General features: G+C 30.0%; 10 protein-coding genes and 1 non-coding gene across 17 annotated transcripts; 10 read left to right on the plus strand and 1 right to left on the minus strand.

The window, feature by feature from the left end:
- The first annotated feature begins 3,379 nt into the window (after positions 1 to 3,379).
- Positions 3,380 to 10,397, plus strand: LOC137807858 (uncharacterized). 2 transcript variants are annotated; one of them, XM_068608687.1, is made up of 11 exons: positions 3,380 to 3,515; positions 7,435 to 7,705; positions 7,789 to 7,995; positions 8,078 to 8,335; positions 8,420 to 9,073; positions 9,158 to 9,393; positions 9,470 to 9,637; positions 9,716 to 9,820; positions 9,897 to 9,966; positions 10,043 to 10,138; positions 10,216 to 10,397. In XM_068608687.1, exons 2-5 carry the CDS (start codon positions 7,439 to 7,441, stop codon positions 8,948 to 8,950), a joined length of 1,263 nt encoding a protein of 420 aa, XP_068464788.1. In that variant the 5' UTR covers positions 3,380 to 3,515; positions 7,435 to 7,438; the 3' UTR covers positions 8,951 to 9,073; positions 9,158 to 9,393; positions 9,470 to 9,637; positions 9,716 to 9,820; positions 9,897 to 9,966; positions 10,043 to 10,138; positions 10,216 to 10,397. The 2 variants fall into 2 exon arrangements, with proteins under 2 accessions (XP_068464788.1, XP_068464789.1); XM_068608688.1 differs by lacking the exon at positions 3,380 to 3,515 and having other exon boundaries at positions 4,089 to 7,705.
- Positions 10,398 to 21,076: 10,679 nt separating this feature from the next.
- Positions 21,077 to 22,784, plus strand: LOC137807859 (uncharacterized). The gene is made up of 5 exons (XM_068608689.1): positions 21,077 to 21,388; positions 21,479 to 21,724; positions 21,840 to 21,921; positions 22,068 to 22,282; positions 22,357 to 22,784. The coding sequence occupies exons 1-5, from the start codon at positions 21,156 to 21,158 to the stop codon at positions 22,478 to 22,480; spliced, it is 900 nt and encodes a 299-aa protein (XP_068464790.1). The 5' UTR covers positions 21,077 to 21,155; the 3' UTR covers positions 22,481 to 22,784.
- Positions 22,785 to 25,958: 3,174 nt separating this feature from the next.
- LOC137807863 (E3 ubiquitin-protein ligase SIS3) lies at positions 25,959 to 32,741 on the plus strand. The gene is made up of 10 exons (XM_068608696.1): positions 25,959 to 26,367; positions 26,455 to 26,493; positions 26,700 to 26,766; positions 26,863 to 26,936; positions 29,202 to 29,340; positions 29,420 to 29,512; positions 29,716 to 29,781; positions 31,044 to 31,163; positions 31,731 to 31,844; positions 32,030 to 32,741. The coding sequence occupies exons 1-10, from the start codon at positions 26,339 to 26,341 to the stop codon at positions 32,435 to 32,437; spliced, it is 1,149 nt and encodes a 382-aa protein (XP_068464797.1). The 5' UTR covers positions 25,959 to 26,338; the 3' UTR covers positions 32,438 to 32,741.
- A 7,559-nt stretch (positions 32,742 to 40,300) lies between these two features.
- LOC137807866 (CASP-like protein 4A3) lies at positions 40,301 to 41,781 on the plus strand. The gene is made up of 3 exons (XM_068608701.1): positions 40,301 to 40,942; positions 41,134 to 41,269; positions 41,357 to 41,781. Exons 1-3 carry the CDS (start codon positions 40,461 to 40,463, stop codon positions 41,546 to 41,548), a joined length of 810 nt encoding a protein of 269 aa, XP_068464802.1. The 5' UTR covers positions 40,301 to 40,460; the 3' UTR covers positions 41,549 to 41,781.
- Positions 41,782 to 58,375: 16,594 nt separating this feature from the next.
- On the plus strand, positions 58,376 to 61,115 carry LOC137807864 (serine/threonine/tyrosine-protein kinase HT1-like). Its single transcript, XM_068608697.1, has 3 exons — positions 58,376 to 59,071; positions 59,734 to 60,189; positions 60,757 to 61,115. Exons 1-3 carry the CDS (start codon positions 58,712 to 58,714, stop codon positions 61,006 to 61,008), a joined length of 1,068 nt encoding a protein of 355 aa, XP_068464798.1. The 5' UTR covers positions 58,376 to 58,711; the 3' UTR covers positions 61,009 to 61,115.
- An 810-nt stretch (positions 61,116 to 61,925) lies between these two features.
- On the plus strand, positions 61,926 to 62,005 carry TRNAL-UAG (transfer RNA leucine (anticodon UAG)). The gene has a single exon. It is a non-coding gene; the product is annotated as a tRNA-Leu (tRNA).
- A 2,465-nt stretch (positions 62,006 to 64,470) lies between these two features.
- LOC137807860 (protein KINESIN LIGHT CHAIN-RELATED 3-like) lies at positions 64,471 to 67,748 on the plus strand. 2 transcript variants are annotated; one of them, XM_068608690.1, is made up of 3 exons: positions 64,471 to 64,728; positions 65,169 to 67,152; positions 67,359 to 67,748. In XM_068608690.1, the coding sequence occupies exons 2-3, from the start codon at positions 65,195 to 65,197 to the stop codon at positions 67,540 to 67,542; spliced, it is 2,142 nt and encodes a 713-aa protein (XP_068464791.1). In that variant the 5' UTR covers positions 64,471 to 64,728; positions 65,169 to 65,194; the 3' UTR covers positions 67,543 to 67,748. The 2 variants fall into 2 exon arrangements, with proteins under 2 accessions (XP_068464791.1, XP_068464792.1); XM_068608691.1 differs by lacking the exon at positions 64,471 to 64,728 and having other exon boundaries at positions 65,167 to 67,152.
- A 6,828-nt stretch (positions 67,749 to 74,576) lies between these two features.
- Positions 74,577 to 75,790, plus strand: LOC137807865 (transcription factor MYB114-like). Of its 2 annotated transcripts, none has more exons than XM_068608700.1 (4): positions 74,577 to 74,685; positions 74,808 to 74,967; positions 75,044 to 75,173; positions 75,255 to 75,790. In XM_068608700.1, exons 2-4 carry the CDS (start codon positions 74,847 to 74,849, stop codon positions 75,589 to 75,591), a joined length of 588 nt encoding a protein of 195 aa, XP_068464801.1. In that variant the 5' UTR covers positions 74,577 to 74,685; positions 74,808 to 74,846; the 3' UTR covers positions 75,592 to 75,790. The 2 variants fall into 2 exon arrangements, with proteins under 2 accessions (XP_068464801.1, XP_068464799.1); XM_068608698.1 differs by lacking the exon at positions 74,577 to 74,685 and adding an exon at positions 74,702 to 74,736.
- A 7,991-nt stretch (positions 75,791 to 83,781) lies between these two features.
- On the plus strand, positions 83,782 to 98,114 carry LOC137807861 (peroxisomal membrane protein PEX14). Of its 4 annotated transcripts, XM_068608692.1 has the most exons (12): positions 83,908 to 84,399; positions 88,168 to 88,415; positions 88,558 to 88,597; positions 88,745 to 88,938; positions 89,109 to 89,298; positions 89,433 to 89,522; positions 89,903 to 89,940; positions 90,075 to 90,117; positions 90,197 to 90,264; positions 96,289 to 96,333; positions 96,727 to 96,795; positions 97,461 to 98,114. In XM_068608692.1, the coding sequence occupies exons 1-12, from the start codon at positions 84,342 to 84,344 to the stop codon at positions 97,941 to 97,943; spliced, it is 1,566 nt and encodes a 521-aa protein (XP_068464793.1). In that variant the 5' UTR covers positions 83,908 to 84,341; the 3' UTR covers positions 97,944 to 98,114. The 4 variants fall into 4 exon arrangements, with proteins under 4 accessions (XP_068464794.1, XP_068464793.1, XP_068464795.1 ...); XM_068608693.1 differs by lacking the exon at positions 96,289 to 96,333 and having other exon boundaries at positions 83,782 to 84,399; XM_068608694.1 differs by lacking the exon at positions 96,727 to 96,795 and having other exon boundaries at positions 83,994 to 84,399.
- A 9,230-nt stretch (positions 98,115 to 107,344) lies between these two features.
- On the plus strand, positions 107,345 to 112,506 carry LOC137807867 (1-deoxy-D-xylulose 5-phosphate reductoisomerase, chloroplastic). Its single transcript, XM_068608702.1, has 12 exons — positions 107,345 to 107,753; positions 108,090 to 108,262; positions 108,721 to 108,807; positions 109,269 to 109,394; positions 109,479 to 109,541; positions 109,680 to 109,829; positions 110,004 to 110,071; positions 110,352 to 110,463; positions 110,576 to 110,680; positions 110,862 to 110,983; positions 111,608 to 111,754; positions 112,089 to 112,506. The coding sequence occupies exons 1-12, from the start codon at positions 107,663 to 107,665 to the stop codon at positions 112,255 to 112,257; spliced, it is 1,413 nt and encodes a 470-aa protein (XP_068464803.1). The 5' UTR covers positions 107,345 to 107,662; the 3' UTR covers positions 112,258 to 112,506.
- A 6,120-nt stretch (positions 112,507 to 118,626) lies between these two features.
- On the minus strand, positions 118,627 to 119,211 carry LOC137805650 (uncharacterized). Its single transcript, XM_068605591.1, has one exon. It carries the CDS (start codon positions 119,209 to 119,211, stop codon positions 118,627 to 118,629), a length of 585 nt encoding a protein of 194 aa, XP_068461692.1.
- Between the last annotated feature and the right edge of the window lie 12,377 nt (positions 119,212 to 131,588).

Below are 131,588 nucleotides of genomic sequence, written 5' to 3' on the forward strand. Positions count from 1 at the left end.
AGGAGGGTCCAAGCTCACCACACGATGAAAGCCAAGCCTCCAAGACTAGACGGTCTAGCCTATGATGAGGAGCGTCTAGACTCAAAAAGGAGCGTCTAGCCCATAAAGAGGAGCGTCTAGGCCATAATGAGGAGCGACTACATAAGGAGCGTCTAGGCCATGAAGAGGATTCCTTCTAGACCGTCTAGCTTCACATACACATGGGTCAAAGCTACGGTTTTGGGAAGAGAAGACCTTTGTAATTGTTACATAAAGGCCCATTAGGGGTGCTTAGTAGATAGGGTAGTGTAGAAAGCACATTTGATGGAAACATTCTAAAAACTTGCTAGGTGTGACCGGTCATAGCACATGGTCTAGGCTTTGCATTTCATTTGGTTTACATTTCATTATGTATTAGCTTAAGAATCACGGCCATCTAGCTTATAAATAGGGAGGCCATCTCTTTGTAATGGCAAGTTTATTGTGAGTAAAGTTATGCTGCCCATTTGTGCTCAACTTTGCTTCTCCCTAGAATCCTAGGCTCTAAACTTCAATTCCTTCATCTTTTCCCTTGGGCTGGCCGAACCACCCAATACCCATACTTAACATGCACCTACAAGATCAACACCACTCTTAGGAGGATCTTGCTCACCTTCATTCATTGCTTCCGCCCCATTACTCTACATTGATTCAAGAAGAACTTCATGAAATGCCATCATTTGGTATCATGAGCTTTGGTTCTTCAAGATGAGTAGCTCTTGGTCTTTTCAATTTTAGTTCTTCTTTATTTCATATTGTCATTTAATTTCCATACTTGTCTTGCTGTTTTTTACATTTTAATTTGTTCTTGGTGTGCTTTGTGGAAGATCCAACCGAAGCACTCTTGTTCAATTGATCTTGAACAAGTTCTTGTGCATTTTGTGATAGGATTCCATACACCTTTGAGTTGCTATTTTCTTTTAGGCTTTTGAGTCTTTATTGCTTTCATTATTTGGTTCATATTATGCTTTGAGTCTTTAATTTTCTGAATCTATACATGTTTTGTCAAGTCATGTTCATCCTTATTGTCAACAATTCATAGTAGTCCTTTTATTTGGCTTGATTGTTTCTTGATTTTGGGTCTCTTTAATTGCTTGAATCTGCTGTTCTTTGCTCTTTTGGTGCCTTTTTAATTTTAGTTTGAGTTCATATTGTGTTTAGATCCTACACAATTCTATTTCACAAATTTCCATTGTGTCTAAACTTTGGTATCTTGCTGTTTTTGTTTCTAGTTTTCAGATTCCCCTGTTTTCACCTTCTCTGTTTTGGCTGTTTTGATCCAGAAAAATATTTCCACTCATAGGAAAATTTTGATTCTCTGGAAAATGCAAGTTTAAAGTGTTATAGAAAGGACAAAAAAAGAATTAGGTCAAAAGAAGCAACAGAAAAAAAATGATAAATCTTTTAAAATCAGAGTGCAAATCTGAGGCGCTCCAGCTGGCCTAACTGAACACCAAAATTGCAAAATTTATTAAAAAAAAATGGTGCATGCGTTTTGAGTGATTCCAAAGCCAGATTTTAGATAAGATCCTGAATATCTTGCATATCAAATTTCAGAGTCAAATTTTAAAAATACAGCTCAGCATAAATCGGGGAACAAACACGTTTCTGGCCCACAACTTTTTCCAGTGGTGCTGTTTTTTTTTATTTGGTCATCCAATCTAGTGCTTTTCTTTAGGAATTCTTTTGTGTGCCAACCTTTAATTGAGTACCTTTATTTGTTTGCTTTAATTACTTGACTCTCTTTCTAGTTGTCTTAATCTAAATCCTTTTGGTGGTACTATTTTATTCAATTAAATTTGTTTCTTGCTTTTGTTCTTTGACCTCTAATTTGGGTGTTGGAATTTATTCTTCTTTGGTGCTTATGTGAATGGGAACTTGATTTGGTTAAGGTTTAGTCCTTTGCTAGGTGCTGGAAATTGGAGAATTAAAGACCATCATTCTAAGGAGAAGACAAGGCCAAAGCCGAAACAAGCATTCTTGAAAAAAAACACTACAAACACTTGGAAAATCAACAAGCAAAGACAACAAGGAAGTGCACTAACCAAAAAGAGGAACAACAAAGGGAGTTCTCTTATTTCCTTTGCAACTTGGTTTATTGTTAATTACCTTGTTAATTACGTTTTAGACGGTGAGTGTGTCTTCAAGGGCTCAAAGTGTCCAAGAAGCCTCACCTAGGGCCGAATAGTATAGCATTCTCGATTAGTAATTGTTACTTGTTTGTAATTGCTTTTCTTTTGCTTTCATAGCTACGCTTTGCATGGTTAGTTTTGTTTAAATTTGTGTTAAACCGACTAGTTTTGTTGCATAGATAGCTTACATTGTTTTCTTGCATTTATTTCTCAACTTATTTGTGTTCTAAGTGTTTCACTAAGAGAAAGTCTTGTGTGAAGATATTGGAGGATAGTTTTTGGCAAGGAAAAGGCTTGGTACTTAAGTAGTCCTTTGTGACTCACCTCCCTTACCTGGAAAACTACCTTCTTTAACTTTCCTAAACTTTCTCAAAGTAAAACACCTATATACACAAAGTTTTAGCCATGTCTTCTTCTTCTCACTCTCCAAAGTCTATTGAAAGTGAAGTAAAATCTTTGAAAACTCTTTTAAAAGAAGTATCCCAAGCGGTACAATCGATTTCTTTTAGACAATTGGAGAATGAGAACAAAATCAATGAGTTGGCTAAAGCTCAAGAAGAGAAATCACAAAACTCACAAAAATAAAAAAAAACTCATGCATCCCATTCTAAAAGTAATGAGACTCTAGGGGATGGAAGCCTTAGAATTAATGACTATTACCAACCACCCCCTAGAAAAACTAGACAAAGGGAGCAAGAGAGCCCAAAGGAAGTAAGGGTAGACCTACCCCATTTCTATGGTAAGGAAGATGTAGAGGCCTACCTAGATTGGGAGATGAAAGTAGAGCAACTATTTGCTTGCCATAGGGTGAGTGAAGAGAGGAAGGTCCCTTTAGCAACCCTTAGTTTCCAAAGCAATGCCATGTATTGGTGGACCTCTCACTAGTACAAAATTTGAAAACAACGACTATTTATTTAGTGCGGCTTTGCGTTTAAACGCATTTGTAAAAAACGCGGTGGCATTTTTGTAATTAAATTGATTTACAAATGCGGTCTTACCCTAGAACCGCATTTGTAAATCAATTTTACCCTAAAAATAGAAGCGCGCCACTGGTTTTCACTTTCACTTTCGTCTTCTCCGCTCTTCGTTTCAACGTTCTCAGCTCTCTCCGCTTTGCATTGTAAGTTTCAGCTCTCTCTGCTTCAACGTTTGTTTTCGTTTTCGTTTTTGTCATTGTCATTATTCACTTCCTTGGCATTGTCATTTCGTTTCCTTACTCGTTTTCTGCATATAGGTGGTTACTGTTCTATTGGTTCTCTGGTTTTTTCTGCTCCGCCACCGCCACTGCTTCCGTCACCGCCACTGCTTCCGCCACCGCCTTCGCCTATGCCTTCGTCTTCGTCTCCGATCACCATCAACCTAAAGGTTGGTTTTGTATTTATTTAATATTTTGAATTTATATTTAAAATTTTGAATTCATATTTAATATTTTGAATTTTTATTTTTCTGTATTATAATATATATTTAATTAATAACTAATATAACTTGGAATGTATAACTAATAACTAATAATTTATATATTTGTGTGTATTTTGAATTTTTGTATTATATAATTTCTATTTTCTTAAATTTATATTATATATAAATTCTATTTTTGTAATTATTTTTATTTTTTGCACTTTCTCTTTGCATATCTTTTTTTTTTTTTTCCTGGCATCATTTATTTTTTATAATTGTCACTTTAAACTACTTTTACTTAAATAAAAATGAATATGATATTAATCTTTATGGAATTATAATTCTATAGTGTATTAAACTTTGTTCTAGAATTTTAATTTTAGAAGTGAAATATTTAGTTAGTTGTTAATTACATTTTAATAAAAGTTTTATGTTATGTTAGTTATTGTTACTTTTAGAATAGAAATATCGTGTTTGGATTGAGTCCGGGGGTGTTCGACCCTCGGCAAATGTGTGAGATTGAAGAGAATACTAATTATTAGAAAATCCTAACTATATTCCAGAATATATAATGGATCGAAGTTGGATTAATGTTGTTCGTATAAGTGATGAGTACGAAAGGGGAGTAGAGGAATTTATACAATTTGCGCAGCGTAACGCGATTATTAGTGGTCATGATGGAGCAAAGATCAGGTGTCCGTGCGTTAACTGTTTGAATGGAAGGATACTGGATGTGAATATCATGAGGAAACACCTGCTATGTGATGGGTTTCTTCGATCTTATACAACTTGGACATGGCATGGTGAATTATTAAATTTACCACGTGTTTCCGTAACTGAAGAATATGTGGGTTCTACCATGGATGAAGCAGTACACGATGATGGAGATGATGATCGATTGGAGGACATGATTCGTGATGTGGGAGCTGAGTGTTTTGCAAAAGCGCATGGATATGAAAGTATGTCAAAAGATGCAGAGACTCCTTTGTATCCTGGATCAACTAACTTCACACGGTTGTCGGCGGTGTTAAGATTGATGAATTTGAAGGCAATAAACGGATGGACTGATAAAAGCTTCACGGAATTGCTCCAGCTGTTGAAGGATATGCTTCCAGAGGGAAATAGTCTACCTAATCGTAATTACGAGGCAAAAAAGATTCTTTGTCCAATGGGTATGGAGTACAAAAAGATACATGCATGTCCTAATGATTGTATATTATACCGGAAAGATTTTGAATTGTTGAAAAGTTGTCCGAGGTGTGGGTTATCACGTTATAAGTTGAAACAAAAAGATGATGATTCTATTGATGACATGGAAAAGCATGGACCCCCAATGAAGGTTATGTGGTATCTTCCCATCATTCCAAGGATGAAGCGTTTGTTTGCAAACCCAGACGATGCTAAGAATCTTAGATGGCATGCAGATGAGAGGAAATGCGATGGCATGTACCGACATCCAGCTGATTCTATTCAATGGAAGAAATTTGATGATGACTTTCCAGAATTTGGTAAAGAATCAAGAAATATCCGACTTGGTTTAGCTACAGACGGAATGAATCCGTTTGGTAATATGAGTACAAATCACAGTTCATGGCCTGTATTACTAGTTATTTACAACTTACCTCCTGGATTGTGCATGAAGCGAAAATACATGATGTTGTCTATGATGATATCCGGTCCGAAACAACCAGGGAATGATATTGATGTTTATCTAAGTCCCCTAATTGAAGATTTGAAGTTAATGTGGGACCAGGGTGTCGAAGTATTTGACGGATTTGCTAATGAAACTTTCAAGCTTCATGCCATGTTATTTTGCACCATCAATGACTTTCCGGCATATGGTAACTTATCAGGTTATAGTGTTAAGGGTCACAAAGCGTGTCCAATATGCGAAGAAGACACTGCTTCTCAACAATTGAAACATGGAAGGAAAACAGTATATCTTCGGCATCGGAGGTTTCTTAGAAGTCATCATCCTTACCGGAGGTTGAAAAAAGCCTTTAATGGACACCAAGAGGGTAGTGGTCCACCAACTCCATTAACCGGTGTTGAGGTTTACGAAAAGGTAAATAACATAGACCACACCTTCGGCAAGTCCAAAAAAAAGTCATCTGTGACAAATATTTGGAAGAAGAAATCAATCTTCTTTGATCTTCCGTACTGGTCGAGGTTAGAAGTCAGACATTGTATAGATGTAATGCATGTTGAGAAGAATGTGTGTGATAGCTTAATTGGTACACTTCTTAACATTAACGGGAAGACGAAGGATGGTCTAAATGCTCGTTTAGATTTGATTGAGATGAACATACGCGGCGAGTTGGCACCCATACAAATGGGTAAGCGTACATATTTGCCCCCAGCCTGTTACACAATGTCAAAAGATGAAAAAATTAGTTTTTGTCAATGTCTAAAGGGTGTGAAAGTGCCACAAGGACATTCCTCAAATGTGAAGAGTCTAGTGTCAATGCAAGATTTGAAGTTAATTGGGTTGAAGTCTCATGATTGTCACATCTTGATACAACAATTGTTGCCGGTAGCTATCCGTGGGATCTTACCAAAAAATGTTAGACACACCATAACCCGTTTGTGCTCATTCTTCTCTTCCATCTGTTGTAAAGTCATTGATCCCTCAAAACTAGATGAACTTCAAAATGAAATTGTTGTTATCTTGTGTGAATTGGAAATGTTTTTTCCTCCGTCTTTTTTTGACATCATGGTTCATCTAGTGGTGCATCTGGTAAGAGAGGTTAGATTGTGTGGACCAGTGTACTTAAGATGGATGTATCCTGTTGAGCGGTATATGAAAATTTTGAAAGGTTATGTGAAAAATCATTATCGTCCAGAGGCTTCAATGATTGAAAGGTACATAGCTGAAGAAAGTATTGAATTTTGTTCAGAGTACATGACAAAAGCAAATCCAATAGGTGTTCCAGCTAATTCATGGCACCACAGGCGTTCTACAAGTAAATGTTTACGTGGTGTGAATATTGTAAGCAAATCTCGATCAGAAGTCTTGCAAGCACATTTGTACATATTGAATAACACAGATGAAGTTGTACCTTACATAGAAGCTCATAAAGCCATTGTGAAGGCAAATAACCCAAGACAAGCAGAGAAATGGGTCTTGATGGAACATAATAGAACTTTCATGCCTTGGTTTAAAGATGAGGTGTTCAAGGATTCAACGGCATCAGAGACCTTGACTTGGTTGGCTGCTGGATTGAAGTTTGATGTCATTTCATGTACAGCGTACGAAGTGAATAATTGTATATTTTACACGAAGTCCCTGGATGAAAAGAGTACAGTTCAAAATTCTGGTGTTACTCTTGAAGCCGAGTCAATGCAGTTTTCGACTTCGAAAGATACAAATCCAGTACTTGGATCAATGGCATACTATGGGTTTATAGAAGAGATATGGGAGATTGACTACACTAAGTTTTCCGTTCCAGTTTTCAAGTGTAAATGGGTTGATAATAAAAGTGGGGTTAAAATTGATGAATCAGGATTCACACTAGTGGACTTTCGAAAGATAGGGTATCGAGATGAGCCATTTATAATGGTTCAACAAGCATCTCAGGTTTTCTATGTGAAAGATCCTACGTCAGAACATTGGTATGTCGTTTTACACGGGAAAAAACAAGGGGAAGCCATAGATGATATTGAATATGGCGAAACTCGTTCATTCACACCAATGATAACTAATAAAGATGACGATGTACTTGATGATGTACATGCAACCCGTAAAGACCACAGTGAAGGAATTTACATATAAACATTCAACCCACATGCAACATGTAAATAAACATTTATAATTTTATGTATTATTTTTATATGATTTTAATTCGATGCACATTAACTAATGTTTGTTACCTAATTTTTTTAACAGAGACATGGATGACGACCAGACTCCAGTCAGACCTCGATCTGGGCGAGGTAGTAGAGGACCTACTAGATTGAAGCGTCTTGCATTGAGACGTGCTGCTGGTGAGAAGACACATGTTGACATTGACGTCAACACTGGAGTGGCTTTTGGTCCTAAGGCAGATGAGTTTATGAGCTATCTTGGAGTTGTTTCTCGTGAGAGGCTCTCCATTTTGATTAATTCATGGGATGAGGTTTCAGAGGTTGATCGGAACATGCTATGGGAGGATGTTCTGGTAAGCTTTACATTATTATTGTTATCATATAATGCTTTTTAATATTGATTAATTAATTTTAATTTCATGATGTTATTTTGCAGGCAAACTTTGACATTCCTGATGTGGAACCGCTTCGATCAAAGATATTATCCAATATCGCACTTAAATTTCGTACCTTTAAGTCAAGACTGACATCGAGATACATTTTTGGCGACCTTAAAGACGAAAATCCATGTTTAAAGTACCAACATATTGATGAAGAGACATGGCGTCTTTTTAGAGAAAGCCGTGAAAATGAGGCTTGGATGGTAAGTGAAGTAACTTTTTTGTTTATATAACATTAATAAGTTTATCTTATTTACTTCAGTTTGTTTATTTCAATTATGACAGGATCGTCGGAAGAAAGCTCAAGAGATAGCTTTGAAGAATCTTACCCCGCACGTTATGTCTCGTTCGGGGTATAGAAAACTTGAGCAAACACTGATGGTGGAAAAGGAGAAATCTCAACAGGGGACATATTCTGAGAATGTGGAAACAGGGGTCACTTCTCCTCCACCACCTTTTCGCCATGAAAAATGGAAGAGGGCCCGAATTAAAAAGTCCGGTGCACCAAGTTCCGAGCAATCCGGGGTTATAATCGAAAAAATTGTAAGTTATTTTTGTTATTTTCAATTTTTTTAAAGCATTAATTATATTAATGATTGAAAATATGATTTTTGTGTACTCTTGTAGGATTCCTTGGAATCCGACGGTACATTTGTTGCTGAAGTTCGTCACGATATCCTGGTTGAAGCAATTGGACGACCTGAACACTCTGGTCGTGTTCGTGCCGCTGGACAAGGGGTCGGAATTAAACTTTATTTTGGAGTTTCAGAACGACAGCCATCCTCCTCCTCCAAGAAGGAAACTCAAATGAAGACTAAGTTACGTGAAGAAATAATGGAGGAGATGAGAAAGGAGACTGATTTGATGTGGCTGGAGATGAAAAAGGAGAATGATCGAATGCGACAAGAGTTTCTATCGCAACAAGTTTGTGCTGAGCCGATTGAACCCCTTGTTAGTCCCACTCCCAAGAGCACAAAGGGGAGTTGTGCGGCTCCTCCAACATCAGGGGATGATATCAATGGGCAGATAGAGGATTGTGAGCTACTGGTAGTGGGCGGCAAACTTCCTCGGGTGGTGGCACTTGGAAAAGTCTATAAAAACGCCACCACCTTACATAGCGTTCCTCTCTCCCCTGATGTGGCGAAGGTAACTGTTTAAAAAGTACGATTTCCTGATGCTCGTGTTCCACTACCTTCAGATGAGGTAACCACTGTGGCCGATGCATTTCAGACATTCGTTGCCTGGCCCAGAGAGCTCATTCGATCTATGCCCGAACCTCATGTAATAATTTCGTTTCATTATATTATTTTTTATTTATATTTATATATTACATATAATTTAATACAAATGTTGTTTATCTTGTAGGAACCTTTTCAGCCACCAACTCCGAAAAAGAAGCGTGAGGTTCCAGTTGACGATCCTATGGCTTCCCTACGTCTCATTGCTAGTCAGATTGGCAATGATCCTTTTCCAGTTCCGTGGGATAATACATTTTTTTAAATCAACACTGAACTGCCACTGATGATTTACAACACAGATTTATCAGAATTTATATCTGGGAACCAGGAGCTCAATATAAGTATAATTCAATTTTTTATGATGTAAGTATCTTTACCTATTATTCAATTTACTTTATGTTAAATTATTATTGATTATGCTTTAACTAAAAACTTGTAGGTTTTTGCATAGAGTCTGTATCACTGAGGGGAAGGAAAATATGTATGGATTCGTAGATCCTGCATATACTAATCCCGTTGGACCAAACTCAACTGAGACTCAAGCATACATCACTAACATCCTGGAAAAAGAGGGAAAACAAATTTATTTATGCCCTTACATTAATGAGTAAGTTTAATTATATGTCATCAATTATTATTATTTCATGTTTTAAATATTTACTAACTCTTTTCAATGATCATATAGGCATCATTGGCAGTTACTTGTCTTATCAATGGTTGATAAGACTGCTGTGTGGTTCTGTTCCCTACACAAGAGGATGCCCACAAAATTTAAGGATATCATTGATACGTAAGTATAGTATAAACTTAACTTTGTATATGTTACTAATTAACCATCTACTAACGAGGTTTTTTGTATTAACCAGTTCATGGCGTGGATATAACATCCTAAAAGGTCGATCCAGTTCAAATAATTTGAACTACATAAGAGTAAAGGTTTGTAATTTTTTTCTTTCTCTATTATCATTGTTTATCAATATACTAACATATTACTTTTTATTGAATTATATAGTGTAATAAACAACCAGGAAGCTATGAGTGTGGCTATTACATTATGCAATGGATGATTACCATTATAAGACTAGGTGTTAAAACTGGTTGGAAGGAGGTATATGTTAAATCATTTTTATAATTCTTGAACATATATATATCTAGAAACTAATTTATGTCAACTTTGCAATGCAGTTATTCACAGAAGAAACACCAATGAGTGAGGAAGGCCTTTCATATGTTAGAGATTCTTGGTCCACATACTTCATTAATTTTTATAACTCTAGCATAAGTAAACAACATTAGTGGTTTTATTATATGTAATTTGATCACTTGTAAATGTACATTTTGATGATTTCAATTGGTTACTACATTTTTGTATTTGTCTGACTGGGTTTAATCATTATGCAGGTTATTTAAATATATGGTTTCTGCACAAAACATGATGTACCAAAAAAAAAAACACTATTTACAAATGCGGTCATTTACCAAGACCGCATTTGTAAATAGTGAATTCGCATTTACAAATGCGGTCTTAGTAAATGACCGCATTTGTAAATAGTGATTTATGAATGCGGTTTTTACCAAGACCGCATTCATAAATCCTAAACCCCAAACCCACTCCCTAATTCAGAATAATATACAAATGCGGTTATCTAAAATGACCGCATTTGTAAATGTGATTTATGAATAAGGTCATAGGACCGCATTTGTAAATTCCAGATTTACAAATGCGTGTTGATCAAATGCGGTTCTATGACCGCATTTGTAAATTTAAAATAGCCGCATTTGTTTAACTTATCTGCACTAGTGTCTTTAGAGAGAGACCGACGTCTTCATAGGGAGCCTTCCATAGAATATTGGAATGACCTTAGGGGAGCCCTAAGACGTCGCCACATACCTTCCTACTACCATAGGGAGTTGATGGACAAGCTCCAAAGACTCCAACAAAAGAACTTAAGTGTGGAAGAGTATAGGCAGAAAATGGAGCTCTACATGATGAGAGCATCCATTAGAGAGGAAGAAACCACCACCATATCTAGGTTTCTAAGTGGGCTCAACCTTGAGATAAGGGATAGAGTAGAACTATTACCCTACCAAGACTTGAATGATTTGGTTCAACTTTGCATTAAAGTTGAACAACAAAATTTGCGCAAAACTTCAAGTCAAAGGGTGGGTTCTTACTCCAACTCTTATCCCAAGAAAGACTTTAAAAGGGAGGGTAGTACACCTAGAGACGAATCCAAACAAACTACCAAACCCTTAGTAAAAGATGCCTCCACCCCATACATCCGTGCTAGGGACACCAAGTGTTTTAAATGTTTTGGAAGAGGGCATGTGCAAGCGCAATGTCCAAACCAAAGGGTTTTATTTTTAAAAGGAAAAGATGAGTACACAAGTGGTGAGGATGAACCTAGTACACAAGGAGAGGGGGAAGGAGAGAGGATAAATCCTTTGGAGGGGGACTTATTGATGATTCAAAGAATCCTCCACAATCAACCTAGTGCATCCATTGAGACACAACGAGAGAACATTTTTCATACTAGATGCAATATTTTAGAAAATATATGCTCTCTTATTGTGGATGGTGGATCATGCTGCAATTGTTGTAGCACTAGATTGATTGAGAAACTAAATCTACAAGTAGTTCCTCATCCAAAACCTTACAATTTACAATGGATCAATGAGGATGGAGAACTACGTGTAGACAAACAAGTGGAAATCGAGTTTTCTATAGGTAACTATGAAGACAATGTTTTATGTGATGTAGTACCTATGGAAGCTTGCCACATCTTATTAGGTAGACCATGGCAATTTGATAAGAAAACCTCGCATAATGGTCTAACTAACGAGATTTCTTTCATCCACAAGCACAAAAAGTTTGTACTTAGCCCTTTACCACATTCCCAAGTGGTAAAAGACCAAATACAAATGAAACACAGAAGGGATGAAGAAAAAATAGAAAAAGAAAAAATTTTGGGAAACAAAAGGCGTGGGAGAATAGTGTTCCTTCCCACAAGGTCATTCAACAAGTCAAGCACAATGAAACTATCTTTACAAACATGCTTCTTGTTGAACAACCTAGCCTTTCCTATTGTAAAGGAACACTTGCAAGCATGAGCACAAAAGAAAAGTCTTTAAAAGAAGCTTGCATAAATCAAGACTACTTCTCAAATGTGTTAAGATATCCCCAAAAGAATGACAAGTTATCTATAAGCACCTACCAATTTTTGTATGAAGTAGTGCCTAGAACAACTTGCCATGTCTTATTGAGACAACCATTGCAAAATGTACAAATTTTCATAAACAATGGTTGTACCAACGAGACTCTCTTTGCACATAAGAGAAAAAGTCTACAAGAAGGAGAACTCATGGGGCAAATGAGAATTGATGAAACTCTAGAGCTTTTAAGAGGAAAACTTTTGTCACCCATGAGAAAAGAGGTTCAAAGACATTACTTTAGGTACAACTCTTGTTTTCAAACTACACCTAAAGCAAAGTCTCAAGAACTCTATACTCCTTCACCTTTTGTAAAAGATACTTGGGAAGACACACATTTCATACTAGAGCTTCCTAGGACAACAAAAGGTCTTGATTCTTTCTTCATGGAAGTGGATAAACTCTTCTTAAGAAAAGTGACAAGCCTCCATGATTTATTTTCAAAAATAAGGGATAGAGCTCCAAAATTTGAAAACATAGCTCTCCCTTCTATGCTTCACGAAATTATGAGGGACATCCACAATTCTTGGGATAAGAATCATTTTCCTTTTATGCATGCATACAATGGAGTAGTCCACAAGATTACTCATATCTCTCCATTTGAAGTTGTATGTGAACATAGTCCTCTTGCCTTTTTAAAGTTGTCACCATTTCCTAAAAGGATTATGCCTAAGGAAAAAGTAACTACTTTTGGAAATTTTAGAAAACATAAGAGGATTAGAAGGCACCTACAACCATCAAAAAGGAAGCATTGTGAGAAGTTGACCAAAACAAGAGAAAAACAAAGATGGCAACTTCACACAATTAATTGTTCTCCAAATACTCACTCTAACTCCTTTGCTTTGTTTCAAGATTCTCATAGGTTGATATTTGATCCGGGAGGACACACCTTGACGAAGCAAGAGGCTGCTATCCGAGATCAAGTTAGCAAATCTGAGGATAGATCTTTTCCCGAAGGAGGAGATGATGGACACCATCCAGCCACAACAAGCCCCCTCAAAAGCAAAAGCTTTGGATTTGAGGACAAACCCTTTTCAAGAGGGAGGGGATGATGGAGGAGGGCCCAAGCTCACCACACGATGAAAGCCAAGCCTCCAAGACTAGACGGTCTAGCCTATGATGAGGAGCGTCTAGACTCAAAAAGGAGCGTCTAGCCCATAAAGAGGAGCGTCTAGGCCATAATGAGGAGCGGCTACATAAGGAGCGTCTAGGCCATGAAGAGGATTCCTTCTAGACCGTCTAGCTTCACATACACATGGGTCAAAGCTACGGTTTTGGGAAGAGAAGACCTTTGTAATTGTTACATAAAGGCCCATTAGGGGTGCTTAGTAGATAGGGTAGTGTAGAAAGCACATTTGATGGAAACATTCTAGAAACTTGCTAGGTGTGACCGGTCATAGCACATGGCCTAGGCTTTGCATTTCATTTGGTTTACATTTCATTATGTATTAGCTTAAGAATCACGACCATCTAGCTTATAAATAGGGAGGCCATCTCTTTGTAATGGCAAGTTTATTGTGAGTAAAGTTATGCTACCCATTTGTGCTCAACTTTGCTTCTCCCTAGAATCCTAGGCTCTAAACTTCAATTCCTTCATCTTTTCCCTTGGGCTGGCCGAACCACCCAATACCCATACTTAACATGCACCTACAAGATCAACACCACTCTTAGGAGGATCTTGCTCACCTTCATTCATTGCTTCCGTCCCATTACTCTACATTGATTCAAGAAGAACTTCATGAAATGCCATCACAAGGACTGTCAAAATGAGTTGCCATGCTCACCTTTATACAAAATGAAGTCTACTTTTTGCATATATAGGAATTGAATATTGGACAAACTCCAACGTAACATTTTCTATTAAACATGATGGGGTGACCTTATTTTCTACTAAACACTCCATCTAACATTATGTGTCATTTTTATTTTAAAATATAAAAATCCTAAACCTTAATTGAAATAGAAAATTAAAACCATCAAATAATCACATCAATTTCTCTTTAAATTACCTTTAATAGAATGTATCGAGGTCTAGATAAATGGCTTAAAGATTATATAACCTAGATATTATCCCTTTAAAACTATTCAATTTCTTGAAAAAATTTATGATGACACGTGTAAGATTATTATTCTTTATGTTTATTATTTGGTGTATGTTATTATCCGCGAATAAAATATTGTACTTAGTGATAGCAATATTATTGAATTTGGATCGAGAAAGATTAAATGAAGAAAAAAATAAATAAAAAAATTAAGATTGTTTATCTATAATTGTATATAACATAATAACACTTCTTCAACACATAACAAATTTAATATTATGCTAATCAATAAGGACCTTCCTAAAAGTGTAATCATGATGCAGTTTTGGGTTTTTATATTAAAGTAGTGTATTTTTCTCATTGAGTAAAAACATTTACTTCTACAAAAATAAGTAAGTCGTAAACCATGTGGGAATGATTTAGAGTGGAAGTTGTATATGACCTATAACACTTCCGTATAAAATAATACAGGAGTCTTATATTAAACTTTAGTTAATATTTTATTAATTAATTAAATACTAATTTATAAACTATTTATTAATAATAGAAATTAATTTAGATGTCATAAATTTTTTAGTTTAAAATATTATCTAATTTAATTAATATAATAATTAATTTTTTTAAATTTTTTTTATCTAAAACTATATTTATTTAATGATTTTTTTTAATAATAATCTTTTTTCTTAACATGAGTGTTTCTCTTTCTAAACCAACTCCTAAATATTGTGACAACAAAAATGTTATTTAGATGATTCATAAAATTACTATTTATTTGCAAAATCTCACTCTATTAAACATTTTTATTATTTAATTCTCATTGTTTCATTATACATCATAAGATTGATGGAGAATGTTAGATGATTATATATATATATATATAATATATATATATATATATATTAGTTAAGAGTTGTTTAGTTTGTACGTTACGATTAGTATAAAAAAATCACGCTTATCTTCTTTATTTACCACACTTTATCATTTGTTTTATTATTATAAAAGAAATAGTAAAAAAAATGAAATGTCACACTGACTTGATATTATAAAAAAATATTGTACCTGTAATTTGTTTTAAGATTAAGAGAGAAGATGAAGTAAGTAACTCAAAGGTGAAGAAGATAAATTAGAAAATCATATCAACAACAAAAGCAAATACCATTTTCGAATAAATCCTTAACCCTTACCTTTTTTTATATTGATACCATTTTCATCCTTACTAGTCTAAATGCATATATTTTGATAGATACAAATTTGTGATATTCAAGAGTTGCTTGAATTTAATGAGCTTAAGCCAACATAAAAAGAAAAGAAAAGAAAAGAGAAAGGAAATCGAATTTCAATTGGTTAATTAGTTAATTGAATTTTTTTGCTCTTGAAACATTGAGTTTTCGTTAACTGTTTTTAAGCATCTTGAACATAGAAAAGATGTTTCTAAGCTATAAGGATTTTAATCTAATTGTGACTTTTGTGCCTCTGCAATCAAATGTTTCTTAATTTAAGTTCTTAATCACAATATACTAAATGGCTTTAGAATCTTATTTGTTTTTTTTCCTCACTTAATTGTTTTTTAATGAAAGGGCTACTTTTCTCATTACTCTAGACCAAATTACCCATATCACCTCTTAATATTCATTCATAACTTTGATAAATCTTTCTTTCACTTTTCTATCTTCTCTATTAATATTCATTCATAACTTTGATAAATCTTTCTATCTTCTCTATTCTATGCAACTTCATATTTTATTTATTTATTTATTTGAACAGTATACTTTTAAGTATGGTGGAAAGTATGATGTCTTCTTTATTTTCAAGTGGTGACTAGTGGAGACTTGTGATTGAAATGAGTTTTATGGTATTTTTATTGGTGAAGATTGTGTTTTTGTTCCCTTAATTTTTTTCATTTTTTTGAAAGTCATAAAATCTTGAAGAAAAAAAAAACCAACAATGTCCAAAAATGTAATACAAAACTTAAAAAAAAAAAAATTCACAAGGAAATATTGAATATAAATAATCTTCTCGTTAATCATCTCACACTTAAATGATATAACTCTTCTCTCAAATGATAAAATTCCTCTCTCAAACATTGCAATTAGAGAATGAAATGTTGTGGAAGAGAAATAAAAAATATAAAGAACAACTGAAATTATTAAAAATATAAATTATTCTTTATTATTTAAAAAAATTAAAACTAACTTTGTAAACTTAATATAAAATAGAAAAAGGTACAAGTAGATGAAGAATTTGACTAACCTTTTCAACCATTATTTTTTTCCCATTTTTTTTATCCAGTTCGTTTTTATCCTAGGAATTGAAAAAGGAAACAACAACCTTATTCATTTATAATTCCTCTTATTGTATTGCCGATAAAATAATAATAATAATAATAATAATAATAATTCCTCTTATTTTAGATGGACGTTTGGTTTTAGAGAAAAATTTAACCTGAAAAATTCGATTTTGATAATTATGATCCTTAAAAATATTTAATGGTTAAAATATGTTATTACAAATATTTATATGGTTCTTTTCTAAAAATCAAAGAAGAATATGCTATTTGATTAATATATTTACATTTTTTTTATCATATTATATAATTTAATAAGATATTTTTAAAAAAGCAAATCAAATATTTTAAATAGACTTTTTCAACGGAAGCTTCCATAAAAAATGTCTTCAACAAGATTTAAAATAAAATAAAATTGAGTTCGTTATAAAGACGCTACCAATTCAGGTCTGACTCTACTATAGTGAGTAGCCTTTGACAATTGTAAACAAAGCCAAAACATTGTTCGCATTTAAATAATATCTTAAAAGCACATGTTAAAAATATGCACATCTTATTCAAAATGCTTAACTATAGTCTATTAGTAGTAATAGCTGCCCCAACCATTGAAGGCGATGGATTTGATCTACATCAGAATTTGTGTTTCTTTCCTTCTTACAGCATAAAAAAACTAAGAAAAATAAAACTAATGATTAGTAATATTTCACTATTTTTTTTGTTTGTTTACTCTTCACCTTTTATCCTTTGTTTGTTTGGATTTGAATTTTATTCTTTGTTCGAATTTAAAGTAGATTTGAGAGAATAAATTTAAAAAAATTTAAGGAAAAAGAAAATAGAAAGTAAAATTATTTGAATTAAAAAAGAGATAATAAGAAATAAAAAGAAAATTTATGAGAGTTAAGTGAATGATATTAATCTATAACTTTTGACATCCTTATTTCTGAATCAGTTCAAATAAATCATTACCATTTGTTAAAGTTTTCCTCCTCAACACAATCAGTGGATGAAAGGACGTGTTTTAAAAAATAAACTAAAAAATTATTTGTTTTAAAAGTGCTTTTTATTTCATTATTATTATTATCATTACTAATAGTATTACACTTATCACAAAAAATAAGCTTTAAGAAATCCTATAATTCATTATAAATGTGCTTTATAATTAAAGTAACCTTATTTTCTATTTATTTGTATTTTTTTTCTACGCTTATATAAAAACAAATATAATAATGTGTAGATGAAATTTGACTGGTCATTACTTAGTTTGTTCTGTCATCAACAGACAGCTTTTCGCCACACATGAGAAACACACTTTCCATTGGTCTCAACCGTTTTCAACTAATACTCTTTCGGCGCAATAATAACTAAATTTCAAACACATAAATCAACGATGACGTTGTATTGTTTTATAATTTTTTATCTTATTCTTTCAAATTTATTTATATAGATTTAATCTTATAAAATCACAATTTATTGATTTTAGTTTCAAAAAAATTAATTAATAAATTTTATATCATCATAATGTGATTTTAGTTGCAAACGTTTCATTTAGTAAATATTAAAATGTTTCAAATATTTTAGAAATATTCATGCAAACAAATATTAAATTAAGAATTTCCAACCCACATATTTAAAAATAAATTTGGACTGATTTTTGCCAAAAGGCAATCCACATGAAAAATACACACTAGTAATATTATTTATTATCGTGATTAATATGATAGAGCATGACTTCGACTGCTGTAAAGGACAGTGACACCAAGTGGTTCACAAAAAATAACTGCTGATCCCATACACATGTAAGTCTCACGCGTGTAATACATGGTGGTCAATTAATTAAATGAAAACATAGTCTGAAAGTACAAATTACCTGCCTTTAGTACAGGAACCCGACAGCATAACACTCCCTTTTTTCAATAACATACAACTTACAAACTTATAAATTATTATTTTATTATAATATTCTATTTATATTATTTTATTATTATAATAGATGTTTTAGTATAAAAAGTGTCAAACAAAACTTTTCCTTATTACAGAGGCAGACCCACAAATAGTTACTGCCACATCACATGCTCATCATCATTCAAGTAATTTTTAATTCTTTCTTCTGAACACATGCAACTGAAAAAAAACGAAAAACTATATTCAGAATTCAAATTTCATATGAATATTCAGTAAATATAAGTTCAGATGTAAAATTATGCAACATCATTGTAATTAACTGTTATAAGTAAGTATAAAAAATGAATCAGTTAAAATTAATTATTGTTAAGCAGGCAATAGTATATAACTAATTATGTCTATTTCATAATTGATTATGGTAAAGTGAATATAATGGATTAAGAGTTGTACATAATGATCATTTAGGAAGATACGTTGGACCATGAGATTATTTTGCTAATCATTATTCAGATTTTTGTACTATTATTAAAAAAAATTAAATTTATTCACAAATTTTTATCCACAAATATGTATATATAGGTAAGTTCAATATTATTCAGAATTATTATATTAGATTTTTATTGATAAAAAAATCATCATTATTCATAAATTATTGTTTATGAATATGTATTTCTAGATAAATTTAACATTACATACGAATTATTATTCACAAAATTTTTGTTTATAAGTAAATTTATTGTTACTTACAAATTATTACATACGAATCTATATCTGTAAATAAATTCAACATTACATACAAATTATTACTCACAAATCTGTATTTGTAAGTAAATTCAGCATTACATACAAAATATTATCCACTTATTACCAATAATAACAACAACAAAAATAAATAATATTATTAATATTTTTATTAAAATTATTAATGTTATCATTAACATTCTTAATAACATTACTAATAATATTATTAATATTAATATTACTTTTATTATGATTAATAATATTAATGTTATTTATATTATTTGTTCTCGAACGAGTGTTGGGCCTAGAGAACGATTGCCTCGCTTCTCCACTCGGTCGGTCGTTATAGTGCTTAGCTTCCTGCTTCACCTCCCTCCTCTCAGTCGTTTGGTAACACAAGCTGGGATGGTATCTGCAGAAGACACTCTGACGATCAAGTCAGTCAGGGTGTCAGCATTCGATTGTCAAAGTATTGTAGATAATGACTTACCTAGTTCTTGGATTTTGTGCTTATTTATATTACCTTAATGGGTCTTCGTTGATGGGTTAGATTAGGAGATTAATTCGTGTTTAGGGTTACGCTAAACAACTCTTAATTATGGGTTAGTCCTGCTAACTTAGTCAACCCATGACTCGTCGTCATGGGTCGGTCGACCATGTGTTGCTACATGACCTTCTCACAATACACCAGTACATTATTATTGATATTTTTTAATATTATTATTATTTTAAAAACTATTTTTAATATTATTATTATTAATAATAATATTACAATTAATATTAATAATATTATTTATGAAAAATATTATCTAAGGATACACATCCGTAAGCATTAGTTATGAATCCACATAATATTACCCACGAATCAACATTATGAATGTTTCGTAGGTAATATTAATAATATTATTTTTTAATTAATAATACTTTTAATATTTTTAATAATATTATTATTAATATTCATATTTTTACTAAAATTATTAATTTAATTAATATGAAAATATTATTTTTAATATTATTAATATAATTAATATTATAATAACAATTTTTATTATATTGATATTATTAATATTGATTTTAAAAATCTTACTTCAATATTAAAGTGTCTAATACATACAACTATTAGTCAAGTTTCGAAAAAAATAGAATAAGGAAAATAGTAAAACAACTTAAAAAGAAAACTTAACAAAGAAAGAGCTCTCAAAAAAGTTTATAGGATTCATTTCAGCCTTTAACAAAAGATAAGTAAATTAAAGAATAACTATATTATTATAAATGTTAATAATATTATTTAGTAATATTAATTTGTTAAATCCATAAAATTAGTTACCTAATACAGAAAATTAATTCAGATGAATTATCTAAAACGAAAAGAAAATCACTTAAAACAATGATAGGTTAACATCTTGCATCACTATACAACTTATTAATAATATAAAAAAACAATGATATATTGACACCCTACAACCTCTAATTGATGATATAAAAAGGGTATTTTTGTCATTTCAAACAAAAGTTGAAATTTTAGGTGAAGAGAAAGGGTTGTATACTGAAACAAGGTTGTCAATATATCATTTTTGTAAAAAAAAAGTATTTTTGTTATAGGAAATGATGTTTTGATAACCTTAAGAGTTGTATACAACTCTTGATGGGATGTGTTTAAATATAAATATATATAATAAAAAATAAATTTTGTAATTAAATGATATAAAAAATATTAAAATAATAGTATTGTGGTTGTATAAAAAATATGTTCCTAAATATATCATTATATCATAACTCGTTTTTGTTATTTGATGTAAAATTTGAAATTTTAAGTATGAGAGTTGTATAGTTGAACAATTATATGTATATTTTTCTAAATTTATTTGGGTTGGATGTGGTAGTCTGTTATTTGACGCTGGTATTGATAAGGTTGTAAACCTCGGCCATTAATACCAAGGAAGAAAATGATGGCACCAAATCAAACGAGGGAAACACTTTCTCTTTACCTACCACAACCGTCGTCTCCTCCTCCGGAAGCCGTAAACGTCCACCTCCGGCGCCGCCACCTCCTCAGCACCACCGCATTCACCATCTCTTTCAATTTCAATCTCTCATTCACAACTTCTCTGTCCGTGACAGAGCCGGTGGCCGGTGCCAGCGGCCTCTTCCAAATGCCCCCACCACGCCTCACCAACCGGTAATCCCGTAAACCATTCCCTTGTAGTTAAGTGTTAATTTGCGGTGAATTAATAATAAGTAATAAATCTGTTGGTGGTGGTGTGGGAAGTTATTTTCTTGTGAGAGCTGGTGAGTCTGAGTTTGAGAGCATGGGAATTATTAAGACCAACCCCGTGGAGAAGACTTCAGTGGATAGTGGCTTATCTGAAAGAGGGAAAAAACAGGCTATAAAAGCAGCTTTTGATTTGAAAGAAATGGGAGCATGTGACAAAGGATGTTGGATCTGGGCTGCTATAACTCAAAGAGCTTACCAGACTGCAGAGATCATTGCTTCTGTTAATGGAGTTACCCGTAGGTTTGTTTGCTGGTTTTTTACTCTGTTTCATTTTTAAATTATAACCGCAAGTTTGAGTCTCCATGTACTCCAGTTCCCAAAACCTCACCATTGTTACAAAATTATCTTATTTCAGCTATCTAGTCCCAGAATACAGCTTTCTAGATGCCCGTGGATTAGGTGCTTATGAAGGAAAAAAACTGGAATCTGTTTCAGAAGTAGGATTTATCCATTCAAACTTTTGTTTAAATACCAATGAATCTTTTTTAGTTAACTTTCATGTGATTTAAGTTCGTAACACACCAACAAAGAGATGTGGTGACATTCTTATGAAATGATAAAGTAAGACCTTCAAATGGTGCAGGTGTATGCGTCAGATGGTATATCTCCGAACATCAAGCCTCCTCCCACTGATAATGGAACTCCGAATGAGAGTGTTGCGGATGTTTTTGTTCGTGTGACACAACTTATGTCGATTCTTGAAACTCAGTACTCGGGTGACACCGTTATTATAGTCTCGCCTGATTCTGACAACTTGACAATTCTTCAGGCTGGTTTGATAGGACTAGACCTACGAAGGTAACTGCATGGTTCCAAGCTTGGTTTTGTTTTTGGCTATTTAATTCTAGATATCACTTTTATTTTGAATTCAGGCACAGGGATCTGTCTTTTTCACCTGGTGAAGTCCGCTTTGTTGATCCCAGTGACATTCCTGCATACAAGCAGCCTGCATCTGCTGTATATAAATGTTCCAAGAACCCACCAAATTGTAACTAATTGTATTCTTTTGGTCAAGGTATAACAGGAATATGGATACTGATCAGTAGTTCAAGTTGTTCTCATGTTTAATTAATACACTCTAAAGATGATTAGACGAATGAGAGTTCTGTTGGAGATCCCACATCGACTAGAGATGAGAGTCTTTCATAGTATATAAGTAGGTGCAAACCTCACCTCATTAAGCCGGTTTTATGGGGTTGAGTTAGACTTAAAGTCCACTTTCTGTAACAAATTCATAAATGTAATGGAAGCCTGAAGACTAATTTGAGTTTTATAAGAGATAATTTGGACCTTGGGGGTATCTTGTCGTGTATGATGGATTAGTTATACCTGACTCTGTTTATGCTTAAAATATTCCAAGTTGAAGCACACACAAAGGTCCTGCAAAGAAAATTTAACCATAAACCAGGAACTAATAAGATTAGCTTGTTGTTAATAATATGTTTGGCTGAATATGATTTATTCAGCAAACAGAATAAGTTGAGCAAACTATGCAATGGATTGAGAATATATAGGGGAAGAATATTAGCAGTTTGCACCTGTATCGTGATTAAATGCATAATGTAATAAAAGTTTTGACTCCTAAACTTTGTTGAAAGACAAACTCAATCAGTAAGTCCAATACTATAGTCCAATGAATGCGAGGTACAGCTTCAGAAAGGAACAAATGGAAATCTATCTCTGAATGACTAGTGTCTTTGTACATCAATGGTGTAAAAACAATACCATATTACGGAAATGGTGCAACATAATGGTTGTCAAGGAGAAGCACCACTTAGAACGGTGGCTGGTGACTATACGAAAATGTCTAACTTTTTTTAGGATGTGTCGTTGAGATTTAAGTTGAACATGTGATGGTCCTAGTTCGTTCACAATATTTGACCCACTAACTCCAAAATATTAAGTGAGTTGGGTTTTTAACCCACTGACTTGTGGTGGGCCAGAGTGCATTTAATTTTTTGAAATTCACTGTTTCCTGCACCCATAAAAATGTAAAGTGACAAAATTAACCCCTACATTATGCACCCCATAAAAATGTGAAGTGACAAAATTAACTCTGGGGTTTTAAGAACCCAAGGACAACGTATCCTTCTTCTTGAAAGTGCATGCATATTATATTCTTGGTCCGTAACTTGTTCTCGAAAATGGTAGTCTATAACCATTTTAAAATACCTTTCAAGAATATATTTTATGAATTATAGATTTACCATTTTAGAAGTAAAAAAAGTATTCTAGAAAAATCATTATGGAATGTTTCTTTTTGTGTACAAAATTCTTATTCCCAAACAAAATTTTTTACTTATGAAACACTCCCTATTCGAGAACCACACAAAACTGTCAAGAGCTATTTGAGTATTTCGAAAAACTTTGGAGTGCAGAAAGAAAAATGTATAGGCGCAGAAAGAAACATCCACTCACTAATAAGTGAGTCTAGTTTATCTGTGTCCAGTACTAAGTAATATTAATTGACTTTAAGTAATATTAATTGACTTTGAATTTTTTATAATTATGTCCTATATTTTTTACTTGAAATTAACATGATTAGATCATCAATAATAATAAAAATAAATACTAATTTATGTTTATAGATTTAATTTTTTTGTTGTTGTAGGGTTTAATTTTTTATTTTCTTAATTTAAAAAAAAATTAAACTAAATTTTTTTAATTTATTACTTTTTTTTGTAAAAACTTATTTCTTTATTCATTAATAACTATTTTAAATATTAAAAAAAATATTTTTTTAATGCATTTAAAATTAAAATTATTAACTTTTTAAATTTATTATGTTTTTTTACTTTTGAAATGGTGTTAGATAGAAAAAAAAAAAAAAAGACTAAATAAAAAAAAAAAATAAAAAGATACTGGGAAAATAAAAATGTAAATAGCACGCAATTAGATAAAATTTCATGTAATTCTATCAAGAATAGAAATTCCACTATTGCTAAATGGATTCATGTGATTTGATGAAGCATGACACGATTTGAAAAATTAAAAATGCTTGGGAGTGGAAATGAAGAAATGTGTACACTACGGATTGAATCAGATACAATTGGAAAAATTTTGTAGATTCATTGATCGAGGCTTAACAGAAGGGCTTTTTAAGTTTCCAAAAATTAAGGATTCAATCAAGAAATTAAATATCAATTATTAGAACTTGAGGAATTGAGTCAATAGACAGGACGCTAACAAATTTCAAAGATTTAAAATTGAAAAAAAACACAGAGACTAAAATAAGACAGGATAATATTTGTAGGGATTTAAAACATTTTTTTATCTAATAAATTTAAATTAATTTTAAATTTATAAGAATCGAAAGAAATTTTTTTATTTTTATATTGTGCATATTATGATTATTAATCCTAAAAATATGGTATATTTAAAATTTGATTTTATAATGGTTCAATATTATAACGTAAAAAACAATGCATATATATATATATATATAATAAATTATAAGATTTAACTGAAACATAGTTATTTGAAATAAAAAGAATATCAAAAGTAAATTATTGCATGAAAAAGTAAAAATAATACATTCTTATTTATATTAAATAACAAATATATAATTAAGTCATAAAAAAATTATCTTAATTGAAGTATTTTTATCTTAATTATATAATTTAAAATTGTGATTAGAAAATATCATAAATTTAAAATTAACAATATTTCTGCAATAACTACAAAAGAGAGAGAAACACATGTTTATTAAAAGTATATTTAAGAGAAAATGAATTTTACAAATAAACACATAATTTGCGCATAAAACAGGAACTAAAATGAGAGAGAGAGAAGAGAACACATTTATTAAAAACGTATTTAATTAAAAAAGGAGTTTTACAAATAATCACAGACTTTGCGCATAAACTAAGACTATATTCATTGAAATTAGTAATACCCAATCATTAATTACAACAGTTAAACAGTTATTCAAATTAGTAATAAAACTTTATTCATTGAAATCCTTGTATATTTTATCAACACAGTATCTACTGAATCTGATGTAGAGAAAGAATATTAATGAATGCTAACCATTTTTATCGACGACTTTATCTTTACTTTGAGTAATTCTACATTAATATTATATCACATTTTAACACTAACTACTTTCTTTAATGAAGTTATTTGAATTAATCTAAATAGCACTTCATAAATGTGTATTTCTGGAATGCGTTAATAGCATCCAAGTTTTGAAAGATACACTAAACTTTGTGTCACACCCTTAGACTATAAAATGTATAACAAAATTGTTATGTCTTCCTAAAATTGGTTGATACAAGCATTCCTTGAATCAAGTGCTAATAATATTATGATAATTTTTAAAAAAATGTTATATATTATTTTCACTTTTTCATCAAACAGTTATTTCATAAACTAAACAAAGGATTAAGCAAAAACACAAAGTGATTTAAGTACAACTCCATGAGTGAAACGTTGCAGATCACAATTAAAATGGCTGAAATCGTAAAACAAAGTTGCAGTGACAGTGACACTTTTTAACGCGAAGAAGTGCAGTGTGTAACAAGCGCTTGCAAAAACAAAATAATTGGCACAAGTCAAAACTTGGCGTTGTTGGCGGTCCGGTGCGTGTGTTTTGGGTTTTGTTTTGTTAGTTCATCCTCTCACCCAACCACACACTTCCCTTTTTTTTACTGTGTTATTCTCCTTTTCAATCCTTCACTTCACTCTCATCTTTTCCCCTGCTTTTCCTAACTTCATCTTCTTATGCATTCCATTCCATTCCATTCTGATTCCGATTCCCACTCTCCTCCGATTCATGCATTTTAACGCTGCTTAAGCACGATTCTTCACTACCACGCCATTTCTTTCTTCTAGGGTTTCACTTAATCAATTCCCATGGCTATCAGAGGCGTTGATTTCAAGTGGTTGGTTATCTTACTATTCTTGGATTCAATTCCAAGATCGTTTGTGTTCTATCCCAATTCTGATTGAATGTAACTCCTTCGTTGCAGGTACGATGGCTTTTTTTTGGCCATGCTCGCCACCAGTGTGTATCCTTTCACGATTCAGTTTCTCGATTTACCTAATTTTGCTTCTGTTCTGCATTTTCATTTGCCTCATCATTCTTCCTAACTTAAGCTGAATCACTGTTGTCAGAAATACTAAAAATAAACCGAAATTTATGCTACTCAAATAACGCATTCCGGCACAAAAGTCAATCAGATGTGTGTGTATTCTTTAACCTCTCTACTTGTAGAGTTATTGTCGCAATTAATTGGAAGCGGTATCATTCTTGTACCTATCCGTTGCACATATGGATTGTGGTGAGGTTTCCTTTTAAAATCCCCGTGTTTCTATTTTTTTTCATATGATAAGGTTGTTCATAAATGTCCGCTTTCCTTTCTTTCATTGGTGTTCAGGTCGACTACACTACTGTGTTTGTTTTCCGGCTCTTGATGTTTGTTGATAACGGGCTTGCTGCGGGAATGGGATTGTAAGGCCTTCCAACCATAAACACTAATGCCACTGTTGACTATTTAATACAAATTTATAGGCTGTTTTCTTCCATCTACATTGGTTGATTGCGCTAATATACTTTTTGAAACTAGAGTATGATGTATAATGTTTTGGTATTTCACCATTCTGATATGTTTCTTTTAGTCTGTCTAATTTAAATTTAGCCATATTTAAGTGTGCAATAACATCACACCATCAAATACACTTTTATTGGTTGAAATTTATTAAACTCACGAAATAATGCTGGTTCACTCCCTAATCAATGAGTTTCATCCGGACTTTTGTGATTTCCATAAATTCTAGTTAATAATTAATAATGCATTGGAAACTGTATTGTTAGAACCTCGTAACTTAAAATACTTGTACACATGTTGATTGCCAACTTACAGAGTGTGGATTGTTGATGAAATCAATCCATGCAATGCAACTAATGTGCTCATGAGTCATGACTATGTAGCATCAACACTGGTTGTTGAGGGTGTAGCCAAGTGAGTGTCGTGTTTGACATGTGATCCACACCAACACCAATCAATGGCAAGTGTTGAACACACCATTCTGCTTTTGTAGTAAAAACGATGTTTCTTGGCTTTGACATGTTAAGGACGTGGCTGAATACAATTCTAACATCTTGCAGACATTTCCATTTGCTTAACATGGAAATGAACATGACTTGTACAAATTTTTTAACTTTAGTCAAAATCAAACAAGTTTAGACTTTTCAAAATAGTAAAATAGTTTTAGGTAGGATGAGAAAACTCAGAAAGCTTCCAGCATATGCAACAAACACAAATATCTTGATTTTTGGTCATAGCTAGACGGATTGTAGGTGAAAAAAACAGTCTAGTAGGCCACCATCTTGTTTTATAATGTTCTTCTGTAAAGAGAGTGTTTGAACTGTGTAATGATGTCTCATAGTATTGTTTCGTGAGACTCTCAAACTCGTTATCATAGGGAAATGAAATACATAGCACTTTAATTTTCAATTTTGATATTTTTATACATGTTGCTTGTTTAATTTTATACGTGTATCATGGTTCTTACTTTAGAGATATTCTATAAACAATGCTGGTATTTAATTTAACGTAATTATATATATATACACACACACACACACACATATATACATCAGCATCTTATATTTTGAGTTAACTGTGTCTACATGTCTGTCTACTTCATTGGCTCATGTTTCCATCATTGTACGGGTAGCTATGATTTTAACATGAGAAACTTGTTGAGGCAGACTACTTTCCTGAATCGCACAGTGACTTCAATGGGTAGCATGTCTCAAGTTTAGAAGTTAAAATAGCGCTATGGAACACAAGGACTTAAAAGTTTATGGGTGGAAAGTATTAATGTCCTGTGAAAGTTTATTTTCATGTGTCGGGGAAAATGAAGTTTCCTGGGTTTGTTTTCCACTTAATTTATCGTGGGGTGTTTATTTCAATTTATGAGTTTTTTTGGTTGAGCTTCTTTATAAGGATTTTTAGAAGAATAACAATGAAATTGCCTTCTACAAAGTTAAAATGAGCTTATGCGAAAGTTAAAATAAAAATTTGGAGGAACTATTTGAGATAGTTTCTACAATTTGACTTATGCATAAGCTATTTGAGATAGTTTAGTTTCTTCTTATTTTTCTCTTGTAGAAGTCATTATGGTGAAACTCGTCCAACCAAGTCACGCATTCCCAAAAATTTCATTCTCAAGAATATTATGACCAGGAATGTTTTTCCTGGGTACATTTAAAAAATACATTAGATTAAACTTAATATTTTAGGAATAGTTGTCATTCAAAATTATTACGATAAAGAATAAGAGTGGAAATATAATTTATAACTGACTTAGCAAATAGCATCCCATATTCCTATGCGAATTATAACTTTCTCATCCCACTCCATAGGAGTAAAAATAAAGTAAGAGGAGATATTGTTACTTTCCGGTTATGAAGAATACTTGGGAATACATTTTTAAAACTCATGACAAACATGAGAAATATTACATTCCCAAGTTCACATGCCAAAAATAAAATGTTAAACCTTGAAATACAATATATCAAAAGCAAAATTATTTTGATTATCTGCTTTGGTGACTGACTTTGATTTAATGATATTATCAAACTCAATTAAAATGGTTCTGAATTTTAGTATTGTATCTAAGAAATGAAGTCAAATGACGTTTTAATTCATCAAATTTTTGTTCTAATTCCCTTGCGCTGTTATGGCCCCTCCCCCTTGTATGTTTGTAGAGATTTTGGGCGGCAGCAGAGGTATGCTCGTTTCTGTGGAAGAGTAGTTGTCCTTTCAATCCTTGTGTTGCTTCTCTATCCATTTCTGTGGGCTTGGACTGTAATTGGTACCCTGTGGTTCAGCAGTGCAAAGAACTGTGTATGTTTTATTCTTGTTTAACCTTCCATGTACTCTTGTTAACAAGTTTATGATACATAATGCAAATAATTGCCTGCAGTTGCCTGAAGATGGTCAAAAATGGGGCTTTCTCATCTGGCTACTTTTTAGTTACTGTGGACTCCTTTGCATTGCTTGCATGTCTTTGGGAAAGGTAGTAGTATTCTGTTGCTACTCTTCTCATTATATGTTTTGATTCGTTGTTTTTGTGTGCAAAATCTCTTTGTTCTGCTTGTTCTATTTCTACTCTTCTGAACAACCCATCAACAGGAAATGTCTGAAAAATACTATTCTCCTTCATTGTTTTGAATTTAGGTTGCTCACTGTTCTCATTGTGGTTTGTTGAATTATTTGCAGTGGTTGACACGAAGACAAGCACATCTACTGCGTGCTCAACAGGGTATCCCTGTATCTGAATATGGGGTATGTTTTTCCCTTACTCAGTATATGTTACTATGTTAGCTATGCATGTTGTGGATACAGCTGTTTGGCACCAAATATGAGTGTTTCTACACAATCTCTGAATAACCTGGGAAATTTTTTGTGTTTTTCCTCTCTGCAAGGAAAATGAGTAAGGTAATATGTTAAGTTTCTCATGAATTTTTAGTTGACAATCACTTATTTGTTAAGTTTGGAATAGCATGTAATCTGACATGCCATCTAAGCTAGCTCATCATCTGATGCAATCTTTTATAATAAAAACACTTCAGTGTAGGAGAACATATTTTTCTTTCCTTTTACCCTCTCAAAAAGGTTTATCGGTTGGTGTCATGAATAGAGAATGCACACCAAGTATCCTCTACCTCTTTTGTGTGATTCCAATTCCCAACAAAATCCTTATTTATCTCACTATTACATGGTGTCATTTTGCTCAGTTAAAGACCAAAACTTCCAAGATTCCCTCATAGCAACCTCCTTCAATGTGTTTGATCTCTCTCCTTATCACAAGAGTAGAAATCATGCGAACTACTCTCGTCACCTGAGCTTCCAATGACCTTTCAGTGTGTCCAAACTACCTTAACCAATTTTATATTATCTTTCTTGGTGTGGCCACTCGTCCATCTTAACATATACTTTTTGCTACATTTTTTTTCTTTTTTCTCTTGTCTCTTTAAAGTCCAAAATTCACTATATTAAGAGTATAATCAGATGTATAGTTTGCCTTTGCAAGTGATATGTATTTTACAATCACAAATAACTCTCATTGTCTTTCCCCGTTGTATTTGTCCATGTTGTATCCTGTCTGTGACATTCTTATTATTTTGCACATTGGTATGACATCTCCAAATTTTACTTAAATTATATTCCTCTCAACTCTAGCTAAATTTGAAATGCATATACTTTGTCTTACTTCCATTTTAAGTATAAATCTTTTGTTTTTAAATTTGTCTCTAAAGCTCAACTTTAAAGTAGCCACTTCCCTTGATTCATCATTAAAAAATGTATCATCTGCATTAAAATAATAATAGTTACCCTACTCATACTGATGGGTTCTTTCTTTCTAGAAGCAATGCAACTCTTCTATTTCGATCTCTTATTTTAAAGATTTGTATATACTGGGTTGATTGAATGTGAGTTGGAATAATATTCTTAGCAGTCTAACCGTATATTCGTTTCTCTTTGATTGTCCATACTTTACAACTATTAGATGGTAAAAATTGCTCTTTTCTTTTCTTTTCTGTTAGGTTCTGGTTGACATGATCCGAGTGCCTGATTGGGCATTTGAAGCTGCTGGTCAAGAAACAAGGGGCATGGTACAAGATGCTGCGGCATATCATCCAGGACTTTACCTAACTCCAGCTCAGGTAGTTTCAACTGATGTTTATAGTCTTATTGATTTCATATTTTTACTGTCAGTTTGCCATATTTTAGTTAATGGAATATATGGCTTCAATTTTCCAGTATTAGCCTCTTACCATCTTTTCTATGTTTTTGGACAATGTGTTCGTTATCACTGTGTCTATATATATTGTTAGGGATCCTCTTTCACAGCATGCAAAAATGGGAAATAGAGAATAAAAGAGAACAGAATTTGGAAAATCAGTACCCAATTATTACACAAGGAGCTTATCTCCTTCAACACAGAACAACCGTTCCTGTTTACGAAAAGAATCCTCCCCCCCCTCTTCTCACAACAGTATATTTATTCCTTTGCCTGATTGTTCCAACAAACTTCCTAAGTGTAATAACAACCCATTCTATTAGACTTCCTCCCTTTATTACTGTTACGAGCTCGCTTTCTTCTCTGATACACTGATAGGGTTTTTGGCCCAACATCTTCCTTAACATTTATCTCTTACTGAAATTCTGTTGGAATATTTATTGTTAGTTTCACTACTGATAATTAGATTTCTTGTCTGGATTGGGTGCAGAGAGAAGCAGTTGAAGCTTTAATTCAGGAACTCCCAAAGTTCAGGTTAAAGGCTGTTCCTACTGATTGCAGTGAATGTCCTATCTGCTTAGAAGAGTTCTATGTAGGGAATGAGGTACACTTTTTCCTAATCAAGGGTGGCAAGAAGGTCATAGCTTGTCTGCTTGCTATCCATTCTGCAAAATGCTCTCCTTGTCTAACCTCTTGAATGCTTGGATCCTTACATTTTTAATAAAGTTGAGATGCAAAGTGTATTGTAGAGAACAACTGAAAATTAGTTTCAAACTTACTTTAATGCAGGTTCGAGGCTTGCCTTGTGCTCACAATTTTCATGTTGAATGCATTGATGAGTGGCTTAGGCTGAATGTGAAATGTCCTCGGTGCCGTTGCTCAGTATTCCCAAACCTTGATCTTAGTGCACTGTCCAATCTCCCTGCTGAGCCTGAGCGATCTTCTGCAAGTGTAGTGACAACAACCAGTTATGTGAGAGGCCAACCGTCTAGTCAAAGTTACCGGTTAAGATTGCAGGGTCTTCTGCGTCCAGTCCGTGCTGAAATTGCTGGCCCTGTTGGTGACATAGATAATGCATTGCCAAATGCTGAGAACGGTTTTGTATCAATCGTGACTCACAATGCATCATCTGGAGACCACGTCTCTTCTGTCGAATGCGTGCCTGTCACCGTGAGACTTTCCTCTGCACAAAGTTAGGTTTGATTGCTTTTGAATCTCTTACATTTCTAACCCGTTCTAGAGAAGTTGAAGAATGCATATCCACATCTGGTCCGTGTTAAAATGGTCCACATTCTAACAAGAAATTTCACGTTTGATCCATAAAGAATTGGGTCAGCTTCGTGTCGGACCGGCATGGAGTTGTAGCACAAAATCAAAGTATACGATTTTGCCTAACATAGATTAGAGCTGCAAATGTGTAGTTTTCTTTTACGTTTAGTAATTTGTAAAGAAAAAAAGTATATTTTAATGAGTTTGCTAATGTACATTTTCTTGTTTTTAATCCGAATATGTTAGCGAATTACGGCGAGTGTATTGTGAGATAATTGTCAGTTATATTAACGTATTCTAAATGAAAAAAAGTGGATGTTTGCTAGCAAACTCCAAAAACAGTTGTTTACGAATACTTGCTAACTTCTTACTTGTAATGTTAGAAATTATGACGTGTATCTATTGGAAGAATTTTTTTATATCACAAATGTGCCAAAATTCTTCATTTTTGTGGAATAAACTTGTGCACTGTAAGAATTACTGTTTCATTGCATCAATGAACAGTTTGGAATGTAGGACACCCTTTGCATTTTGGGTAAGGCAGCTTCTTTTTCCCCTTGCGATTCCTAGATCTGCTCGGGAACTTTGCTTTCGAGCTCACGGGTGATTATTTTTGTTTCAAAATTGCCATCCTAAAATATTTGTTGGAGGTGAAATTAGGCTAAACATAGCAAGTCTCTTTTTGTTTTAACACGAATCTCTAATGATGGCTGTTATGGATTTGATAGTTATGTGTAGGTTGGTAGGTATATTTGTTTTGGACTAGGCCCAATTTGTGTAGTTGGTAAGGCTGAATAATAGCTCAACTTATAAGTGTTGATTTAAGTCAAATTTAAGGTACAAGACTTCTAATATTTTTGTGGGAATAGGAGATCATATATAAACATGGAATGAAGTTCTCACGTTCTATCAAAAGATAAAAATTATTGCTCTTAAGAGACCAGAGATCTCAGGAAAATCCAATCAATCTCAAATTCTTAGAAGTTTCATTAAAGTCATTGTTGTAGTAATATAAACATTCATTATATATTGTGCTTGCTTCAATAAAATCTTTACTCAGTTGTCAAAGTAATTGTGCCCAGTTTTTTTTTTTTTTTTTTTATAGTGTTTTGGCCTTATTGGAAAAGCTCAGTTATAATAAGACCTCAGACAGTCGGAAACACTTGACTTAAATTAATGTTATAAATATACTAACATGTATTGGACAACAATACATGTTATAAATGATAAATCTACAAAACATTTTTAACAACAATTCTTCTGATGTAATATTCATGAAAAGAAAATAAAAAATATACAAAAGATAAGGTGAATAATAACTGAAATTGATCTACATAAATCATATGCTATGAATAAGTTTGATTAATATATATTTTACATACCCCAATTATGAACGGTATATTCAAACAATAATTGCTGGTTTAATATTATATTTAAGACATATAAACCAGATCATAAATTGATTATAGATTATTAGTGGTTATAATTACTATTATAAAATGAATTTATATATATCTCATGATAACCATTTAATGTTTTTTTTAACGGTCAGAGTCTATTAAGATCTATAAATAAGTGATGAGTCTCTCAGTAAGAGAACACACTAAACTCTATTTTATACTCTTACTCTTGCTTCTTTGTTAAAAATTTATCATCTTTATGCTCCTACTAACTTAAACATCAGAGAGTTTTATGCAGGTGGATTTCCATCTCTCCTCAGAGACCAACTGAAAGCTCGTTACTCGAAGAACACTCAGTCCTCACCGTACTTTTTGAGTTCATTTCTGATAGAAATATATATATAATTATCTATCAAACTTTATATTAAGTATTTGGACCTTTTCACTATTAATATATATATATTATAAATTAATTCAATATATTGTTTGACATATGTATTCTAAGATAAGAGCTGAATAATTTAATTTTGAAAAAAATCGCCTTTCCGCAATAGCAAGCTGTAAAATTTTAGAAAAACAATTGCATCTATTTTGAAAATATATGTAATCTTTTTAGTGGGGTATATAATATTTATTTAAAAAAAAATCAAGATTAATATAATATTTTCATTCATCCCAAAAAAAACCTCTTTTTTTACAATGAAAAAATATACACTGATAGTTTAAAGTAGTTATAGATAGGCATTCAGTTATAAACCACCATAGTACATGTATGATATATTTATACAAATTTAATTAACTATTTTAATCTTCGTGACAATAGTTATTTGAATTGATTGAGTGTAAAATAAATACATTTGCAATAGAGAGTCATTAAATTCTTTTAAAAATTAAATAAAAAATTGTTATGACTTTAAATTTAAAAAGCTAATCTAAATAACTTTCAATTCAATGTAATGTAATCAAATATATGTACAAAATTATCAGTGCCAAAAAAGTAAAATGTGTGACTTTATCATCTACATTTTAACCAAATTCATTCAATTGCCTCTTTTAAGAAAAAGAAATAGATGCAGGATAAATTTCTTAACCTTTTAAAAGTAAATAATAAAATTAAACTTAAGTAATTTACAATAACAGTAATAGTGTAGTCCTCACAAATAAAAATAATACTTGTAAGTCATATTATAACAACATTAAATATCAAATAATTCAAATTAATAATAAATATTTTATTAAAGAAATGTGAAAAACATTTGAGACCCTAAATAATTAGGACTGTTCTCGAACTAAATTGGGGACTGGGAGAACTATTGCCTTCGGATGTCACTCGGTCGGTCGTGTCTCACGCTCCTCCTTCAGTCTTCTTTGCCGGACGGCTCCTCAGGCTGGTGGGGTACCTGCAGATGGCACTCCAACGCTCAAGTCAGTGGGGTATCGTATTCGGCTGGTTAGAATATTGTAGATAATGACGTACCTTCTTCCTTGAAATGCGTGATATTTATATTACCTTAATGGGCCATTGCTGTTGGGCCGGATTAGGGGATTATTTAGCGATTAGGGTTGGATTAGGTCGTTTCCTAACCATGGGTTAACCTTTGCTAATTAGGTCAACCTTTGACTTGAGCACCTTGTGTCGGTCGGCCACATATGACACGTGGTCGACCTCGTACCTTAAAGTAGGGTCTTATCGCATGGATTGACCGGGTCCATGGAACGGTCGGTCATCCCGGTACAAGGACCAAATGCCTCATTAATCTTATGGTCTACGCTACTCTATATTAAATATTATCATGAATCTTTAAGATTAAAACAAACCAATTATATGATATTTTCTTGAAAAACATCAAAGCACATAGCATTGATCATTCGTATATAACTATATAATCGATATTTGTTCATTTCTTTGTCATAGAAAAATGTCCTGAAATATATACACACACCCCATTTCCTTTGGTATATATGAAGTCCTAGAATTGAAAAATTTTCTGGCAGGATTTAAGGCTCAATGTGAGATCTTTCTAGGTTCGGTTTTTTGTCCTTTAGTAATTGGGGAGCACTGTTATTTTCTGTTTGCTTCAGACAATTGATCATGGAAAATGCTGATTAATACACTATACAGATAATATTCATATTCTCCAATTTAATGGAAGGATGCATATCATAAACATTATATAGACAATATTCATATTCTCCAATCAAATGAAACGATGCTTGTTTGTTTCTCTTACCAACACACAAGGGGAAGTACGATTCTTATAGGACTTAAAGTTTAGTTTACTCTTTTTTTTTATGTTTTTTCATTTACTTTTGAAAGATTTGACATTTCGTCAGAATGTTTAAAGTTTTACTTTTTAAAATGTTTTTATTTTACCCCGGTATGGTATGATGTTCTTATGTTTCAGAATTGTCTAATTTTAATATCTTTGGTTATCATTGTCAACTGCTTCGAAATTAGTCCAAAAATATCACATGATTGATTGTTTATTATCTTGAACTTGACCAAGTTTGTTATGTGAACTTGCTTTTCTCATGATTTTAATAAAGTTTTATCAATATTTTATTTTTAAAATACGTTTATCTTATTTAAATAAATTTTTATTAATATCAATTTTTAAGTGGTATGAGATTATTGGAAAATGATGATTTCTCTTTCAAACTTCTTTTTCATTTCCATCCTAATATTTCAACCTCAAGTCAAATGAATTTTGGGTCATGGTTAAAGAGTGGAATTTGTTATGCAACTAATGAGATTCCATTTCACTCTTTCTTCGTTTCACTTTTCTTCTTTCTAGAACGTTCTTGAAAATCAACAAAGTTGTTTGTAGTTAAACTTTTTTTCATAACCTCTACATGAAAAACGAAAATAGTTATTAGTCATGAAATGTATGCACATGAATAAAAAAGGGATTGGAAAATATTATAAAAAAAATGATATTGGATCATTGGCAAATGGCACCCTAAGGAAACATTTGCTACTTAAGGGTTGTTCTAGACAAGAGTATAGGCGACCCTGACTTAAAACATCCAAAGTGGTCAAGGATAAGTGTATCATGTACTAGTATGTAATAGATAGCTCATAGCTCCACTTGTTGATGTTTCTTTTGGTATACATTGATCATATCCGACGTATCGTTTTCAATTCTGCTTTCAATGAGCCATTAAGGGTGATTAAGTCTAGTTACCATGAGATACTTAATGTATGAACGTCTTCTGGCATTAAAGATCGAATCACAACCCACTTATTATACACTCAGGTCCAAGCCCATCACTCTACATACCTCCAACCTTGGGTATAGGCTATTGAGGTTGTCACCGTCATGACCGGTCAAGGTTCGGGTAATGATTAACCAACCATCAGATCGGGTCCAGACCCATCACTATACAAAGGTAAATGAAGATTTTTTATGATCTCAATATATATTCTATCATTGACCTTAACAAGGATAAAAAATAGTCTTTTAAAGAATCTGGAGGAGAACATTTTAGTTTAATAAACTTATTTTTAAAGTTTTTGAAAGTGAAAATGTAAATTGTGAAGAAAATATCATACTAAACAACATTTCTAGATATCTACCCAGCTTCAAACCGGTGTTTTAACTAATAAAAGAGCATAAACCTATTAGTAGTTGGAGTAATTTGAAAGTAGTAACAATATTTGAAAAATATTTATAAACCAACTATTAGGATTAGGATGTAGTTGGCTAGTAAAACATTCATGTAGTTATCATCCTACATTGAGAGAAAAGGGAACAATGAACGTCCAGCTCCTCAAAAAAAACTTGCATATAAAGATAAAAATCTCATCATTAATATTAGAAAAATGATTTATCTTTTCATTGAATTTAATAAACCGAGTCAGTTACTACTAACCTAATGATTAATAATTAGGAGGTTACAATAGTGTACCATAATCCATTATACTGCACTCTTTTGTTGCTTATCTATGTACTGTTTATTACTTTGTATATTTTTTTTTGTATATTTATATGATATATGCATGATGCCTTTTCAGTGTTGTTGAGTGTTTGATAAATTAAGGTACATTATAATTTTTTAATATAGTTAATAATTCATGTGCGTTAATTGACTTGACGTGATAAACCAAATAATATTTAAATATTTTATTCCAGCTATCTCCAAAACTCTGTATTGGTTATCTCATCCTTAACATAAATTTTTTAATTACAAAAACACTCTTTTGATACATGGTGGTGATTCTTTCCTGAACAACAACAGGAAATAATAGTGAAAGCAATGTGTTTGGTCTTATGCTCTCTTGTAAAGGAAAGAATATGAAGTATGGTATTTAAGGTGGCATGATGTGGTGGCTCAAGATAATTGTGTGGAAAAAAGATGCTTTTCATGCTCATTGGAGGTAGATTCCTGCATAATTGGAGGTTGGGGGAAAAGATAAAAGATGTTTTAAGATTTTTTTTTAAATAAAAATAAATGAATTAAGATAAATGAGATATTTTAGGAATGTTCAAACTTTTTTTACATGTTTTACCATCAAAATCTATTAGCTAGTTAAAATTAAAAAAAGTATAATTATAGCACAACAAGACATGTTTAAACTTTCCAGTATATCACTCGGCAAAATAATAATAAAAAATATTAAAATAGATGTTTTAAGATGATTTACAAGTAAAAATAAATTATGAAAATATGTGAACACAATTTTAGAGTAGAAATCATATTTTATGGATAAGATTTTAAAATAAAATTGTCTCAAAATCTATTTATGGAATACGACTTTCACCCTCTGCCTATATTTATCCATTTTTATAAAATAGATTTTTTTACTTAAAATTATAATTTAAAAAAAAAAGACATTACTTTCTATTCTACTTCTGTGTAGATCAATGTCATTAAGACGCGTGTGAGGAACATTTGGTTGAAGTGTGTGAAGGAATTTGTGCCTTTTCCACACTCTAAGATAGCCCACTCATAAAACAAATTCCACTTTTTTCTCTCTTTTCTACAAGCTTGTACCTATGTGGATTGGACCCACTTAGATTTCATCCTTTTCTTTTTCTTTCTTATTATCATCTAAATTTCAACTTATTTTTAGCAAATTGTTAAACCTTGTTTTCATAAAGTTAACTCAGTGAATGTTGAAAAAGAAAGGTATTTATTATTGAGGTGATGAAACCTTTTTTTAAAATGAGAAGTAATGATGTCATCGTTATGGTCGTGACATTCCTTTTTTTTTTCTTTCTTTCTAAATCACTATTGTATGTCTCATTTTTAGACACAATTAGAGAAGAATAGAAAAAAAAAAACAAAATAATATAGATATAACAATAAAACTATAAATATTATGAGTTTAGTTTTTTATGTATGGTAAGCATAAATATTCTATTATTGTTAATTGATTACCAATTATCGTATGTATGTTTTTCATTAAGTAGGATTTTACTATTAATGATACTCTATGATTGAATGATATATACTGAAGAAAAAGTATATTTATATTTTATTAGCTATCATTTTTATCGAGTAAAAATGACCATATGTAGATAAAACTTTTAAATATCTATTATAAAAATTAATAATTATGTTTTGATAGTTCGTAATTTCTTCTTCCAAAAAGTATCCTATAACTAAGTTAAAATTATATTACTATTTTCATAAGTTAGTTAAAATTATATTAAGAAGATAATCATAAATTTAAATTTTGAATTGAGTTTTATTAAAATTTTATTCCATTTAAATATTTTCACATCACATAAAATTAAAGATTTTATATCTTAAATAAAGTTTTTAAAAACGTTATTATTTAGTAACAATTAAACAAAGTATAATTTTTTAAAATAACGTAACACAATAAAATCTACTTAAAAATAAATAAAAAATTCATAATTCTCGGAGATGTTTAATTTATCATAAATATTATAAACAAAATTAAGAAGGATTACATCAAAGTATCACATATTTATAATTAGCCGTTAAAATGTGACGGTTTGTATTATTATATAATATTCTCCCTACTCAACTCAACGTATCTTTGTGTAAATATATTTTTCTACATGTAGAAAATGGACTTACTAAAGCAATACTATAAAATATAAATCTTACTCATTACATTTAACTAAAAAAATATATATATGTTTTTGGAAAAAAGAATATATATGAAAAAGAAGAAACAACGATGTTCCATAAGTCAAGTAAACTGGAACTGCCAGTGCAGGTACGAATAAAACTGAATGAAAAATTTCAAAAATTCAAAAGAGCGGAGGCTTGTATCTCGTACAGAACCCACACTTTATGCTTTCTGCACTCCAAGAATAAAAACAAACAGCAGGCCGTACGATGATCCGACGTGGCAAGATCACAAGGCTCTGAAAGAAAACGCAAAGTAAATTTGGAAGAATCGAACCCACGTGGCAGGGTCCCACAGAAAACCCCGAAGCGAAAATGCCTGGTCCCTACGGTTTGTTTTTCACTTTCTTTCCACTTTCTCACCACCCAAACACTCCTCTTCTTTATTCCCATTTTTTTCCTCTTTAAATTCCGCCACCATCGTTTTCACCAGCGCCGTGCCCTCTATGAAGAACTCCGACCCCTCCGCCCACTTCGAATCGCCTCACTCCCCTCTCCGCTTCCGATCCTCCCCGCTCTCTGACAACGGCGACCCCTTCCACTCCCCCGAAAACTCGCCGCTAAATGACCACCGAGACAACTCCAGGGCCATCGTCATCGTCGAGACTTCCACGCAGTCCCTCCAGGCCGCGCCCCCCGTCACCGAGTCTGAGCACCGCCATCCTCCGCCCAATGAACTACCGGAGGTCGTGGTCACCCGCCCCTCGCGCCCGGAGGCTCGCTCGCCCGGCGCTGGCTCCCGCGGGCGAACCAGGGCGGCGTCGCCCTCTACTATTGTAGTGCCGAAAAGAGAGGTGATGCTAAAAAAGGTGGCGTTAGGGTTCCGGTTGAGCGAGGTGGTGTTGTGTCTGATTTCGTTTTCCGTTATGGCCGCGGACAAGACCAGTGGTTGGAGCGGTGACTCTTTTGATCGCTACAAGGAATACAGGTTTAAGTTTTTTTTTTCTTTTGAGTTTTTATTCATTGATTGTTTCAACTTGGTTTTTCTTTTCTTTTCTTTTCTTTTTTGTTATTAGGGTCAACGCGTTATGAATTGTAATAAATAATTTCATTGAAACCTTTATTTTATGTATGGCTATTTACTTTAGCCACTTTATTGAAATTGGGAAGTTATGGCAGGTATTGTTTATCGGTGAATGTTATAGCATTTGTATACACAGCTTTTCAAACGTGTGATCTGGCATATCAAGTAGTGGCAGGGAGAAGCATAATCAATCACCACCTGCGTTACCACTTTGATTTCTTCATGGATCAAGCAAGTCTCAAAATAGTTCAATTCATGTTTTTGGCTTCAAATTCTTTCTTGAATGTTGGTGACATTAAAATCTGTTGTGATGGGCAGGTTCTGGCGTATCTTCTGATATCCTCTGCATCATCTGCAGCCACACGCGTTGATGATTGGCAATCCAATTGGGGAAAAGATGACTTCACTGAGATGGCTAGTGCTTCAATTGCGTTGGCCTTTCTTGCTTTCATTGCCTTTGCTATTAGCTCCTTAATCTCTGGCTACAACCTCTGCACTCTCTTCTCCTAACATTTTTACCTCGTATAAGCTGTCTTTCCATTCATACACACACACAACTACACTTTTTTTTTTTCTCTTCCTTTGTTCTTATTGCTGTGGAGGAATGCATCCAAGAGTGTTGGTGTTGGTGCCGGTGCCGGTGCTGCTGAATTTTTTTACTGTACAGACAGACTTGTATACATACAATTGCTGGATATTGTTCCAGGAATGATGGAGAAGGACAATTTTTGTTCGCTTTAAAATGCAATTAAATGTTCGTATTTTAGTGTGCGTGCGTAGAGATCGCTTGGTAATTACATAAATTAGGCCAAGAATTAACGGGTACGAATATGTTATTGCTTCTTAGGATTGAGTTTTTTGGGAAAAGAAAGAAAGAAGAACAATACTTAGGGTTCTGTTTGGGTTTTTGAATTTGGAAGCAGAATTTTAGGGATTGTCATTGTTCATTGTTCTCTCTCTGCCTCTGTAAAGGTTTCTTAAACATCAACTAAACTAACCGATGGCTGCATCGTTTACATTTATTAACTTTAGCTTCTGCTCAAACAACATTAGTGCCTCTAGAACCATCATCCTCAGCAACACACATGAATCGTGGATGTCCCAGAAACCACATTTTCATTACCATTTTTCAATTAGAAACCTTCAAACCTTTGAATGCATACTGAATATTGCTGGGACATAAGAAAAGATGTTTCTATGATACGTCAATTTCAAGCCCTCCTCCCGAAGATAGCTCTATTCTATAAGAAACAAGTTGAATTTTTGAGTAATCGATACTATTAAAAAAAAGTTCGTTGTCATGAATAGTATCTAATATTCCCCAAAGCAGGTCATCTTTGAGAGTGGCTTAAAAAATAGGTATCGATCAAATGACTGGGTTAAGAAGAATGCAAATTGACTCTAGTTTAGAAGCTACAGAATATTATTATTTTAATTCATTGATATAATTGGCTAGTCATCAACATCAATACCACAGTAGAAAAGCAAAATCAATAAAAAGGAAAATAATCTGACTTTAAATGTGTTCAAGTCAAAATATATCTGAAATCTACTGCTGTCTATATTCCTCATATATTAGTTCTGTTTATTTATAGAAAAACCGTTAATCCATTATAATTACGATACTAATATTTATCCTATTAAAGAGAGACACTATGAGCATTTTGGTTAAATAGAAAGTAGTTCTATAATACCAGCAAAAGTAGTTCTATAATGAGAATGTAATTGCTTTTGCACCATGATATTTGCACTTCCTTGTTTTATTTCCTCACTCCACACTTCTGTTTTATTTTTTTACAAAAAAGTTGCCTTTGATGAACACATTTTCGTTGTTCACTCAACATAACAAAAACAAAATTAACATTATATAGTGAGTTGACGTAATGTAGGGAGTATAATTTTATAATAGGCTTAATTAATTTTAAAGTTTGAAATTTCTCGTAAATTTAGGTATTATTAATTAAATTTTTATTAAATTTTATTTATTTATTGAGTATTAAAAAATATTATTTTTTAATTGAGTCTACCTGGTTTAATTTTTTTTATTAAGTGGGTAACGTAATGAGATTGTTATCTTCTTTTATCTTGCTTACTTAATTCTATGCATTAGGTGATTTTATAGGTAATTTTTATTATTTATATTAATTGTAATGTTTTTTATATTAACCATCAAACTTCAAAGTTTTTAACACACGAAAACAAAATAAATAAGCAAAATGATGACACAATCTAACATTCACGTCACCCAGTTAATGAAAAAAAAAAACAGATAGACATAAATAAAAAAATATTAAAAAATTTAGTACTTAATTGAAAAAAAAAAATATATATATATATATATATATATGAAAAACTTAAAATTTAATTAAGTCTTTCTAATATATAAAATCATGTAGAAAAGGAAGTTGTTTGTAATTTAAAAGTAAGCTAGTAGTAAGATTTGATATAATTTTTATCTAATCCAAAATTATTTCTATTTAAAATAAGTTTTAGACTTAAAAAAGGTTATCAATATAAAACCAAATATGTAAACATTAACTAAAATCACATTAACTTATATTTTATGATAATCCAGCCATACATGTATGAAGGACATAGAATTGCTTCGGGACATCATATTTGCACTTCCGGTTTTAGCTTTCCACTTCCCAACTATTTAATATGTTTTACAAAAATACCTTTTAAACGAAGACAATTGGTTGTTTAGTAGAAACAAATTCTTGTTGTAAAGTAAGAGCAAATACAAACTATAACTTTATAATAAATTACGAAAACATGTTTTATTTTGGTGTAGTATGTTGATGTGAGGAGATTTGTTTTGATTGTATATTGTATTAGCTCAACACAGCAAAAATACGTTTCAATTGTGTATTGAAAAACTCAACCAGATTTCATTGCAACACAAATAACACTTGCATCAATTATCTATAATAAATACTAATAGTGTTGGTTACTCAAATCAATATACAAGAAGAAAGAAAGACTTATTTTACTCTTACAATACTTTATATAAATGATGTGAATTGTTGAGATTCTTAAGCAGATATATCCGGAATAGTTGATACCTAATCTGAGAGATATGAATTCGATAAGTCTTGAGTTATGAGTCAACTCATATATAAGATATTTGATACCACTTTCAAAAAAAAATCTTAAAAAATTAAATTTATAAGTTTTTCTTTGTATATAGTTTACACTACAAGAAATCATTAAATAAAAATTAAATTTAGAGATAAAAAATAATTAGTCACTATATTGACTAAATTATATATTATTTTAAAGACTACAAAAATTATCGATATCTAAAATAGTTTCTATTATTAATAAAAATTATAAATTCAGTTTTAAATTGATATCTAATTAGCTACCAACTTTATAATCTAAAGTAATTGGTAGCAAAATTCTAATTAGATACTAAATTAAAAATTAATTTATAATTTTTATTAATAATAAAAATTAATTTAGATACCAATAATTTTTCTAGTTTTTAAAATAATATATAATTTAGTCAATATGATAATTAATTTTTTTATCTTTTAAATTATTTTTTATTTAATAATTTTTTTTTTAGTGTCAGAACCACGATACTTTGATGCCCAATAAAGTTTTATACTCACCTTACATTCACTACTTTATCGTTTAACATCTATTTTTCTTTACAAATACAAAAATATTTTTTAATGACTATATTATCCCTAAAAGTCTATTATCAAGTGGTTGATAAATTATAAAAACATTATTTCTGCATAATTTATTCCACTCATCTCCACTAAATATAAAAATACTCACTTTACGTTTGAACTCCTCAGCAATAAAATTCGTATATTTGAAATGAAAGCACAGAATGAGTTTATTGCAAACTGCTAACAGTCTTAAAAGAATATCATTATAATAAGTTTCTGGTCATGTCAAGGTCCAATTATATTAAAATTTGGGAATGAAAAGATAAGAAAAAATAAAATTGCTAGTAGTTGAAAAAAAAAAGTAAAACGAAAAATTTAGGATGAAAAGATAAAAAAGTGTGTGAATAGCAGGGCCCAGTTTTTCCCCACTTTGTGTATAATGATCCAATAAGATATCACTGGAAAGGGTTTGTCCTGTCTGATGAGATAATGGGAATTTGGGCCCCATGGAACCCAGTTAAAATAATAATAAAATAAAAACAAGTTGGATCCCAGTTAAAAGAGAAAAACATAAGAATTTGGATAAACGTTATTATTACTCGTGTTCCGATCCAACAACCACACGTTGTGCTTTCTTTGCCATTACATAATTTGTCGGAACCTTTCTGCACTTCCTCAGACAGATCAATCCATAAAATGTAGTAATATAATAACTGTTTTCATTGCATACCAAAGACATTTGAAAGATAGAAGGACAGACACAGCATCAATATATAATTCAATTTATTCATTACCAACCCCAACTCAAAACCAAACATCTTATATCATCTTCTTTGGATACAAATTCATTTCAAAACAAATACATTTTCAAGTTCTTTTCCTTTTCTTTAGATTTTATACTTGTTAATTTTGTCATATAAGAATCACAATGTTTGGAATTTATATTTGACAGAATTGCGAATTCGGCAATGGAGTTCCAATAAAAAAAGTACACTTTAATAGTTAAAATTAAAGCCACAAAATCAAAGGATTAGATAAATTTTACTTCACGAATAAAATAAAAAAGGAATTTATTAAACCCTTTTTATTTATTAAATAGTTTTCTTTTGTGAGTTTTTCAAAACATTATAATAAGTCAGTTTATTTTCTTTTGTGGATCGATATTTAATTCATACGAAAAAATAATAATTTTAAAACCTTTTGAAAAGATAAATTTAAGAAAGATTTAATTTTAAAAAAGGGATTGGATTTGACCCCTTTTTATGGATAAGAGGATTTATTGGATTTTGAAAAATAATGGATGAATTATTAATTACCTATTAAATTAAATGGTGTAATATTTCATTGTTAGATTTATCTCATTTAACATTCATTCATAATATTCATCACACTTACTTATGTTTATATTTATCATTTTTAAAATAATTTTTTTATAGGAACTTAAATACATACATAAACATATGTCAAGAAGAAAACATACAAAACATAATAAAATTATTTTCTAACTCTTCAACCTATCTATATTGAGACGGTTGAGCAATATCATATATTCATAGACTCAATTCTATTTATAGACTCAATTTCTCATATAATACTATTTACACTTTTATTTCCTCATCTAGCATCCTTTTGTTTTTTATTTTCCTATCTAGCACCCTTTTATTTTTATTTTCCTATCTGGCACCCTTTTATTTTTATTTTCCTATCTAGCACCCTTTTATTTTTATTTTCCTATTTAGCACCATTTCAAAAGTAAAAAAAAAATAATAATAATTTTGAATGCATTAAAAAAAATATTTTTAATGTTTAAAATAGTTATTAATGAATAAAGAAATGACTTTTTACAAAATAAAGAATAATAATAAATTAAAAATGTTTAGTTTAAATATTTTTAAGAATGAAAAAAATAAAATATTAAACCCTACAACAACATAAAAGTTGAATCTATAAACAAAAAATAATATTTATTTATTATTATTATTCATGATATAATCATGTTAATTTTAAGTAAAAGATATAGGACGTAGTTATAAAAATCCAAAGTCAATTAATATTAATTAGTAGTGGACACACATACACTACAAGAAAATCATGAAATAGAAACCAATTTTTAGATATCAAAATAACTAGTTGCAATAGTAATTAAATTAGAGACCATTTTATAAACTAAAAAAAAAAATGGTTTCTAAACTAGTTTCTATTATTATTAAATAGTTTCTAAATTGGTATCTAATTAGCAACCAAGGTTTTAGAGACCAAATTTAGAAACTAAATAATTGGTAGTTAAAACCTTGGTTGCTAATTATATACCAATTTAGAAACTATTTAACAATAATAGAAACTAATTTAGAAACCATTTTTTTTTTAGTTTCTAAAATGATATCTAATTTAATTACTATTGCAACTAATTATTTTGGTATCTAAAAATTAGTTTCTATTTAATTATTTTCTTGTAGTGATATAATATTGAAGTGTCTACCCTAAATGCAAAATCCTAAAAAAAAATTAATGCAAATTTTATACTTAATGCTTAAAAATGAGTAGATACTTTAATATTATATGTGTCCATTACTAATCAATATTAATAATTAAATTAGTATTAAATATCAATACATGAGTTTCTAAGGGAGATCCACACACATTTTGAGAACCTTTAAGATAGAAAAATGTTTTGTTAACATAAGATATAACTTAGCTTTGTGACTATAAGAAAGGTTAGGGTAAATGATACTTTGGATTGAATTATTCTGTGTAATTTAATTTTTATAATACAAGTGTTTTTTTACAATGTTTACTACGAGGATTAAATATAAGACTTCATGTATCAATCTTAAGCCCACATGTTTTAGTGAATATCTTCTAATACAAGTCTATTTTCATGTTATTTTTGCTTTATTATATCTTTATTCTTTGCATAATTGGTGATGGTCACTGTTGAATTAATTTTTGGTTGTACGTTAGAAAATTGAGTCTGAGACTAAATTTGAGATTGATTATCGTAATTAATCTTGTTTAAAAGATAAAATCTATTTTTTTAATTTAAAGTTGTAAATTGATATATTACTTAAAGAAAACTCGTTACAATGATGTAAAAATATGATTTAGACTTAAATACTTACTTTTACAATTTTCAATGTATTTAATAAAAAAATATTTGTAATAGATTAATATCTTAAGTGTTTAAATGCAAATTCGAACACACTTAATTAATTAAATTTAAAGTAATAAATCAGTTTAGAAGCTAAAAAAATATAGAAACATATTAAATAAAGAAAAATAGAGGAACATCTCAAATAGATTTTAAGTGAAGTCATCTCAATGCACAACTTTTTCACAATTTTGTCATTTTTAAAAGTCGTGCCAAGGCTTAATAACACCATTTCTTTGTTAATTTTTTTTTAAATAAACTTATTTTAGGGACAGGAAAAGGGATTTCCAAAAATAATTATACTCTTTTACCAAAGTTTGTAAAAGAGGGATATGAATTTAGGAGTATTAACCTATCACATTATATAACTAATGTAGGCAGTGGATAGGATATATGAACACAAAATATTGGCCATCCGATTCGGATCAATCAGTGAAATCCTATCCTGCAAGTACATCATTTTATTTCAATCTCACTACACAAAATCATTAGTAGTTTATGGATTATAATAATTATACTTAGTGTATGTTCCCACATGCATCAACACTTTAACTATCAGCATTACACAATTAAGTATATATATTCTCTTCTGCTAAAACCCCTTAAATTATTGATCTATTTCTGCTACTTTTGTTTAGACCTCTAGCAAAGAATGTCATGTGAGTGATAATTTATGGACATATACGTTTTATTTATTTTTGATGACATAAAATAATGTACTGTATATATATTTTATCTGTTATCTCTGGCTAACAATTTTGCTTACTATTAATATCCTACCTACTCCGGCATGTGATGTCATCTGCAGATAATTTTATTGAGTAGAATTTGGTTCTGAAATCATAGAGAAGAAAGAATAAAAACAATGACACCAAGTGCTAGTTGTCCTCATGTATCATTCATATGAAGAAATCAAAATAGACCCTTAGATAAAGAGTTGTCACCAACACCCCTTTATTGTGAATTTCTCATAATTATTGCCTTCTTTCAGTCGTGACGGGGGATAACTTGTCCTAACCACTACTTTTACCTTTCATTGGATAATTCCAACTGCAATATCGATATCATTACATCTCACAAAATTACTCAATCTCATCATTACCATCAGAGTTGCCCTCCATTATTAATCCAGATCCTACCTACAAACTCATCATAACTACTTTAAACTCCTTCACTAATCACTAAATTAAACTTCTTATTATGCCTTTTGTTTTCCTCAGTAATCGTTTCTCTCCACACTCTATTAATTTGGCACCTACCACTTTCTGCCATCCTTCAAATATTTCTTCAAAATCTGTAATATATAAGATCACCGAATTTGAGATTATGTTTTTGAGACGGTGTCTGCGTTCAAAACCTTATATTTTTATTACGTTTTTTCTTATGTGTAATCAATTTTAGATGTAAAGTTTCATTGGTTATTTGGTGATATAAACTTTTTACCTTCGTCAGTATTCACCATGCATGCAGTGATTATGCTTTCACAAGTAATAACCTTTTTCGATTGCAAATTACTAATCCATTATTCTGAGTGTTGGGTATTCTCCATCACCGAGATGTCTTGTTCACGACTGATAACTCTTCAGATATATTTGGTATAAAAACAGTACGGAGAAGAGATTATGAAAATATTAATTAATATTTTATTAGTGATTAAGAAAACTGGAATAGTATGTTTATAGTAGATAAAAATAAGATGAAGAAAGAGAGAAACAAATATGTGCATGAAAAGAGAGAGAGAGAGAAAGGGAAGGTGGGAGGATCCAGCGAAGGCGTGTGAAGTGCTAGGGTTGCCGGTTCTAAAGGATGCATCAGCTGCTATCATGCTGTAACCTTCACAGCCATGCACACATGGTGGCTCCAACATCACATGATTCGTCAACGTAGGGTCACTTTTGCCCTTCATTCACCCTCTCTCTTTTAACTTACAATAAATGGATAATACATGTAGGATACGATTGGAGTGTATTTTTGGATGTATATACCTTTTCTTCTCTTTCTAAATTGCTACATTTCAATATCTTTAAATCCAATAAATTCATACAGATAGACTATATATCACCGTTTTTTGGATCGGTTCTGTTTTCAATTAAAAATGTATTTGAATTAGGATACGTATAAAAAAAAAACAGAAAACAATTTTAGAAAAAAATAATAATTAGTTGTTATAATAACTAAATTAGAAAACATCTTACAAAATAATAAAATAATTAGTTTATAAATTAATTTTTATTATTGTTAAATAATTTTTAAATTAGTATCTAATTAACAATTAAATTCTAATTATTAATTATTTAGTTTCTAAATCTGATAATAAAAATATGAGTTGCTAATTAGATACTAATTTAGAACTCATTTAACAATAATAGAAACTAAAATTTTGTTAGTAACTAAAAGTCTAATACATAATTAATAGTTTTTATTTTATGATTTTTTTTAGGATATGAAAGAAGTATAAAAGCGTTTAATTTGAATAAAAAAATTAAACTGTGATTTGGTTTAAGTATTTTTGTAATGTGTTTATATAAATTTGTGAATTCTGATATTTTAGTTTTGAGTAAAAAAGTGGGAACAAGGAGAACTCGGAGGGGAGAATAAGAATTCGTGGACAGTATATATTTTTCTATCCCATTCGTTTAAGTATGTTGACTTATTGTTTTTACATGCACTTAAAAAGTTTTATTGAAAAAAAATAATTTTTAAATAAAATAAAATTATATATTATTTAAAAAAATAAAAAATATTATTATCTAAAATAATTTCCATTATTAATAAATAGTTTTTAAATTAATATTTAATTAGTTATTAAAAAAATAGTTACGTGTTATAATACTTTTGTTAGTACATAATGTGATCCTAAAGCACTTAAGAAATTAAACAACTTCACCCTTTTAATAGTTTTTTTAATTGTTTCTTAAAGCTTGATAGATTTTAGATGAAAAATGAATTACCGACTAATATGGAATTAATTTAAAAAATAACTTCTAAAACATAAAAAAGTTAAAAGATAGTGAAATAGAGATTTTATTAATGAAAGAGAACACTAAGAAACTAAAATTGGGTTTATAATTGATATAAAAGAAAAAAAAAAAAAAAGAGGAATTAAGGCAACACAATATATTGTTAAGAATTAATATATATTTATTGAGATTCCTTAAAGGCAATAGGGTTTAGTTGCAGACAAGGAAAAACTGTTAGTCAAATTTAGATTTGACAATCGATTGGTTGTGGGTACCCATTATTTATCAACTTCTTAAAATCTAAATCTTAGACTATTGAAATGTAGCTGTAGCATCAGAAGAGAGGACTTTCTCTCACTGTTTCTTCAATGCAAACAAACGCAACTTTCTCTCATTCCTTCTTTCATCCTCTCTTAACTAATCTATATCATATTTTTAGGACAAGAGAGTATTACCAATTTTACATTAAATTAATAACACTATTTTCTTTTATTTTTTTTTTAAATGAAATTACAATTTACACATTTATGGTAAAATATAATTTATACACATATATACACTATATGAATTTAAAATAGTTCTATTATACATGTAGTCAGTAATAATTTATGTTATCATATAGTATTATTTCATATATAATAAAGCGATAAAATATTATTTTATATTTATATAAAAAACATTTTATAATCACTCTACATGTAAATTATTTTCTCTATTATTACTTACAATATTTTCAAATACTAGCAAGTTAAGAACTATAACATTTTAAACTATTCTAATACGTGGTATTTAGCAAAATGATTAATGTTGTGCTCCATAAACAATGTTTTCAAAATTGAGTCTATCACTAAACCTGACAAAACACCAGCAGCTTAAATTATTAGTACACTTTTTTAAGTATTTAATCGTAAATAATTATCTAAAATATGATGTCTTAGTTTTAGCTATCTTGATTCGTAGTTTAGAGAATGTTCAACATTTGAACTAAAGTCACCATTTTTTTCACTATGGATTTATACCTTAAAATATAATTTTTAAATTTTTAAAATGAGATTCGCTCATTCAATTATATATTATAATTAATTTTTTTTTTCAATTGATGAATACGATATCTTTTAACACATTTTTGTAATAAATAACTTCAATAAATATGAAATTTATTCTCATACTACAATAAAATTATGAAATAAAAACCAATTTTAAAAACAAAAAATAATTAATTGCTATAGTGACTAAATTAGATATCATTTTAAACACTAAAATTTTATTTGATTTCTAAATTAGTTTCTATTATTGTTAAATAGTTCCTAAATGGGTATCTAATTAACAACCAAGATTTTTCTACCAAATTTACAATCTTTAATTTAGTCACTATAACAACTAATTATTTTTTGTCTTTAAAACTAATTTTTATTTCGTGATTTTCTTATAGTATCACTATAATTTTATCTTATTTTTAATTAATGTGAGATCTTTAATATATATTCATTGATGAATGAATATAGTATAAAATTAGATATTAATCAATTATATAACGAGTAACACAACAAATTTAATAAAAATAAAAATTACACTCCAATATATTTAATTATCTTTAATTGATGTACAAAATTTATCATGCTAATAAATTAATATCTTAAATATAAAATTTGATATTTTTAAATAGTTCAAATATCCAATAAACCTAATTAACATAAACTTTAAATAATTAGCTTATATTTAATTTAATCTTATAAAAACAATTTATAAAAAAAAGTTTATATTTATTATATTATTTTTAGTCTATATAAAATGTCCAACAATGTATAAAATGATAGTTTGATAACATTTGTAGGCAGTCTTTAAATTTCTTTTCAAAATCAGTGCCATTGTCCTCGTGACAATCCCTCCATTAATTATTGTGGGCCCAGATGATTTTTCTTATAATTTTCGATTTCCGTATTAAAAGAAAGCCAATATCTTAAATACATAATTTTTTTTAATCTTCCGGGGTACTGTTCCGTGGTACTGGAGGAGATTGCATGAAACCTTTATCTTACAGGGCTCAAATAAAATTGTATATTAAATAAAATTGATCATATTATATTTTCCGTTTCATAATAAATAAATAAATAAATTGAAATAGGTGAAGGAAGATTGAAATAAGAAGAATGAGTGGAAAAAGTGAGAAAGAAAAGAGTAAATGTAAGTGAAAGGAGGAGACCGTATACGGAAGAGGACCATAACTGTATACGGGTTGTCCGAAAGAAGGAAGTGACGAGAATGCCCCTAATAAAGAAGTTGGAAGATGGTGAAGCAAGGTTGCACAGAAATTGAAGACAACTGAGACACAGTCACTGGTTCAGAGCTTTTCTCTCCTTTTTGATTGTGACTTTCACCCAACGCTGCCAAAAACCCATTCCTTCCCAATCACCACAACACCATCAACTGCCAAATAATAATGCCTATCTTATCGCAAAATCAATTCGCCATTGCCTCCGATACAAATTTCTACATTTCCCACTTAATCTTCTTATTTCAAATTCACTTAAATATATTTCTTTTTTTATCGCAAAAATGATTTTTTTTTCTCTATCCTAAACTTTAAACTTCTTATATAGTTATGAGTTTTTACCAATATTTTTTTACATAATAAACAAATTTCTAATGTAAATATTAAAATATTTCATGTTAACTTATTCTTGACGTGAATGTTATAATATTGTAATACTGAAAATCAGATACTGATAATGACTTATTTCAATAGTTTTCTTACTACAAGTATTCAACAGGTTTAAAATTTAGACTAAAGATCAAAATCAATTTCGCGTGAAAATAGATATACGAAAATCAATTTCGTATGAAAGTATATTAACGAAAAACATATTTAACTCTTTAAAATTTTATTTATACTTTTTATCTACAACCTAAATTTATTCATTTTTACCTTAAATTTTATTTTCTAATAACATTTATTTTTATTTTATAAACTTGTACTTTATAAACTAATTTTATAAAATTAAATTAAATGATTTTTTTCAAATCCACTATCAAAGACAACTTCGAAAAACAAAATGTGCACTTTAAACCTAAACCTGCTCCGTCCACAACTTATTTCATATCTTTATCTATTTGTGAGAATGCATATGTAATTTGTTTTCACTACATACAAACGTCTACTCTCCTATACCTAAATCATCAATAAAGCAATGATATAGATTAAAATGTACTTTTAATTATAATTTATTAATAGGATAAATTTTCATACTATCATCTATTATGGATGATATTTGAGTCTTACCATATATGATAAAATTATTGACTTAACACTGCTATAATTGATCTTTTACAAATAAAAATAAATGACTGTTCACAAAATAATTAAATTAGTCAACTTTATATGATTACTCATAATTCAAATTATAGATTTTACATTAGGTAGTGTGATTTATGACTTATTGTTAATATATAGACCCATTTGCATGATATATAAATCCATTGTTTTTAGTTGCACAGAAAGGTGTCATCACTCTCAAAATGTCGTGGTTAGTTTTATTTTGGAAGACAAGTTAAACTGTGTTGTCATTCTCATGCTAGGTCAAGATTTTATGTCAGTGACTGTGTATTTCCTTTTATTCCAACATGTATTCAATATTTGATTTTGAGTGAAATGTGTTGTAAGTGTTATCCTTTTAAAAAAATTAACAATGGCTATATCAAAAGTTAAATCTTATTTCAAAGCTCTTAAACTAAATCAAGCATACTCATCTATCTCTTACACCTAGAATAAAGTAATAGTTACTCTAAAATTTATGTTTAAAATACGTTTTAATCAATTAATAGTATTTTTTTTTTCGAAAATGCATGAAAACTAAACACTTCAAACATATCTTAAAATTTGATTCTATTAATAAATTATTTATAACAACTTAACTATTATCATATATCAATAATTCAATTTTTCCATTATCTATAAAAAAATAACTCTCTTAATTTAATTCTTATTCATTTTTAATAATGTATCAAAAAATGAACAATTTATAAGATTAAAAATAAATAAGTTTTTATAAAATAAAAACATTCACAAAAAAATCTCAATTCTTTGTGATCAACATCAATTCTTTTTTCTTTTCTTTTTTCAATTATTGTAGTCCTCCTTAACCTTATACCTTTTCACTTTTCGTTTTCTTTTGCTGATAAAAAAAAATTAACTATTTTATAAAACTTTACCTGAATTTCATAATTTCTAAAATATTCAAATACTTCAAATTTTAACTGATGTTATTTTAAAATATTTTATTTAAATAAGACAATTCAAATTTAGTAATTTTTTTTAATAAAGTATTTAATTACCATCAAATTCAAAAATTATTAAAATATTAAATAATTATTAAAGATTAAAAAATATCAATATTAATAATTTTTGTAGCAGATGATTGATGTTATTTTTAGTCAAATTTCTTTAAGATTTTTTTCATTTTATATTTGCAAATTTTTTTCTTAATTTATATTAAACGATATTATTTTCAAGTTATGAAATGTTAGATTGGGTCAAATACAAGTAAGATAATAGCACCGGGTTAGACTCATGTGAGGTCAAACCAAATCAATTTGAGTTAGAGTCAATCCATGTCAACTCGAGCTCATGTCGAGTCAAGTCAATGCTTAGATCGAGTAAAGTCAGCCCAAACCTAGGTTGAGCTAATTCGGTTGGAGTCCAGGTCAAGTCAAGTTGGTTTGAGCACAGGTTGAGTAATGTACATTCAGTCTAGTCGGGGTGGATCCACATTCATTTGAATAAGAGTCGATCCACGTTTAACCGAGTTGGGCTAGGCCCAGGTCGGTCCTAGTCTGATCAAGACCAGGTCAAGCCAAGATCAAGTCAAGTAAAGGTAAGCCACATTCAACTGAGTTGGGGCAGATCCACGTTCATTTGAGGCAAGGCCGATCTATGTTCAATCGAGTTGGGCTAGGCCTATGTCAATTCTAGTCTGATCAAAACCAAGTTGAGCCAAGTTGCAACTCAAGCCAAGTGAGAGAAAAATCACGTTCAACCGAGTTTGGTTAGACCCATATCGAGTTAAGTTCAATTAGGTCTAGCTTGGGTCAAATCTAGGTCTGAGTTGGGACCAAATGAGATTAAGACAAATCAAGTCAACTTGAGTCTGTGTGCAGCTGAGACATCAATCAAGGCTATATCAAGTTAAATTGAGTTGATTGAAATTGATTTAAGTCCACCCAAATTATAAAAGCCAATTTAAATTAAGAATATAAATTTTTTCAAATATTCTTACCTTAAAAGTGGAATTTGAAGTTATTTAATTTCAAGTAAACCAATTACTGTAATAAAATTATAGAATTTTATTTTTTATTTATTTAAACAACATGTTTTATTATAAAGTATTTCAAATTATAAAAAAAAAACTAATTACCCTCTTCAAATGTTCTAACCAACCAGAGTTTCGCTTTTTTTAATTGAATGTTTTGCTTTCTTTATGAATCTTTTGAATCTCAGTTTCGTTAAATCATCTGATGACGGGTGTGGTATGGGGTGAGGGTAGAGAAATTTAAACCCCAATGAAAATAGTATAAGAATCCAATTTTTAGGTCTAGCATAATTTGAAAACAAGAATGATGAATAAAATTAAAAATGGGAGATGAGAGAAAAAATCCACTCCACCCCAATGTCATGCCTAGTGATCAAGAATTAAAGTAAATAAACATATTCATATTAATGGAAAATCAAGACCACATATATAAATTAGAGACCAAATTTAGAAACTAAATAATTGGTAGTTAAAATCTTTGTTGCTAATTAGATACCAATTTAGAAACTATTTAACAATAATATAAACTAATTTAGAAACCAATTTTCTTTTTAGTTTATAAAATGATCTCTAATTTAGTTACTATTGCAACTAATTATTTTGATTTCTAAAAATTGGTTTCTATTTCATGATTTTCTTGTAGTGAGTCTTACATTTTTAAGAAATTGAGGAACTAAAAATAAGTTTTAAAAATTTATTCGTCTTAATCAATTCAAATATTTTTTAGAAACAATTTTGTAAAGATTCACTAAAGAAAAAAAAAGGACAAAGCTAAAACTAATTAAAAAAATTCATAATTTAAGACCATTTTAAAAAGTAATGTTGTAAAGATCCACAAAGAAAAATAGAGAAAAAGCTAGAAAAAGTTAAAAATAATTCACAATTTCATAATTAAAAATATTTGATTATGCTACTATTTTAATTTAGGACCCCTTTTATAGATGAGATCTACATTAGGTGGAAGTTTAGACATGTTAAGGAAATAATGTATTACATCTTTTATATTTATGCAGATAGATTACCTTTATTTTTTTAATTTTATATTCAGTGATAATTAATTATTCATTTTTAATTGACAATTAAATAATTTATTTAATTTAATTGTAAATTCTATAGATTATATGTATTTTTATTGAAGATAAAATTGTTGTCACAATTATGAATAGAAAAACTTTCACCACCAATTCTTAATGGTTTTAATGGTAAAAACATAAATAACAGTCAATTAGGCAATAAACACTAAATATAGGGGTTCATAATATGGAAAAGATAAAATACGACAATTGTGTAACCTTATCCAAAGAGGATGTGGAGAAGAAAGAAATGATTGAATGCTTAGGATTATATTTTGTTATTATTATTTGTTATTGATAATACATATCTTTAGAAAAATGAATCTCACATTAAGTTAACGGATTGAGTATTATACGCTGATAATCATATCATATTATAACTACGCTGAGAAATATTTTTTTTGAAATGGATAATTTTAAATTCTATTAAATTACAATTATAAATTGATGTGCTTTTAATTTATGATTAGTGAAAGAAATGTTTGTGCTGATAAATTGACTAATTTAGGATTTATTCATAGAAAATGATTTTCATTGGTATAATAGGCTTCCACTTTCCACACCAGTCTGTTCTTATAATTTTTTATTAATAGGTATAGTCTACTTATGTATCGTTTTTGTTAACATATGAGTTTTGGTCTAGTTCTCCGTATTTTTTTTTCTTTTTTTAATAATACTTTTTTTTGGTGATGACAAATAATTGTTGTTAGTTAAGGTGTCGGCCTAACTGAGATGTCAAGTAGCATAGTGAAGTAGCATAGTGATGCCTAACATGAAAGTTTTTTATAAAAAAAAGAATTATGATTGTGAAAAAAACTTAAATGGATTTAATAAGATAGAGAGTAGTTTATGTGTGAGTGTATTTAGGTTATTATTTGAGTTTAGATTTGGTAAGGTTGGTTGGGTAGTGAAGAGGGAAGAGGGAAGAGAAATGAATGATAGGGTAAAAAGAAAGAAGTACTTGGAATGAGAGTGATGGAAATGCAAGGGCTGGCACATAGCACATGCTGGGGGCTAGAAAACAAAGAAAGCAATAAATGGAAGGGAAGAGGAGTGTGAGAAATAAATTGAAGGTTAGCGAATGAATGGCAGTGGTGATAATGCGGTGGGAAACATAGGTTGAAAGTGGAAACAAAAAAGAATTGGAAAGGGGTGAGGTAGGGGTCATCATCAAACTGTCCCCGTTTGTCTCCTCACAACTATATCTTCCCACGTTAGGAACGTAGATGCTAATGTCACTCCCTCTTCTTTCACTGCAACACCCTCCTCAACTCAACTTCAACCTCTCTCTCACCCTTTTTCCTTTCATCTTCTCTCATTTCATTTCTTCCCTTCTTTACCAACCAACAACCCTCATCCCTATTCACCTCTTTTTATTTCTTCTCCTTTTTTCCATCTGCATAAATGCTCATAATCATTCAAAATGTAGGTAGCGTAGGGAATTAGTTAGCTATGAAAAACAAGTTTGTCCAAACTGGGTATTCCTCACTATTTTCAAAAACAATAACTTTGGACTAACTTTTGGAATCTGCATTGGGTTCCCATAAGGGTTAAGCGGGAAGCATGAAGAACTTGTACTGGTTTAAAGAAATTTCTAACAACGTGAGATCAGGGAGAAGGCTTTCACTTGGGGAATACAAGCGAGCAGTGTCATGGTCCAAGTATTTGATTTCTTCAGGGGCAGCCATAAAGGGAGAGGCTGAAGAAGAATGGAGTGCTGATCTGTCTCAGTTGTTCATTGGCTCCAAGTTTGCTTCTGGCAGGCATAGCAGGATCTACAGAGGCATCTACAAGCACATGGATGTTGCAATCAAGCTGGTGAGTCAACCGGAGGAGGATGAGGACTTGGCTGTTCAGCTAGAGAAGCAATTCACTTCTGAGGTTGCTTTGCTCTTTCGATTGCGCCATCCAAATATCATTACCGTGAGTTATCTTTCTTCGACCCTTTTTATCTCTATTTCTGCATGGAACATACTAACTTTCATCCTCACTCTTAACGTCCTTTCATCACTACTATTATTCCCTCCCTCACCACCCTTTTGTATGCCTCAGAGGTGCAAGTGTTGCGAGATATGGTTATAGAAATATAGAACCGTGTCTACTCCTAACGCACTCTATCATATGCTGGTACACTGGTACTCCTTCTCTTTCTTGCTAATAGAAAAATGACACGTCATTCACCTTCTCTCAGGTTGTTAGTGTGTGTTTTTTCTGGTTGTTGTTGTTCAAATGTTAGTTTTTTAATTGGAGGGATATATGGGGACATGTGATTTGAATACCAAGGGTGTCGTGTCTTCATCTGAAGACTTTAGGTGTAATGCGAAGTTTGCTGAAAAATTGAACCAATTATTAGCAAAAGGGAATTATGGAGAAAATATGATTTTACTGCATGTGGTGAGGAAAAGGTGTTTTAGCCGGTGAATTCATTTTCTTTGAAGTAGATATGTGGCATTGTAGCCTATTACAGGAGTGGTAGGCTAATATCAGAGTTACTTTTTTAACAGAGAAGACAAGGCTTTATGTGTAAAGCTTGCAACTGCTGAATATAATAAAGAAACTAAACACGATATTCATTTGTTGTGCAGTTTGTTGCAGCTTGCAAGAAACCTCCCGTCTTCTGTATTATTACTGAATATTTGTCTGGGGGTTCCTTGAGAAAATACTTGATTCAGGAAGGACCACATTCAGTTCCTCACAACCTTGTTCTGAAATTAGCCTTAGACATTGCTCGGGGAATGCAATATCTTCATTCTCAGGGTATACTTCACAGGGATCTCAAATCAGAAAATCTGCTGTTGGGGGAAGATTTGTGCGTAAAAGTAGCAGATTTTGGGATCTCATGCTTGGAATCTCAGACTGGTAGTGCAAAGGGATTCACTGGAACATACCGTTGGATGGCACCTGAAATGATCAAAGAAAAGCGTCACACAAAAAAAGTAGATGTCTATAGTTTCGCCATAGTTCTATGGGAAATCCTAACAGGATTGACCCCATTTGACAACATGACACCAGAGCAGGCAGCATATGCAGTGACTCACAAGGTGCTGTATTTACACATTATTCTTGTGTATTGTATTTTCATGGTCATATTTTTATTTCCATATACTTGGATAAGAAGGAGTGAAAATAATTAAGGTATAACTAATGGCATGTTTAGATGTTGAATTCTACTACCTAGAGTAATCTGAGTAGGGACTTTTTCATATGTCCCGAATCCTTCTGGATATGATGATATGAACTTTACAGAGCATGTGCCTGTGTTTATCATACACCTCATCAACAATATTATAATACCCAAAAGGTAGAGGCTTCTCCATTAATCTTTACAACATTCAAGATTCGGTATCTGCTACCAAAATTTATCATACTCAATCATTAGTACCACCTCTGCCCTTTCACCCACATGCACAGAACATCAACACGATGTACCAAAATCAAGTTACAGATTCGATCAACTATACATTTTGGACCAATATAAGGCTCCACATGCCACACCATATCCATTAGCTTCATATTATTGAACACACAGATGTGATTTTATACATTGAACACATATTTGGTGTTGAAATATTTTTTTGTGGTGAGTGAAATGTTTGAATTTGATGCAGAATGAAAGGCCTCCGTTACCATGCGAGTGTCCACGCGCATTTAGTCATATCATAAACAGATGCTGGTCAAGCAATCCAGATAAACGACCACATTTTGATGAGATAGTTGCAATTTTGGAGAGCTACAGTGAAGCACTTGAGGAGGATCCACAATTTCTAACCACTTACAAACCACGTCCTAATAATCTTATTCTCAGATGCTTACCAAAATGTAATTCTACTCCCAATATATCTGCTTCTTCCAAACCTTAACATTCTCTTTCCATTAATGTCACATCAATTGTATTAAATCCCACGAACCAAAACTATGTTTATATGTTTAATTTATAACTATAATCCTCTTCCATATTCTTACCAAACCAACTACCGACCAATACGTTCAAATTTAATTACTATTTTACTATAAAAGCAGCCACAAAATCTGTATTGAATTTACTCTTTCATTCCTTGTATTGTATGTGTACATGCGAAGTTTTTTAGGGTTAATTATATTCCAATTTCATCATTCTTTCTTATAGACTAGAACCAAAGCGTTATAGACTTATTATAGTTTTAAAAATCAGTACATTACTATTCTCTAATTTCTTTGAGAAACTCTATTAGAATTATTTTACATAGATGTGTTGATTGAGTTAAAATATAAATACACGTATTATTATATAGAAATTTAGATCATTATTTAATGTATAAAATATTACTTAATAACTTTACACAACTAATAAAAAATATTTTTATAAAAAGTATTCCTATAATTGTTTTGATGACAGCGAACAGGAAATAAATTACATTTCCCAAAACATTCTTGAATAAATAGCACATAAGTAAAATATTAGTTGATTAATTATATACGTTATTAATCAATTAGAAATGATCATATATAAAAAAAAAACTTATTAATTTTATAATAATTATTTTACAGTTATACTTTATATAACTTTTCATTAATTGATAAATGTAAAAAATAATTACCAATATAAATTAAAACCAAACATCTTTGCATATGAAATAAGTAACCAAGGCTTTGACTCCCAAGTGTACAAGGCTTTGACTCCCAAGTGTAAAGTAAACATTTTTGTTTTATATGATTAACTTTCCTGTTTTTTTTACATATGGTAGATAAATATTATTTATATGTTTAGTTTTATTAATGATGAAAATGTTTATATAAAGACAGTTTGGCCGAGTGGTCTAAGGCGCCAGATTTAGGCTCTGGTCCGAAAGGGCGTGGGTTCAAATCCCACAGCTGTCATTTATTATTGTTTTGTGTTTTTATTTTATTTGCTGAAATCTAAAATAAGTAACTTGTAACCTGTTGTTTATTTGACATGGTTACACCCACATATGAGTCTACAATCCTTCACATTTTCAAGGCACCGACGAAGAATGCACGACATAACGTGAGATGAGACACTATCTGCCACTAACACACAAGTGGGACACTCTTTCTTGGACGTGTGTTCATCTTCGAACTCTAGTACAAAGATTGTCAGAAAGTGAACACTAATTAAAACTCTGCTACATAAATGCTGATCGTTGAGAGGCTTCTTGTTTTGTATATCGTCATAAACACTGGACAATGCTTCAACAATTATCCTCCAATGGAGTAAAGTTTTATCATCTTTGTAATATGATGCTCATGTAAAAGGAATTTAGCTACCTTAATATATTAATTGTAGTTTTCATATTGACATGCATAATTTAGACTATGATTCAGCAATTACATCGGTTATGTCTGTTACTGCACACGGAGACTCTAGATATTAGCTTCACCAGCCTCACCCAATGTGCCACACATTTCCTTCCCATAAATGAGTATATGGATAGTGCAACTAACTACAGATTTGAGATAGAGATTGGTCTCTCCATAAAGTCTTTTTTTACGAGAGATATATAGGTTATAATTTATGAGTATGGTAATAAATTAGGTACTACACATTTAATGATTTAATAGCATTTTCTTAATTATATTTACTAAATGTGTTATTATAGATAGATTTAACATAAAATAGTATTAATATGTTTTAAATAAATGTTATTATAGATAATGTTAACATAATATTAAAATATTTTTTAAATAAATATTATGAATGAAACTAAGTCAATATATAATATTTTTTTAATCAAATAATTGTTAGGAAAAATTGCAAGTTTATTTTTATACTTGGAATTTGGAACTTATTCATGTCAGTCTCTGTTAAAACATTGGTTATCTAATGTTTAACATCCAGTCTTAATTAGTGTACTTGGACTTCAAAATCATTCACTAAAGGGTTCTACTGAAACTTCTTTCATTGATTTGGTTGCATAATAAAGTTTTATATCTATTTGATAAATTGATTAAGTTTTTCACTTTACTATCACGACTTATTTATTTGCATGTGTAATTCATCATTAGTCATCATCTAAGATATATTTGACTTAAAATATTCAAAGTGGTCAAAAATAAGTGTATCATGTATCCGTATGTATTAGATGATCCTTTTTTTGATGTTTCTTTTGGTATATATTGACCAACTTTGATGTATCTTTTCTGATTTTGTCTTCATTGAACCATCAAGACGGATTAAAACTAATTAATTACGAAATACTTAATTTACGACAATGTTTTTTGAAATTAAAGATCGAGTAACGATCCACTTATTATATGATCGAGTCCAAATCTATCACTCTACAATTAAAAAGACAGTTTCAATTACGGATGAAGAAATTCGCAAGTTTCATCTCTTTTCAATTCTTTCGATTCAAAACTTTCACTGGAAAAATGCTAATGACTTATAATTATTGGTTATGTTTCATGTGTGTACAATATTCAAGAGCTATAGATGGTTGTGTCACCTTTGATGCACTATTAATTATTAAAATGTATTATATGATGTAACTGTGAATTGGGAGTTAACATTTGCATTGTTGATTTAGGGAATTTCTTACCAATAATATGGGAAATTATGGTTGTCTAATGATGAAGTCACAATGCAGCTATCTAGTTTTTGGAAACATTTATTAACGTTCTATATAGATTTTTTGACGTTTCCTTTAATATTTTCATAGTTCACCATAGTAAAATTTCTATTTTTCTCTTTGTGTATTAAGAAAAAAAGTAAGTGTTATAATTACATTATAGTTCCATTTTAAAATCCTGAATCGTCTTTAATTTCATTTCATTATGTCTCAAACAAAAAAAAATAAAAAAAAAAAAAAAAAAAAATATATATATATATATATATATATCTTAGGAGGAGGAGGTTTCCAATCATGCTGGTAATTTTTTTAAATCAGTAATCAACACTGACTTATATTTATATTTCAACCAAATATTAAAAGACACATTAAGTTGCGAATAAATAAATTTCATAACTAGGGATGAATTGGCTTAAATTAACTTCTTTTATATTCAAAACTACTTATTATTAAAATGTTAATAATTAAAATAAAATATAATTTTTTTTAATTTATTTAAGTTGTCAATGCAAAACATTTTTGCAGAAGCATTTAATAAGAATTTAGATCTCATTACACAAAATGAATGAAAAAGATGGTGTGAAAGAATGAACAAATCTCTGGTAGATGCGAAGGAGACTCTGCTCCGTCCAGTTACCAAAATTGCTATTGCACAAGATTTTTAGGGGTTCAATCGTCCTTACTCCAGTTTGGAAAATGGGGTTGCCACGTGGCATCGTAGAGTGCTTTAACGAATTCGAAAAAAACAAAGAAAAAGACCAATGTCAGTTACGGTTGCGCGCGGTTGGTTGGTTTGGGAAGAACTGTCTCGACATTCCATTCCAGCTCCCGCACAACCAAAACCCTTTTTTCCCTTCAAATCTTGTTATTCAGAAAGTGAAACCTTCTCTTTTCTTCATTTTTTTTTCTCTTCTTTGTATAGTTTACGTTTCATTCTCACCAAAAGAATTGGAATTTTTCCAATTCTGAGGGTATATAATTATACCCTCTCATTGTTTTGGCCCCATTTTTAAGGTATAGCTTCCATGTTTGAATACCAAGATGAGAATACACAATATGTAAAATATGTATTCGCTTTATGTTGGTTTTCTGACTTTTTAATTTGGTTCTGCTACATCATTGATTATGGATTTTGTGTTTTTATAATTAATCGTGACAGCTTGGTTATTGTGTATTGTCAGAATTATTTGTTATGAAATGGGAATCTGGTCAGTAACATTAGTTTCATGCATTTCCTTTGCATGATAACCGATAACCATGTTGACACATCAACATATGTCTCCGATCTTGTCGTTAGGATTTCCTTTCTCTTTGACATGGCTTCAAGTGCATTCTTTATTGATTTGCATGAGTTCCGGTTATAACATTTGATTTTTATTGATAATGTTTGTTTTTTTTATACATGAATAAGGGTTCATTTTATGTACTTTTGTGTTTCATATTGGTTGTCCCAGTGATTCCGGTTCCTAGGGAATCAAATATGGGAGTTAATGATGAAAGGGGAGTAAATGTAATGAATAGGTTTGGCTACACGTCACCCTTTAAGGGAAGCTCAACTCAAAAGAGTTCCTTGAGTCTACAAAGACGGCAAAGTATTGGTCCAGCTTTTGGTGTTGAGAGGGTGGTTGACAGCCCCTCAATTCAACAGCTTCTTGGAAATGTTTGTAACATGCAGAGCTCTGGTCAATCATCCTCAGGTCGAAGTTTTGGATCCGATGGCAGTGAGTCTAGATCCTATTCAAAATTGTTCTATCTATTCGGACGGCAGAAGAGAGAGGTGGAGATAGTGAAAGATGAAGTGGAGAAGAAACAGGAGAATTCTAGCAGCGAAGCTTCTTCCGCAATGAGTAGTTTGTCCAATGATAAGAAGCTAGACAAGGTGGGTGGTGAGACACAAAAGCCAAAGAAAGCATCACAATCACAATTGTTCCCAGAAAGTCCATCAAAGTCAAGAACAATAGGAAAAGGCCCTCCTGCAAAGCCTCCTGTTGATAGGAAGAATGACAGCCCTTTGAGAAAACAAACCACAGGTATACCCCGTGTGAAAAAAACTGTTGGTGGAAGATCAATGTCACAAGGTCAAATTGATATTTTCTCTGGACCAGCATTGGATAGGCCTGAACTGGGACATGCCTTACTAAACCAAGCAAGGGACATGATTTCATCAGGAAATAATCCGAAGAGAGCTCTTGAATTAGCCCTTCAAGCAAAGAAATTGTTCGAGAGAACTGCTGCTTATGGGAGACCAAGTTTGGATTTGGCCATGTGTTTACATGTTACTGCAGTAATATATTGCACTTTGGGCGATTTCAATGAAGCAATTCCGATAGTAAAGCGCTCAATTGAGATTCCTGTGATTGAGGAAGGCCAACAGCACGCCATTGCTAAATTTGCTGGTCACATGCATCTAGGAGACATTTATGCTATGTTGGGCCAGCTGGAGAAGTCAATTAAGTGCTACACTGCAGGGTTAGAAGTTCAAAGGAAGGTTTTGGGAGAAACAGACCCAAGAGTTGGTGAAACCTGTAGGTATGTGGCTGAGGCTAACTTTCAAGCTTTACAATTTGAGGAGGCAGAGAGGATGTGCCAAATTGCCCTTGATATCCACAGAGCAAATGGTTCACCCTCATCTCTTGAAGAGGCAGCTGATAGGAGGCTAATGGGACTTATATGTGAAGCAGATGGTAAACATGAAGCAGCCCTAGAGCATCTTGTCTTGGCCAGCATGGCAATGGTAGCAAATGGACAAGAAGTGGAAGTGGCATCTGTTGACTGCAACATTGGAGATACATTCGTATCCTTGGCTAGATATGATGAGGCCATCTTTGCGTATAAGAGAGCATTGAAAGTTTTCAAGATCCACAAAGGTGAGAACAATCCTGCAGTGGGATCAGTTTTTGTACGTTTGGCTAACTTGTATTGTAGGACATGGAAGATTAGGGAGTCAAAATCATATTGCGGGGATGCACTTAAAATCTATGAGAATCCCATGCCTGGGGTCCCTCCAGAAGAGACTGCAAGCGGTTTAATGAATGTCTCGGCCATCTACGAGTCAATGAATGAGCTAGAAGAGGCACTTAAGTTACTTCAGGAGGCGCTAACCATACTTAATGATGTTCCTGGTCAGATGAACACAATAGCAGGAATTGAAGCTCAGATGGGGGTCATGTACTATGTGTTGAAAAACTACACAGAATCTTATAACACTCTCAAGAACGCCGTGTCCAAGCTTCGTGCTACTGGAGAAAAGAAATCAGCCTTCTTTGGTACTGTTCTTAATCAAATGGGACTTGCTTGTGTGCAACTCCATTCCCTGGATGAGGCTGCAGAATTATTTGAAGAAGCAAGGGTCATTTTGGAACAAGAGAATGGACCCTATCACACAGAAACACTAGGAGTATCTGGCAATCTTGCTGGCACGTATGATGCAATTGGAAGGTATCCACCCACTCTCTTCCTTTTCTTTTTTGGTTATACAATTAAAATTTGAAATCTTCTTTCATTACCAGAGTTTCTGCAGCACTTTCTAGTTATTGTGGCATTCTGCTAAGTAGGGTAGCAAGTTGTTTGATACTGCATATTACTAGGTACTACCATAATCAAGTCATTTTCTTCATGCATTAGGACGTTGTATTTGATTTCAGGCTGGATGAGGCAATTGAAATTCTTGAAAACATTGTGGTAATGAGGGAGGAAAAGCTTGGGACAGCAAATCCTGATGTTGCTGATGAGAAGAGAAGGTTGGAGGAGTTGTTAAAGGAAACAGGCAAAGTTCGGAACAGAAAAACCAAGTCACTGGAGAACCTTTTTGATCATGATTACATATGACTAGCTAGATAGGTCTGGTATGAAAAGGTCCATGTTTTGCGAGAATTCTAGTAATGGAACAATCATATAGAACAGGTCGTGACTGTGGTAGGATAAAATCAAATTGAATGAATAATCAAGAGTTTAAATGCTGAATATTTGTCCAAAGCTCTACTATTCATTTGTAGATATGCATTGGTTTTTTGTATACAAACATTATTTTCTTCCTTTGATTTCACTTTTACTTTTGATTATCATTTTACAAAAAATACGATAAAAATTATAATTGTGTGTGTATTCCTGTTTTTTTTTTATTCTTTTTAACAAATCATACTTTATGTGCATACTTACTCTAACTGACTTTGATTTTTTTATATTATTATTTAACTACCTTGAGTAATAATTTCTAAAATTTTTAACTAATTATAACTAGGATAATAGTGTTACCCACTTGTTTGAGATACTTATTTTTTTAGTGGGTTTTAAACTTAGAATTCTTATTATGTTTGCAATTTTTCCACTTATGTTGGCCTAAGTAGGTCTTAGCAAATATGATTTCATCTCCACATCATATTTTCCAGAGTACACATTTTTTCATCTTCAAGCGTGATGCGAAGATGATTATTTATCCCACTCCCTCCATATTTTAAAGGGCACAACTATAAACAACTTTTAAAATGTTACTGAGTATAATACTTATGATAAATTAATGATTTTATGAAATAATTACTTTAAAATTATATATTTATCATGGTTTTTTTATTTGTTGACACTTAATTTTTTTTATCTTAACAACATATAAAGTTTGAACTATTAATACTTATCCATGAAACCGAACTATTACATCTAAGCAACCTTGTACAAATATACCTTTTTTTTAACATTTTTTACGTGGTATCTAGTTTTTCATAAAAATTGTTGTGGATGAGTTTTTAACTATTGGGGCGAGAAAGAGCAATCTGAAAGTAGAAAAGTCTTTTCTTGAGTTGTAAAAAGAAACTTCTTGGTCTGATTCATTTTTAGTTTACTTAAGTTTAAAAAGTAGTCGAGAACCCTAAAAGAAGAAGAAAAAAAACCTATGAATTGAGAAATTTTTTATTTTGAGAGAAAATAAATGGAGAGAAGGAGAGTTGGAAAGGAGAAAATAATTGTTGGCACCCCATCTTTTCTAGAGTTGTAAATAACATCACCAAACAAACACTTAATAATATAATAATATTTTGAATTAAAAATTAAAAATTAAAATAGAAATAAATAAAATATTAATTTATTGAAGTATGTTGGAGATCCCATATCGACTAGAGATGAAAGCCTTTCATTGTATATAAGTGAGTGCAAACCTCAACCTTATAAGCTGGTTTTATGGGGTTGAGTTAGGCTTAAAGTCCACTTCTATGTTTCTCAACATATCATCACCCTTTTATTAATTAATTGTGTTGGATTATTCTTAAATTGCATGAGAGTTTTTATTATTATTTTTTTTATTACGAACTCGTGAACCAACTTGATTCATCACGACTTCTATATTAGATTGAATTTGATTTTGACCCATACAAAAATTTATAATTTCTTTTAATCTAACTAGATTTGAACATGAGTTAAGTTAACTCACTTTAATTCTAATAGTTTATTGTGCCAAATATTTATCTCAATAGTATTGTGTGAAACAATTACCGAACTAGCAGACTTTATTGTAGTATCAGTTACATCTAAACTTGATTTCTTTTTTATTTAAAAAATGAAGGAAGATAATTTTGAGTTCTTAAAAAGATATATTTTAAGCAATAATTATTTAGAAAAATATGTAAATAAAATAAATTTTAAACAAAACTTACATTTATAAATGTTGAAATAATTTATTTTTAAATTTTGGTGTGAAAATTTCATAGATTTTTTTTAAAAAAATAGTGGAAAATATTTTATTTTATTTAATCTTTTAATTTTTTAATAATAAATATGATAATTAAAATATTTATAAATATAATATTGAAAATTGACTTAGAATACTTTTATTCTAATATAAGATTTGTTTTTAAATTTTCTTACTTCTACTTAATATATGTATTTTATTTATAAATGAATAGCTATTAATATTGCATTTTTTAATTCAATACAAAACTAAATAAGAAGTTCTCTAAATATTTAATTTTCTAACAAATTAAATTTTCACATTTTGAATTGTCTAATTAATTAGTTCTTAAAATAATTACTTTTCTAAATAATTATTTTTTAAAATATATATTTTTTAAATAATTATTTCTTAATATAATTATTTTACTAAATTATTATTTTTTAATGTATTTATTTTTATAAAATATTATTCCTCAATATAATTATCTTTTTAAACTTTTATTTTTTTACATATATATTTTTCTACAGTATTGTTCAAAATATCTATTTTTTAAGATAATATTTTTTATTTTAAAGTTTTAAGATTTTCCATTCTTTGTTTTTAAATAAATAAAAGTGAATAAAATCAAGTGTAGAACATAATCGATTTTTAAATTATTATAATAAATTATATTATGTAAATAATCATTTGAGACAATATGTTATTTAAGTAAATATTTAACACAGTAACTATTAAAGGAAATAAATTATTGAAATGTATTGTTTTTGTCAAAATTTCGTATTTTTTTAAAACAATTTTATTTGAGCTACAATAAGTGTCAAATACAGACACTTGTTTTTAACTAAATTTCGAATTACGATAAGTTTTTTAAGAGAGGCAGGAAAATGTTAAAAAAAGAAAAATTGTAATTCAAACATTTTTTTTATTACAAAATGATTGCATTCATTTCTTTATTTGTAAAATTTTCTTCTTAATTATTATTTATTTTGTTATTTGATGATCATTGTAGTCAAAAGTTCACGAGACCTCTTAAGTTAAATTATTTTTTCACTGTCTTATCTTTTCTTGAGTTCAAAATCTTTATTTATAATTAATTACGTATCTGGAAGTTATAAGTATGTCTAAACTGAAGGTTCATGATCCCCTATGATTGATTGTATTAATCATTACCTTTATTTGGTTGATAAAGTTTGATTCATTGTCCAAATTTATTATGTAATTAAAAATTAATTGTGAATAAGAGTTTGCTTGATAATGGGATAGATTATTAGCATATTCAGATTCCATATAGTTGTCCCTACGAAAAAAATCCTATATTTTCTTTTAGTAGTTTATGAAAAGGGTCCAAACATATTGGTAAAACGTAAAGAGAGTCTCCAATTTTAACCATAAGTGAAGAGACAGTGAAACATGTCAGCATAATAATAGAATGACAATTATGTTTCAATAATAATTTTAAATTATTTTATTATTGGCTACCGATTTGAGAAAAGTGAAATCCGGTATATTTTTTTTCACTTATGCTATTTAGTACAAAGGACATGGTACCAACTTGTATCTAATTTATTTGTTATTTAAAAAAGAAAAAAAAACTAATAGTTTGACAGAAATAAATAAATTTTGTGTTTAGATTCTCTTGCATATCCGTATTTCTTTCTTTCACTTCATATTTTTTTTTTAATTTTAATAATATCCTTTTGAATATAGTGGATAGTGTGATATATTCTTCTTCATTTTTAATTGGTAATGATCATTTATAATGATTGATGGTAAATGTTGATGGTTGTTGTAAGTTTGTGGTGTTTTTATGTACAAAACCTAGCAAAAAGAAAACTAGCGAAGTGTAAACATAAAATACAAAACTAAAAAAAAGTCATGAAGATCGAATACAACGAATCTTCTCGTCCTATCACATGTTAATGATGAAATTGTTTTCTCAAATGTTATGGCTTGGAGAAGAATGAACATTTTGCGAATGAAGTATTGGGTGAAATATAAGTGAGATTTTTTTTTAAAAAAATGTAAGATTATGTTTCATAAAAAAATTAAAATTGATTTTTTATAATTAATATAAAATTAATATAGATGTGAAAGGAAAGAGGAATGAAGGTGGAAGAAAATTTGCCAATTTCATACCATCAATTCAAGTATATAAATAGATTTGCCCGTGGAGAACTCGTTTGAATGAAAATGAAAAATTTCCAAAATATATTCTTGCATACTTGGCTCTGAATTCCATACACAAATTACGTTTGTACTAACAATGGTTTTAAGAGCATTAGAAAGTGTTATGTTTTGAAAAAAATTAAGGAATTATTTTAACTTTTACGTGTCATTTATAAAATCCAACCGGTTAAAATATAAAGTTATCTAATTACACAGGTCCTTTATTTATGTTTTATCTAGATACTTATTTTAGATTTGATGATTAAAAAACGAAAGTGGTTAAAATTTAAAGAGAGGTTAAAAGTTATATAGCACATGTGAATATTAACACTGACATGACACAGAAATATGTATAATGTCTAAAATGTAGGACACAAGAACACATGTCTATATATTATATAATTTTGAATTATATAAATTGAAAATAAATATTTATGTGTAAAAGTATGTCTGAGATTCTTTTGGGAGCATGATATTTTTCATGACAGGTTCAAAAGAATTTGTTTCTTATTTTTATAATCATAATAAAAATTTATACGATAAATTTGAATTTTTAGAAAATTATTGTATTTATATCTTTTAAAATTGTGTTAGAATCGTGATAGAATTTTTAAAAATTCAACAAATATTTTTTGAATTAAACACTTCACTAATAAGTGTCCTATGAGTGTCGAACACCGATATGTGTGTCCGATACGAATACTCCATTTAAAAAAGTGTCTGATCCTCATAGATTAAAAGGTGGGAACGAAATTGAAAATTATAAATGGGATCTAAAAAGAGTAATCTGATCTTGAATTTTGTAAAAGAAATAACTGAGTGTGTAATTTATTTGAAATTGAGATAGGTACAAAAGAGACGGAATTGGGTAGTGTCCTTTTTCCCGTAGGTTTAGTAAAAGAATCCAAAGACTATTAATTATTATTACACGGACTCACTCACGTACACCATCTTCTGTACAAATCAACAACATATTTAACCATTTAATTTATACATTTCATCCAAGCTTTTGATTATAAAATATTCCTTTAATTCTCGACCATTTCATAATAACGGCGTTGTAAATAACATGACTTTGGAAGTTGTAAAAACAAATAAGAGTAATAATATATTCACAATCCTATTTTTTTATATAATTATATTATAATTTTTTAATATTATTGTTTTAATATTTTTTTATATAATTTAATTACAAATTTATTTTTTATTATATATATTTATATCTAAATCAATAATGTGAAGTCTCTTAACTGTGAAAGTATCATTTCTCAAAAAATAAGTCAAAAATAACTCAGTTCCATAGTCTGATTCTGGAGTGTTATACATAGCATTTATTTTCTCTTTCACTAAGACTAAGGCTTTCTCTTTCACCAACACTAAGGTTGTCTTTGTTTCTCTCAATGGAAATGCGAAGATTTAATGGGCAGTGCGAAAAGTTGGAAAATCAAGAATTTTTTCTGAAAAACACAAAAATAGACAATTTTTACATTAAAAACTTTCTTCGGAAATATGCAAAGAAAGTTGTCTGAATATATATTTATTTAATTATTTTATTTTATTTTACTTTTTTACCCTTTTTATTTATATTTAAATTATCATTATTTTATTTAAAATAAAATTATAATTTAAATATTAAAAATATAATCAAAATTATAAAAAATAATTATTATAAAATAAAAATAATTAATTATATTTTATATATAATAAATTATAAATATAAAAAATAGTAAAAATAAATATATTTTTTAATAATAAAAAATAAATTTATATAATAATTATATTAATTACAAAAGAGTAAAGATAAAATAATATTATTATTTAATAGAAAAATAAGTTTTTATTAAATATTTATAATTAAAAATATTTAATTAAAAATTTCTAAATATAAGAATAAATTAGTAAATTTACATTTTTATTAATTAAAAAAATATAATTTCAATCACATCCATCATATCACTCACAAACTTTCATAAATTTTCCTCACACTTTTCACTCTATTTACCTTAATCCAAACATCCTAACTTTTTTTACACTTTCTTTTCAAATCATCTCAAATCCAAAGGTTACTGAACGTATATGAAAATATATGAATTTTTTTAAGATTTAAAAAAGGAAAGTTGATGAGGGTATTGACTTAAAGAAGTGTTTGTCAAGGAACTGAAAAACTAATAAAAACCTAAATCAATTAAATAATATTTAATAATACATTTTAATTTATTTTTTTTTAAAATCTGCCTAAAATATTTTTCATTTCTTTTTTGTTTCACTTATAAAATCATTATTATTAAAAAATACGAATGAGTATTATAAAATTTAAATAAAACTATGATATCATAGTTTAATTATTCTAATAATTTTATTAATATCCACTCTTATATATAATTTAATTTGAAATATTTTAGATATAATTTAAAAAATATCATAAATATCTAACATAAAAGTTTTTTTATATAAAAAAGTATTGGTTATATTTTATTTTTTTAACATTTGTAAGATTATCCTTAGAAGATCTGGTATCTCACATTTATTGCTTCTTCTATCTTCTCCCTCTATTTTTGTCATATCACCTGCAGGATGTCATTGATATTTTAGTTACGTATACCAAAATTTTCTATTTCAAATACCTTCTTTCACCAGTACCCAACACTCCTGAACCCTCCTGTGCTTGTGCTGATTTATCTTCCCCTCATTAAATGCCCAAATGAATCAAAAGGGTGCAATTTTTAATTTTTTTTAAATAGGTAAATTTAAGAAAATTATGTAAATACATAAGACCCACATCTTCAAAGTTTAAAGTCTAAATTTCTAAGCATAATTTTTATTTATTTATATTTTCAATATGAGATTAAATATGTCTGGAAGTTTAAGTGTGATACGATAGATTAACAAAAACCCTAATTCAATTTCATAAATCAAATTGAGATTTAACTTTGATATTATCTCTAGTTGGAAGATAAGATGTACAACTTGGCAAAATGTTTTTTCCTTTTTTTAATATCACTGAATCAATTCATCACTTTTTTTTACATGGTTCCTCCCTCTTTCCATCTTCTCTGTTGCGAATTCTTTCTCAAATAATATTTCATTTAAAGAAAAATTAAATGTGAACTCTGGGAAGAGAACTGGTGCTATATATTTATATAGAAGTAAGTGTGTTATGCCACAGGTTCTGTTGAGCAGCTTCGTACCAGAAAAGAGTAAATCCATTGATCCCATTCAAGACCTCTCCTCGAATTTTCTAACTTAGTTCCTTTGCAATTACTTTCAGGACTCAAGCTAAGAAGACACAGGCTTCAACTTTGCAACAATGGAAGCTTATGAGAACGAATCTAAGAAGGGGTTCTGGAATGCGGAGGAAGACTCGGTTCTAACTAATTACATAAAAAAGCATGGAACTGGGAAGTGGAACCGGATTCCTAGAGTGACAGGTAAGCTTGTGTGTGTATAGTGTTAGTTTTCATAGTCTTATCTCATTGATGCTCTTTGTTCTCATTTTGATTGTAGGGTTGAAGAGAAGCGGGAAAAGTTGCAGACTGAGATGGATGAATTATCTAACTCCTGATGTTAAGCGTGGAGATTTCTCAGAAGAAGAAGAAGACCTTGTTCTTCGACTTCACAGTCTCCTTGGAAATAGGTTATTTCTTATTATTAGACCAGTTTTTGCAAGAATAAAGTGTTGTTTTGATGGTATTTACGAAGGGTTTTTATTGTTAAGGTGGTCTTTGATCGCGGGGAGGATTCCGGGGAGAACAGACAACCAGGTGAAGAACTTTTGGAACACTCATTTAAGCAAGAAGATTGGTGTTGATAACAAGAAAAGGAGAAGAGGTTGTGTGAGAGCAAAATATGTCCCTAGAGCTGAAGCAGAAGGTAATTGCAACACTGGTGAAGGTGATAAACTTGTTGATGAAAGTTGGAGCGATGATCTAATGGAGTTGGCAAGCATGCATGAGGCGATTATGAGAGATGATTTTGGCTGTACCTTTTCTTTTCCTAATGCTGTGTTTGATCTATGCACTGATTCTTTTCACCACTCTTTCTTTGGCCTTTGATTGGGTTCTTGTAAAACCATTATCCTCAACAGATCTTAAATATTCACTACTCCTCCCAACCACATATACTAAGATCAACCATCCAACATCTCTCTCCTCTCCATGTTACTTTTTATTAATATCATATGTATTTTATTCTTTCATTTATATAAAAAAGAAACAACACTTAGCAAGGTGTTGTGTGAAAATGATTAGAAATGATTGTTCTTAATCATCTAATTAATGATTTTTCTCTTCTAATATATTTTCAGCTGATTTTTTAATTTAAATAAATGTTATCAAACAAGCTTAATACACTATTTTTGTCACAAATTTAATTACAGTTTTTCGTGACTATTTCAGTCACTAACACCATTTACATATTTAATCATTAAATCAATTATTGTATATTAGTGACGAAGAAAATAATGATTCACGTTGCTTGGTCACTAAATTAATCAGTATTTAATTAGTGACTAATTTTGATTATTTGGTGACTGATTATTTAGAAATCATTAAAACATCTTGTTCAAAAGATTATTAATTTAACAGGTCATATGTATTAAATCCTGTCATATTAAATTATTTGGTACTGATATTATTATGCGTATAACTATGTGAATTTCACAGTAAGATAGTATGACATGCTGCATATCTCTAAAAGTCCAACTCAATACAAACGTATAACATTAATAATTATAAACATGCGACTATTTATACAAATCAGATTCATATTTTTTTAGTAATATATATATATAAATTCTATTAATCCTTTTCAAGTTCAACATCTAATATGGTAAAATACCAAACATAAATTTATATATGTAAATCAATTTCATAAAACAAGTTATATGGATATATAACTAACTATAAACAGACTTACAATCCACTGCCAAATTATTATTTTTTCACTAAAAATAATGTTTTTACTACCCATCAAGACATATATCTCAATAAATATTATATTAAAAAACATTAAATTTACTTTTAAATATTAGTATAGACCTGCAAAAGATTATTTTTTTAAAGAAAATTAAAAAGTATATAAATATTTTTAAATACAGGAAAATATGAAGGATTAGACCAAAACCAAAACGGTACATATGTAATTTATACTTATTAATAAAGAACTTTAAGAAAAGATTAGATGGAAGCCTATTATGAGCACATGCATTCCCTTCACGAAAAAAATGAGAAATCTTAAACCTAATTTTTCTACAGTGGTTAAGACAAATGTTCCACCTATTACAAAACATTCAAGGAACATTAGTCTTAGCAGTAAATGCAGCACAAACCAAGGCAGAATCACATTCAAGACATAAACTAGTAAACTAGTAAAACTCATCTTGTGAGCTTGTTCAATAACATGTATAACTTCATAAAACTTAGCAACCAAACGGTCTGAACATCAAGGAAAGCAGAGAAATCACTAATAAATTCACTCATACTCCCACGAAAAATACCATCACAAGTAGCAAGACCAGAAGAACCCCTAGTAGCACCATCAATGTTTATTTTAACCCAACCAAGAGAAGGAAACTCCCATCGAACAAGAAGAGGAGATAAAACTTTATCACAACGAGTATTAATACCGAAAAACTTAAGCACATTGAAATCAAACATATCATTTTGCATAAAACTTTTAGACAAATTACCAACTAGACAAATGAGATATTTAATGATCGAAATGACCATAGAAACATCAATTTTAACCTAAACTCTAGTATAATTCCTCATATGTCATATCATCTAGAAAAAGTTATCACAACAAGTTTAATCAAATTAACTAAAGGTCTACCATCACTCTTAATAAAAGAAAGAAGATAATCCACATAAGAGAAATGAGAAGTAAGAAAATTTTTCCGAACTCAACTCCAAATATGCATAGCATCAGGACATTTAAAAAATAAATGGTGAATAATTTTTATTTTTTTTTAATAATACTTTTTTCATGTGGTGCCAAATAATTGTCGTTATTTGAGATGTCAACCTAGTTAACATGTCAAGTTTAATAGTGATGTCTAACCTAAGAGGTTTTGTAAAAAATATATTTTTAAATGATTTAGATGTTTATAGAGGCAGTTTAATTAATTTGAAGTCAATGTTAACTTTTTTAATAAATAACTATGATTGATAAGAATAATCTTATTTGAGTGATTGTATAAATAATGTAGATCAAAATATTAAATGTGAGAAATTATGAAAAGTTCTTACACACCAAAACACATTTGTAGACATGCGGATGTTAGTGTAATTACCTTATCTTGACCTGTAGAAAGAATTAAGATTCACTTGCAAATCAATACATTTAGAATGAGTCGTGGTAATAGTTCTATGCAGACATATTTATTAATTAAAAACTATACTTTTTACGCAATGAAATAATTAGAAATACATTTCACTTTCTACTATTTTCTTTATTTGTTTTTGGCCAAAACAATGGATGCATATAGGTACCAAATTCCGTGTTGTGTCCTTAGTGAAAGAATCCAAGGGCTATTATTAATTAATTTATGTACACTAGCTTTTGGTCCTATGTTTGGTCACAGGGATATGCTCCACCTGGCCAAATAACTACGCAGACAGTTCCTATTTTTCTGCCCACAAAACAAACTATACAATGCTTCTCTCTGTCACTGCACCCTAGCTACTCTTCATGCCGTATTCTTCTTTCTTCCACACATTGCTCCATGCCAAAACTTTTTTGTGCTCACCATCAATAAAGGATGAATCAACATAGAGCTCAATATGAATGTTTGGTGGACTTCATACAAGAGATTAAGTGTTGAGAATATCATATCTGCTAAATATTAAGATATTTATATATATAAGATAAGTATATGTTGAACAATTGGATTGGGTTGATTAGGCATCATGTTTAGTGAATGAGCTTAATCATTGTGTCTATTTTATAATTTTTATTTAAAGAGATTATTGTACTTGTAATTGGCGTGCAACAGAATATAATGAAAACCTAATAGTTGCCCGTGTAGATGTAGGTTGCAGTTGGCGACCGAACCACGTTAAATCTTGTGTTGTTTATTTTCTGCCGTTGATTCGTGATTATGTGTGTTGCTTCCGCGTTTTTTCTATCCGTATAAACTTTATTTTAAAAGTCAAATTTATAAGTGATTGAATTATATTTTTTTTAAATAAAAGCTTTCATGTTAGGTATCACTATGCCACTTAAGATCTCAGCTAGGCTGACACCTCAAGTAACAACAATCATTTACCATCACATGAAAAAAAAAATATTATTAAACAAAAGAAAAAAGAAAAGAAAAAAAAATACAAAAATACGGGGGGACTAGACCAAAACCCATATGTTAACAAAAACGATATATAGGTAGACTATACCTATTCATAAAGAATTCTAAGAACAGACAAGGTGGAAGCCTTAGTGATTGAATTATATTTAAAATTCATTTTATTAAACTTATTTGATTTATATTAATGATACAAACTTTACAGGTGAATTATTTTAAAAATAGCAAATTAAAAATATTTTATAGTATAAAATGGATATAAAAAATTTATTTTAAAAATTGAATTTATAAGATTGAGATTTAAAATTTATTTTATTAGATTTATTATAAGTATATTAATAGATATAAATTTTACTTTATAAATCAATTATATAAAGTTGAGTAAAGGGTGATATCTTATATTCATCTGAAAATTGTGGTTTTTTTTAATATAACTCGTAAACTGTAATCCTATTGGCTATAATTTTTTTGTCATCTACCAATTACTTTACCCGTTATTACTAAATATTCTCTTTGTCTATTTATTTATAACGTGAGACTTTTTTATTTGATAAGATTTAGATGTTTTGAGAATGTCCTTTATAATTTCATATCGGCGAGCTACGTACTATTTATAATTTCGACATACGAACACAAAACCCTAAACTAAAATACTTCATTGCTTTTAAAAAACTTAAATAATCTGGTTCTAATTTAAAGAAAAGTAATTATATATAAATAATTATATAAGTTAGTTAATATTAATTTATATATCATGATTTTAATTTAACATATTAGCCTATATATTTATGTTATTGACACATAAAATTAAATTAAATTATTTATAAAATATGTTTAAAATATAATTTAATTTAAAAATATTATATATTTTTTAGAATATAAAAGGACATAAATAAAAAAATGCAGTTTTTTGTATAATTAATTTAATTTTTTTTAATTTATCTGTAAAAATATTAATTAAATTTCATTTTAGAAAATTATATATATTTTTAATAAAAAATATCATTTAAACACAATTTATGTTTCGTCTTATATAATTGCTGGAGATGGAGGAAATGTGGTTCAGTGACACAGATAGAGGATGGAAGCATGATAAAAGGATTTTGAAGGATAAATTATTTATTATTAATAAAAATAAATTTAAATATTAATAACTTTTTTATTTATAAAAAGATATTTAATTTAATAATATAGTAATTAATTATTTTTTTCATTAAAATTGGTTTTTATTTACTAATTTTTTAGTAGTAAAAATTATTTAAAAAAAGCTAAAACCTACTTGAAATAACTTTAAAATATAAAAAATTGTTAAATCATATATATTTGTGGAGGTAAACAGCTTAATAATGAAAAAGAAGTTGTAATGGCTAATTTATCAACATTTATTTGAATAAAATCCATTGATAATAATATAGTTGCAAGCATTCATTATAGTGACCATAAAGAACACATCATCCTCCAGTTATGCTTAAGAACATTTTTTAGAAATAATCTAAATTTATTAACATTTCCATGACTAATATATTAATATATTTTACTTTGTACGTATGACTAAAAGGTCTTGAAGACTAATTAGCAAATGGTTAAGGAGGCAATAAATTTTTGCATGTTTTTATTTTATTTTCATGAGTTTTACTTCTGTTTTCTTTTATTTATGATTAGTTATTTTGCTTCATTTTTCATTTTGTTTAAACAAATTATAAAAAGTTACATAGAGTTTTAGAATTATGGATGCATTTACTGGAAAAAAAATATTGAGATATGTCTTTCTTTGTGATTAATGAATATGATTAATCTTTTGTAAATTGATCACTTATAACACAGTTGAAAGATTCGACCTTTGTATGGGATTTTAGTTTGATCTGTAGTACAATATCTGTTGGATCCTTAGTTGGTAGGGTTATAGAAAATCTGTTTTTGGAGTTTTGTATAAGGGTTGAGACACCCTGAAGTATCTCATTTTATTTTATTTATTCTTTGCTGATAAAAAAAAAAGTTAGAAAGATTTCACATTTAAATTTGAAGTGTTGGTATTGTTTCCATACGAGCGATTTTATTTCTATTTCTTTTATTGCATGATTGAATATTTTGGGTAAAGAAAATACCAACGCTTTATTTAATATTTATCGGGTGAGCTAAAAGAAACCAAACTAACATGAATTATCATTTATTACCAATTGAGCCAGATATTTTTTTTTTTAAACTTTAAGCCCAATGTTTTCCACACCTTAAAAAGCATGAGAGTATCTATGTCTACAAATAGTAAGAATTCTGAGTTTGGGGTGTTTGATTATCTCACATGCTAAAAAAAGATAAATGTTAGGTACATTTCAATGTAATGGACATATGTCAACATTACTATCCTAACTAGTCAACAAAATATATATATATATATATATATATATATATTATCATTCAAAGCAATTTAAAAAAATAAAATCTAGGCAGAAGAAGTATGTTATGAGGCCATGTATAGAAAAAAAAAATCTAAAAAGATGGAAAAAAAAAGATGAAACAGAAAGAACCAATAAAGGAATGACGATTAGAAGAAAACTTGAAGAGCTTGAAAAAAAAAATTAGGAAGCATAAACATTTTTTGTAAAAATTGATAAATTTTTATTTTAAATATATTGAGAATATTCTAAGAAGTTCTATAATAATCTATTTTCTTCTAAAATAGAGTGGAAAGAATAAAAAAACTAACTTAATTACTTGGAGATGCTTCCTGGACATACTTTCTAATCTTAAATAAGGAGGGTCTCTCACAAAATACTTAAATAAATATTATTGAATTAAGATTTTTTTTGTGAGATTTTGGATATATTGATAGTTTTACATTTTGCCTGGATTTTTATATTGGAGAGTTACGTGAAACAACATTCTATTTATCATTGACTTATGAAAATGTGGTGTTTCAGTTTAATCTTTATTTTCATAAACTTAAACACATGGTTAAGACTGTATTTAATTTCTTAAGATTGTCTTTGATTTCTTGGTTAAATCTTTCTAAATTCTTCTGAGTATGAAATAGACATTTTTTTTTTCTCATCACTTTGTCAATTAATGTTGATAATTAATTAAAACTTGAAATTACTTATTGGTGTTTAGTATTTCAAAAGGGAATTCAGTGTGGAGATTTCACAGAATTATGAACAACTTATATAAAAGATTATTACACCACCTTCAATTCAAAATCTTAAGATAATAAATTTTTGGTCTTTTTCTTTATGTTTTAACTTTCTCATTTATATTCAATGTGAGACTCAAATTCACACGTGAATTTCTAACAAATTTCCCACTTATATGTGAGTCTCTTTCACATTAGTACAACCCTCCTTAAGTAAAAACATTTTTAACTTTAATGATGAACTTTACTTGTACAATTGTTTATCATAATGGAAAATACTTATCTGAAATCCCTATTAGAAAGATTTTCGATACAAGGTTTATTCTATATTGTACTCGTCCAAGCTAGTCATAAAGACAAATCATCAACTTTGATATCATTGTTGTGGGTTATGGTCTAAGTTTTTTGAAAATAGAGAAGAAGAACCAAGAGGAATACACACTAGAAGCTTGATAAAAAAGATCATAGAAGAAGAAATAAAAAGAATATTTAAAAGGAGTTTTATAAGGGGAATAGTTAAAGCTTTAGAGAAAAGTAAATAAACTTTTAAATTTGTAAAACTCTTAAATCATAGAATATTTCTTAATTATGTTGAAATGTTTTACAATTCAAGAGTTACCAAAAGAAGCATGTGGACGGGTTTTGAAAAGTATAAGAGAAGCACATGAATAATTTCAACCTAACACATGTTACTTTCACGAGTATAACGATTGGTTATAACTTCTTCACTTATGTCATAAACAAACTTGGTACCATATAGGTTGGTTATCATGTGTTTTTCCTTGATTTAAAGAATATGTATTTTTTTAATTTTAAGAAACTACCATGTGTTAATCTAGTTTAAGAGTTAACATAAAAGTTGATTGTAAGATTAGGAAATTTAATTTTAGATTAATATTTCATTTTAGTCTTTCATTTTTCTTATTCTTAGACTAAAATATTAATCGATAAAATGAGACATTTTCTTTTTGTAAAATAATTTGAAGATTGAATAAAATTTTCTTTTTGTGAATACACATCTTAAGAGTTTTCTACTCTTTAGTTCTTATCTTAAGTAACTTTCAAAAGTCATGACTTTTCTTGCGTTTGTCCTTTGCAATTCATCATATGTTATGTTTTTATTTTTAAGCCTCATTCTATTCTCTTTTTCAATTGCTTAGTTGTTCTTATTTGTTTCTTCATTGTAAGTGTCACAAACTTAACCATGGATTCTCTTTTCTTCTACCATTAAGATCTTCACAATGTTTTTAAAATTTAACTCATATTAATAAAATTAATATTAATTTTACATATAATAATTTGATATATAAATTACAATACATGTATGTGTTTAAAAATATTAATATTACTTTTTATTTCTTTACAAATATTATTATTTTATAAATGGACCAATTCGAACTAAGCATATTTACATTACGGGTTAAATGGGCTGCATAAAAATGTCTCAGTTTAATTACAATTATTTTAGTTCGATCTAACAAGTTCGGTAGATTTTTGAGGACCAAATTTATTTTGACTCTTATGTTTTAATATTTGGTGTCAATTTTTATATCGTTATACCACCGCACCCAAAATATATTCAACGTATAACTTTTCTTATTATTAGAAATCTAACTGATCAACTAATAAGTTTCAAGTAATAAATTGTACACCAACAAGATTTCCTCTTTACCAAACACCCAAGAGGAGAAAAGAAATAGATAAAATTATTGTTAAAAAATTAACTATTTACTTGGACCAACTTCCTTACTCATTAAGCTTTATCTTTACCTCATTGCCTTCCTTAGATATATAATTTTACAAGACAATAATATTTCTAAACTTAAGAGAAAAATTTAAAAAATGATTTTATATACAATTTTTTTTTTATATCCAACTTATATATATTATATTGCCTAAATTTAATCATTAAATCAAACAAAATCATTTTGACTTCTCATCTTTGTTTTATTTTACTTCTTATTTAAACAACTTCAAAATCAGGTTCAATTTCCATTTTTTTTTTTATCTTGTTTAGCTTTCTTTATCGTGGAAAGCATAAAGATTTTCTGAAATTAATGCCCATAAAAGTTTAAGAGGGGAATGAAAGATGTTGGTTCTTGGGCCAATTGGGTGTTGCGTAGAGTAGAAGAGGATATGGTTGGAGAAGGAGAAGAGAAGAACAAATAAAACCCTTCATTCATTCTGTTTGTTTTCTTCAGCTAATCCACTCATCTTCACTGTAATCTCATCCTCTGTTTTCCCTTTCACACTCTAACCACCTTCGTCATCACTCACCCTTACTATTATCATTATTATTATTATTATATATCTTTTGGTCCTTTCGCTTCGGGCTTGAAATTCCAACGCAGGACTGAATTCTCAGTAGTGTAGCCGTCATGGCCACCCAATCGCCGCCGCCTCCTCCCACTCCCACTGCCACGGACGAAAACCAAGGTTTTCATTTCCTTCTCTTTTGCCGTTGATTCTACCTTTTGCTTTGAATTGCAACTTTTTGCTTTCTTTTCTTCCTGTCTTTAGTCACACGTGTACTATTGCTATTCATTACAAATAAAAAAATTGCGAAGCTCTTCTTCTTCTTCTTCCATTTTCTGGTACTAAACACCACACACCGTGTTTAAAATCATTGGAATAGTGGAATTACTATAACTTTCTGAACGACAGATATAATGCATAAATAAAGTGAATTTGCAAAGTCTGTGGTTCCAACCAGAATATATTTGTTCCAGAGTCTTGGGACTTCCAAAATACTATTATGTTGTTTGTGTAACTTATTATTACTGTTTTCTTAATTCCACCGAATGACCAATTTGTGGTTCCAACTAGACTAAAGAATTTTCTGCTTACTTTTTTATTTTCTCTTTAGATTAATGATTAATCGCCTACATTTATGATCATCGGGTGCTACAAGAAAGATTCGTTAGTTTCTTTGATGAGTTCTCCCCACTTTAAGTCCTCTATTCAATTGGAACTGGACATTTGCTCTATCTTATATAGTTGGTCTCTGGCTTGGAAAAAAGAGGACGGTTGGGTTAGGCAATTAACGGGCTACTTAAAAGTTAAAAATTTGTTTAATCTTCAAGACATGGATAATGATTGGATAGTACTATTTCTTGTATGGGTTGAGTACCATATTAACTGGACAAGAGCTGTTGCGTTAACATCTGAGTGTAGTGAAACATAAGTTATTACTTGAAAGTAGGATTTGTCTCGACACTTCGAATGTAGACCACCACTTACAGGTGAATCTTGTGTTAACAATGATTGGGATAAATATTATTTGTGTCTTCAGGAAACTATGTGGGTAGGATAAAAGGCAAAGAAATTAAACATTTTGGGTTTTGAGCTTCCTTTACACCGACATAACAAAGTCTAGAAATTGTGTAGGCATAATTTTAGATAAGGTGTAGACAATGATATTGTGGATGTCAAAGTCAAAGTGATACGAATCAAAGAAGCATTGGAAGCAATTAGGCATATGAAACGAAGCTTGTACAAGAGTTGAATCTCATCCTTGCCTCAAGTCATGAAATGTTTCATGAGAGACATTAATGAATGAGCACAGGAACAAGTTAACAAGAATTTAAACACAAAAACAATTCTATTGAACCAAATTGAAATGAATATAATTCAAATGAACCAAACATAATGGAGTTATATGACAAACAGAACAAAGAAATAAAAAACAAGCACAAAACATGGACTGAATGGAGTATAATAAGAAAGTGACTGAACAAAACAAGTGGAATAGAAGAACTCAAAATAAAAGAGCAAAGGTGAGAAGACCAAGGAGATGGAAGCAAGGTTTGCCACTTTGAGTTGGAAACTTCATGTTTCCTTCTCCAAGATAAGCACCATAGGTTGAATCACCACTTAACTCCTAAGGACTAAGATAACACTCTCCAGAAATGGAATCACACTCACAAGTGCAAAAGATTCTCTCTGAATCTCATATATCAAGAAGTGAATTACAAGAGACTAGATGACTATTTATAAGTGAGTGATCCGAAAATGGCAATAAAATTTACAAACATAATTCCTAAATGAAATGTAACTCCTAATTCTAGACTAATCTAATGTTTAACTAAAATTTAAGATACACAAGGAGGAAAATTTGAATTTTAAAATTCAAATCCTTGGCTACTTGAAGCCTGACCAAATATTGGAGGCATGTCCCATGGATTAGTCATGCTTTTTTTGCTCCTTTGTAGCACATGCTTTCCTTGCCTCCATATAGCTCTGCTTGGCCAAGAATTGTAGTCTACATGGGCTTCAATTGTACCTAAAAATTACAAAGAAATAAATCCTACAATTTTATGAGTCCATGAAATAGAAAATAAAGAAAATCAGAAATTATATTTATGAGCAAGAATATTTTCTTTTGTCATGCTCCTTATGATTCTTCTTGGAATGATGTATTCTTGTTCTTCTTCTTCATTCATGAACTCATCACAAAGGGTTATGACATAGGATCATAGCTCTAAATTTGGAATGAGACAATTTTAATGGTATTAGTGCATATGCACAGGGTTAGTTAAGAGAGAACCACAAGATCAAATTCTAGTAGGATTTAGAATGTTTACTTCAGAAAATAACATTTGGAATATGATTTTCCTATGAGGTGATCTACATGGTATCATAGATGGGAATTTAGATGATATGGGGTTTGCATGAGGGTTTGGTCTTAGGGAAGCAAATGCAGAGGATAAAACTATTCTATATTTTGCTTCAGTTTTTGAACCTACTCTTGCTAGCACTTGTTTTAAGAAAATGGAGAAGTGTCTTAGAACAAATAGAAGTGGGATGGCATGTTCTCAAATTGATTTATATGATAAAGCAGTTGGATAGAAAGCTCTACAGCTGTTGCAAAATCATACTTGGAGAGAGCTTGATTACTGCTCACAAGGTCTAGGTTAAGGTCCTTATTGGTGTATGTGCCAAGAGAAAAGTAACTAAAAATGGTGAAGGTAGGTTTTCAAAGATCAAATAGTGAAAAATGAAGGATGAAAATAAAACTTTTAGAGAGGGATTTTGGGAGGCACATGGTAGTGCTAAGAATAGGTGCATTGAGATGACTAAAGGGATTAAAAAGGTAAGAAAACAGACACTTAGTGATTAATAGGGCTTTGACCATATGGTAAAGATTCTTAGTGGTCGGATGCATGTAAGCAACATAAGATTAAGAGGGAGACTAAGTTTATTAAGAGTGGTTATTTATATATAAGGTAACTCCAAAGATTAACTTTAAGATGTCTGTTAGATTAAAAAAAAGTGGTGAGGATAGAGAGTATATACTTAAAGGTTCTTTGTGTAATTTGATCTGTCCTTTTATATATATACATATATGTAAAGCTTATAAAATGGCTTAGGTATTCCTCACTTTGTGAGCTAGTTTTTGAGGTTGAGTAAGGGCCTAGCCTAAATTCAAGAAGGATTAAGAAGATAAAGTTTTTTAATCACATGACAAGATATCAGGGATCGGTGGTAGGGCTACTTTAAAAAGCATGTAATGAAGGATACTTGATTTTATTGCACTTTGATAGGCTACATACCATAGATGGAGCTCCAAAATTATACCTTCAATTATAGATTTGGCTTCAGGAATTTGAGGTAAAAGAAGCATTGAATAGGATGGATACTGGAAAAGTAGTTCAACCGATAGTACACCCATAACTTGAGTTATGGAAGGATCAAGGAGAAAAAAGTATAGGATGACTCATAAAGTTGTTTAACATGATTATAAGTCTTAAGATCATTTTGGAGGAATGGAGAAAGTCTTTGATCCCTATCTATAAGGACAAAGGTGATATACAAAATTGTGCAATTTAGGGGGGGTTAACCTCATTAGCCATTCCTTGAAGCTAGCCTTCGGATAGGATCATTGTATCGGATAATATGCGTAAACTTTTAACCTGACAAGACACCCTTTAGGAATAAATTATATTTCTTGGCAGTCATGTGCCAAAATAACAATAGCTTAAATTGTTAGGTGAAGACACACTAATGGTTTTTATATTGCGTCTCTATTCGCTTCCTTGTTTTTCTTTTTTCACGGGTTTAGTGGCCTTGGTCATTTTATTATACTATTTGCTACTGAATTTGAATGTTTCCATACTTAATTGGATTTGATAGTGGATTGTTTCAGATTAAGTATTGTTTTGAGTATGATAAAATTGATTTGCCGAGTCTCTTTTTGAGGTTTAGGTTCTGAAATTGTGCAACCAGCAAATATGAATCTGCAAAACACCAGAGAAGAAGAGCCTGCTAAACCGAGTTCAACTCCCTCAGTATTTGTAAACTCACAACCATTGAGGGAAGATCAAGTACAGAATGCTGTGAAATTTCTGTCTCACCCAAAAGTTAAAGGTTCACCTGTCCTCTATAGGCGATCATTTTTAGAGAAGAAGGGCCTTACAAAGGAGGAGATTGATGAAGCCTTCCGGCGAGTGCCAGTATGCTTGTTTTCTTAAAATTATTTTACCAGTCACCCAAAATTTTCTAGATTGTTCTCTTACAGGCAACCAATTGATTATTAGTTTATCAATTTGCTTTATGTTCATTTGTTTTAATCCTTACCTTTGGTTCAAATCGCAGGATTCAGCTCCAACTGTGCAGACAGGTGGTGTAAATCAAGGTGAAGTGTCTAATATTGAAGTTTTCCTCTGTAACTTTGGACTGAGTCAAACTGCATGTGAAATATCTGTTTAACTTGCTTTTCAATAAAACTGGATAGGTCTTGCTTGAGTTACACTTTGAACATGGCTTATTGTTATGCTAACAGATGGGCAATTGAAATCATCATCAAACAATCAGCAACAAACTCAGCAAAAAACTTTGCAGCCGATTTCACCTGCTTCTACTGGTGTTAATACTTCATCAGGAACATTACCACACTCCAGGTTTCACTGGTCCCATGCCCTTATTGCAGTTGGATTACTGGCTGCTTCAGGTGCTGGAACAGCTATAATAATTAAGGTATCATTCTTACTACCTACTGTCATGCATAATCTCTTCTAAGTGGATACCTTAAGGGTGAGTTTTTTTATTGACATTTTACATCCTTTCTTGTGCTTGATGTCTCTCCAAGTTTTATCACATTGCTGTTTGATCCGCATATAACTTTCAAAGCTTGCTTCATGTTTTAGAAATCTTTTCTCCCCCGGTTAAAATCTTGGATACGTAAAGTTGTCCTTGACAATGATGATGAACAACTAAAGAAAACTGATGACAAACCAACATTGATGGAAGAGGCTGCACAAGCTGCAAAATCAGCTGCAGCTGCAGCTGCCGAAGTGGCAAAAGTGAGCCAAGAAATTCTGGCTTCAAAAGGTGAAGGTGGGTTTATAGAACTTTAATTTGCATGCAATAAAATGTCTTTGATTTTTTTTAATACTCTTACATTCCTTGGACTTCTTCTATTTATGAGAAATTAATGTAGTTATTACTGCATCTGGTGTTATAATTTCCAGAGAGGAGATACTTTGTGGAAGTTGTGAGCCTTTTAGACGTGCAAGTACAAGAAATGAAGTCAATGACAAATGCTATAAGAAGATTGGAAGGTAATTGATCATTGCCATTTTGGACTGACGATAAGTTTTCAATGCTTTGAATAATTTATGCAGGGTTTGATTTATGATTTGCCAAACTTGTATATTTATAACCCCTTAAGAGCCAACAAAGTGGCTCATGGAGACCAAGAGCTTTGACAAATATTATGCACATTTTAACTATTCTAATTGGGTTCTAGCTTTATGATTCCCTTGAATTCAGCTTTCATTCAATTGTTTGAGGATTATTGATGGCTTACCATGCCCAAAATTCTTGCAGATTTCTGATGGAGGTTTTAAACAATATTTCAGATTTTTTCCTTAAAAGTTCTTATTGAATATCTGTTTGTCAATTTGTCAACAATATAACTTATAATGGAGTTTCGTCTCAGGGCAAGAAGATCTCCGAATCAGTCAAACAAGTTCAAAGGTCAGATATAAATAGACATACATGGGGACTGTCTCGGCATCTTTAATGAACTTTGGCACAGCTGATCCTCATATAAGTTGTTTAAAACAAAATTTGACTTTTGATGACTGCAATTTTTTTTTAAATATATGCAGCAACTGATTGTGAATGGCAAAGCCGACCATGACTTGCGTTCAGGTTGTCATAGTAATTAAATCTCAGTTTAATTAGTCTTATCTTCTGGAATATTTACCTATCATCAGAATATCATGTGCAGTGAGATCTTCATCTCCACCTGCATCTGTTGAACCATCAAGTGGTCTTCATCCAAAGTCATATATGGAGGTATTATTTATCTTGTTTTTGTAGGATATCTTATTTTCTCTTAGCTGTATCTTCCTTCTCTTCTCTGTCTCTAAATTTCTTTTAAACAACTACCCAAAATCAAATTTTATTTTGAATTTTTTCTAAAGTAGATAATTGAAGGAACAAAAGTCCATAAATATTTAGAAGCTTTTTGTAGGAACTCCTGCTCATCATATTCATAAACGTGAAAACAGAAACGATAAGATTTGTTATTATTGTTCATCATCAGATTGCAATCTAAGGCACTGCTCCACCCTGCTACAAAGAAGTTTTGAGAGAAGCCTCAAACTTAGTATTTTTAACTGACTAAAACTTTCTCTGCTAATTTGTCGATAACATAACACTATGGGGCTTTTATTATATAGGGCCTGAAAGTACCAATTGTTCAAGCATTGATTTTAGTTGCAGTGTAATTGTACTTGTAGAATTATTAACATGTCCTGTGGTCCAAATTATAGAAGTTAACTTTTGCAAATTCTCATTAAGGAGCAAATTGATACTAATGCTAGGAAGAAAAAACATGGGATACCATCAAATTGGCTGAATTAAGCCAGCTGGTTTTCTTGTGCTCAAAGGAGGAATGAGGTTGGAATTAGAGGCATTGTCTCTATCCTCACAATAGAGAAGAGGACAAGTTTGTAAATAGTCAGGATAGTTGGCATGGTGAGATTGGAGTGGCAATGGTTTGTGGGTGTAAAAGAAACTGAGCAAGAGAGAATCTTGTAACAAACTGAATTGTATACATTTCATTAACATGTAAAAGAGGAAGGATTCAAGTGAATTTATAGCTAAGCTTTAACAGGGGAGATACCTGTTAATAGTAATTAATAATGTACATAAAATATTTGCATACAAAATATAATTAAATATATGTTCTAATACCCCATCAAACTCAAGGAGAGAATTTTTCAGGAGAAAAACTCTTCACATTGAGGTTGCCTCTGAGAAAAGCAAAACGAGCTGAAGAAAAGGGCTTGGTAGCTTGGTCAACACATCTGCCCACTGATCCAAGGCTGGAATATGATAGATGAAACACGGTTTGGTCATAATATTTTCCCTCAGAAAACATCATATGAGCAATTGACACAATATTTTGTTTGTCACAAAGAAGAATCGGAGTAGTGAATGAAACACGCAACTCGATGAGCAAAGTAAAAACCCATGTTAGTTTGGTAGAAGTTTGTGCCAAACTTTTGTACTTACACTCACTATTGGAGCTAGTAGTAACTCTCTACTTGCAGGACCACCAAGATATTAAATTGGGGCCAAGATAGATGCTTGCTCTTGAAGTAGAGCGTTTGTCATCAACATCATAAAAGGCTTTAAATGACAAAGATTATAGTCCACGAAACAAAGTACCTTTAAGGTACCTTAGTATTCATTTAACCACAACCCAATGTGATTCTAGTGGTTTGCCCAAAAATTCACAAACTTTGTTAACAATAAAGCTAACTTCTGGTCTAGTGAGAGTGGCATATTGCAAAGCACCTACCACAAAACGAAATAGAGTAGGATCTGAAAAATATATTAGCCCCAAAATTTTAGATAATTTGTAATTAGAAACCATAGAGGAAGAAATGGAATAAGCTTCTGCCATATTTGTTTTGTGAAGCAAGTATTAATGTATTTACTTTGAGTCACAATAATAGAACAATTAGGTAAATATTTTATTTCCAGACCAAGAAAACAATCTAGATGAGCAAGTTGTTTGAGAGAAAAAGCTGCATGGAATTTATTTGTAAGCTGCTGAATCAGAGCAATGGAGCTTCCAGTGATTATGATATCATCAACATATACTAGAAAATAGACAACCTGAGATTGATGTCTGTAGTCAGAGTGATGAGTTACATTTACTGCCCCGGAAAACTAAATTGACGAAATGTGGTTGTAATTTGTCAAACCATTGTCTGTGTTGGAGATGCCACATCAATTAGAGATAAAGATATTTCATAATATATAAGCGGTGCAAACCTCGTCTTATAAGCCGGTTTTATAAGATTGAGTTAAAATTAAAGTCCACTTCTTAATAGTCTCGATACTTGTTTTAACCCATAAAGTTTCAACTTACCAACAAGAGATCTATCCCCAACCTCAAATCTTGGAGGTTGTGTCATATAAATTGTTTCTTGAGGAAGACCATTCAAAAAGACATTATTTACATCCATATGAAAGAATTTCCACCCATGTGAAAGAGCAAGAGTAAGAATAACTCTTATTGGAATGGGCTTTACCACTAGAGAAAAGGTTTCATGAAAATCAAACCATGCACTTGATGAAACACCTTAGCCACCAAGCTTGCTTTGTATTTATTTATAGAGCCAACAACATTTTCCTTGACCCTAAAAAGCCATTTGCCACCAATAGCTTGTATGTGAGGAGGTAGAAAAACTAAGCCCCATGTATTTTGCTTCAAAAGTGCATCATATTCTTGCTGGATTGCAGCTAGCCAATTAGCATCCTCAAGTGCATGCTTAACAATTTTAGGTTATGAAGGAGTAAGGAACAATGAAGGATGAGTTCTAGACTGATGAACACCAGATGTAGACTGAATTTGCAGGATAGGAGTTGACTACTGGAGCTAGAACAAGGACAAAAACAAACTCAGAAGAGGATGGATTAGAGGTGGTAGGTGGTGTGTTAAAAGATTCAAGTGTAACAAAAGGTGCTGGTGGAGGAGCTGGGAAATTTTGAGGTGGTGTAAGATTGGGATGTAAGCTTAAATAAGAGTTATCATCACTGAAAAGAGTTAGGTGCAATAAAAAAAAGATCAACATAAGGAAACCTATGTTCATTAAACAAAACATCTTTTGAGATATATATTTTATCAGTAGATGAAAGACAATTATAGCCCTTGTGTGAGAGAGAATACCAAGCAATGGAAGTCGAGCAATGAAAATATTCTTGAGATTTAAAATCAAGCTTGTGAGAATGATAAGGTCTCAATAAAGGAAAGCAAGCAAAACCAAAAACTTTGAGAAAATGAAAGTCAGGATCCTTATTGAAAAGGAATGACAAATTTAAGAGAAGTTGTAGGCAATCTGTTTATATGATATACAACAGTGCTAAATGCATAATACCAAAATTGTTAAGGAAATGAAGTGTGATGCAATAAGGTGCAATCCAAATCCAAATCAACAATGTGTATGTTTTCTTTCAACTATACCATTATGATGGTGCGTATGATGACAAATGAATCTATGAGAAATACCATGACTAGTTAAAAAGGTAGTAAATGGTCAATATTCTCCACCCCAATTAGATTGAACATTCTTTATTTTAATTAAGCTAAAATTCAACCATTGGCTTTTTGGAAGATAAACAATGTTTTAGCTTTAGAATTTATAGAAAAAATTCAAGTGAACCTTGAATAGGCATCAATGAAAGACACAATGTTTATATCCTACATAAAGATGTAATGTGAGAAGGTTCCCAAAGATCATTGAACATTAGTTCTAAAGGAGAATAGACAGAATTAAAAACCCAAGAAGACAATTTGTGACTTGCCAAACAACAAAAGGAACAAAAATAAGAGTAAATTTTATTGGATGGAGAAATTTTACAATGAGTCATTACAAATTTCATTGCACAATTGTTTGGATGACCCAACCTAATGTGCCACAAACTGACATTGCTAGATGTTAAAATTGTACAACAAGAATCTTTTGCAACATTAGTTTTTTTTCATCAACTTTAACAACACTAAACTAAGAGCTCTTTGTTGTTGAACTACTAAAGGATTTGGAAGATGACATTAGCACAAAGGAGTGATCTTGAAGCTCGAGACTATGAAATGAATAAACTCCATCAACACCAAATATTCCTCGAAGAAGGATGTTATTTGTGCGCTGAGATTTGACAAGGCACATGTCAAGATGAAGTTCAAAGTATACAGAGTTATCTTTGGCAAATTGGCTAACACTTCTTAAGTTTTTTAGTAATAAAAGGGACATATAACAAATTGTTAAGTTTAAAGGTCATGTGTGAATCATTAGGTGAGACAAATGAAGAGGACTAAAGACCATAAATTTTTAGACCTTCACCATTGCCTGTCTAAGCAGTGTTCCCATACATAGTATTAGGATTAACCCAATTGATTGAGGTCTTGAAGGATTCGGCATAATAAAGAATAAATTCTTGTGGATGGATCAATAAGAAATTTAGATTGAAAATGGTACATGTTCATTGTCTGACCAAATTTAACATTGATTTGACATTGAAAATTAACAAATCTACCACCACCACGATCTCTACTAGAGCTGCCACCATGACGAGCGATGCCACCACTAGAGCCATCGTGATCAATGAAACCACAACAATTGGCGTCCCATACCACAAGAGTGATTCGATCCAAGAACATAAGACATAACTAATTTGGAGAGAGTAGACTGAATCCAAACAAGTAATGTTTGGTCTTGAACATCCCACGCATGATACTTAGGATTAACATGATCAAATGCGTGATACTGTTGAGTAAGATCACTGGTTCAACATCCTGTCTCCAATGGAGATAATTCAAATTGTTGAATGTAACGGGCTTAGCCCATAGTTTATATTATTATGTTATTATGTTATTGATTATGTTATTATTCTCATTTATAAATAAAGACCTCTATGTGTGTATTTTACACAAGGGATATAAATCATAAATACATTTTCTTCATTCTTAATACAAATCATCAAACTTCTTAGCAATGAAGTTTGGAAAGGACTGTGATGCAAAAGCTATGTACATTAGTGAAGACATCAAAAAGAGAACCCTAGAATTTGGGAAGAAGACACGGTGAAAATCGGTTTTAGATACCATGTAAAAAAGACTAAACTAGAGAGAATTTTGTAACAAATTAAATTGTATGTGTTGGAGATCCCACAGCAACTAGAAATGAGAATATTTCGTTGTATATAAGTGGGTGCAAACCTCATCCCATGAGCCGGTTTTATGGGGTTGAGTTAGGCTTAAAGTCCACTTCGTAATATGGTATCAAAGCCATTTAAAGCCTATCCTAGCGAGTGTTTGTTGGGCCTATCGTGCCACCCGCTATCGGGCCGTTATCGAACCACCCATAATATGTTGTCGCACGCACGAGCTGTCACTCTCGGCGTGAGGGGGTGTGTTGGAGATCCCACATCGACTAGAGATGAGAATATTTCATTGTATATAAGTGGGTGCAAACTTTATCCCATGAGCCGGTTTTATGGGGTTGAGTTAGGCTTAAAGTCCACTTCGTAATAGTATGTATTTCATTAAGTTGTAAAAGAGGAAGGATACAAGTTTATTTATAGCTAATCTCCAACAAAGGAGATATTTGTTGGCAGTAATTAACAGTTTTATTTAATTGATACAAGAGAGATGGTTGTTAGCAATAGCTAACAGCTGTAACTTTGTACACACAACATAACATACAAAATATAAGAACATACTCTAATAATGGGCGAGAATGAAGAAGAGGTAGGCATGAATTGTGATGTTTTAGATATGGAATTCTCTTTGCATCAGGGTCCCATTATTATCATTTTCTTTTCTGCATTTTTTCCTGAGAATTATTTACGGAGGTCTACCTCTGAGTAAAGGAGCTAGTCCTATATATTCCTATAATAGTGCATCCGCAATGCTGAAAACCTTGAATAGACACAATTATTAGCAAGGTTCTGGTTAGAAACCCCAACTGGTTGTTGAATGGACTAATTCAATATGAGTGGTGCAGCCATGCTTTTAAGAAACTACATGCATTTTTGCTGGCTCTAATAAATGCATCACCTTTTGAAAGGTCATCTACTCAAAATAATTGCTTTTGTTGTCTGTCATGTGGACAAGGACGTAAAGATTGAAAAATCTCATGTATAGTAGCTCGTGTAGTATATATGAAAGTGTTAATTGCCTCAGTTTTGATAACTGCTTACTAGTAGTTAATGGTTTGTTTGTACTTTCTTCATATCTGTTGGAATGGATACAGAGTGTTATCTATTTTTTAAGATTTTGTTGAGTTTTACAATTTTTTCTTGCAGATAATGGCCATGGTCCAAAGAGGAGAGAAGCCTTCTAATATTAGAGTAAAACCTTTATGCTTTTTAATCTGGATAAAATTAGTTGCTTAATAAATTATACACCTCGTGCACCATCAATATAAAATTATAAAATTGGTCGACTTTAAAGTTTGATATGTGAGGAGAGGTGTTAATGTGGAGAAGAGTATGGTGTGCAAATAAGATTACACGACAACTTATGTTTAAATTTTGTGTTTATTCCTCTCGAAGCTATTAATGTCTACCATTAGAGAGATAGACACTGGATTTGAACATGCAACAATACCGCCAAAAGAATTTAAACATGACCCTGTCATATTAGAATTTGACGTGAGAGGATCCATTTCTACTCCCCTATACTGGATTTTCAAATTTTATGTGGCCACTGTTAATTTTATATAACACTGGGTTTTAATGCAGGATATCAGTGATTTACCCCCCAACCCTAGTCAACAACCATCAAATCCACTCTTAGTGCCTAGATCCAAGGTTTATTACAAAATACTTTGCGTTTCCTAAATATTTTAGGTTTATGAAGTTTTTTTATCTTATTTTGGTAATCTTTAAGGATTTTCTGTCAATGAACCAATCTGCAGCGTGGTAGCTTCCCGATTTTTGTAATCTAATTACTGGCCATATTTATCAAGATATGTTCTGCAATTCGACCATCATGGAAAAACTATTGATCTTGTCATAAATTAATTTCTAGATTATGTTTTGCCAAGATATTTCAAGCTTACATAAACTAAATTCTCTGGTAATTTTGTAATCATCTACTGTTTGAGAAACATCAAATTACTGGGGTAGTTCTAAATTGGTCTTTATATCTTTTAGAAAATTGTGCCGTACTACATACTTTTTTTCCTTGGCCATTACTTCTGGCTGAAGTTTTATTTAGGCGAAGATTGGAAAAAGGATTGGAAAGAATTGGAAAATGAATAATTTGTTTGTTATATTTATTAAGATAGGCTAATGGCAGATTTTCTTGTTTTTAATCTGAAAGATAGAATATTGTGGTTTTATTTAACCCATGCAACGAACATTGAGTGGTGCAGTAAAGACACAAACACACGCTTATGAAACTGTAATATTCCTTTCTCAGTTGTATTATTTCATGTGAATCTGATTTTATGCTTCAACTTTCCTTGGTATAGCCTTGGGAGGTTGGTCAGGTGCAAAGCACGTCAACTCAGATGCTTCAATCTCAAGTAAATGGTGAAGACTTGAATACCAAGACCCAGGATACGTCTCTAGTAAATGGGGATGATCCATTGCCCTGGTGGCAGAGGAAAAATGTCAGAATCACAGAGATTGACAATGAAAATGAGTCTAACGGAGTACCTTTTGCTGCTGCATCCAGTCAGCAGCCAGTTCAACGTGTATGGGTTCCTCCTCAACCTCCACCCATAGCTATGGCTGGGGCTGCAGAAGCAATCAGACGCCCAAAGCAAGTGGCCCAAAAGGAACAGATGTCAGATAATCAGTCAGTGGCTCATTCTTCTGACAGCTCTGATGACGTGCAAAGGGTCTCAAAGCTATTGGAATCTGAAGGTGCAGTCGAGAGCAGCAGTGTCAGCTCAGTTCCCAGATCAAGTGAGATACAAGAGGAGAATGAAGTCAAATATGATGAGAAATGAAGGTGAATCGTGATGTATCACGAAAAACATGAAGTTGGAAATAGCACTTGAAGTAGCTCATATTCTGAATAAGCTTGTTAAAATCTTTGTTTCATAATCATATATGTTTTGTGCTTTGAACTGGACATCAATAAAAGATGCAAATGCTTGTCTCTTTCTATGCAAGAAAAATGTTGTCTACGATTATGGATGCAATCAGCCTTTCCCAATTGTAAAATACTGATGCGGAATATGCTAATCTCATGTATTGTAGTATTTAGAATTTAAAATATCTTAAAAACAAGTATTTTATTTGAATGCCGCGAAGCAAATCTTTAACAAACTAGCGGCAATTGCAAAGGAAAAAACTGAAGACGAGCAAAGAAAATGTGTCTTCATAGCTTAGGATCTCAAGTAGTATCTTATCTCTCGTCATGATTTTATTTACATGAACTGTATTTTTAATTAATTTAATTTATAATTTTTTTATAATTAAAAAAATATTAAATTCATTTTATAAATTATTTCCATATTTTTATTTTAATTATTTATTTATTATGATATAATAAAATATATATTAATAATATAACATAATCGATAATACACTTTACATATTATCGATTATGATACTTTCTCACTAAATCTTCGCACAATAGTTAAAAATGTTTTAAACTATAATTTCTCCATGGTTTTGTACAAATTTCTTTCTTTACATTGTAAATATATACCTAACATACTCTAAACAATAAAATATATTAATGTCTACTTTATCTTATAGGTATATTAAGTGATAACTAAAATTTACTATTTGATTTAGGTTAATTAAATACAAAGAAAAACCCTTATTTTTTAATCATGAATAAAAAATCAATCTTGCAACCATTGTAACATTTGTGATGAAGAATAAAAGATAGAATTATGTTAGTAGGTTGTAATAGTTAATGTTATTATCTTTATGTACATTATTTGTCATTGATATTATTTATAAAGTTATATATTTTTAATTATATATATTGGTGTATATTATTTTATTTATAATATTATTATTGCATATATATAAGTGTTAATAGGAGGTGGTGACCCTCTCAACTCCTCATGTGATGACTATATAGAAAAGTGAACAACAAAGCTAAAGAATCGATAAACCATCAAAATCTATCTTATCCTAGGGTCATACATCTCCTCATGTGATGACTATATAGAAAAGTGAACAACAAAGCTAAAGAATCGATAAACCATCAAAATCTATCTTATCCTAGGGTCATACATCTAAATTATCGTCATTCTTAGTCGTTGCTTCCATATCATATGCATGACCACGTGTGTTACATTTACATCATTCATAATTTCATCCATAGTTGTGTGATATCATCACTATCCCCAAGTTTTTTGTTCACACTAATCTAATTCATAACGGTTACAATTAGACATTCATAACAAGATATTTTATCTATGTTGATCATATTAGACATTATTCACAAGTAGGAAAGAACGATTCGGGTACAAATGATCGTTCGGTGATTGAGCCTTATGGTGAAGGTTGATATTTAATTTTAATTTGTGTATGCTATGACTCATCTTATTGTCTCGTAATTTTGACTATTTTTTGTAAAATAGGTTTAGAAAATCAGAGGTTATGTCAAGCCCATTAAAAAAATTCTGAAGTCATGGACAACACGAAGAGTGAAATCTAGTAGTGATAAAGAAAACTAATTTCAACATTTTAAGGTAAGTTATTAATACAAATACTAAGTTATTATTTCCTTTAGAATTTCTTAATTCTTATAGTTTATATTGTTTTATTCTACATCAAATTCTTAAAACCAATCCATGAGTTATATTATATGTTCATTTTCTTACTCATGCATATAAAGAGGATGTATCTTACTCATGCATATAAAGAGGATGTATAGACCAAAAATTGAAGACTAAATTAAGAAAATCTTTCACTTCAGAACCTCTTACCGACTCTTAAAGATGTTTAGAGAAGTTCGGATTAAAGGGACAATTAGATTTGAGAGCATGTCTAGAATAAGCTTTTAGAACATTGGAATCCACCTTCTTTTACTTCAAATGTAAACAAACCTAAAAAACTTATTAACTAAAAAAGGTGAGAGCTTGAGCACAAGTGATCCATTAGCATGCATGATCACGTCATCCCTATGGTATGCATATTAACAACATAATTCTTATGTTCAATTTTAAAATTTGTATATACAATTTTATATTAACATGTGTTGCTAAGCTTGGACAATCTTTTTATGTAGATGAGGTCTTTCAATATACCTACATATGCAATTATATTGCCAATTTATTGATGAGAGGTAGGAAAACACATCTAAGCCCATTGTCCATATAATAAATTTGTTTTTTTAATATTATGCCACAAATATTGGTGAAACATTGTCTTAAGAGGATTTTGAGACTAGAGTTTCACAAGTTAAGGTATGAGGTTGATTCTTGTGTTGGTGAATCAAATTATACTGCTCGTGACCCTGCATAAAAGGAAAGTATCAAGTCTTTATGTTGGGTGAAATTAATTGGTGGCAAAATAAAGAAGACTTTAGAGGGAGGGACTGGTTATCAGCATAAGAATGATAGCCTCATACATCGAGCACAAGCATTCAGTTTCTTAATATCTAAATAAATTAACTAACTTAGGCTATGCTTTCTACAAGTGAGAAGGAAGTTGTAGGAACATATCCATACATTATCATTTTCTTCACACTTTCATCCCACATCCTTATACATCCACTCCTCAAATTCTTACACATATCCTCCGTAATCCAAACACACCCTAAGGATTTGTTTGCTTCCGTAGATGTACTGTTCACAGGCAAAGAAGTGAGAGGATATAAGCTATTTGGATCCAGAGTTTTGTGGGGAAGAGAATGAGAGGATATAACAATAAATATCTTCTCCCCTCATAGTGAAGAGATGTAGAGGGGAAGTCACGTCAACATATGTTATTTTCGAATTTACCCCTCATTTATTCTATTGTTATAGTATTTCTTATTTTTCATTACTGCAAAGTTTTTTAATATTAAAAAATAGTATTTATTTATTTATTTATATAAGATGTGATTTATTTTCCAATTTTTCAATATATATGTTTACGAGTTATAATTTATTTGATTATAACTTTTTATAAAAAAAATTATTGTTAATTATGTTATATTGTTGTTGTAGTATTTTTTATTTTTTATTACTAGATGGTTTTTAATATTAATTTTTTTATTTATATAAAATCTGATTTATTTTTCCATATTTAATATTTTAAGAAATTATTTGAAGTTTTGTTTTTATTTAATTTGTTGAATACATATATTTTTTTCTAATTATAATTTTTAAATTATACTTATTTATATTTAATATATATTTATTTTCTAATTATAATTTTTAAATCAACTATATGAAAGTTGTTTATTTTTAAACAAAAATAACTCAATTTTATTATTAATTTTTTTAATAGATAAGGGAAAATTTGTAAAGTAACATTTTACACCTTTAAAAAAATTTAAAATCTTCTCAAAGTCATCACATCATTCATAAATTTTCATAAACTTTCCTCACACATGCACTATAATATACCTCAATCCAAAAATCTTCACTTTCTTCACACTTTCTCACACATCAACTCTCTCAAATTCTCAGACATCTCATTTTCAATTCAAACACACCCCCTAAAATGGTTCTTTAGAAGTCTTCATTGTTGAAAGAAATTTTTTTAATTCCAATTTGAATTTGTCAAAGGTTTTTTTCTATGGTCAGATCAATTGATTTTTGTTTTCCATTTTGGCTCCTCACCACACTTGCAGCTGGGAATATTTTATTCTTCATTTGTTTAGCTGGAATGGAAAAAACAGAAGGTCAAAACAATGTGACATACATGGTGCATGTTTAGTATAATTTCTCAAACATATCTAGTACATGTTTGTCCGCTACCAAAAGAGGTTTTTGAAAATTAAGTGATTGTTTTCAGCAAATTAATCTTTCTCAAACATCTATATTACTACTGTTAATGGTAAATATTTTTTTTGTTTGGTGGTTCTTCTCATCTCAATAACCTATATTTATAGACATTGCAGGGGCAGACTTCGTGAAGGAACGCTAGAGGAAATATTTGGAAGGAAAGCTGCCTAGGAAAAGAGAAGGAGGAATGGGACTGCTACAGATTGGTAAAACTGACATGGTGCAGTGTTGTAGTATGTGGCAGCAAGTGTTTGTGGTCAATGCAGGAGAAGAAAGTCATGCTGTTGGTGAGAAGAATTGCAGGAAGTGTAACATCTGCTGTGGAACTTAGAGAATTAGTGACAAGGGTAGAATCATGGACTAAGAGCACAGCTAATCAGTGCATGCTTGTATTTGGACTCATACTCACAGCAGCTTCTTTGATGACTCTGCTAAGTACATGGACCAGCAAGGTCAGATGCAGCAGCAGTTAGTGCAGAGGAAGAGAACGAATTTGTTGTCTCTGCTGAAAGCAATGCAGACATGACACACCAGCACTGAAGGGATCTCTGAACATCACTAGAGGTCTCTCTGGAAAAGGATTTGGAAGTGCAAAAGTAAGGAAATGTAAGCCTTTTAGTGAAGTAAAGGCTTTGTGTTTTAAAATTTATTAGAGCTGGAAATTATGCAGAACTTGCTGCATAAATCTGTCATGATGTGCCAAAGCCTAGGTTTATATATGTTTTTCTGTTTCTTTGTGATGCTTTTTGGTTTGTAAACTATGTGATGTGGTATGTTTTAGCACTAGTATAATTCATTTAATTTTTATTGATAAAAAAATGTAGGACATTACATTGTAAACATAGAAGCAACTTAGTTGAGGATTTCCAATCATGAAGATCCTAAAATAAAATTTTGAGAATGACAAAGTCAACTCATGAAACTCTTATAACATAAAGTCAAAGGAATAAACACATGAGCAAAAAGTTCAGTAACTTTGATCACAGTGTGTGTTGTTTGGTAAATTAAGAAAGTAAATTAATGCTTATGTGGAGCTCTCTGTGCTTTTGAAGAAGTTTTACTTAAGTCAAGTTTTGCGTTACCTAAGTGTGTGTGGACTTTTCGATTTGAATTGTGTCAAGAGAAATTTTTAAGAAAAGAAAAAAAAATGACTTTCCTACTATTTTATGAAATTAAATTCATTTATCTTTTTTGTTCCTGCATAACTCACTTTCAACTCATCAATTACAATTAAGTTGAATTCGTTCTTTGATAATAAAATTGGATAATTTTGACCATTTCTAGGCAAGTAACATCGTAAGACACAACATTTGATACATTCTATGTCTATAGAGAAAGAACAGAAAATAAAGATGAAAAAATATTAAAAAAAAGGCCCACTGCGTCTGCGTTCAACAAATGCCGCTGAACTACGAAGCATCTTGTTATTCTCAATCGATTTATTCCTTAGCTAACTTCTATGTCCACAAATTGACCTTATAAGTAAATAATTGTGAAGATAACATTTCTTTAAAGTGAATAAATAAAGGTGTATTTATTATTTATTTTATTTAAAGTGCTTTATGATTTTAATTTAAAGTTGAACATCTTTATTTATTTATACATTGTTAAATTTTTCTCAGTTTAAATTATGATTCGATGAATGAAGTTTGGAGTGTTCTTTGATCTCAATAATTAACGAGGTTTGGAAACATAGAAACAGGGTTATTTTTAATGGAGAGCAGTAGATGTTCTGAAAACTTTTGCTTTGATTCAATTAAAGGTTTGGTATTACATCCAAGTTACAGTTTGTGAATTTTTCCTTTTCTGATTGGTGCATAGATTTGTTGGTTTGTATGAGGATGATCTCATGACGTATTTATTCAAGTTGTTTGACGGTTTTCCTTAAATGTATTCCTCTGGGTTAATTAGGAGAGTTCTGTTTTGACAAACTTTGGAGTAAGTTTTGTGATAAAAATTATGGGTAAGTTATTGTATAAGGGTTGAATCACCCCTAAAGTGATTCATATTTATTTATTGTTTATTATCGATAAATATATATATATATATATATATATAAAGAAATATATTGTTTTAGTGTATATACTTTTGTATGTTCTCTTTTACTCAAATAATTATTATTGTACATTTTATCTCAAATTTAAAAATTTATTTACATTTTTTAATAATATTACAAAGGATTTATTATACATTATCTAATTTAATTTTTCAAAATATAGAAGCACGTAGTGATTATTTTCTCCTAATAATTATGTGATAAATTACTGTAAAATATTTTCATAGCTTTAAATGTATAAAATGCATCATATTGCGAAACCCGTGTCGCACGCTTTGAAAACGAAAGGTTCATTACGTGTAGTTTGACTTAATAAAAAAGTGCATACAATAATATTTCAAATCGAGGTAAATATTTGTAATTAAACTTAATTTGAATATTATTACTGTATTCTATTATATTAAGTTTGAATTTGAGACCAGTTTGACAAGTTTGAATGAGACCAGTTTGAAGCATAAATATATAAAATTCATATACCAAAATATTTGAACTTTGAATGTTTAATACGACGACGTCACGTGGTTGCTGCTATTTATTCAATCTCTATCCTGTTTTCAATCCAATAATATAATAAGATGAGTGGTTTATTGTTTATTTATTATGATTGATATTGCATGTAAAAAATCATAATTGATAATATTATATTCATAATAGTTTTTTCATTTTCTGACATGTTACTATTTTATTTTTATTTTAAATCTATCTTTTTGTTCTGCTACCTATCAGTTGCCATGTACTTTATCTATAATTGGTTAATTAAGATTCGTTAGATAATATAAATTTATGTGTATGCCAAGTTATGTGGTATAGCATAAATTTTTTTATCAAGGAGTTATTAAAGCATGTGAGACTCCAACTTGAACACGTGTTTTGTCAAATTTTAAATTTATTTTTTGCTGTGATGCTACCACTGTATCCATTCTTGCATTAAAACTATATCAATTATTGCATTAAACTGTAGAGTGCACCAACCAATTTAAATTAAAAATATTGAAATCAATCTGAACTGATGTTTTATTTAATTTATTAATTTATTTTTTTCAATTGATAATTTTGATTTGAATTTGGAATTAAAAAAATTAAACTTATATAAATGTCTTTTAAAAGTTGGTTTTAGAATTTAATTATATTGTATTTATTGAACTTATAATATATTTATATTTTAATATATTGGCTACTGCCCCTACTGCAATATTATCAAAATTGAATCTCAACGATTTCAGTAGCAATATTTTTTATGGTAAAAAGAAAAATATATTAAATGCAAGCAAGTTGATTGAATAAAGAAATTGAAAAATAAAATAAATATGCAAACTGTTTGATAATAAAAATAGAAAATTGAACAAATAGAAAAAATAAAACAATAAATCTCATCATATTTTTTTAACATTTAATATATATTTTCTTTATTAATCTTCTATTGTATATCAAAATACATTTAATATTTTTTTAAAAATTTAACACACCAAACTTAGTGTAAAAAAACGAGAAAACCATTTTGTCCAAGGAGCGGTCCCGTGTATTGAAGCACGTGTTTTTGTCAGTCTTCTTGTCACCTCGTGTTGTGTACTTTGTCTGCTGAAATTGTTGCTAACAACCTATTTCCAATGTTCTCAGAAAACATTTTTTTTTACTTTTCTTTTAAAACATTTTTATTTTTTAATTATCATATTTTGCTCTTGCTCTAAGCAAAAAATAACCTTTATTAGTCTTCCTTTAAATGACTATATTGCATATATTTTTTAAACAATTTTTAGTTCTAGGTTACTTCAAAATAAAATAAGATGATTGTTAAGTTTTAGTACTTTGATTTCTATGATAAGTATTATCTTCGCATTTTATTATCATTTTTAATTTTTTATTCAAAGTTCAAATGGAAATTAATTTGTATTTATCTTTTATAATTAGTAAAATGGAAATTGAATTTTAAGTAAAAAGGTGAAAATTTATCTACCGTTGAATTGTAAGAAAACCATTTTTAATATATAATTTCATTTTCTCGCTTTACGTATTTCTTAGTTTGATTGCATCTAGTTTTGTAGAGTTTACGGAAATTATTTTTCTTTCAAATTGGAAGAAATAAAAAGGAAAATAATCTCTTTTTTTATTTTCTTTTAAAAAAAATTACAATACAATTTTTTAAATAATGAAATTTGTAATGCTAGCAATAAAAAACAATAGATTAAAATTAAAAAGAATTAGCATAATTTTTTTATATAATTTATTTATTTACACTCTTTCAAACAAAAAAGAGAAAAATTACTCTACTTTTTTTATTCCAATTCGTTAAAATTACTCATTTGTTCTTTCCTTGTGTTTGATTTCTACCTTTTCTATTTTTATTTTCTATTTATTTCTTTTCTGTTCCACATCTAATCCAAACAAAACAACACATTTTAGTTATTATTTTCACATGGCACGTGTTTTTAACACTTCATTTGTATTTTGAATAGGATACACTACTCTTTTAGTTGAGTATATTTAGATTATATTTGAAATTTTAATTTAAGGCCCCTTGTTAGCAATTTAAAATATTAAACATAAATTGTAATAAATACAAGTATATAAGTATTTATTATATTTTAAAGTCACGCATTAAAGAGAATTCAATAAATATAAAAACATTACTGAATTTGAATTAAAATACATGTCTCATTAATTAATTGTAATTTTGAACACTTTAAAAAGACAAATGCCAATAAATATAAAAGTAAGTTACCTTTATTTTCTAAGATAATAAAATTAATTAATAAATAAATAATATTAAATGTGAAATAAATATAACATTAACTAGTAGATCACTTAAAACTAGAAAATAGCGTATTTACAGATATTTAATAGAAATTGATTAATATAAAATGGTGATATACAAAATTGTTTTTTATCTGATATGTATATGTATTATTAAACAATAGTGAGAGGGGAAAAGAAGTTTGAGTATAATTAATTATTTGGTAATGAATGCATACAAGTAGGTGGTGTGGTTTTGATTATACCATTCTTAATTTTTAAATTTTTATTTTATTTTTTATTTATTTAATAGATATAATTTTTTATGTATTATTTTTATTTTTATTTGGGGATGTGTATGTTATATTTATGCGATTCAAATATTAATTAAATATTTTTTATAAAAAAAAATATGATACTATTAAATATTTAATATTAAAATATACACATATATAAATATTAAATGAGTATTAAATAATAACTAAATAAAAATTAAATAATTATAAGAAAAAACAAAAATAAATAAATACAAAAAAGTTAATATAAATTGTTTAAATTTTTAATAGTTTAAAATGAAAAAAAAAATGAAAACGAAGATGAATATTAAGAAAACTTTAAAAATGACAGAAGTTAATATATATATAGTGCGGTCAATGGTGATTCCAATTCCCGCAAATTCATTGGCACTCCTCCTAACTCTATTTCGTCTTCACTCTCTCCTCTTTTCTTCATCCTTCAGATTAGATTCCTATTTCACTCTCCCTTCATTTTCTCTTTCCACATATAATAAATAATAATAATAATTAAAAACAAATAAAAAATGCATCTCTCATATGTGAGAGGCCACATCCACTGTTGTCTATAGCATTAGTATAAAAAAAACTGAGCCATACCAGCCACCACACAACCTCCTTCTGCTGCCACCCTTCTTCTTGCTGCAGATTTCAATTCTTTTTCTGCAAACTCAACTTGGGTCTATGTGATGGCGCTCAATATCTCTTCTCCAGCTGAGGTCAAGTCCCTTTTTTTCTCTGATTCCTTCAAGTCTAATTGTCTCACAGCAAAATTCCCAGGTTCTTCTTCTCTTCCTCTCTTCATTTAAACTATGTTTCTTTCCTACTCTCTTCTGAGAAATGTCAAAGTTATCGACTTTATGCAGAAATTCCCTCTCCATTCAATATTGTTTTCTTTTCTTTCGGGAAATCATGCTACTTTCTGATCCTATCCTATACTGTTAATACCGACTTTGTTGATGTTACAGTGATGTGTTGTACTATGATGTTTGTTTTTGTGGAAAGACTGTGTTTTTTTTTTCGGAAAGGCAATATTTGTTTTGTGTTATGTTTTGATGTCAATTGCATGGCGCTTGGATGGTTTGACTTTGATGGTCCTTTGAATTTGGTGCTCAGGTGGCTTTGCTTTTAAAAAAAAAGAGTGCGGAAGGCGAGTTAGTTGCTCAGTGAAGGCACCACCACCACCACCAGCCTGGCCGGGACGAGCGTTTCCAGAACAAGTTGGCAAGACATGGGAGGGACCGAAACCCATTTCCATTGTGGGATCTACTGGTTCTATTGGAACTCAGGTATTGATGCTAATGGAATCTCCCCCTATCATGTAATCTGTAAGTAGTAATGGCTAATAATAGTCTATTACGATCATCTGGGTCTAAAGCTAACTTAAATAGACGCAATTGGGGTTAGTCTTATAAAGAGTATTCGCCATTCGGGTTATATTCCCAACCAATGTAAGACATCTTAACATCCCCCACTCCCAAGATTGAAAATCCGGGTTGTCAAATTTGTTTAGGACTAAAACTCTGTCCTCTTGCACAATCTGAAGCTGATGTTGGCTGGACCTGCAAGATGCTACATTTGTTGGAATACATCTTTCAAAAGAATATACTATTTTTTTGGGGGTGTTATAGATAGATAGATGTGAGACTGGGAATACTTGATGTTTGCCCCTTGTAGATGTAGCTTAACTTTCCTTTGTCTCATATTCTTTGATGTAGTGCATGATTTCCCCTGTATGCTTTTGTAGACACTAGATATTGTGGCAGAGAATCCAGACAAGTTTAAAGTTGTGGCTCTTGCAGCTGGTTCAAACGTTACTCTTCTTGCAGACCAGGTAACCACTTTACTCCCAGCATGTAATGGAACCGTGGATTGGTTTTTGTCTATCTATGACCAGATTTAAATCTGCAAATTTTCTCAACCTCGGGGGATTTACTTGACCAATTTACTCACATGGCTAGTTAGTTGCACTGAGGATGATCTTCCTGGTTATTTTTTCTTATAATTCAGGTGTAGTAGGCATGTTGTTCTTTTGCATTAGGGAAGAGACCAATGGTTTCATATCATACAAAAAGAAAATCTTAAGATAAATTAATTACTATGGTTTAAGGTTCAGTTAATGTATTTCATAAAAGGGGGTACATATGCAATCTTATCCCTCAAGTAGAGAGGTTGTTTCTAGGATTTGAGATCCTCCATGCCACTAGGTTCACCATCATTTTAAGTATTTAATGTTTCAATATAACAACCAGAAAAAAGAAGAGAATAATCCCTTTCGATATTTGTGTTGCCCAGATAAAAACATTTAAGCCTCAACTTGTTGCTGTTAGAAACGAGTCGCTAATTGCTGAACTTGAAGAGGCTTTGCATGATGTTGAACATAAACCTGAGATCATCCCTGGAGAGCAGGGAATCGTTGAGGTGGACATCTGCTTTATTCATATGCGGTCGTTTTGTTAGAGAGCCATTTTTGTTTTTCATTACTTATAGCTTCTATATTCTCAGGTTGCTCGTCACCCTGATGCAGTCAGTGTAGTAACAGGAATAGTAGGGTGTGCAGGACTGAAGGTAAATTTCTTTTCCCTATTTTTTTCTTTTCTTGGTAACCAATCTCTTTGCTGTGCCATGTAATGAGGTCTTCTGTGTCCTGAGCATCCACATATCTATTAATATTAGAAAGCTGAAATCCTCTCATTCTTTTATTAGCCAACAGTTGCTGCGATAGAAGCAGGGAAAGACATAGCTTTGGCCAACAAAGAAACATTGATTGCTGGAGGTCCTTTTGTTCTTCCTCTTGCTCAGAAGCATAACGTAAAAATACTTCCAGCTGATTCGGAACATTCTGCCATTTTTCAGGTAAGAAAGCACATAATCTTTAAAATCATGTGTGCAAGCAATTATTATTTCTTGATAATGTTATTTATTATCTATATATTTTCTGCCTCTGCACCTTTCTTATTGACTGCAAGCAATTATTTCATCATATGCTCCACTTTTTACTGCAAAAGCTTAAAGGATTCTTTGCTCCAGTGTATCCAGGGGTTACCAGAGGGTGCACTCAGGCGGATTATTCTAACTGCATCTGGAGGTGCTTTCAGGTGTGTATATGACTTCAATTGGCCCATTTTGCATGTTCAGTGGAACCATGTTTTCTTTGTATGTTGAAAACAACAATCCTTTTTCGCTGGAAGTGAACTGAAAGAGACTATGTAGCACCATAAACATTCCTATGTTTATCTGAAGAATGTCTTCTGATTTTGTCTGTCAGAATTAATATTCTTTGATCACGGAAAACCTTGAATTGTTGCTCTCTTAGTCTTGTTTCCGGGATATGTATAATCAATTTGACTACAAGTATGATCCTTCGGTCATTGACAGGGATTTGCCAGTTGATAAACTGAAAGATGTTAAAGTAGCTGATGCATTAAAACATCCCAACTGGAATATGGGGAAAAAGATAACTGTGGACTCTGCTACACTTTTTAATAAGGTTTGTTTCTTTATGTCAACATATTGGACGAAAAGAGTCTCTTTATAAATCTGTTTAATTATGTACTATGAATTTCCTAGGTATAACTTAAAATTATTGTACTTCTTTGCAGGGTCTAGAAGTAATTGAAGCACATTACTTGTTTGGAGCTGAGTACGATGATATTGAGATTGTCATTCATCCGCAATCAATCATACATTCCATGATTGAAACACAGGTCAACACAGTATTCTATTTTATGTTGGTTACCGTGTTTTAATATCCATATATTTAGATAACCATAGCACCCAGGCCTTAGCAAATGGGTGGGTATATACAAGAGGGTATAGAAGAAAGGATAAAAAAATCATTAAATATTTTTAATCATCATGTAATGCTAAATTATTTCTTGATTCCAGGATTCATCTGTTCTTGCACAACTGGGGTGGCCTGATATGCGGCTGCCGATCCTCTATACATTATCATGGCCTGACAGGGTTTACTGTTCTGAAGTCACTTGGCCTCGCCTTGATCTTTGCAAGTACTATAATTTTTCCCTGTTGCTTACTAATTTCAACTCAACCAAATTTTATTTTCCATCCATACTAAAAGAAAATTGATAGATTCCGTTGACTTTCATATTAAAAATAAAGGCTTCAAAAACTTGAAAAATGTAAGTATTTTAGTCCAATTTGAATTATATGATCCGATCATTTAATTTTTGTTTCCATTTTGGCTCCTCGCCTAGCTTCCAGCTAGGAAGTATATTTTATTCTTCATGCATCATGTAAAAGATGGAATTTGATCCAACTTATTTGAAAAAACAAAAACTTATTTCTGCCAGCTTTTTGAGAGCTTTTGAAAAAATAAGTGAATATTTCCAGGAAACTATTCTTTCCCATGCATTGGCGTTAGTGCTGTAAATAGTAAATAATTTGAAGGAACACTAAATTGGTTGAATTTTGGTTTTGATATGGGAGTTCATTCTCAGGCAGCATCCAAAGCAATGCTTAAAATATGTTCCTATTAGTTCCTTTTCACTTTTGTTCTTTACTATCATAAGCCGTTACTATGCAAGATGAATCAGTTAATTTAATTTGAACTGTCATGGAGTATGTGTTCTTAGTTTGTCTAACGTAGTTGTAATTGAAATGTGATTGTGCAGGCTTGGTTCACTTACATTTAAAAATCCGGATAATGTAAAGTATCCATCCATGAATCTTGCCTATGCTGCTGGCCGTGCTGGGGGCACAATGACAGGAGTTCTTAGTGCAGCAAATGAGAAAGCTGTAGAGATGTTTATTGATGAAAAGTAAGATTCAGTTGTTTTTTCCCGTTGCAAATTTTCACTGACATTTATTTCTGTAGATTTATATCTCTCGGAATTTGTTACCTTGATTGAAATTGTTGTAATGTGAGGATGGAGTTAATGAAGCATTGCATCCAACGTTCATGAAGCATAGGAATTCCTTATACTGAAATTGAAAATAAGTGTTTGGTTATTTGATAAAAGGCTTTGGTTTCATGTTACTTTGTTGTTTCTTCTTCATCTGTACTTTGATATTGTGACATGTTATTCTGACACTGCTTTCTTTGAAGTGTCCTTGTATAATTTATCCCCTGATTGGCTATTTTGGTTTTTTCAGGATTAGCTATTTGGATATATTCAAAGTGGTGGAGCTAACATGTGAGAAGCATCAAAATGAATTGCTGTCCTCACCTTCCCTTGAAGAAATTATTCACTATGACCTTTGGGCACGAAAATATGCTGCTACTTTGCAAGACTCTTCCAGCTTCACACCAATTCTTGCATGAGAAGGATTCACTTCTTCGGCCATTGAACTATTTATCCAATGAAGAATGATGCATTCCCCTGATGTTGAAAAATAAAATATGGAATTTTGGTGGTTTAACATATTTCAGTTGATCTTATAGTTGTCAAAATTTCATTGAAAAAAAGAGATATTTTAATAGTCAACAATAGAGGTTGGTTGGCCATGACTTTCTCTTATTCAAATTTTACATGACGTGGTCAAATAAAAAAATTTATTTCTCTTTTTTTAATGGAGGTAGACAAAAAAGTTGAACCATGAAAGGGTTCGTAATCGTGTTTTAGACGTATTCGTTGGCTAATATCACTATCTGCTTCAGATTTTGCTTTTCTCATCATTTAATTGTGTTGGCTGATATCACTATCTGCTTCAGATTTTGCTTTTCTCATCATATAATTGTTAGCACATCATTCTCTAGAGTTGAGAAATTCTTACAACGTCACCTTCAGAAAATAAATCCTTAACAACAAAACATTGAACAGTGTATAGTGACAAACTCTAACTTTCTTTGTTACACTTTAAGCCACCCTCTTTACATTCAACTAGCCAGACACAATAAGGACTTGCAGGAACTCATAACAGAAAAAAAAATATTAAAACAAGAATTTTTTTCTATAAATTAAAATCAATTTTTTTTAAATTAGTTTTTGTATAAAAATTCTTTGTTTTTAACTTCTCAAAAGTGTATTTTAACAACCATTTATAGAAAATAATATTTTATTCCATTACGAAAAATTTATGAGAATCATACTAAGTTATATTATGAAGAATGCATTTAACAATCATCACTTTTTGTTTTATTCCATTAAGAAAACTTTATGAGAATCATACCTAAGTTATATTATGAAGAATGCATACACTATGGTTGGTTGTTGGTGAAAGAATCTAATGTTGTTTTTTATTATACCACAGGTTCTTGACAAGTAACATGCAGGTCCAATTTAAATTAAGTTTTTCATAGACATTAGAAATAAAATAAAAAAATCTATAGTAAAATAATTTTTGTTATCTTAATTTATTAACACATTAGATGAAAAAACTTTTATAAAATATAAATTTTAGTATATAAAGATGCTTAAGTATTGTTTAATCTTCGTACAAAAAAAGGAGTTTTGATTTTGGTTAATATATAAATAAATTTTATCCTGTAAAATTTTAAATAGTTACTTTTACTCCTAATAAATTGTAAGAAAATTTCTTTTATTTTTTAAGGAGATGATTTTATAAATATAGATGAGAGATTAAAGGTAAGTGAAAAATAAATATTTTAATTATTCCAAGTTATGGGATTATATATATATATATATAAATGAATTTAAGTGAATTTATAATTCATATTTCTAAAATTTTGTTCTTTCAAAAATTAAATACCTTTGATGTTTCTTTAGTTTTTTTAGGTGGTTTATCTTCTTTTTATTTTTTATAAAGATTTTATTTTTGTTCAATTGGATAAAAACTTAAATATCTTTGACTTTTCTTTAGGTTTTTGAGATGATTTATCTTCTTTTCTTTTTTCAAAGTGTTTAACTAAGTGTTCAAGGATGGAACTAATTTCTCCAGCTACTAATTCATCATTCAAGCCAAGGTTCTTAACTTAAGTACCAAAGTGGTAATTTAAGTAACTTTTAACCTCTTTTAAAGTTTTAATTAGTAAAGTGATATAGATAATCGTTTGAGTGAGAAAAAAATTATAGTAATTTTGTCTTCTTTAAGAATTTGGTCACTCAAGTATCCAATTTGACACTTAAATAAAAAGTTACATAATTAAAGTGAGCAATCTACCATTTCAAAGAGAAAAAAGTCCAAACTAATTCTTTCTCATCCTATGCTTGTGTAATATTTCTTGTGTTTAATTAGTGCATGTTTAACTTATTCAAATGATTTCCTTTATTGTTGATTTTACATAAATGTATTCTATTAGTGTTGTTAACTATATTTATATGAGGTAAAATGTGTTATGTTAGGTTTTTTAATATGATAAATGAGAATGGTAATTATCTATGTGGTAACGGAAGTGTGTGAGACATGTAGTGTGTATTGAGTAGTGGAAGCATTAAATAAATAACATATCCATATTTTACTAACGAATATTTAAATCACATAGAGGAATGTACTAAGAGTGAGAAGTTGATAAAAGTTTTATATTCCTGCACATATGTACTTGTTACAATAAATAAGGGGAGTTACCTAATTTTTTGTGAACTAATATTGTGAGGGATAAATTCTTATATGGGTCAATGTTAGTCTAAAGTGAAAATGTTCTATATATGGGTCAATTTAGAATAATCACTTGAATTTAGTTTCAACACACAAACAAATAATAAGTATGACATAATAATTAGGAATAAGAAAAAAAATGATTTTTAATTTTAGATAAACTTTTAAAAAATACCTATATCAAAATTAAAATATTATTATTTTAAGGGATTAAAAAATATTTAAATATAATTTTATTTATTATTTTTACATGTAACATTTATAGGAAAAAAACTCTTCAAATAGAATATTCAATGGCATGTGCAACTTTAGCTGCTCTATCCTGCCAAAATTTAGAGAACGACTTAGCCCATAATTGGACGACATAGATGGGCCTTCTATAGCCCATTGTATTTTGCAAACAACTCTTTCAACATATGTAATTTTCCAAATAATATTTGTATCATTTAATATAAAAAAAAACATTTGCCATAGTATATATACTTTTTTAGTTTTTTATATACTTTTATAAATACATTTAAAAACATGTTCTAAATTAAAAAATCTATTTTTGTTCATAAAACACTTCCCGTTAAATAATGAGTAAAATTAATCCCTCAAAATTTTAGTAAATAACTAAATAAATCTCTTATCATTTTAAAAATATTAATTTCGGTCCACGTAATTGTATTAATAACTTTTGTCTCGTTTTATGAAAGATAATTATGACATTGGGACGAGAAAAAAAAAATTATTAGAAAAAAAGTATATTTAAAAAAAAAACATATCTTTCTCTCTTTTCTTCTCCCCTAACCCTAAGTCATTAAGTCATTAAGTTGAATTTTCATTTTTATGATTTTAGTTGTTAGGTTTCTCCAAGGTTAAATCACATTTCTAAACTTCCTTTTCCTTTTGAGTTAATTTTTAAATCTTATTTTTTTAATTCCATCTTTAAATCTTCTGAGTTAATTTGAATGTGTTAATATTTTAAGACATTAATATTTCAATCGAAGTATTATTATAGTCAATTATCATATTTAAAATATTATCAATTTTAAAATTTAAATTTATTATAATTTTATTTTAAAAAAATATTTAAAAAAATGTGTATTTAAATTGCATTAATCTTTATTTCTAAGAAATATTAGCTAAACACTTCTAATTTTTTTCCTTTTATTATTTTATTTTTCTTCCCGATCTTTCCGTACTACTTTTCGATTTGCATTTCAAATAGGCTTTACAATTAAAGTTTATATGCAAAAAAAAAAAATCTAGCATAACTGCAACTGTTCAAGTTTCATTGTTTTAGCTAAATTCAACCCGTTAAGCTTTGGAATATTGAATTAGCATAAAGAATTCAATTTACATTTTGAAGTCTTCAAATTTAACGCTTTGTGGCCAAGAACAAATACTGGTTAAAAATCAAAAGGTCAAGAGTTATTATCAAAATATATTTGAAACGATTATTAATCCAGTGTCTTGCTAATTAAATTATTGATCAAGGACTGCTAGTTTGTTCAAGAAGAGTCACACCTATAAGTAATTCTAAAAAATCCATAAAAAAATAGAGTATTATCATGAAGAACAAAAAAAAATAAAAATTTAAGAACACAAATCCCAAAACAAGTTCCCTAGAATTGTCTACTATTGAAATTAATTGAAGTCCTTAATGATGGTCCTCGTGAAGGGCTAACTGTGTTGGTAATGGTATCAATGGTTCCTTTGTTCCACCCAAGGGTTGGGATAACTTCTCTCTCACCAAATAACTCAGGGGAATCTTAAATGAAGTGGCTTTGACTTGGGTCAAATCAAAGTATAAATAATAAACATGTAAGTGAAAGTGACTCCAAAAGTCTCATTACATTCATCAACCACACTTAGCAAATAATTAAATTTTTCATTATGGAAATTAGATGTTAAGGTTTCAAAGAAGTCAAGCATTTTGAATTTATCTATTTTAGGTGAATTAATGAAATTTAAGCAGTTTGATTCATGAAAATCTGGGAGGGAATAGAATTTAAGAATTCAAAAAGAAAATAATAGAATATTATTTGTAACAATGAAAAGAAAAGGTTAAGGGACTAAACTAAACAAATAATTAATTCAGCTACTTACATGTTAGTTATTAATTACGGAAAAAAACCTAAAATATAATTAAACTTAAGATAACTAACTTATATACGAGTACAATTTTCGTTGTTAATTTTATTTTATTTTTATAAAAGTTTTTATGTCAAATTTTACTATGCAATTTGACATCTCAACTATGTTGACACTTCAAGTAACAACAATCATCTGTCATCACATGAAAACAAAATATTGTTAAAAAAAAAAATATTAAACCAAAACCCATATGTTAATGTTAATTTAAATATTTTATATTTATAATTTATTATAATTATTTAAAATACGACTTTTAAAGCTAAGTATTATATAAATTAGCGCACAATCTACAACCTATAAAACTGTATATTCTCATTATATTTTAATAACATTTAGGGATAATTGTAATTTTTTATTTTCATATTATAAACGGTCTATAATTATTTTTTTCTTATTTTTTTAATTGTATTTATTGGTAATTTTATTTTCTTATGAAAATTTAATTCCTTAATTGTTAGTTATTTATAACTTATTTTTAAAATTAAAAAAATATATATTAAATTACATTTATCTTTCTTGCTTCTTTTTTCAATCATGTCAAAAAAAGTAAAGAGTATTATATATATTTCTCTCTATCTAATTATGTTGAGTTTAAAATAACAAATGGTTACCTATAATCGAACTAAGCGTTAAACAAAGATGTAGACAATTAAAGATTAAAAGAATAAGTAAATACCAGAAGACTAAAATTGACAGAAAAGAATTAGTACTAAAATTGTGGATTTTGTAAAATATAGTATCAAAATTATATTTAAATTAAAATTTATACAAACCGTAAAACGGGTCAAGTTTGGGAAACCTGCCTACTAGCCCATCACTCATTTAACGGAAGGTCTGCATTTTTAGTATGTTAGCTTCTTCTAATTTGTCAACCTATAAATAAACTAATTTAAACTATTAAAATTGTTATATTGTGTTGCTTGAATAGTACAAATAACAGTTTTATTGTAATTTTAATAAATTAAGTTTAATTATTAATTATAATTAAATAACTTAACATATCAATTTTTTAATTAGAGATATTATTAACTTGTTAAAGAGTTAGGAAATATTTATTGCAAGTTCTCTAAATATAATTTATTTAAATATATATTAATTATTTTAGAGAATTGTTGTATGATGTGAAAGGCATCAAAAGAGAGGAAAAAAAAGGCGTTTTGGATGGATTATTATCCCTTGATCCATCCAATGCATTAAAAGCAAATAATAAGGAGATGTTGGGAATATGTGAACAGTAAATTCACCACATACGTTCTCCATCCACAATCACTTCCATACTTTCTCTTATTGCCACTATTGCCCCCAACTCTGCCGCGTGAGACCCACGCCACACCATTGCCAATTTTTGCACCGTTACACCTCACCAATCAATAAATCTCCCATTTAACACTTCTTTTTCTGTTATGCAAATTTAACTTTATTTACAATTTCTACTCATCTTAAATTTAATATTTTCATAACAAAATTTATTTTTCTCATAACAAATATTAATAATTCATTAAAGTTCAGACTTTATAAATTTTTATTCAAATAAAAATCGGAATAAATTCTTAAAATATACAATCACTCTTTCTACCAAATTCAAAGAACCACACATGTAAATTGAGTAAGAAATGTTCAGTATTTAGCAGATTTAACCTTGCTCACATAGCTACAATGCTAAAGCTCTTATAAGACTGACTTCTCCTCTATACTCATATATGGAATTAAAAGCTTATTATAAATACAAGTGAGGTAATATTTGTTGGCAACCAGAGACCTTAAGTTATGATTAAAAGGTAATTTTATCATTTTTTTTTTCTCTATGAAAGGTTAAGTCATCCATACATTTTTTGTCTCTAGCACCATTCATAAACATTCAGTTATGCAATAATAAACTATGTTAATTATTGACCAAATTAAGGATAAATTTATCAAAACAAAACATGTCATCCACTTTAATTTGTACTAGCTTGAAAATGGTTGAAAATGATTCCGACCAAGCCCGTTGGCGTTAGTGAAAAACCCAACCAATTTCGCGGCGGCGCCACCACCGTTCTGGGTTGCTGGTCCTCTTAGAGGGACCCACAAAAAGGGGCGAGTCCTTTTGGCCACCAGTGTGACTCCGAGGCACAAGGTCTCGAAACCTCCACCGCTTGGGCGATGAGTTTGTCTTCTTGCGCGGTGGGGTCCACACGCAGTACGTTCCTTCAGCCACGCCTTGGAGCTGGTTGTTGCCGTCCGCCGTCTCTCGCTCCTCCAACATCAGCGTCTTCAAAGGTAAACGCGGACGACGTGTGGTTTGAACGGGAATGGACGTGACGGAAGAGTGAGGGACGGGGTTATGGTGGAAGGGAGGGTAGATAGGTATGATTTGGCCGTTGCAGAAAATGTCGTCGGCGGAGACAGGGGAGGAGTCTGTGTGTCCGAAAACGAAGGAGAACTCGAAGTCATCCCCATGGTCAACGTCGTCGTTTTGTTGGCAACGAGTGTCCTCGGTGTCGCTGCGGAGTTCGTGGACGACTCTAGTGGCGATGTGAAAAAAAGAGTCGGAAGAGTGAGCCCTGAAACTTGGAGAAGACGGTGCCTCTGTCTGCATCATTCAACAATTTGTGTCTATCTCTTGGTTTTCTTCTGTTTCAGAAGAATACAAAAAAGAGAAAGGAGTTTGGTTGGAGCGAAGGAAAGTGTGTAGAGAGACTCTGAGATGTGATATATAGAGACAGGGGAGTGGAAGAGGTGCTCACTCTCTGCTTATTTTATGCCACTTTTCCTCCAATTTTTCCTTTTCTTTTCCTCTTATTTACTCTTCTACTTTTAACTTCACTAATAACTTATTTTTATATAACTTTATTCTTTTACACTCATGTATCCTCCTCTATTATTATTTTAATAATGTAATTTTAATTCATTACAGTTTAATCTGTATATAATTATTTTTCGTGTGCATTTTTAAATAATTAAAATCATTTTATTTTATATCTTTAACATTTATATTCGTTTTATTATTCTATTATTTCCTTTTTTTTTATTTTTACCTAAAAGTTCTTTCAACTTTTTCTTGCAAGCATGTATATATATTTTTATTTTAATAATACTCTTATGAAGATTGTAAAGAGGGAAGAATGTGGTGTTTTCTTCTTCATTTTAAGTGGTGATAGTTGTTTATGGTGTGGTAGATGGTGGTAAATTTTGATGAAATTGTGATAAAATTTTGATGGAGTAAGTTTTATGGTATTTTTATTTGTGGTAATTGTGTTTTTGTTCATTTATTTTTTTTTCATTTTTTTGAAAGCACAAAACTAAAAGGAGAAACAATTGTATAAAAATAAAATACAAAACTCAAAAAATAAATTATCTTCTTTTAAATGTAGAATACAACAAATCTTCTTGTTAACTCTTTCACACACTCAAATAATGAAACTACTATCTAAACGGTTGCAACTAAAAAATAATGGAGTGTTGCATTTGAAACAAAGATATAGGATGTACGAGTAATTATAAAGTTATTTTTAAATGTAAGATAATATTTTATTTAGAGTTATTTAAATTTTTTAAAAATATGTAAGTGTAAAGAAAGGTAGGAAGAATTTGTAAAAATATTGCATGAAACTCTCAAAGAAAACATGAATATCAATTTTCTTGTTGTTTTTAATATTCAGCCCCTTTTATTATATCCCCTAAAAAATAAATGTATTTTACTAAATTTATATTTGAAATAAATCAATTTATTTATTATTACAATATTTATCATAAAATTATCTGAATTGCTTTTATCTTTACCCATTCAAAATTAACATTTTTTCATCATCTTATTCAATTTTTAATTTTTTTTATTTCGTCCGGTATAAACACAAGTAGCGATACTCTTGAAAAAGAATTAATGTGGATTCGGGTAACGGGTCCTAGTTCCAAAGCTTAGTTCGTTACAGTAGAAGAAAAATGGTCTACCTTCTGTACTATGCGCCACCCTAAAGTAATAAATTTTAAGTGTTGTCATTTATTTACTGCCTCTTTGGTTTATTGCATAATATGGTGAATTATATTCAAGTAAATTATTTCTTGTTGAGAAAAATTAAGTTAAAGTCGGCTGTAAAGAACAATTAAACTTTACTTTATTTCCTTGGGTTGTGGAAAGTAGAAGAATGATCTAGAATGATTCAGAGAAAAAATTTAACAAAAAGTTAGATAATTTAATTTAATGAAAAAATGAATTTGAATATAAAGTTTATTAATATATATAATTAATTTAATTATATTAACATAGATTTACCTGTTTTTTTAGTGTAATATTAAAAGTACTTTATGTATATCTTTTAAAATATAAATATTAGTTGAAAAAATGAATAAATCAATTCTTAAGAATATTAATAATTTAAAGCAATATTTTTTATAAATTTCACACTTTGTTCTCATATCACAACAATTTCTCACTAAAAAAAATCTCAATAAATTATTTCAAATAGCCATGAACAAATATGCAATATCCTGTGAATGTATCTTGTGTAAAGTGATTTACTAATTGTTAAGACATTATATAATAATCACATAAAATGCCATGAATAATTGATTAATAATTGATAAAGATGTTTTTGTTATTCATTGAAATGACTTTAAATATTTAATTAGGGAATTATTTTATTATTAACCAAAATAACTTGTATTGCTTATTTATGAGTTTATTTTATTATTAACTCAGAAGATATTACACACGTAAATAACATGCACTACTTTAAAAAATAGTTTCATTAATAACTGACATGTCATGTACAAATTTATTAATTATTTATTGAAAAGATAGGATAGAAAGTGAACAAGTAAACGAAAACAGGAAAATTAGAGTAGAAAATAATACTTTTTAGATTAAATAAAAATAATAATTCTATTTACTTTAAATAATTTTAATTTTGACATTGTTTTTCGTATATAAAATATCATAATTAATTATAAATAACCTAAAAAAATAATGATGCTCCACATAAGTAAACATATATTATATATTATAATTATGGGTGCAATATAAATAATTATATGCACTTTACTTTTTACAATATTCATCTATTTTGCTTGGATTGGAAAAAAGTAAAAAAAAAAGATAAAGAAATAAAAAATAAAATGAAAAGTAAAATTGTTTAATTAAAAAAATAAGAAAAAAAAATATATTTATTATAATATTTTTGTTTTTTAATATTATTATTATTTTAATTATTTATTTCATTATAATAAAAACATATAAATATTAATAAAAAATTAGTGACATAATTAATCATAAGAAAAATAATATTACAAACATCAAACAAAGTAAAAAGTTACACACACTCAAAAATCAATCCTACAAACAAAATTTGGAACTGATGATCACATCACCTTCACATTCAGATCTTCTAACTTAGGGTTCTATTTGAAATTAAAACCAGTTTCCCTTACCTGATTTTGAGTTGGTATTCAATAAGAGTTTCAAACCTACTAAAAACTCAAGGATAACTTAACCTGCACCATAGAGTGGTGATAAAAAATATAACTAAATCACTAGAACCATGGGCTAGAGACTAATCCTGAAGTTAGTAACCTTACATGCAACAACATCTACCAAGACAAACTTGACATTTAAAAAATTGACTCAAAGGAAAAATGTGCAAAAATAAACTTAATTTGTCTAAAACTATAATCGGACAGTCTTGTAGCATTCGTTGTCAAGAATCCAATGGAGACTCCAATCATCATTATGATGCATAGATGTATAGAAAGTTAGAAAGAAGACAAAGGAAGGAAAGAAAAATGAAAAGTTTAGAAAATGGTGGTTCTTTTAAAATAAAATTGAATAACTAACTTTTTTATTTATATATTTTTTTTATTGTAATAATAAAATATTTATCATTTAAAATATACCACATTTATTCTATATTTTTTTTTTAGGTACTTACAAAAATCATATTTATAAAATTTACATTAAAATATTATTTTTATTAATAAAAAACTCACAAACGACTTCAATATATATCCAATAACGAAAAACTAGCACAAAAAAAACCCGTGTACTATTTTTTTAAATTTGTATTATTTTTAACTAAAAGTACACATTTAACTAGGAGGTTATTTTCTTATTCACCAAAATGGCGTTTAAGAGGTTTGTTGTTATTTACATAAATGACTTGTAGACTTTATTTATTATTTGATACATTGTATATACATTATTTATACTAAAATTTCTTACACCACTTAACAATATTGTTTTTAGTATTACTAAAAAATTATTGAATAGAAATCAATTGTAGATACCAAAATTTTATTAATTTATTTTAAATTTGGTAGCAAAAGTCTTGATAACTAATTAGATACCAATTTAGAAACTATTTATCAATAATAAAAATTAATTTAAAATCAATAAATTTTTTAGTCTCTAAAATAACATCTAATTTGGTCACTATAATACCTAATTATTTTTTGTCTTTAAAGTTAGTTTTTTTTCAATGATTTTATTGTAGTGTAGGTTGACAAAACGGGTGAATCTAACTCATTTTAACTCAGCTGGCGATTTACGTGCTATAATAAAATAAGTTGAAAATCATCACCCATTTCACTAAAACTTCATCAATCTCAATTTTTTAAAATTTTTCAAATATATTTAATCATATAAATATTTTTTAAGTTTTTAATTGATTAATTATATTTATAATCGAATAAATTATTACATTTACATATTAAATTACTCTATTATAATTAATAATTAAAATTTAATTTATAAATATTAATTATTTATGTTATAATATTATTTCATATTTACATCATTAAAATAATATAATATAATATAAAATTTTAATATTTTTAAAAATATTTAATTTTAAAATAAGCGAACTACCATCTTAGTTCACCAAAACAGCAACTCAATCTACCAATTTTGAGAGATTAACGATCAAAATCCATTTTACTACTCCAAACTGTCATTCATTAAAATAACACACTTCGATAAAATTACTTGTGCAAGAAGTTAGGATATTACTCCCCAAAATTATGCGTCAATTGTCTAAGACTTTGTTTTACTCATTAAAATTAATTACAACACTTAATAAAAAAAAATCATTACTCACCAAATAGCATATACTGCTTGATTAGGAGGTTGTTTTAGTACTTTATACATGTTGATTGTTTAGGAAATTCTTTTATTCATTAATGTTGTGTATGACTTGAGTAAAAAGTTGTTTTTCTACTTATCCAAATGACTTATATATATTGCATGATTATGAGATTCTGTTTTATTCACCAGAATGATATGCATGGTTCGACTATAACTTGTTTTCAGTAAGTAATTACAAAATTGTTTGATTTATTAATAAAAATATATTTATAATGATTTAGTGTGATATTATAATTGATCCGTTATCGAAAATACTTTTGTGGAACATTCTTCCCCTCGGTTTTCTTCTGCACCTGCTTGCAAAACCGTGTGAAGCTACTCCTGTGCCAATCTCCAAAACCCTTCCCTTACGTTTTTATGTTTGTCTCGTTACTTAAACCCTAATCCGTCACCCTCAATCTATTTTGATTGTTTTCTTCGGAGGCATTGCCTTTAACAACGTCATGGAAAAACTATGAATTTCACAACCTGCGTCACTCACACTCATTTTTTTTTGTTTCTTTTTGTTTTTGTCTTCTATTCTATTGGGGTTGACGGTGGAGTAAGGACTCTTAAAGAAGCTTTCCTGATTCTCCATGCATTATATCAATTCACACCGCACTCAACATATTGAGTGAAATGTCTTATCTCTAATAATTTAATTTTTTTTATTTTCTAATATTTATTTTTTAAATTAAATCATAAAGTTCTGAATATATAAATATAAATAAGCTTATTTGAATAATATAAATGACTTTTCGGATGTCAAAATTCGTAAGTAAACATAAAAGAGTTCTAAATATCAATCCACAGCACACCATTCTGGATATGAAAATTCAGAACTCATAACTCACTTCCAAATATGATCATCCAAAAGTTTAAATAAAATACCAAAATGACCTTCCAAATTTTAAAATTCAAAATGTATAAAAATCACTTTCGAATTTGTACATATGTAAGAAAAATAAAATTAAAAACAATATTAGATTTTAAATTTTGCGTTAGTTACATATCATAATTAATATAATTAATAATATGGTGCAGGAGAAATTGTCAAGAAGCTTTGCTTTTCCTAGGCCCACGCCATATCTAAAGCCTATAGGTCACACTTCACATTGACCTCGTCTTGCTCATCCATTCCAATGTTATGCTTTCCCGAATTCTCATTATTTTTCTTTCACTTTTGTCTGAAATGTTTGATGCTGTTTAAGGTTGCATGTGTCGGTTTTAGGACGTCGTTATGAGAGTCGTGACCAAAGGATTAAAACGGAGGAAATGTTATAATGTCTAAGATCATTCATATTGATAAATATGAAATATCATTAGTTAGAGGGCTGTTAATAATTATTAGCGTGGCTAATTAGACTAATACTTATATTAATGCAATAATATAGTTGTTAAATTTTTTTTTAAAACAAACTCAATATTGTCACATCAAAAAATACACATTGTCCAAAAAAATAGCATATTGGAGGTTATATCTTCAATATTTTTATCACGTCTTTATCTTCAAAATAAAAGAAAAAAATGATCTTTAATTTTTCTTTTTCAATCTAATTTGTATTGATACAATGTTATTTTATTATTGTTTATTTATATTATTTTAACTTTATTTAATTTTTAATCCGTTAATGATCTTTCAACTTTCGTAAATAAACCTAAAACACTAAAAATATATTTAGTAATTGTAAGGTGTTAAAAGTAAAAGTTCAACCACGAACACTATACATAGGTGATCTGTTTAATAGGTAAGTAGAGTGTTTTTTATCTGATAATTAAGCAAATTGATTCTAACTTCATCATTGGAGCACCTTGCAAGTACACATCCAACCGAGAGTGAGTCTGGACCCAGTAGCCAAAAGTTGACCCATATCCAACAACCGAGAGATAGCCCAAATTCAATAGTTAAGAGTAAGCTCAAGCCCAAATAATAGAGTCCAAGTCATTGCAAGAGACCGAAAAATCATGAGGAGGAGAAAAAGTTAGTTACTTCAAAGACTCTGTAAGAACACTAATGAATATTAAACTTTTTGTTTCATCCTTATTTAATAATTGATATGCTCATACTCTCTTATATAAGAATGACAAAAGATTAGGGTGCTTAGGGTTGGTGCATACTTGTTATCTGGTCCGTTTAAAAAATTCATAAAAAAAATCAGTGAATTTTTTTTATAAATATATGTACCGTCCCAGGATCTGGTAGGAATAAGGGCGAGCTGTTTGGCCCATTAGATGAACCCTGAACCAATCAACCTAATTGGTCGTCAGACACAAAAAGTGGGTCTGACCGACTTGATCCAAAATGTGGCAGATTGAGCCCAATGGTCCATATCATTGGGCTCACCGATTGTGATAGGAGAGGGTCCTCACGTCACCACCTAATTAATGTAATTTTCACATATCACAAATGTCACAATTACATGCACAATATTCCTGATTATATCTCATAAATACCGTGATTACTTGCACAATATTCTTGATTATGTCTCATAAATACTATAACCACCTGCATGATATCCCCGATTATATCCCACTTTGTATTATAATTACCTGTACAATATTCCCGAATATATGGGATAAATAATTCGATTATACGACGAAACGTTTAAATTTAAATACATGATGTTCAGATTTTATGAAAAGTTACCGTAATATGACACATTAATGACGGAAGGAACCTGACTTGAGCGTCAGAGTGTCATCGCAGGAGAAGTCTCCCTCGTTTCCTGAAGGTTAATTTAGTAGAGCTTGGAAGGAGAGTACTACAAGCTCATCCATATTCCGACCGACCTCGAGACGACTACGAGAACAATACCAGTTGACATTTTTTACTTAATTAAATAAAATTTAAGTCTTTAAAATATAAATAGATTAAAAACTTAAAGTTAAAGTACAATTAAAATTGCACACTAAACTATTAATGTAAATGTATTTGTTCTTTTTAAAAACCAAATGTGAACGGAGTTGCCAAGGCACACTCTGTTTTCTTCTCTTATTCTGATTATTGGTGTCTTAACCTTTTGATTTGCATGATGATGATTCATTGATAAATTGCTTTGATGGGTTTAGGGTTTAGATGGTTTATGAGGTTTGTTAGAGGCTCTTGAAATGTTAGTTGAAAGTTTTTTTTAGGGTCCATGTTTTTTGGGAGATCAAAATTGAACCACCTTTGAAGTGATTCATATTTATTTGTTCTTTCTTGTTAATAAAAAAAACGAGTTACATTAAAAATAAATTCAATTTCATAAGTGTAAGAAAAATAAATAAATATGTAAATCAAATTATAAAGAATTATCCAATATGTAATTATTAATATTCTTTTACTAATAGTTTTATTTTGATAACTTGATTTTAAAAAAATACTTAAATAAGATTCACTAAAAATGACAAGTGGGTAGGGGGTTGGATAAAATGATACTTGTAACAGAACCAGGTGTAATTAAGATATTCATTTAGCATATGTTACATACATACTGGTCGGCTTCAAATAACCAAGATTTCAGTTTTTTAATCCAATACTGGTCACTATTAACGGTTTCAACTCATTTTTAAAATGAGAAATTAACTTTTAAACTCTCATTTTGTCTCACTTCTATTTTATAACTCCATTTAATAATAAAATATTATATTTAATTAATAAAAATAAATATAAGCAAAATATTAAAATAAAATAATAATATATTTAGTTATGAAATGAAAGTGAAAAAAAAAATATTGGTATGAAAGTATCCTTTTTAAAATCGAATATTTGATTACGCAATGATACTCACTTCTTTCTTGTTTTCTGCTTCGAGTTAGTTAGATTTTAAGTGGATAAACAAAATTGATCAACCATAATTAATGTTATTTTATTGTTCACTGACAAGTATGTGTATTGATTTAGAAAGTCGTTTTTACTAAATTACTTTTAGAAAAAATATTCTTCTGAAATATTTTTAAAATAAAAATATTTTTTCACATTTTTTATACAAAATAATTTTAACTTACAACCTTTTGAAATAACTTACCCTTAGGAACTGTTTTTATTCTTCAATTAAAATTAACGTGGATGACTTGAAGATGAATGAACATTGTTTGTTATCAAAACGAGTGGGAAATGGTTTAAATAGTATAAACAAATTACCAGTTAATTATATGCTTTATCACAAAATATAAAAAATAAAATTATAAAAATCACCACCAATTTCTCAACAGCTACAAAATCTCATCCCCATAATATAATAATCTATTTTTTTTATTATGAATTAAAATAAAAATAGTGATAATAATGATGATATCGATCATACCATAAGATGGTTAAACAATTAAGTTTTGGTGAGCAATTACAAAAATGAAACAATATTATTAAATAAGTTCGAATATAGATATTAAACAACGAACCCGTGGAAGGAACTATAATATTTTAAAATGTTTTAAATTTAAATAAAACATTTAATAGTATTTTTAAATAATTAAAATTAATATATTTGAATGTAAACACTACATATGAATTTTTTTTTTATCTTTCTTTCCTTTTGTTGATAAAAAAATTGTGTTATTATTATTTTTGTTAAGCGACAAAATTGAAATAAATGATTTAACACGTCTCATTTCTTAGAACATTGTTTATTTTTATTTTTTCTATTTCTTGGCTCTAACATCTGGAAGAATAATGAGCAAAGAGATCAAAGTGATAGACATAAACGCATGCATGGGAAATCAAAACTAAAGTCATTCGAAATAGGAATGCGTATGAATACACCAAGAAAAATGATTTTTTTTATCTAAGATCTTAAACTGTTATTTAGAATATAGCATCAATTAAAATACAAAATGGTAAATTAATGTATTTCCTTTATATTGAATAAGGACTATGATGGTAGAAATTTGAGTACTTTTCTTAAAAGATATGGTGATAACCCTAAAATAGTTTCTTCACCATGGATAATTCTCCAAGATTTGTCACCAAAATTCAAAATATTCTTTCCTGTAGTCATGGTTGTTTGCCTTTCAATTATTTAGGAGTGTCTATCTTTGTTGGTGCTCCAAAGTGTCGGTTTCTTCAACCTTTGGCTGATAAAGTTAAATTGAAGCTAACATCTTGGAAAGGTAAATCTCTTAGCATGATGGGTCGAATTCAACTAGTCAATACGGTGATTACTGGATTTCTAGCTTATAGTTTTAATATGTATAAGTGGCCTGTTTCACTTATTAAGCAAGTTGAGCAGTGGTGTCGGAATTTTATTTGGACTGGTGATATTCTGAAAAAATGTATAGTTACCGTTAATTGGGGGACAATTTGTTCACCTCTTGAGGATGGAGGCTTGAATATTATTAATCTTCATCATGAAAATAATGCATATCTTCTTAAGCTTGCTTGGAACTTTGCTTATAGCAACAAACCTTGGTCTTTACTCTTGAAAGCCAGAGTTCTTAAATCAAAATATGAGTTTAGAACGGTTTATAAATCTTCCTCTCTCTGGCTTGGAATTAAGCAATTTTACTCTACCATACTTGATTATACTTCTTGGACTGGTGGTACAGGTTCTTTTATTAATTTCTGGAATGATAAATGGTGTTCTACTACTTCTTTAGCAAATATTGCAGGGTTATCTGATGGTGTTAGCATTTCGGATACAGTCTCTCAATTTTGGACAGGTTGTGATTGGAATATTCCCTTATCTTTACAGTAGATGCCTCATTTTTTTAATCATATCATGGTTAGAGAGGAACAGGATATTCCTAATTTGATTTTAAATGAGTCTGGTCGTTTCACTCTTAAATTGGCTAAGACTTTTTTCTTGGAACTAGGAGTTCCAGGTGGTTGGGGTAAATTCATTTGGTCTTCATCTATTATGCCTTCCAAAACTCTAGTACTCTGGAAAAAATTTCATGGGCGACTTCCTACAGATCAACATATTCAGAATAAAGGTTTGCATATATGTTCTATGTGTACGCTTTGTGAAAAGCATGAGGAATCTATTCAACATCTATTTTTTGAATGTTCTAACGCATTGCATATTTGGAGTTGGGTTCGACAAATTTTTCTTACTTCTCATTTCTCTAATAAGGATTATCTACTTTCTTTTATTAAGAGTGGTGGTAGTCCTTTGGTTAAATTGATTAAGCTTGCAGTGATAGCCTTTTCTATATGGATGATATGGCGTATGAGGAATTATGCTAGATTTCAGGATAAGATTGATGTTTCTAAGGCTATTTCGATAATTAAAGATTTAACTTGTCTAGTGGGAAATTCGTCTAAAGCTTCAATGAAGAATGATATGTTGGACTTCAACGTGATTAAGTTTTTCGGTATTAAGACTCGTAGTGGTAAAGTTCTTCGTCCTCTTCCTATTAGATGAAAATTTCCTTCACCAGGTTAGGTTAAAATTAATACTGATGGGACTGCTAGGGGGCATCCTGGTCTTACTACTTGTTGAGGTATTTTTTGTGGGAGTATGAGAGAATTTATTGGTGCTTTTTCAGCGTTTCTTGAAGTTCAGCTGCTTTGGTTACTGAGTTTTATGGAGTTATACATGCTATGGAGGAAGCTCAAAAAATGAGACTTACTAATGTATGGCTTGAATGTGATCCTGCCTTGGTTTGTGCTGCGTTTACTGCTAGGACTAATGTTCCGTGGATGCTTCAAAATCGATGGAATAGTTGTCTTAATTTTTGTGGGACAATCAAGTTTAGGGTTACTCATATCTTTCGTGAAGGAAATGCGTGTGCTGATAAGTTGACTAATTTAAGATTTATTCATAGAGAATCATTTCATTGGTATAATAGACTCTCAGCTAGTCTGTTCTTAGAATTCTTTATGAATATGTATAATCTACCTATGTATCGTTTTTGTTAACATATGGGTTTTAGTCTAGTCCCCCCATATTTTTGTATTTTTTTTATTTTTTTTTAATAATTTTATTTTTCATGAGATGGCATATGATTGTTGTTACTTGAGGTGTCAGCCTAGCTGATATGTCAAGTGCATAGTAATGCCTAACATGAAAAATTTTTATAAAAAAAAATAATGACTATGATGGATGCATGCATTAGTTAGAAAATATATAGCTTACTTGGTTTAGTTGGTGACTATTTATACCTTTCAAACTTTTTAACATTATATATATTCATAGTGTAGAATGATTAATTTTGTTAATATTTTTTAGTTTAATAAGTTCACATAATTTAGAAATTAAGGTCAAAAAATTTTAAATACATTTCTTACTTAAGTCTTTAAATCGAAAACTTGAGTAAATACATTTTTTTTCTTCTTACTATATGTATTTATTTATGGATGATCACCCTTTATAGTCCTTAATTGTGCCAATTTACCATTGATTTTTAGTGTAACATCCTAGATGTTAGCCTTAACATGTATATCTTAAGAAGATAAAGATAAGTAAATGACCATCCTCTATTTTCATTGTACATGTTTTAAGTGAGTTAGGTTGGAGTAGTTAGTACTTTTATATCACTCATTCTTATTAGACTGGTATTTTACTTTCTTATTTTATCTATCAAATCGTAAAAGTAATATTTAACAAAATATATTTACGAAACTTATTAATTAACTTCAAAAACTTATGTTAACTGTTATAGAAACTAATATTTTGCATATGATTAATCTTATAAATTCTAAAAAAATTACAACATTCTCAAGCCAAATTATGAAATTAAGTTACAAATTTCTAAATATACATCCTTAAATTACTTTTCAGAAAGAATAATTTTATAAAAAAAAATGAAAGTGAAGTGCGTGTTCAGCCAAAAAGCTGTCATGCCTCGCGGGACCACAGTTCAATCAATTTATCGTTTAAAAAACGTCTAAAATTGAAACAGTTTTTTAGTCAGGCAAAAACACAAAAAAATGAGACATTTCT

This window comes from Phaseolus vulgaris, chromosome 3, assembly GCF_000499845.2.
Source record: "Phaseolus vulgaris cultivar G19833 chromosome 3, P. vulgaris v2.0, whole genome shotgun sequence".
NCBI lineage: Eukaryota > Viridiplantae > Streptophyta > Magnoliopsida > Fabales > Fabaceae > Phaseolus > Phaseolus vulgaris.

Excerpts from the sequence above, each read along its gene's own strand:
- LOC137807867 (XM_068608702.1), top strand. The coding sequence starts at position 107,663 with ATGGCGCTCAATATCTCTTCTCCAGCTGAGGTCAAGTCCCTTTTTTTC. Across the intron at positions 107,754-108,089 it reads TCTCACAGCAAAATTCCCAG|GTGGCTTTGCTTTTAAAAAA; the intron begins GTTCTTCTTCTC and ends TTTGGTGCTCAG. Across the intron at positions 111,755-112,088 it reads GAGATGTTTATTGATGAAAA|GATTAGCTATTTGGATATAT; the intron begins GTAAGATTCAGT and ends TGGTTTTTTCAG.
- LOC137807858 (XM_068608687.1), top strand. The coding sequence starts at position 7,439 with ATGGATGACGACCAGACTCCAGTCAGACCTCGATCTGGGCGAGGTAGT. Across the intron at positions 7,706-7,788 it reads TGCTATGGGAGGATGTTCTG|GCAAACTTTGACATTCCTGA; the intron begins GTAAGCTTTACA and ends GTTATTTTGCAG. Across the intron at positions 8,336-8,419 it reads GGGTTATAATCGAAAAAATT|GATTCCTTGGAATCCGACGG; the intron begins GTAAGTTATTTT and ends GTACTCTTGTAG.
- LOC137807865 (XM_068608700.1), top strand. The coding sequence starts at position 74,847 with ATGGAAGCTTATGAGAACGAATCTAAGAAGGGGTTCTGGAATGCGGAG. Across the intron at positions 74,968-75,043 it reads CCGGATTCCTAGAGTGACAG|GGTTGAAGAGAAGCGGGAAA; the intron begins GTAAGCTTGTGT and ends TTTTGATTGTAG. Across the intron at positions 75,174-75,254 it reads CACAGTCTCCTTGGAAATAG|GTGGTCTTTGATCGCGGGGA; the intron begins GTTATTTCTTAT and ends TTTATTGTTAAG.
- LOC137805650 (XM_068605591.1), bottom strand. The coding sequence starts at position 119,211 with ATGCAGACAGAGGCACCGTCTTCTCCAAGTTTCAGGGCTCACTCTTCC.
- LOC137807860 (XM_068608690.1), top strand. The coding sequence starts at position 65,195 with ATGGGAGTTAATGATGAAAGGGGAGTAAATGTAATGAATAGGTTTGGC. Across the intron at positions 67,153-67,358 it reads ACGTATGATGCAATTGGAAG|GCTGGATGAGGCAATTGAAA; the intron begins GTATCCACCCAC and ends ATTTGATTTCAG.
- LOC137807861 (XM_068608692.1), top strand. The coding sequence starts at position 84,342 with ATGGCCACCCAATCGCCGCCGCCTCCTCCCACTCCCACTGCCACGGAC. Across the intron at positions 84,400-88,167 it reads TGCCACGGACGAAAACCAAG|GTTCTGAAATTGTGCAACCA; the intron begins GTTTTCATTTCC and ends TTTGAGGTTTAG. Across the intron at positions 88,416-88,557 it reads AAGCCTTCCGGCGAGTGCCA|GATTCAGCTCCAACTGTGCA; the intron begins GTATGCTTGTTT and ends TTCAAATCGCAG.
- LOC137807864 (XM_068608697.1), top strand. The coding sequence starts at position 58,712 with ATGAAGAACTTGTACTGGTTTAAAGAAATTTCTAACAACGTGAGATCA. Across the intron at positions 59,072-59,733 it reads GCCATCCAAATATCATTACC|TTTGTTGCAGCTTGCAAGAA; the intron begins GTGAGTTATCTT and ends TTTGTTGTGCAG. Across the intron at positions 60,190-60,756 it reads CATATGCAGTGACTCACAAG|AATGAAAGGCCTCCGTTACC; the intron begins GTGCTGTATTTA and ends AATTTGATGCAG.
- LOC137807859 (XM_068608689.1), top strand. The coding sequence starts at position 21,156 with ATGATGGCACCAAATCAAACGAGGGAAACACTTTCTCTTTACCTACCA. Across the intron at positions 21,389-21,478 it reads CCACCACGCCTCACCAACCG|TTATTTTCTTGTGAGAGCTG; the intron begins GTAATCCCGTAA and ends TGGTGTGGGAAG. Across the intron at positions 21,725-21,839 it reads GTTAATGGAGTTACCCGTAG|CTATCTAGTCCCAGAATACA; the intron begins GTTTGTTTGCTG and ends ATCTTATTTCAG.
- LOC137807866 (XM_068608701.1), top strand. The coding sequence starts at position 40,461 with ATGAAGAACTCCGACCCCTCCGCCCACTTCGAATCGCCTCACTCCCCT. Across the intron at positions 40,943-41,133 it reads GATCGCTACAAGGAATACAG|GTATTGTTTATCGGTGAATG; the intron begins GTTTAAGTTTTT and ends AAGTTATGGCAG. Across the intron at positions 41,270-41,356 it reads TTGATTTCTTCATGGATCAA|GTTCTGGCGTATCTTCTGAT; the intron begins GCAAGTCTCAAA and ends TGTGATGGGCAG.
- LOC137807863 (XM_068608696.1), top strand. The coding sequence starts at position 26,339 with ATGGCTATCAGAGGCGTTGATTTCAAGTG. Across the intron at positions 26,937-29,201 it reads CTTGCTGCGGGAATGGGATT|AGATTTTGGGCGGCAGCAGA; the intron begins GTAAGGCCTTCC and ends GTATGTTTGTAG. Across the intron at positions 31,845-32,029 it reads AGTTCTATGTAGGGAATGAG|GTTCGAGGCTTGCCTTGTGC; the intron begins GTACACTTTTTC and ends ACTTTAATGCAG.